This window comes from Sceloporus occidentalis, unplaced genomic scaffold, assembly GCF_023333645.1.
Source record: "Sceloporus occidentalis isolate IW3139 unplaced genomic scaffold, rSceOcc1.0.p SCAF_8, whole genome shotgun sequence".
NCBI lineage: Eukaryota > Metazoa > Chordata > Lepidosauria > Squamata > Phrynosomatidae > Sceloporus > Sceloporus occidentalis.
In genome coordinates this window covers 47406887-47551065 of record NW_028316988.1, presented here as the reverse complement: position 1 = coordinate 47551065, position 144179 = coordinate 47406887, and the positions used below count along the sequence as shown (strand labels likewise).

At 41.4% G+C, this 144179-nt stretch overlaps 2 protein-coding genes across 5 annotated transcripts in view; one reads left to right on the top strand and one right to left on the bottom strand.

Annotated features, from left to right (window-relative positions):
- Nucleotides 1-47841, bottom strand: part of DACH2 (dachshund family transcription factor 2) — a 306252-nt gene extending 258411 nt beyond the window's left edge. For 2 of the 3 annotated variants that reach the window (XM_089537189.1, XM_089537190.1), the window contains exon 1: nt 47156-47451. In XM_089537189.1, coding sequence (XP_089393315.1) covers nt 47156-47436 — 281 coding nt within the window. In that variant the 5' untranslated portion in view covers nt 47437-47451. Of the gene's footprint in view, nt 1-47155 lie in introns of all 3 variants that reach the window. The other variant, XM_089537188.1, reaches the window with a different exon arrangement.
- A 28711-nt stretch (nt 47842-76552) lies between these two features.
- Nucleotides 76553-143640, top strand: CHM (CHM Rab escort protein). Of its 2 annotated transcripts, XM_089536550.1 has the most exons (15): nt 76553-76651; nt 85537-85603; nt 91929-92001; nt 92712-92836; nt 97367-97769; nt 101130-101246; nt 103101-103221; nt 104176-104401; nt 117285-117362; nt 123177-123281; nt 125918-125981; nt 126439-126535; nt 135155-135247; nt 139486-139655; nt 142903-143640. In XM_089536550.1, the coding sequence occupies exons 1-15, from the start codon at nt 76603-76605 to the stop codon at nt 143092-143094; spliced, it is 1980 nt and encodes a 659-aa protein (XP_089392676.1). In that variant the 5' UTR covers nt 76553-76602; the 3' UTR covers nt 143095-143640. The 2 variants fall into 2 exon arrangements, with proteins under 2 accessions (XP_089392676.1, XP_089392677.1); XM_089536551.1 differs by lacking the exon at nt 101130-101246.
- Nucleotides 143641-144179: the final 539 nt, after the last annotated feature.

Here is a 144179-nt window from a genome sequence, read left to right as displayed (position 1 = left end):
CGTACCATTCAGATGAATGGGGTCCGCGCCGCCGCACGCATGAGCCCCATTCAAATGAATGGGGTTCCAACATAGGTGGAATTTGCCTTACACATGGGGGGTCTGGAACGGATCCCCCGCATATGCCGAGGGTCCACTGTACTTATCGCTTTACAATTGCAAAATTACAACTGTAAAATAACTTAGGTGTAAGGGTTTTTTTGTAATTATTTGTAAGTAGTTGCTTCTCCACTCCAAACCAGTGTATAGCATTGCTCTGCAATTTAGTGGGCAGCTAAACATCTAAATGTATAGAAGCAGACAGCTCACTGTATTATCTTGGAACCTAGAGAACGGCAGGAAAGCTTTTACAGCGTCAATGTTATGATCAATGCCCCAGTTTCAGGTGTTAATGCTTCATTTGCCTTTAAAAGTAAATGTAATAATCTTGGAGAATCAATACTGTACACTCTTTATACAGTGTGAAATTGCTACGAACCCACTGCACTAATATATATATGTGTGTGTGTGTGTGGTAGAATTTCAACTGTGACATTATATCCTAACAGTGTGTTCTAGCTTTTTTGCCTTCGTGGCCTTTTAAACTCTTTTTTAAAAAAGAAAAAAAGACTGGCGATGAACTGTGAGATTAATTTGCAACAAAATTAACCCAGCACCATCTGTTGAATTTTTCATGAGTAAAAATAAATATAAACAGTGAGCTAATCAGGGAGAAGGGATCACTTTAGAAAGGTATTAGGAACTGAATACGGAGCAGCCAACAATGGTTGCTTTAAATACACAATGGATCTATAAAAGGTGAAATAGCACAGACAAAATGATGCGATCTTAGGACGACAGATATGGAAGAGTTTATGATCCAGTAATAATAATAGTAATAAATCCGGGACTAGTGCATTTTCTTTGTACAAGTTTCATACAAGTCTACTTTGCTGCTTGAATAGGAATAACCTAAACATCAACTCCGCTCTCCCTCTGAAACATGTAGCGAGTGATAATGAAAATGTGACTTGGGGAAGGCTATGATATTGTTGGACTCCAGTTCCCATCAACCCCCAACCAGCCTGGCCAATGGCAGGGAATGTCAGGAGTTGCAGCTCATCAACATCCAAAGGGTTCTCCATCTGCTTTAGAAAGTCACTCCTGCCATAATGGGAGGCGGAAGGAACGGATGGTGTTTATGAAGTGTTAATAAAGGTGTTAATTGGGCCAGAAGGGATTAAATCTGGGGTGAATGCAAAGGAAGGGCAAGCCACATCATCTGTGTGGCAGAGTTCATGCTTTCTAGAAAGCCCAAAAGGAAATGGTCTTCTGCAATACACTGTTTTTAGAACAGGGTAGGCTATTACAGGAGCATGAAGAATCACAGTTCTTCAAGGTACTGAAATCAGACACACAATACACTTCTGTCTCGCTGCTAGGGTCCAATCCCCCATTCACAGTATCAATCGATTGATTGATTTGTTACAATGGTTATACCTTGTTCTATAGCAAAAAAAGATATCAAGACAGCTTACAAATCACATTGAAACAAATCCAATAACATCAAAAAATCCATCAAATTGTGACACCTTTATTGGCCAACCAAAACGCACAAAAAACATGTTGCAAGCTTTCGAATCTCCACTGGCTTCTCCATCGGACAAGGTGTTAAAAACCATACAGGAGAAATACGAGAATTTTGGGGCATCAATCTATACCAAAAACATGCTTTTGAGCCCCCAAATAGGAAACAAACCTATAATAAGGGGACACCTCCTAACCTTATAAGGTGGAAGCATTCTGGCCCTCAAATATTACAGTAAGAGACACTCAGTAACCTTAGATGCACTTCTTCTTGGACACAAGGAAAATTTTCTAGTGTCCTAACCTGGTTCCTGACACTCTCCAGACTTGATCTTGCAAAAAGCCACACACACAAAAAAGGAGCACCTCATGATACTGTATCTGAGCCATATGGAGCAAAATGATGCCCAGTTAGAGCAGAGAACAATGTTAAATGTGTGCAGAAGCTGACCTCTGATCAGAGGCACAGTGGTACATTTTGATGTGCAGGTGTTCGCCGTGCCAGTCCCTATGCTGCATTGTTGTGTACCTTCAAATAGCTTCCAACTTATAATAACCCTAAGGAGTTTTCGTGGCAAGATATGATCAGAGGGGGTTTGTCCTTGTCTTCCTCTGAGGCTGAGAGAGTGTCACTTGCCCAGGGTTGCCCAGATGGGTTTCCGTGGCTGAATGGGGATCCAAACCCTGGTTTCCAGAGTTGCAGTCCAGTGTTCAGATAACCATGCTGGCTCTCAAATTATGAAGTGTGGGGGCTCAACATGACAGCCCCTATATGCATTCCCCCTTCCCAAGGAGACTCCATAAATGCAAACAAGTTGAACTGATCCATAACAAGAAACAAGTTGTAGCAGTTTTCATCTCCACCTACATCTGGTCTTTTGTACATATAATGGGTCTTAAATTCGCACTGAAGATCTGGCCACCCCAAAATACTATGCACTACAACAGGGATATATCACAACAATAAACAACATCTTGTTGATGGAAAATACAGAGAGAGGGAAGGTAAGCAACTGTGAAGCTTGGAAGAGGAAATCTGAAGGGAGCGGAAGGTCTCCTCACCATCCCCGCAGATAACAAAAGTCCAACAAAACTCACAAGACCTGGCTCTATTACACTACTTTTTTCTTGTTTTTTAACAACAGAAATTTGCACATGAAATATTTTTGGTAAGACAGAACTCAGCCACCAGCCCCACTCTCACACACTTTGTTGCGTTCAATGAAAGCATGCTATTACTATTGCCTACATTTTGATTAATGCCATGTTTCAATGTTAGATAAGACAAGAGATGCTGCTTCATTGTGCTTCTCTACCAATTATTGCTCCCTTATCCAACCCAAGATAGGATCAGAAGGAAAACAGTGAGCTGTTTTATTAAAGTAAACACAACCCACAACACTCCCACCTCAGTTTTCAATCACTAGCAGTTTTTGAAGCTGAAACACGGTAAATATTTTCACAGTCACACCAATTAGAAAGTTCAGAAGAATTCAGATGTGAATGCTATGGCCTCCTTTAACCGGAAAACAAACAAACCTAAAACGTGTGAGATTTCAAAAGCTCAAACAGGTTTGCTGCACTCTGCCTGGATGTAATAACTAACTGTAGCTTTTGTTTTTACTCACAGGTATGGCTAGCTTTCTTATTTATTTAAAAAAACAGATTGTGATGCTTGTAGAATTGGAGCTAATCAAATTGTTCTGTCCTGCAAGAAAAAGGAGACAGCTGGAGAGATCTAGCATCTATTTGGGATCATATATTTGTAAGACATCAGTGGATTAGTAGCTTCAGCACATGTGCATTTGATTTAACTGACTGTTCAAGGGGGATTTAAACATTACTTTCTACACGCTGACATTTTGCAGGAGAAGGCAGAGAAGAATCACTCCTAACACTGTTATTCTTACACCAAGGATAACTGCCTACTCCAAGGATAACGCCACTTGCTTCCCTCTCCGATGTTCACTGAAAATGACCCTCTGCATCTATTATCTATTTTCAGGGACTGGAAGTCAGTGACTAAGTACCTTCTTTAGGTCCAGAAGGTTCCAGGTTCAATCCTCAGCTTCTGACCTGGAATCTTGGAGAATCATCTCCAGTCTGCATAGGTTACTCTCAGCTAGACAAACCAGTAGGTGACCAGGGCCCGTCCACATGACAGAATTACATTTCTATTGCTCCGTTTTAATTGCCCTGGTTCCATACTATGGAATCCTGGGTTTGTCATCTAGAGAGTCACTGGCCAAGAAATCTAAGTGTCTCCCTAAACTGCCAGACCCAAGATGTCATGGGAAAGAACCACGGCAGTTAATGTGGAGTAACAGTGCCATAATTCTGTAGTGTCAATGGGCCCCTGGTGTGAGATAGTCTCCTACTCTTCTCATTACACTAGGCTCCAGTGGCAACAAAGTTAATTGCACAGCATGGCAATATATCTTTAAAAGACACAAGGGCAAAACTGAGGGACAGTCACCCCAGATTACAGCCACAGATTTCCCACATTTTCCAAAGGCTTCCACAACACATTGCCCTATGCACAGAGAGGGCAACAGACATGTTGACAATAGAGGGGAGAGGTAAAGGCAATGCATTTGCTCCTAAACACTAAGCATTGCACAGTATAACTCTGGGGACCAGGGTTCGATTCCCAACTCAGCCATGAAACCCACTGGGTGATCCTGGGCAAGTCACACTCTCTCAGCCTCAGGGGAAGGCAATGACAAACCTCTTATGCACAAATCTTGCCAAGAAAACCCCAAGATAGGTTCAGCCTAGGGTCGCAATAAATTGGAAGCAGCCTGAAAACACACAACAACTCTATGTCTCTATTTCATCTGGTTGAAGGATTGTGCAAGTCCTAGATTCAAGGAAAGAAAGACAACTTCTATGCCTTTTGTTTCCAGTGTCCAGGCTGTGAGTCCTGTAAGTTATGTCATAAAAGCAAACACCACCAAATATATATATTTGGGAGGGAAACATTCAAAGAATAGGAAGGGAAAATCCACAGTATGTAAGTTGCTCAGTGGCTTTGGAAGAGGAATGGAAAACCTGCTGAGAAGAGCCCCAGGAACCCTTCTGCACTAGACAATTGTAATGCTAGGATTCCACTTTAACTGCCATGGCAATATCCTATGGAATGCTGGGATTTGTAGTCTGTTGATGCACAAAACTGCTGTCTCTAATTGTAAACCCCTGGATTACAAGGCAGTTCAAGTGGAAGCACTGTGCTTTATTTCTGTAGTGTAAAAAGGCCTCAGGACTCAGTATCATGGAAGGGCAGACTAGCTCACTAACTAGAACAGCAATGAAAAATACTGCTCACTGCAACATTTTATTTCAGCTCTCATGTCAAGAGATGTATCCTGGTTACTAAGGCACCTTCCAGAACAACTCAGATGGAAATAACTTAAGAAAGAAAGAAAGAAAGAAAGAAAGAAAGAAAGAAAGAAGAGTATATTTAAATATCCAAAGGAAGAGGCAAAAGTTGCTTGCATTTTTGTTCAAAACTTACTAAGCCGCACATGTCAGCTCAGAGCAGAGCAAAGCAAGAAAGAAAATACTCCAGTTGTTTCATGAAAATTTCTGGCCACTTTTTCCCCAGCAATTCTTTTTTCTTTCTTTCTTTTTTACAAACATTGCCTTCCATGAAAAATGCATAGCTGTATTGAAATTCCAGACCAAGGCTTTAATCTCCAGTCTGCTCTCTAAGAGGGACAGATCAGAAGAGTATAATTTGCCCTTATCATCCTGCTCATCTCCTGTGTTGACAAAAGAAATCCTTCTGTTAGTTTTTCTTAGACAAATGTGACCCCAACCTGATATGACACTTTATTTTTGCAGCTGTGTAAAACAAAACAAAAAAATGGAGCATTAACCCAGGTGCATTTTAAGCTGCCTTGCTCCCCGGCCCTATCCTGGGAAGGGCAACGTCTTTGGCTTTTAGCAAGGAGGGGTTGACTTTTTGAAATCTTCTACATGGTAAGACTTAAGAAGTAATACCCACAAAAAAGAGCGATACTCCTGTGAGACTTGGTGCAACATGTGGTTGTCTGCCACAATATTCTGCATCTTATGATCTCATTTAACTACCCTTTTGTTAAAGGCTAGCTTCTATTTTATTTGTCTTAAATATGTGAAAAGACCAACAGAAATCTCTGAAGCGAGAGTGATGGCTCAATTCAGGCATCGCACTAAACCATGGTTTGCACTAACCGCGGGTGCCAGAACACAAACCATGGTTTGAGTTTCCAAATGGAAAGGCAAAACCCAGAAAGCAAGGTGTTTTGAATATGGCAAGAATGGGCAATCTCAAGTGACCGAAAAGCAATTTTAACCCACTGTGATTCACCATGGGTTATAACGCAATTTGAAGTCGGCCATGAAAACCCATTGAATGACTTTGGGCAAGTCACATACTCTCAGCCATCCGAAAACCCTGTGATAGGGTCACCTTACGGTCACCACAAGTCTGAAAATAACTTGAATAACACAACAACAAAATATCCACTTAAGGTTTCAAACATCCTTTTGCATTTAAGAAGAGATTTGTGTATGGGTATGTGATGATTTAAAGATAAACTGCACTTTCTAGATGCTTTCAATAGCACAATTCTTCATTTTATGCTAACTCATTTTATACATTCTCTGGAGAAACGTAAGTGGGGGGCCTTTGAAATTCTGTCACCAGGTGGCTTGGCTTTTTTAAAAAGAAGATGATGAAGAGTTTCTCCATTTAGTATTACGCACTGCATTCATTTTCTACTCTTGTGACCTAGTGGGCCCCTTTACAGAAAGAAACTGGGATTTCGGAGGTACCTTCTTGGCCCCAAAAGAGCAAAGGAACCACAGGCGAGGAGCAGAAAGAGACCCAATCTTTAAAAAAACAATCCTCCTTTTGTAAGGTTTCATTCCAGGCTAATGGCTGGTGAAATTGTTCTGGGTAGTTAAAATGGAATGAAATGAATTAAAGAACATGAAGGGGAGCAAGCCGAGTGGTTTATTGCTTTCCTTTGAAGGCCCAACAGCAGTGTGCCCAGTGTGCAAATGTGTGTGACTGGTATCTCAGCAGCAAGTATTTCGTTCTTGAGGGGTGTGATGGCTGAATAAGGGCCATAAATCCCAAGCAATGGGGGCACAGCTCCAACAATAGCAATCACACACATACAATGTATTTAGATTCTGTGTCTCCGCGCCCCACAGTGAGCTCACAACTGAATCCATGGTGGACTTACTGCCTCGCCAGTCTCATCAATAGCCATCTTCTTCCTAAATCCTCCTTGGCCCAACTGGCATAATAGTCAAAAGGGGAAATATAAAAGAGGGTTGGGGAACCTCTGGACTTCCAGTTCTTTAGAATTTCAACTCCCAGATACCCCAACCAGCATGATCAGTGATAAGAGAAGGGTTGTCCAAATTATATGGAAGGCTCCCCAGCTCTGACTCTGATTCTGTAAGTCAACCTCATGTATAAGTCAAGGACAGGTTTTGGGGCCAAAATTATGGATTTTAATGTGATCCATAGATAAGTTGAGGGTAAAATTTAGGGATATGTAACAAAGGATGTAAAGGATGGTGCAAAGGAAAATGATGCCAAAGAACTTAGAAAATTCTGGCAGGCATAACCGTTTGTGCTCACCCTAAAGGCTGGATGGATAAGAGACCAGACAGGATCCATGCTCCTTTTTGATGCTCCCAGGATGGACTAAGCTCTCACCTTTTACCACTCTATTCAGAGAAAGGGGATGGCTTTTCTCTCTCTCTCTCTCTCTCTCTCTCTCTGTATCTATCTATCTATCTATCTGTATGTATGTATGTATGTATGTATATACAGACACACACACACACACACACACACACACTATTTACATTGACCCCATGGATAAGTCTAAATTTTCTAAACTAATACATGAGCATATACAGTAAGACATATGGATGATCTTGTTCCTTTACCTTCTCACTGTCCTGATTTGGCTGAGATAGTCCCAATTCATCCTCCGTCATACCACTTTTTCAATGTCCCTCTCTCCTCCTTCCACTTTTCCCTTTTGTCCTCAGGTTACTTCAATTGCTAAAACTGAGTTCAAGTGCAAAAGTAGTTTGCACTTAGCTAATTCAATGGAGGAAAGGAGAAGAAGGGGGGAAACGCTTGCCCTTCACAGTAGGCTCAGGCAAAAGCAAACCGCTGCAGCCTCTCTAGGCTTGTCTGTTCTTCCTCATTAATACCTTTTGCCATCTGACCACACTCAGAGCTGCAAAAACATTGCAGGGCAGGAGTGCCATCTCTTCATAATGGCTTTGTTTCCCTGGGCAAGTCAACAGGCAACAAGAAGCAGGTGGCGCTTACAAAGGAAAGGACTCAAAGTTCCTGACAATGTCAACCTATTGCCAGCTCTGCCTGCCTTCTTGCACATCTCAATTATGACTTCCTTGACTTCATCAAACCACATCTTGTCATTTAATCCAAACTGTCAACAATATTTTCTGCAATACTAAGTGATACAGTGGCCTAGAGAGGTTTACTTGGCAATGGTGAGGAAGAGAACCCTCTCAGCTGTGGCACCCACCATGAGGAATCAGATCCTCATTTACAACAGAGAAAATACCAGTGGTTGGAGTTTCCTGCCATCAGCTAGAGGCTTACTTATTTGCCCAAGCACTTTCTTGATAGTTAAAACTAGCATGGCGTAGTGGTTTGAGAGATCATGGCGTAGTGGTCTAGAGATCAGGGTTCAGTTCCCAGTTCAGCCATGAAACCTGCTGGGTGACCTTGGGCAAGTCACACGTTCTCAGCCTCAGGGAGAAGGCAATGGCAAACCCACTCTGAGCAAATATTGCCAAGAAAACCTCATTACAGGTTCACCTTAGGGTTGCCATAAGTCAGAAACTATTTGAAGGCAAATATCAACAACAACAAAGTGCTTTTTAAAATCAGCTGCTGGTTTTATTGTATCTGTTTTGGCTGTAAAGCATTTTGAGATTTTTTTTAAAAAATGAAAAGCAGTATGAAATTGTTTACAAACCGCCTTTAAATCAAAATTGCAAACTATAATTTGAGCCAGCAATAGAGAACATTTGACTTTCCAGACATTATCTGACAGCAAAATCCATCAGCCCTAGCCAGTATGTCAGTGGTAGAGGATGATAAAGAGTGGAGGTCTCACAATATCTGGAGGGAAGCATGTATCCTATTCTGGGTTGGATCCAAATACAAGCTAGTATGACAGAATAGGGGCCATTCTGTGAAAAAGGATCTATTGACAAGTATCTTCCTACAGTTTGCCATGGAGGTTTAGTAGTTTTCTTTGGATACTTGAATCATTTATAAATCAAGTTTAAAAGACAAATGAATTTCAACAGGGCGAAATATAATGAAATGCTCAGATATAGAATAGGGGACACCTGGCTTGACAACAGTTCATGTGAAAGGGATCTAGGAGTCCTAGTAGACCACAAGTTGAACATGAGTCAACAGTATGATTCAGCAGCTAAAAAAGCAATACAAATCTAGGCTGCATCAATAGAAATATACAGTACTGTCTAGATCAAGGGAAGTAATAATGCCATCTATTCTGCTCTGGTCAGGCCCCACCTGGAATACTGTGACTAGTTCTGGACAAAACAATTAAAACGGATGTTGAGAAGCTGGAGCATGTCCAGAGGAGGGTGACCAAAATGGCTAAGGATTTGGAAACCATGCCTTATGCGGAAAGACTTAAGGAGCTGGGTATGTTTAGCCTGGAGAAGAGACACTTAAGAGGTGATATGAGAGCCCTGTTTAAGTATTTGAAGGGGTGTCATAATGAGGATGGAGCAAGCTTGTTTTATGATGTGCCAGAGAACAGGACCCAGAGCAATGGATTCAAACTACAGGGGGAAAGATCCCCCTCAATATTAGGAAGAACTTCCTGACAGTAAGAGCTGTTTGAGAGTGGAACATACTCCCTCAAAGGGTGGTGGAATCTCCTTTGGAGGTTTTTAAACAGAGTCTGGATGGCCATCATCAGGGGTGCTTTGACTGTATCCTCCTGCATGGCAACTTGTTGGTCTTGATGGCCCTTGAGGTCTCTTCCAACTCTATGATTCTATGTAGTCTTATATGTTCAAAGTACAGTAGTCTCAAATTAGTTATGTTGGCTTCTAGGGAGGGTGATCTGCTCTCACACCAATTGATATGTCGTTTTTGAGGTCCATGGTATCTAGAACTCTCCTCCAGCACCATTTTTCACATGAAGTCTCTTCATGTCAACTGTCTTCACTGTCCATCTTTCACAACCATACATAGAATAGCCCAGTTTTGATGTCCTATTTAGAAATTAAATGAGCTTTACTCCCAGGTAAATATGTATAGTATTGCAGCCTGACAGCCGAATGGCAGACTTTAAATAGCATTTTTCAAGTGTGTTCCTTTAGATGTTGTCGGGCTGATGTTGTGGGCCTCTTTGACTGAACTGATTGACTGGATTGGATTGAATCAATCCATCTATAGTGCAGTCTCCCTCTTTTCCTATTGCCTTCCACTTTGTCTGGCACTGTTGTCTTTTGCAACCTATTAAATCAATTGCTGAACTGGAGGTCAACACTTAAGCCCCATTGTTTCAATGGGTCTAAATCAAATTGGGATTAGCAATTAGTTGGAGGCCTAAGTGAATAACAAAATATTGAAATCCAGTATGTATTCATCCATTCCATGTAAGATCACAACTGTTTGGGGTTTGTTTGTTTTACACAACGTTCCACCAGAGTTAGGATAAGTTTTGCCCTCAGAAGGAGTATTATCTAATAGTCTTTTTAATTACATTTGCTTCGAGGCAAGAGTTCAGTCACCAAATATAGTCTAAAACAGTCCAATAGATGTTTAATTATAACATGGTCCCTCGAGCCGAACACTTGGCATATTTTGTAATAAAGTGCACACTATTCACAGAAGGGTAGCATCTCTTCTTTGCATGGGAAAACCCACAGGAGCAGACATATCGCATAACACCACCAAATGAACTCCTTTGACTTAGCAATTAATTCTGATCACACCGGGGATGAGGATTTCTTCGCCCCAACAACTTTTTTAAAATGGTGGAAAGCTCACAGCTTTCAAGCCTCAAAGAGCTTAGTATCTGCTGGTTTTGAGACCTTGCTTCCTAAATCCTGATTTCATTCATTCTTTTCTGTTTCTCTCTTGCCCTTCCCCAAAGGCAGCAGCTGTGGGTATTTCTCCCATTTTATCTTTGCAATCAGTCACAAAGGTAGGCAAGACATAAGGTAGATACTTCAACATACTCTCCTGGTCAGTTGCATTGATAAGCAGATGGGGTACTAACAGCCGCCAGATCATGAGTGGGCCAGTTTACCCCAACAGTGCTCCCAAACACCTCTAGCTTCTCTGGAGTCCTTCCCAAAATGGCAGCGTGAAGTTGCATTACTTCCTGTCGCCATTTTGAGAAGTACAATGATGAAAATTGATATTTAGAAGTCCTGGAGGCTTATTGTATAGGACTGAGGATGTTTTGGGGGTGCTTTCTGCTCATTTTGGAGGCGAGAACTGAAAATCAAGCCAGTTTTGGTGGAGGGGCTTCAGGGCCTGCTAAAGTGGGTTTCAGGGGCTACATTTTTTCACTAGAAACATGCTTCCTTTCTCCCCAGTGAAAGCTGCAATGTTTCTAAATATGCTTTGCACAAGGCTATCCTAGTGCGAGTGGAGATACACCTGAATGAGCCAATGAAGTTTTGGAAGCCTGCAGTTGTATTAAAATAAAGACACCGAGGGAAGATGTTGCTTTCAAAACCAAAAGTATAAACCCCAAAGAGAATGGAACATTGCTGCCACTCCAAAGCATCCTGTTTTCTTCTAAACAGGTGAGACAAGAAAAATTAAGTCGATTCTCAAGTATCCAATTCCTTCACCCAGCTTGCTTCTCCCAAGAGAACCCAGGAATTGAAACACATTTCTTCACTAAAAGGAGCTCATGCAAAAGATTTCCTATTAAGAGACCTTTAAAAGATATTCTATGCAGTCAGCTTTAACTACAAATCCGGATGATATCTGTGTTGTCTCTAGCTACCTCTGGAACAGCGTTGTGAAAAATTACTGTGATTAATCCAGATCTTCTCTGAGTCAATAGTATATCCTGCTATACAGCACTATGGCATCAAAAGAGCCAGAGAAATAAAAAGATGATGCTGTGCTTTCAAATGGCCAGCCTCTCGTCTGTACTACAGATGGCTTTTTTTACTACGGAGCAGGAGGTGGAGTAGAGGGTACCATATTCCCAAACACTGAAAAATATAGTAGGGGAAAAAAATAAGAAACAAGGAGATGGAGAAAATAAGAAACAGAAGAAAATAGGAACATGTGAAAAGAGACACTGTAAAACAGATGACAAGTTAAAATGTCAATACTAAGCTCACCTGGTTAAGTGAGGCCAGGCTAGAGTCGAATGGTTCCCCTCTCCAATATATGGGGATAAATAGGGCCTGCACAATAGAATTTTATTTCAACTGAATATGTCACACCACATCTGTCTACCAGCACCATCCCCTGGCAGCTTACCAACCAATATTCATTTACTTGTTTAGAGTATTTATACCCTTCCTTTCAGCCAACAAGGCTTCCGAAGTGGCTTACAAATAGTTAATTTGACAGTTCCCTGATTCAGGTTTACAGTCTATTTAAAAAGGAAACACAAGGAAAAGGGAAGGATGGTAAAATAGGGGATCAGGTCCAGGAGACACTGGCTGTTCTTCTCTCCATCATGAAGCCAGAGAAATGGCAGCAAACATGGAGGGCAGGCCTATCACCAGCCACTGTGTCCAAGGCAGACTGGAGCTCTGCCTGGCTGCTCTTCCTTCTTTTGGAGGCCAGAACAATCACAAAAAGTTATCACGAAAATCCACAAGTAACCTTTGGAACAAGCAAAAAATAAAGCCAGCCGATACTGATCAGACGGAGAAAGCCCAGTTGCAGCAAAGAGTAGAGGGCCCTGGCCTTTTGCACTTTTAACCAGCAAGGACTCCATTTAGTATCACCCCTTTGGGAGCAATCCGGTAGGAATGACCTGCTATCCATGCAATGCTATTGAAATGCAGCCCTCCCCAGAAGCTTGTTGTTACAATTCTCCCTTCCTCTCCTTCCATCACAATTCTCACCCAGACACAGTTGCTGATTCTCCATTGGCAGTAGCAAAGAACTATAACAACTGCGAAGAAGAGCTGTGTAGAAATACCGCCACAACTCCTTCGGTCAGATTGATCCGTCACCTGCCCCTTGTGACACATAGAATTTATTTCCAAAGATGCATCTATTCCATTTTGTTTCACAGAAGAACAACTTCTGAGGAGCTACTGGGACAGGAATGATGTGGCCCTCCAAATACTGTTGGACTCCAACTTGCAGCAGCCCTGTAGTGCAAGGATGCTGGGTGCGCATCACCTTAACAGCATCCAAAAGGCCACTTGACCCTCACCCAATCCTGAACTACTCCAGAGGAATATATTTATATGGATAAAATGTCAAGGCAAGGCAACTACTTTGAAGGACTCCTTTTATATTTTCCATACAGATAAAATACAGCTTCCTTTAATGGGGGCGGGGAGAAGGCAAGGAGGGCTGCCACATTACTATTAGTATTATGATGATGATCCCTCTCATCATCATCAAAGTCTCAAGGTCACCTGTCAATAACAGAACAAGCCCTTCATAAATCACAGCACTTCACAAATACATTCCTCATCAGTAATTAAAACCAGGCCTTCCCAGTCCTGTGTTATCAGCTCATCAAATTCATTGCTCATCTAGAATAACAGATCCACATCTGCAGTCATTACAGCACGCCAGATAAATCAATCCCTTCAATGATGCTTTGAGCCATCTCTGCTCCCTTTTAACCATCCCGATATTTATTTCCCTCTGACACATCTGACATTCTATTTACTGTAGGCAAATGGAAGTCATACGGCACCTTGTAATGGCTTTACCAAATCCCATTGTGGGGAGCATCTTTGAAGACGGATGGTTGCAATAAAGAAGGTTTTTATGGTGCAAGTGTGAGCATCTAACTTCCCTCCCCCATGCCACTTTGACTTCTGAGGCAAAAAGGAGAGAGAGAGAAAAAAGTTTAGTTTATTTGTGCATGATTGCAGGTGGAGAATTTTTCTTAATGAGTCACCAGAATATTTTTCTAGACTATGTAATACTGGTGACATATTTTAAGACATACACAACTCTGAAAGTTTCACATGCAGGCAGAGCTAAAGACAAAAGCTCTGGTTAAGGTCTCTGTTGCCAGAAATACTCTGTAATCTCCAGCGTATCAGGAACAAAATCCTATTGGAGACTTACACATGTGTATGTTCCCTAGAGAAGTGGTTGGACATTTTTAGGTGATGTGGAACATCTGTATTCAGTTCAAGGTTGTGCAAGTAGAGTTACACATACAGCTCTACTGCACAATGTACACTGCAGATGTGCACTGAGTATTGTGCTCGCACATCTGGTTGCACATTCAGTTATTCAACATCACAATTTGCTAAATGTAAAGGGCTAGACAGCTTGGATCCAGACTATCTGAAAGACCATATCTCTCCCTCTATGAGCTTTTAAGATATTTGGAGCATGGGCTTTCTCTCTTAACTTATTGTGGCAGAAAGGACTTTTAATAGGCTGTGTTATACAGTCATCCTCTCTTACTATCTTTTAATTTATTTTTGAAATTGTTTTAAGTTAGTGTTTTTTATTTAATTTTTATATATATATAAAAAACTTTTGGATCAAACAAGTTTTAGTTGTACTTCGTTTTAATCTGTCATAAGCCCCTTTGGATATTGTACTGGGAGAAATATGGGTTATATATTAAATAAATTAAGATGGTGTCGTGCAATTGTCACATACATGAATGTATTATTATGCTCCATCTTCTTAATGGAGGATCTCAGCCATTAACCTAAAATTCATAGGAGAGTATTCTCTATTATTTAAGTAGTCCATCTTTTCTACTCATACCAAGGAGAAGGGGAAAATGAGCTTAAATGTTACTCTTTTTTTTATTATTTACAAAAATAGCATTCTGTCACTCTCAGGCATATGAAATGAGAAATCCTACAGGAAAGTAGATTTTAAAACGTTGTGGCAAGGTGCCTTGGGGTTCCTCAATGAACCGATTGGCAATAGTCAACAAGCATTTCTGAATGACAGCTCACTTAGTAGTGACAGTTCTCCCTCTGCCATGGCAAATGTGCAGGGCAAAGGAATGCCAGTCATGGCTGTACTCTCATTTCACATGGATAATGGCAAGGACCAAGAGGCCAGACCACAGCGTGGAGTAAACCAAGCACATGTGCTGCATGGAAATGGTTCTAAGTTCAACCTGAAGGATCTCTTGTGAAAACGATCAGGTAGCAGGTGACAGCAAAGGCCTCTGCTGGGGATCACAGAGAGCTGATGGAAAGGGCTGTAGCTTTTGTTTTGTTTTGGAGACAGACAGTCCCAGGTTCAATCCCTGCCATCTCCAATTAAATGGATTTAGGGTTTGAATCCCCACTTGGACATGAAAACCCACTGGGTTACCCTGGGGAAATCCCAGCCTCACAGAAAGGCAATGACAACCTCACTCTGAACAAATCTTGCCAAGAAAAGCCTGGACTCCAGAATTAATACATTGTCTCAGAATGCTGGTTAGGAGGACAAAAGCTGTTGCTTTCTCTGGATGGTGTCCAAAGCACAAAGAATCCATAATCTGCAAACGGTACCAGAGATACTGGTTGACTTGGACAACCCAGAAGGTGAGGAAAATATTTCATTCATGAAGCACAGCCACTATCAGCAAAGATATCAGCAACTGGATGTTGCAGTTGATCAACATCTGGAGCAGTGATTCCCACAAGTTTGGCCTTTAGAGTTTTGGACTTTGGCTCCCAGAATCCCTAACCATTGGCCAAGATAGCTGAGGCTTCGGGAAGCTGAAGTCCGAAACACTTGAAAGGCCAGAGTTTGGGAATCACTGACCTGGAGAGTCACAGGTTCTAGATCTCTGGATCACAGCTATATCCAGTTGCAGGGAAGAAATAACAGGAGAAGGCTATGATCCAATTGAGTTCTGTAGCCCTGATTGCATGTTTGGGAATTCAAAAAAAGAGAGCAAAACCTGGTCTTGAATGGGATAAGAACCACCACCTCACAACAGCAAACGCAGGTGTATAGGTCAAAGATATTCCTCACCAAGGGCTGATGGTAAATAGCTCCCGACACTAAAAATAAATATCTTCCAAACCACTAAGGAATCTCACTACTTCCTTTCTAAATATATTTTAATGTGAATTCTGTTTTAATTAGCTAAATACATTTCAAAATGCACAATTCATCTCAGCCTGCAACTTGGAGACCTTTGTATGGCTCCCTGCTGGAATTTCGCAATAAATCACAGCTAATAAATAGGAGCAAACAGTGTGCCAGCCAGCCAGCTTTTCTTGAGGAAGGAAATGTCATTATTTGGACGCTAAAATTTATTTTCTCCTTTTCATCTTCAAAGCATTTTACAACCATTAACCGAATGACACAGACCTTCATGTTCCTACTGGTGTTTGGGCCACAGGTCATTAGAGTACACAAGTGGGACCTGCAACAAGATGTTTTGCTTCTATTTGGGTTGCTTGCCAGCCAGACAGCCATACCCTTCACCAGCATACTCCATGCACAGAAGTCTACTGTCATAGTTGGTCAGCATTCCATGCCCACTGAGCATGTTCATTTCACATACATCTGCAAAGCTTGAAGTTCAATCTCTTACATACAGATAGTAAACCTTTAGCTACATAATGGATCTACACTCTGAAAATACTGCAAGTTTGATTGGACTATACAAGTGCTGAAGAATGTGTGACCCTCTAGATCAGTGGTTCTCAAACTTTAGTCCTCTACGTGCTTTGTTCAGGTTCCAGAATTCCTGAGCATTAGGCATGCTGGCTGGCATTTCTGGGAGTTCAAGTCCTAAACATCTGGAGGACCAAAGGTTGAGAGCCACTGCTCTAGATGGTGTTGGATTTCAACTACTCTCATCCCTTACCTATGCATCCAGACAGTTGCTGCCACAGGTGGCACTTAGTAATAGGTGGTTCACAATTATCTGCTCTAGAAGGCAGTGCTTCAGAGGACACTGGATGAAGCAGGTCTTAGCAACAGTCAGGGCCCACCCTACTGCTATTAGGCAGAGTGAGATAAACATCTCAATCAGCAGATTTTGAGTGTCAAGGAAGGTCAACAAGTTCTTGGCTGCTTTACTTTTATAGTCACAGAGGAAATTGGTGACGCTTACTTCTGAGCAAGTAGTGTATGCTTGGAAAACAGTTCAAAGACATAGTCGTGTTAGTCTGTGGAATCCGTATAGAGAGATCTTATAGTCGATTGTCGTGGACAGAGAGGCGGGATATAAATAAAGTTTATTATTATTAGTTGTTATTATAGCACCTTTGAGACTAACTGGAATAAAAAAAATGTTGGCTGCATGAGTTTTTGTAAATGCACTTTCCACTAAATGCATCTGAGGAAGTAGACTGAAGCCTACAAAAGCTCATGCTGCCAACTTCTTCATTTCTGTTAGGCTCCAAGGTGCTACAAGATCTCTCTGCATTGGAACACAGTTGTTAGTCTTCTTCCCACACCCTTCAGTCCGTTTCAGGTCTTCTCTCAACATGCCTTTCTGACCCCTTTTGCTGACAGAAGGCCATCAGTTGCACAGAAGATTCTAGATTGTTGAAAGCCATCAGCTTCCCACTTTCAACTGCCTCACAACTCACAATGGCCTCCTCTCCCCGTGTCATAATGCAACTTCATGTGTTTAAAAGCCTGCAGAGCAAGAGCCAAGCTCAGTCTTTGACTTCACAGCCCAAGCTCAGATGCCTTTGGCTTCTCAAAGGGCAAGGCTTTGGCTTCCCGAGGGAAGGGGCCACACCAAAGAGAAGCTTCGGGGGAAGGCGATCACCCTCCCCAGTGTCTCTTCGGCAGGGCTCCTTTCCAAAGGAAGGGGCCCCACCAAAGAGCGGCTTGGGGGGAAGGCGATCGCCCTCCCCAGTGTCCCTTCAGCAGGGCTCCTTCCCAAGGGAAGGGGCCTCGCCGAAGGCAGGCTTCGGGCGAAGGCGATTGCCCTCCCCAGCGTCCCTTCGGCGGGGCTCCTTCCCAAGGGAAGGGGCCTCACCGAAGGCAGGCTTCGGAGAAAGGCAATCACCCTCCCCAGCGTCCCCTCGGCGGGGCTCCGTCCCAAGGGAAGGGGCCTCGCCGAAGGCAGGCTTCAGGGAAAGGCGATCGCCCTCCCCAGCGTCCTTTCAGCGGGGCTCCTTCCCAAGGGAAGGGGCCTCGCCGAAGGCAGGCTTCGGGCGAAGGCGATCGCCCTCACCAGCGTCCCTTCAGTGGGGCTCCTTCCCAAGGGAAGGGGCCTCGCCAAAGGCAGGCTTCGGGCAAAGGCAATCGCCATTCCCAGCGTCCCTTCGGCGGGGCTCCTTCCCAAAGGAAGGGGCCTCACCGAAGAGAGGCTTCTGGGGAAGGCATTTGCCCTCACCACCGTCTCTTCGGCGGGGCTCCTTCCCAAGGGAAGGGGCCTCGCCGAAGAGAGGCTTCGGTGGAAAGCAATCGCCCTGACCACCGTCCCTTCGGCGGGGCTCCTTCCCAAGGGAAGGGGCCTCACCGAAGAGAGGCTTCGGGGGAAGGCGATTGCCCTCCTGAGCGTCCCTTCAGTGGGGCTCCTTCCCAAGGGAAGGGCCCTCGCCAAAGGCAGACTTCGGGCGAAGGCGATCGCCCTCCCCAGCGTCCCTTCGGCGGGGCTCCTTCCCAAGGAAAGGGGCCTCGCCGAAGGCAGGCTTCGGGGAAAAGCCATCGCCCTCCCCAGCATCCCTTCGGCGGGGCTCCTTCCCAAGGGAAAGGGCCTCGCCGAAGGCAGGCTTCGGGGAAAGGCGATCGCCCTCCCCAACGTCCTTTCGGCGGGGCTCCTTCCCAAGGGAAGGGGCCTCGCCGAAGGCAGGCTTCGGGCGAAGGCGATCGCCATTCCCAGCGTCCCTTCGGCGGGGCTCCTTCCCAAAGGAAGGGGCCTTGCCGAAGAGAGGCTTCTGGTGAAGGCAATCACCCTCACCACCGTCGCTTCGGCGGGGCTCCTTCCGAAGGGAAGGGGCCTCACCGAAGAGAGGCTTCTGGGGAAGGCGATCGTCATTCCCACCGTCCTTTCGGCGGGGCTCCTTCCCAAAGGAAGGGGCCTCGCCGAAGAGAGGCTTCTGGGGAAGGCATTTGCCCTCACCACCATCCCTTCGGCGGGGCTCCTTCCCAAGGGAAGGGGCCTCGCCGAAGAGAGGCTTCGGTGGAAAGCAATCACCCTCACCACCGTCCCTTCGGTGGGGCTCCTTCCCAAGGGAAGGGGCCTCGCCGAAGAGAGGCTTCTGGGGAAGGCGATTGCCCTCCTGAGCGTCCCTTCGGTGGGGCTCCTTCCCAAGGGAAGGGGCCTTGCCAAAAGAAGGCTTCGGGCGAAGGCGATCGCCCTCCCCAGCGTCCCTTCGGCGGGGCTCCTTCCCAAGGGAAGGGGCCTCAACGAAGGCAGGCTTCGGGCGAAGGCGATCGCCCTCCCCAGCGTCCCTTTGGCGGGGCTCCTTCCCAAGGGAAGGGGCCTCGCCGAAGGCAGGCTTCAGGGGAAAGCCATCGCCCTCCCCAGCGTCCCTTCGGCGGGGCTTCTTCCCAAGCGAAGGGGCCTCGCCGAAGAGAGGCTTCTGGGGAAGGCGATCGCCCTCCTGAGCGTCCCTTCGGCGGGGCTCCTTCCCAAAGGAAGGGGCCTCGCCGAAGAGAGGCTTCGGTGGAAAGCAATCGCCCTCACCAGCGTCCCTTCAGCGGGGTTCCTTCCCAAGGGAAGGGGCCTCGCCAAAGAGAGGCTTCTGGGGAAGGCGATTGCCCTCCTGAGCGTCCCTTCGGCGGGGCTCCTTCCCAAGGGAAGGGGTCTCGCCCAAGGCAGGCTTCGGTGGAAGGCAATCACCCTCACCAGCGTCCCTTCGGCGGGGCTCCTTTCCAAAGGAAGGGGCCTCGCCGAATAGAGGCTTCGGGGAAAGGCGATCGCCCTGCCCAGTGTCCCTTCGGCGGGGCTCCTTCCGAAGGGAAGGGGCCTCGTCGAAGAGAGGCTTCTGGGGAAGGCGATCGCCCTCACAAGTGTCACTTCGGCGGGGCTCCTTCCCAAGGGAAGGGGCCTCGCCAAAGAGAGGCTTCTGGGGAAGGCGATTGCCCTCCTGAGCGTCCCTTCGGTGGGGCTCCTTCCTAAGGGAAGGGGCCTCGCCAAAGGAAGGCTTCGGGCAAAGGCGATCGCCCTCCCCAGCGTCCCTTCGGCGGGGCTCCTTCCCAAGGGAAGGGGCCTCGCCGAAGGTAGGCTTCAGGGAAAAGCCATCGCCCTCCCGAGCGTCCCTTCGGCGCGGCCCCTTCTCAAGGGAAGGGGCCTCGCCGAAGGCAGGCTTCGGGCGAAGGCGATCGCGATTCCCAGCGTCCCTTCGGCGGGACTCCTTCCCAAAGGAAGGGGCCTTGCCGAAGAGAGGCTTCTGGGGAAGGCAATCAACCTCACCACTGTCGCTTCGGCGGGGCTCCTTCCCAAAGGAAGGGGCCTCGCTGAAGATAGGCTTCAGGGGAAGGCATTTGCCCTCACCACCGTCCCTTCGGCGGGGCTCCTTCCCAAAGGAAGGGGCCTCGCCGAAGAGAGGCTTCGGTGGAAAGCAATCGCCCTCACCACCATCCCTTTGGCGGGGCTCCTTCCCAAGGGAAGGGGCCTCGCCGAAGAGAGGCTTCTGGGGAAGGCGATCGCCCTGCCGAGCATACCTTCGGTGGGGCTACTTCCCAAGGGAAGGGGCCTCAACGAAGGCAGGCTTCGGGCGTAGGCGATCGCCCTCACCAGCCTCCCTTCGGCGGGGCTCCTTCCCAAGGGAAGGGGCCTCGCCAAAGGCAGGCTTCGGGCAAAGGCAATCGCCATTCCCAGCGTCCCTTCGGCGGGGCTCCTTCCCAAAGGAAGGGGCCTCACCGAAGAGAGGCTTCTGGGGAAGGCATTTGCCTTCACCACCGTCTCTTCGGCGGGGCTCCTTCCCAAGGGAAGGGGCCTCGCCGAAGAGAGGCTTCGGTGGAAAGCTATCGCCCTCACCACCGTCCCTTCGGCGGGGCTCCTTCCCAAGGGAAGGGGCCTTGCCAAAGAGAGGCTTCTGGGGAAGGCGATTGCCCTCCTGAGTGTCCCTTCGGTGGGGCTCCTTCCCAAGGGAAGGGGCCTCGCCAAAGGAAGGCTTCGGGCAAAGGCAATCGCCATTCCCAGCGTCCCTTCGGCGGGGCTCCTTCCCAAAGGAAGGGGCCTCACCGAAGAGAGGCTTCTGGGGAAGGCATTTGCCCTCACCACCGTCTCTTCGGCGGGGCTCCTTCCCAAGGGAAGGGGCCTCGCCGAAGAGAGGCTTCGGTGGAAAGCAATCGCCCTGACCACCGTCCCTTCGGCGGGGCTCCTTCCCAAGGGAAGGGGCCTCACCGAAGAGAGGCTTCGGGGGAAGGCGATTGCCCTCCTGAGCGTCCCTTCAGTGGGGCTCCTTCCCAAGGGAAGGGCCCTCGCCAAAGGCAGACTTCGGGCGAAGGCGATCGCCCTCCCCAGCGTCCCTTCGGCAGGGCTCCTTCCCAAGGGAATGGGCCTCACCAAAGAGAGGCTTAGGGGGAAGGTGATCGCCCTCCCCAGCATCTCCTCAGCCAGGCCCCTTCTCTGGAGAAAGCCTGGCGGAGGAGAGGCTGCAGAGCGCGCCATCGTCTCTCTCTCTGGGCTTTTCCCATCGGAGGGAGTCGAGGCTAGCGGGGGCTGCGGGGCAATTGGGCACCCTTGCCAGCGTCTCCCCAGATGGGCTATCCCACCCTTTGAGTTGGCAGTGCAGGCTGAGCTGGTTGCCTGAATTGGAGCCGAGAAGGAATTTTCCCCTGTTGATCCCAAATTGGGCCAGAGGAGAAACAGGTTTTTTGCCTTCTCTGCACTGCTTTCCCCTTGAGATGCTGCACCTTGCTTTGCAACTCAAGAGGAGCTCAAAGGGGGTTTCTGGGGGGCTCCTCCTTCGAAGGGTCCAGCCCAGGGAGACTCAGAAGTTAGAGCAGATCCTAGTTTATAACAGATAAATAAAGTCCTGTTGTTGAAATGTATATATTTTTGTCGTGTCTTCCTTGGTTGCCTTGTCATCTGTCTTCCTTGGTTCTGAAGTCCCTTTCCCAGTCTATTCTTAAGACTCCACTCTTAAAATAGTAGAGTCTCACGCTGCACTGAAATGAATGAATGCATCCATTTTGACATGATGGACGCGTAGCGTCCACACATCCCGTCGCGCTGGCGATGTCATGAGTGCGCCATTTGCGCACTCGGGCGTCACAAGCGCAACGCAAAAAGAACCCACTTTTTGCAAGTTCTTTTTCCACTGCTGGAAAGCCTTGCTGTTTGGCTGCTGAGGCTTCCCACTGGCGGAAATGGAGGCAGTGGCAGACCGCCCTTTTTGGGCAGTCTGTATCCCGCCTAAGTCAGCTTTGAGAAGGATGCACCAAGGAGGTGGGAGTATCTGTTGTTTTATCTCAAGCTGCAAAACGTCTTAGACTGTAGTTTTTTTGTGGTTTTTTCAGGCTATGCGGCCATGTTCTAGAAGAGTTTCTTTCTGACGTTTCGCCAGCATCTATGGCTGGCAACTTCTGAATGATGCTGGTGAAACATCAGGAAGAAACTCTTCTAGAACATGGCCACATAGCCTGAAAAATCCACGAAAAACTATGGATGCTGGCCATGAAAGCCTTCGACTTCACGTCTTAGGCTGGTTCAGGGGGAAATTAAAAAGGATGTTCAAACCAGCTGGTTGCTGGGTTCTGGGAGGAGTTTTGTCGGAAAAATGAATTTTTCCAAACTCTGAATTAAGATTTTGATTCAGGTTATCATGTCTGCAGAGTTACCAGGTAATTTCACTCAACTACTGAATAACTCAAGTTGTCTGAGCAACATAGTATGACTCTTTTGTGAAGTAAAGAATTACACAGTACAATTCTTTTCAAGGGATAAAGAATTTGTGTTTTCTCTTGCCCAGATTCTTTAAATAACTATCTAAATTTACTACTCTGAAGGATAACATATGTGTAAGCATTCACCGCTACCGTCATAGCTCAAAGGGAAAGATGAAGATACAGAGAGACACATACACAAAGCTTAAATTATGTAAGCTTGGGTATGGCCAGCTGGTGAGATCAGCAAATCTGCAATGCTCTTCAAGATTCTCAGTGGCTGATGTGGACAAAAAAGAAGCAAGCATTACCTATCACCATGTATGGATGCAAGAGCTGAACAGTTAATTCTTTTGAGATGTGGTGCTGGAGAAGAGTGCTAAGGATTCCATAGACAGCTAAAAAGAGAAACAAATGGGTCCTTGATCTCCCCGGAAGCAAAGATGACAAAACCTAGGCTGACATACTTCAAGCACATCATGAGAAGGGAAGACTCACTGGAAAAAAAACACAATAATGCTAGGAAAGATAGAGGAAAGTAAAAAGAGAGGAAGACCACATAATAGATGGATGGACTCTGCTAAAGAGGTCATGGGTATGAATTTACAGGAACTAAGCAGACCAGTGGAAGACAGGGAGTCTTGGAGATGTCTCATCCATGGGGTTGGCAAGGGTCAACATTGACTCAAGGGCAGTTAACAACAATTATACAATTTAGAAGCCAACCTATAAGATAGCAAAAATAATGGCATATCAGGTCAGGACTTGGGGGGGGGGGGCATCCAGGGGCTCATTCAACTCCGTTTGAAATTATTTTCTGAATGCAGCAAGTCCACCTTATTGGTTAGACTAGCCACCTGCAGAAATGGCAGTTCATGCTCACAGACACACTGATGCAGGCATGCACATGTTATCAACCACTGACTAATATGGGTTTGAGCCCCTGTGGTTTTTCCCATCCATGGTGGGGGGAGCAGAACCAAACCCCCGCAGATGGAAAGGGCCCACTGTACACTGTACTTTTAATATATCAGGCTTGATGGTTTTATGCCGTACTGACATAAATGGAATGTATGTTATGTTCCTAACGTAACGTGATCTTCATTGTGCTTGTTGTTGTGTGCCTGCAAGTCATTTCCTACTCATGGCAACCCTAAAGTGAACCTATCACAGGGTTTTCTGGGGCTGAGAGTGTGTGGGTTTCCGTGGCTGAGCAGAGAACTGAACCCTGATCTCCAGAGCGAGTCTCCAGAGTCAAACAAATCACTGCACCACACTGGCTCTCAGTGAGGAATTGATACAAATACTGTATTTTTTTCTCCTTGGTCATCACTATTTTGGGTGAATCTCCAAACAATGATATTGACACAAAACCATCAAACAAGCCCTTCAATATAAACCTTAGCTTGGAACAGTTACTTTTTGGGACTACATCTCTGAGAATCTTCTGGCCAGCCTGCATGACTACTGACCATGACAAAAAAGGAAATTTTCTGACCTCTAGTAAAGTCATACATGAATACAGAAAGCCATACTTGGCCAGGATCTGTCCATCTAGTCCAAGGCAGGCAGAGGGGTCTTTCCTTTCCTTTTTACTTACTGTATATATTCATGGTATAAGTCTAAAAATTTCAGTCAAAGAATTGACCCAAAAAACCTGAGTTGGCTTATCCATGTACTGTACTTTAATTCATATATATAAAAAAGAAATCATCCCTAGTGAAAGGGAAGAGTGTATTCTGTCCTAAAGACATTGATGCCTTCGACTCTCTCATCCATCCAACTGTTAGTATGAGCACAAACAGTTATCCCTGCTGGAATTCTGTAAGCTCTTTGGCATTGTTTCCCCTTTGCTTCATCATTTACATCCTTTGTTACATGCCCTCCACCTATCCATGGGCCATATCAAAATCCATAATTTTGTCCCCAAAATCTGCCCTCAACTTATACATGATGTTGACTAATAGTCGAGTATACGCGGTACTCCTTGTAATGAGAAACATTGCAAATTGACCACAGGACCATCTGCCAGCAAACACACAGGCATTAGCAGGGAGCTGCATCTCTCTTCCATACAGAGAGTCCTTAAGATAGTATGGAAGACCCAACTGAAACAAGAAAATACTACCTTATTGCACGGCTTTGGCTCATAGTAGAAAAACCTTAGATAAGACAGTCCTCTTTTGGATAACACCTTGAATGAGACCTTTAATCATAACGTTTTCACAGAACTGAGAGTTGGAACTGATGCTAGACTTTACTTAGGTCAGTGCAAGAGGCAGCAACAACAGTCGTGTCAGCTAAGTATATTCAGCATACATCCACCCCAACACAGTTTTTTCCAATGTCAATCAGCATATGACATCTGGAGTTTTCTGTCATGTTAAACCCAATTCTGTTTCCCTGCAATTGCCACTCACTGGTTCAGATCCAACTCTTCAGAGCAACAGAGGACAACTCTATTCTGTCTTCTGAGTGACAGCCTGTCGGACATCTGAAGACCACTCTCAACCAGCTTCCCTTCTATCTTTGCTTCTCTGTGCTAACCATAGCCAGTTCATTCAAACTTTATTTATTGCTCACCTTCCTCCCAGCACAGGACTCAAGGCAACCTACAAGGAGTTAAGACAAAGTACAGCTTAAAAGAAAGCTGTTAATACAAAAATGAAAAATGAAACAACAATTTAATTAATAAATGCAAAGTGAAGAAAGTTTAAAGCACAAGTTAAAGGAGATAAGCACAACACACTGCATTAAAATATTCTTCTGCCTCAGATGGTTTGAGTGTTGGACTATGACCAGGATTAAATTCCCAGCTCAGACCCACTGGTTTTTGGGCAAGTCATATGCTTTCAACCTCAGGAGAAGGCAATGGCAAATCTCCTCTGAACAAATCTTGCCAAGAAAACTCCATAATAGGCTCACCATAGGTCAGAAATGACTTGAAGGCACACAACAACAACAACAACAACCTAACAAGTTAAGAAACATTCTTCATAGGTCTGCATTTCCAAATCCCTCACCATCCTGGGATACTTTTACACTATGCAATGTTAGCCCTATGATTCCATTTTACAGCCATGGGAACATCCTACAGAGTCCTGGGGTTTGTAGTTTGAGCACTAGATCTCTCCAGCTGAATATTCTAAGTATCTCTCTCTAAATGACAAATACCAGGATTCCATATGATGTTGCCATGGCAGTTAAAGAGGAATCATAGTGCTATAGCTGTGTAGTGCGGAAGAGACCTTGGTCATACTTTTCAGGATGTGTTCCAGTTTTGTCTATGTCCTTCATTTTATGTCCCATCTCAGACTGTCCCTGTCCCATCCATTAAGGAACAAAGTGAAACCTTATTTTTAAATAAAACCACCTAAAACCCTAAGCACTTTTAATAGCCCCTTTCTCGCTTACACAACGTTCTGCCTTTTTGCTTCCTTCTCCCATTTCAAAACTCTCCCTTTAACACATCATTCCTAATTAGATGATTAGTGCTTGGTAGGGCAGGAGATAAGTCATTTGCATAATTTAATCATAAAGAGAAGTTAAAGATATAGATTTTGCTGTTCGTTTGTACAATTATCTTCCCCAGCCCAGAGGCAGAAGGGGTGGGATGGGGGGGAAAGGGAGGGCGAGATATTAATGTGATTAAACAGTATTTCTGAAAAACAGGCAACTGTGTGTCCTGTATTAAAAACAGAGCTAGAGGCAAATGAAAGATTAATTGCAGAAGACAATCAATTTTATTCTACATGACTGTAATAAATAACAGCTCATCCGCAGACAAGTCATTAGGCCCTGGGTGGGTACATGTGTCACGAAGTTTAAATGACACACCAGGCTGGGTATTCTACCCAAACAGACCCCAGATTAAATAAGTCTTCCCAGCTGCCATTTCAACCTAGAAATGAAAAGATTTCCTAGAAAACACCTCGAGAACTGGATTAAGAAGTACATATGGGAAGTACGGTGCCGAATGTATAATCCCCAAAGTGGAACCCATGGCTCTGGTGTCATTTTTTACCTTCCGCTTTTTCCCACGGATGGCATAGTGATATACATAGGGTTGGCCAGGCAGTCTCTCATCCAGGCATTATTTCATCACACCTAGACTTGAGGACATCAGGCTTCGGGGCGGCTATCATGGGTTACCGACTCAGTGGTTGAAACAATAATAGTATACACCATTCATTTTCAATTGTAAAGCTAGCAAGACTGATTGCTGGGGCCAAAGCTGTATTAACATGGATTTATTGGGGGGCGAGGGAGGAAAGCTAGCAAAAATATGTATAACATCAGTGTACATTCAATGAAAAGAATATCAACAAGTGTTCGGTATTACAATCTGATCCAGATACACAAACGTATTGCCTTATAAGACGTATAGGGTAACAACGTTATAGGTCCAAACCGAGCACAAGAGGCACAATTGCCAAAGTTGCCAAATGCAACATAGTCAAAAGGCAAACAAACAGAAGAAGAGCCTTGAAGACAGTTCTTGTTTTGGGAGAAATCTGAACTAACGCTGGCCTCAAAGAGAAAGGGAGGAATGGAGGAAGAGAGGTAGGAATAACAGCACACCAGGCCATACTCCCATGGAAGAGATGTAAATCATACGCAAACTAGTTTATTTAAGCCTGGTGTACTTTTATGTTCTAATGGTAAGGGGGCAGCATGGTGTAGTGGCTTGAGCACTATAGAATCATAGAATCATAGAGTTGGAAGAGACCGCAAGGGCCATCCAGTCCAACCCCCTGCCATGCAGGAATCCAAATCAAATCATCTCCGACAGATGGCCATCTAGCCTCTGTTTAAAGACCTCCAAGGAAGGAGAATCCATTACACTGGACTAGGACACTGGGAGACCAGGGTTCAAATCCTGGCTCGGCTATGGAAAACCACTGGGTGACTTTGGGCAAGTCACACACTCTCAGCCTCAGAGAATAGCAATGGCAAAACCCCTTTGAAGAAAACTGCCATGAAAACCATGTGACAGGTTCACCACCTTAGAGTTGCAATAAGTCAGAAACAACTTGAAGGCACACAAGTTTGGTCCAGAGAATCTGAGTTCATCAGGTTGAGCAAGCAATCCTCATCCTATCTTCATATCAGAACCTGACTTCCTCCCAAGGCACCTACTAGGATAAAGCAACTTCTTTTCAAGTATCACAACTTGTAATGCAAAAACTCATTTTTAGAGCTGTGTGATTTCTCCAATTCCCACCCTTCACAACGCATTGGTATTTTTGCAACTGTAGTGCAAACCACTTGATACCCAGTATTGTTTTAATATGTGTGAACATCTTTTTAATGGAGATCTATAGGCAAAGCCAACATATTTAAATTTTATGCTGTTGATTTACATATATACCTTGTGAGCGAGAATGACAACTCTGAGACCAGGGTTCGAATCTCTGCTCAGCGATGGAAACCCACCAGGTGACCTTGGATAAGTCCCACTCTCTCAGCCTCAAGGGAAGGCAATGGAAAGCCATCTCTGAACAAATCTGGCCAAGAAAGCCCTATGTTAGCATTGCACTAAGTCCCAAACAACTTGAAGGCATGCAACATCAACATAATTTTAAAAATCTGTTCCACATTATAAATACACGAGCTAAAATATCATACAAATGCCTACACAGAGAGAGAGGAACTTAGGCACTGGTTAGCAGAGAAAAGACACATTTTAAACAAACTTCACTTGCGGTCCTATTAGAAATCCATTAGCCACTATGATAACAACCCAGTTTCTTATATCCCCTCTTTAGGACGTAGTTCCTTACAGATTACTAGGTCCCTGAGGATTTTATCTGGATATTGAGGGTCTCTAGCAAGCCCACCGCAACTACTCCTGTGCAATTTCTAGGCATTCTGCGAATGACCCTCAGGGGTCTGTGAACAGTATCACGCTCCAGTGAGAACAGCTGTGCCGGCAAAGCATCCTTAATCCACCTGTGAGAAAGAGAAATCTGAGGCTGCTCCCTGTCCCTCCAAAACAACTCCACTTTCCATAAACGCACAGACAGTTTCACAGTACAAAAATGCCAACCTTGTACCAACTTTAGAGACAGGAATTGGAGAGAGTAATTTAGATAGGCTTTGGGGTGCTTACTTGGCAGCACTAGCATGCTACAAAGATGCTCCAGGTGACCATAGAGTGCCATTTTAATTTCCTAGAATGCCCCAAAATGATGCTATTTAGGGGGTGCTGTGGGAAACTGAAATGGCAGGTCCATCCAGCAGATGCTGCTTAGCATACCAGGCTAAAAAATATATCAAAGGGGAATCCAGCAAAGACATCAGGAGTGGGCCCTACCATGAAATGAAAACCCCCCAAATGCTCTCCTTTCATAGAATCATACAGTTGGAAGAGACACCAAGGGTCATCCAGTCCAACTTCGTTCTGCCATGCAAGAACTCAAAATCAAAGCATCTCTGTCAGATGGCCATCCAGCCTCTGTTTAAAAACCTCCAAAGGAGGAGATGCCACCACACCCCAAGGGAGTGTGTTCCACTGTCGAGCAGCTCTTGCTGTCAGGAAGTTTCTCCTAATGTTGAGGTGGAATCTTTTTTCCTGGAGCGTCCATTCATTCCTACTCTCTAGAGCAGCAGAAAATAAGCTTGCTCCATCCTCAGTATGACATCCCTTCAAATAGTTAAACAGTCCTTGACGCCAGCTGTGAACCAAAAGAGACTACTCTCACACACGACTTGACTTTTTGGTGACACATGAAACCCCCACTTTAAGATTTTCCCAATTTCTTTCCTTTTCTTATGCAAGCTCTGCTGATTTCATTCATCTCTATTGATCTTATTGTTTACTGTTATGTTATTGAGGTTGTAAGCTAATGTCGAAGGCTTCTGAACAAAGAGCAGGTTAATCAATTATTGTAAGAAAACTGTAAACATTGAAATGGGATCCAACACATTTGGGAAATTCACAGCTGTCAGCATGACCCTCTTGGGAAATGTTTTTACATTAAGGCTCTTTACATTACATTAAGTCTTGAGAGGTAGACAACCAAACAACTTCCAGGTGATCTGGATTAGAATTCCCACAATTCCTGGCCAATGATCAGGTTGTTTTGGGAAACATGGAAGATGTATGTCTTCCTTATCTTCTGTGGACAAATCCCAGTGTCGCCCCAAGTCTTGAGGCTCATGCGCATTCACTTATTACTTGCTTTATTTCTCACTCAGCCAGGACTATAGTTGGAACCATATTTCCTGATCAGGGATGGAACCCAACCCTAAGCATATTGACTCAAAATTATTGAGTTAAATGTATCTTGCCCAAGTGACGGATAGAAAAGAAACATCCATTTTTGTTTGATTCCCTAGAATTTTGTAACACTCAAGAAATGCTGTTGCAAATAACGCAGCGGCAAGAATTCCAGTCAGTTTGCCCCTGGTACTCATACTTTGCAAAGTCTTATCAGAAATGTAATGACAAGAACACGTTTTTGTGCAGAAAACACAGATTCCATGCAGGAAATTATGTACTTTGCAGGCGCACAAAAAACACTTTCTGCACAGAGAAGAACACGAAGTATGATTTTTGTAGAGATAAACCATGAATAATTCTGTGTAGAATCCCATGGATCACTTCACAAGAGCAATATAAGTTAAGATTTGCATCCCAAGTAAGTAAGCTTAGGAGGCGAGCTTGAAATTTATTTCCTTATATTGATGTGATGAGTGAACCAATTTACAAAACCACTTCATATTCACCAAAAATGCCAAAGGGGTATTTGCGTGTAAATGATATACTATACAGTTTGGGGATAGGCAGATTTCAGGCTTTCAACCTCTCCTTTGTTTTTAACAAGTATCACAACAAGTCTGGTGCAAATGGTACACACTTCAAATGTGGGTCCAAGAATTTGTTTTGAGTACCAAACAACCTTCCCAAATAAAACACCACTCCTGCTATACTCTGTGCTTTCTTCATTGAGACTGGAAGGATGCAATCTTACTGGTGCTGTTGTTAAATAATTCAGACTTACAAAACATCGTTGGATCTACTACACCTACCTTCTCCCCACATGTTCTCTATATATAACACACCATCTAGTGAATGGCTGCCCATCTATCATATAATCAGATCTCTTGTTTCAGATAGAAACAAGATATGGGCACATTAGGAAAGAATTAAGCCCGAAGTTTAGAACTGCATCCTTTTTTTAAGTTTTACGATAAGCAAATGCTTTCTAAACAATAACTAAATGGCCCCGGCTCTGAGAAAAGCATTGAGCCATAACAAGTGATAACTGTTAATCCAATGCACCTTTTATACAAACCAGTAAATACACAAGTGGAAAACCTGCACAGATGTTCATCTCTAATGCAATCTCCATTCAATTTCCTAAGTGCGGTCCCTCTGTGCAAACTAGCTTAGCGTTATGTTTAGCTTGCAAATTCTTTTAATAAATAATGAATGCAATAAAAACCAGTAGATCAATGGCAGGCTTGAGAAATCATATAGGGGCTGAGGCGGGGTGGGAGAAAAGGCCCTTTGTGTTCAAGCTATTGCCGATTTCAAAAAAACAAAACCCTACCACCCTCTAATCCACGGCCAGATCAATATTACTCTTTTCCTTTTTAACCCAGCGCATAAATAGCACGCCGTCTCTAAATGCAGTTTAAATGCTCTTACCAGAGATCAGACAGAAGGAACCCGATACGATCACTGTACGCTGCCGTAATTGAACATTTTGGGGAAACATAAAATGTTCGCAAAGCTATATTAAAATGACTGATAAGGAGCAGAAGAACCAAAGACAAAAAGATCGGTGCATAGCAATACGAGCCGCTGGTAAGGAGTTGATGCCAATCCTTTGCATGATTTCAGGGCTATTATTTGGAAGTCACAGAGCTAAAGCAAGGCTGCAGGTCTGGTGGAATACATTGCAACAAGGAAAACAGGCTTACAAGGTCAAAATAGCATACAGGAGGGAACCGTAATCGCCTTACACTCACTTAGGAGAGACAAGCGACAGAAAAGTTCAAGCCAGAAAGGACATATACAGGGAGGCAATACAACTATGTCATTAATTACATGGATATAAAAGGCATACAGTGGAACCCTTTTTGGAGGGAGCAGACATAATGCCTTTAACCGTAGCTATTAATATTTCTAATTTGCCAGTTACAGAATCGGCGAGGGGACGTTCTTGCCGGACTCGGTTGCCTTTCAGAAGCATGCGCTAACCGGTGGCCAGAGAGATCAAAACTGTGCTGCCCCTAGGGATGCCTCTAATATATCAAGCAGAATAAATCTGAATCATTGAGAGCCATTACATGCTAGACTGGTTGTTGTACTAAGTAATTCACGTCTAATCAAGGCGCATTTTAAAATAAGTCCTTACCCATATGTCAGAAATAATACCCAACTGCACACCCAAGTTGTCTTTCAAAGTGTTTCATTCCCAAGACTTAAGGTGCTGCGATCAGGTCTATGCTTTATTCACCATCTGTTTTGGTCTTCTTAGAGAACAAGCTTTGGATGAAACTGAGATTTAGGTCCTAATCCAACTGCAGTGTATGCAATGCATAAAACGAAATGACCTGTTGACTTAGCGTCCAACATTTGATTCAATCGGTCTACTCTAGGTGGGACTGGTAATGGGATTTAAGCCTCTGAGTTCTAAGCAGAGACGTCCGCACAGAACTAAACCAAAACGCTGAAGAGGAAATTGTGGTTTTATGTCTACCCCCAAAGGCATAATATGAGTCCTTTGTCTGAACTCAGATGAAAACTGAGACATGTGTGGCTAAACAATGTCAGATGATGGACAAGATGGCAACAGTTAACAATGTGGAAGAACGCACAAGGTAGCCGAGGATGCAGTAATTTGCTTTTGCCAGAGCCTACTGGGAAGGGCAAGATTCTGCCTCCTTTTGTCAACTACTTTTGCATTTGACAGTCAGTCTGCAGCAGCTGAAATAAGCTGAACACAAATATGAAAAGTGGGAAGAGAGAAACCGGGACATTTAAAGCAGCTGAAAAGAGGGGATTAATGACTATACCTTCCAAACAGGGACCATTGGAGGGTAGGAAACTGGGGCTGGCAGAAAGTGAAACAGGATCTAATGGTAATCCTCATATAATTTGCAACTAATCCAAACTGCCCCCATGACTTAGGTCCAAAACACACTGCAGAAATAAACCAGTTTGAGACTGCTTTAACTGCCCTGTCTCAGTGCTAAGGAATTCTGGGAATTGTAGTTTGTTGTGGCACCAGAGCTCTCTAGCAGAGAAGGTTAAATATCTCACTAAACTACATTTCCCAGAATTCCCAAGCATTGAGCTGGGGCAGTTAAAGCAGTCTCAAACTGGATTATTGCTGCAGTGTGGTTTGGACCTTTTTTCCCTCTCTAGGGCCCCATACAGACAGGCCAAAATAAAGCTGCTTCGGGTCACTTTGGAGGTATGCTGTTTAAATGATGCATGCATCCTAAGAGGCCAGAAGCTGTGCCAAAGCCATGACCCACTCCTAAGGACTGGAGTGCAGCTTTGGCGTGGCTTTCGGACTCTTAGTAGGCATGTATTATCTAAACAGCATACCTCCAAAGTGAACCAAAGCAGCTCTATTTTGGCCTGTCTGTATGGGGCCTAAATTAAGCTACAGAAATAAAGAATACGTGTGTGGTGTGTGAGAACGTGTGTGAAAGGTGGATGCTTCTGAATCTGCAATTCAACTCCTTGTCAGAGCACAGACTTCGAAGCACCTTTTTTCTCAATGTGTACAATATGCAGTTACAAAAATCCTCTCGGCAGATTACAAAACGGTAAAAGGATAAAACGTGAGACAGTAAAACTAAGAACACATGAAGATGCCCCAAAAGAGACGCAACATCTGAAAACTAAAAGTTTAGAATGCCTAGAAGAAGCCAAAGGGTCTCTCTTTTTTTGGTATCCTTCCTGCCAAAAGAAAAAAGATGCTAACAGTGTATTTGAGGAAGGCGTTCCCCAGCTTTGATCTGTAACTTTATGTCCGACTGCCAGCATCTCCATTTGGCACCTGGCTGTAGTTGGTGGACCTTGAGGTTCAACTGAAAAACAGCTTGCAAGCCTGATACTCCTACTCTTGCTATAAGCCACAGTTTGGATGCCAGAAGTACCAACTTGGGCTGCAACACTTTTCAAGGTGAGGGACGGAGTAACAGCAAACAAACAACCCTTTTTTAGCAAAAGACTGGTAACATTCACCATGAGGAATATTTCTTCTTAATAATGAATAATTATTAATTGTGAATCCAAGGCAGAGCCATACAGCAAAATGAATCCCAAGGCAAATAAAAACAGTCAGAGTGAATTTTGTATTCAAAATCTGTAAATACCTGTTCCTAATACAAACACAGCACTTTCCCCTCTTCTCCAAAAATCAATATTCGTTACACCAATTCCCTCTCCAAATTTCTCTAGCAAAGTGTCCTTTGCTAAAATGGCATACCAGTTCAAAGCTTTAGCCATGGGCAAGATCTGGACACTTTTATTTGGCAACAATACGCAAGCAATTTTTGCAAGATCTGTAAGAAACGAAGTGCTTTCAATTGCAACTTTGAATGGAGTAACAAAAAGTTTGGTTCCTTGAGAAATGGACACATGTAACACATTTTCAAAGAACAATCAATATGTTCATCAGATAAACATAAAGTCATTTCAGAAACAGTAATTCTATGTTTCTATGACACTTAAAAACAGTTGCCACAACATGATAGCCAATGGCTTCACTATTTGGAGGAAGTGTATATTATATGCACGCAGAGACAACACCATCACTGTTCATTGTGCACAGAAGTGTTGCTACCTATGCAGCCAAAACTGCATCACTGACACACAAAAGCAAAGTATCGGCAACCCTCCAAAACAGAATAATAAGAAATGAGCAAACTCCATGCATACAGAATCTTGACCGGCTATTTTTGAGGACCCTCAGGGGAAAGGAGTCTGAAAACTAGGCAGAAGAAGAAATGCAAGGAAATGTCTCGAGGCCATTCACACGAGGCAATTATAAAACTACGATTCTACTTGAACTGCCATGGTTCCAAGCAATAGGATCCAAAAATTTACAGTTTAGGGAGGGAAACTTAGATTTCTTACCCAGAGAGCTCCAGCACCTCCCCAAACTACAAACCCCAAGATTCTGAGTTATTCTGGATGATGCCTTGTAACCATGATACCTCTCTTGCATTGAAGTAAAATTTTGCAGTGGATAGTATTCTTGGAGAGCCAGCATGGTGTAGTGGCTTGAACACTGGATAATCATCATCAGCATCAGCATCAAGGACCCATACAGACAGGCCAAAATAAAGCTGCTTCAGGTCACTTTGGAGGTATGCTGTTTAAATGACACATGCATCTTAAGAGGCCAGAAGCTGCACCAAAACTGGGGTCCAGTCCTTAGGACTGAAGCATGGCTTTGGCATGGCTTCCGGTCTTTTAGGACGCATGCAGCATTTAAGCAGCATACCTCCAAAGTGACCCGAAGCAGCTTTATTTTGGCCTGTTTGGGCCCTTTACTTGTATTTCCCACCTCTCCGAATGGATCGAGGAGGGATTACAACCATAATACAATAATACATCTAAAATGTTTACAATAAAACAATAACATCATTTAAAAATACAATTCAGGCAATAAAAACGTCATCTAAAATACACATGACTCTGGAGACCAGAGTTTGAATCCCTGTTCAACTGTGGGAACCCAATGGGTTGACCTTGGACAAGTCACATTCTCTCAGCCTCAGAGGAAAGGAAGGGAAAATGCCTCTGGTCAAATCTTGCCAAGAAAACCCTGAGATTGTGTGGCCTTAGGATCGCCTAATGTCAGAAACGACTGGAAGGCACATGACAAGAACAGTATTCTCAACTGCAGTTCTCATCAGCGGGCCAGACTGTCTTCCATGATAATGTTGTAAGATATAGCCATGTTAGTCTGTAGAATCAGTATGTAGAGAGATCTTGTAGCACCTTTGAAAGTAACTGGAAAAAAGAAGTGGGCAGCATGAGCTTTCGTAGACTTCAGTCAACTTCCTCAAATGCGTTATCATTCCATGAAAATGAGTGCTGAAGTCCTTTCACACTGTACAAATGCCATGCTATGATACCACTTTAACTGCCATGGCAGCATCCTATGGAATCATCCTGAGGTTGCGGTCATGGAGGGACCTTTAGATTTCTCAACCAAAGGGCAATAGTGCCTCAACAGACTACAAATCCCACCATTCCATGAGATGTTACCATGATAGTTAAAGCAGGATCCTAGCATTAGATTTGTGTATTAATATAGCTGGATGATGGGTATCCCGAACAGAAGCGTTTCACATGGGAACATTTTATCCCAAGTCATGCTTGTGCCTCCGAATACCAGATACTGACAACCAGCAGCAAAAGAGGGATTTCAACTTCATACCTTCTCTTTTGGCTTCCAAGACCACACTGTTAACCACTATACACACAACTACACCTAAAGGGCTCTTCTTAGGTTTCCAGTGGAACCTGAGATACAGCACTAATACGAAGGGACCCCAAATCCTAGATGTCCAACAGCAATTGCTGTTTAACACCACCCTACTTTTTTCCCCATTTGTGACAAGGCAAACCTTGCATGGTTATTCTGACTTCGAATTAGTTGTGCTGAGTTTAGGCTGCACTCATCCACAGATATGCTTGGGAATAAGCAACTCTGGACCCAGTGGGAATGGCTTTCAAGTAAACACAGAGGATTTCACTGCATGTCACACAGCAGGGATTCAGCGGTCAAACGGAAGAGCCATCAAGACCAAGACGCAGCAAAACATAAACATCTGAATAGTTTAATTCTCCCATTAAAAACAAATGGTATTTAGAAGTACCTAATAACGGTTGGATCTTGTCCCAAATGAATTAATGTGGACGGAAACAGATCCCATATGGAGTACAGGCATAAGGGCTGGAGGGGGGGGGGATCCAGAAAGGCCATTAAATTATTATTATTATTATAACGCTGGTAATAAATTGCATTTAATGCGGTAGAGTGAAACGCTGCAGTGTAACAACGAGGAATATTTTCCGTTTCCACAAGCATGTCCAGAATTTAAAATAACACGCTCTGTTTAAAAAGGCTTTATGCAACTTTATGATCTGTGATCCCAAGTTCCACTTCAGTAGGAAAAAGTTATCAGGATATGCCAGTCAACAACTTTTTGTTCATTCTCGGCAACGTTTGTGGCATTGGGCTGGTTTTGAAAAATGAATCGGCAACTGATGGGTTCAAGGGAAGGAAGCTGCCAAAGCCCTAACACAAATCCAACTACATTAAACCCCCTCCAAAATGAGAAATGTCACTATGCACAATACACAATACGTCCGGCACTATTTGTAACAACATTTTCAATATAGTCTTATCTTACTTCTCCTGCCAATCTTTTTTTTTTCCTTTTTGTATAATGAAATATTAATGCAGAGAAAATGGTTATACTATTAAAAGACCTTGTGCTATTCTTAGTTTTATATATTGATTTCCATCCCTGTTAACCATTATCCAGAACAATATTATACAAATTTAACTCTCTTCTTACAGGCTTGTTGGGAGATTAATCCCCACCCAGGAATGTTTTTATGGTTAAGTTTATGGTTTCCCCCTCTTTCTAGAAAGCAATTTTAGTTTCGGAGTCAGCTTTTTCCCCCTTTACTAAACCTGGATACAGAGAGAAAGAGAGAAGGGTAGGGGAGAGGTTAGCAGCACTTTAAAGGCTTCAATCTCTTTGACACTGCTGGCAGTGTATGGGAACATTAATGCATCTGTCACGATAACAAGCTAAGAATAACATCTAGACATCAAACCGAGCAGAGAATCCATCTGAAGTGATTCATTCGGATCCGTCTCGTTGATTTATTAAACACAGGGCAACATCTGCAGCCTCACAGAGATGCTTGGCAAAATTAATGCAAGATCAATTCAAATGGAAAAAAGCAGGGGGAGAAAAAGGAGATAAATCAACACACAATTTGCATGCGGCTCCACAATCAGGCTTATTGGGTGCAAATGCTCAATTTCCCCTTGCCAGAGCCAATGAGTTTAAAAGTGCGTGCATTTTGATCCCTCGTCTTTTCAGAACTGTGGGTTTTGAAGTGATGCTGAAGAGTTCTTCTGCAGGTTGAGATGCTGAAAAGGAGGAGAGGGGGGGACACAGAGGGAAGAAAACGCTTCCAAAGACCTTTTGAATACGCAGCAACAATATCCTTAATGCCTAATTATTTTGATTCGGCTCCAGGAGCTCCAAATGGGGTTTAATGGGGGACTTGGACGGGGGAGGTGAGAGTGTGTTTGTGAACAAACTGCTTTTATGAGAACTCAAAATGTGTAACACAAACGTACAAATGTTTCCTCTCCTTTCAGGGGAAAAGCATTTATTCCGCAGCTGGAGAAATCTAGTGCTCTCAGAAATGACAAGATTTTTAAAACAATCACACTCCCTTCAGATTAGATTTTGCTGCACATAAACAGCAAGGCATTGAGAGAACTAAAGGCAAACAAGTGGGGAACTACTATTAAACACACACACACTAACAACAACTCTGAAACTGTATAAATTATTCATCACTGGTTTTAAGAGGGTGGGAAATGTTCTCACCAGCCTAGATGCTCTGTCAGGAATCCTAAGTCAACTTACTAGACAGTAAATCTCAGCAAGCTCAGTGAATCTTCTCGGAGTAAGCAAAGCAACACATATACTGCTAGCATCTTACGTTTCTTTTTTTAAAAATGAACATTAAGTATTTATATGCCACATGCTAAATGCTCAGGGTACTTTTTATATGTTAAGTCTTACCAAATAAACAGAAGGCTTTGCTTAAATTCTGGGGAGGACACAGGGCATCCCCGTGGACCATTTGCAGTGACTGTTATAGAAAATGGAGACAAACTAAGGGATGGATTTTTGGAAACCATGAAGGGTTCTTTTACCCTTTGCCCAATAATCTGGCCACTGCTGTAAGGTAGAGGTCTCTTTCTGCAAATAAGAGGAAAAGACCAAAGTAACAGTGGTTGCCAAAAGCTCAAAAAATAAATTTGTGATCCTGCACAATTTCAATCTGAGCCTTCTTAGCCGCTACACCAGAAGATGGGAATACAACCAACATCATATATACTTAGAAACTATAAAGTTAATAAATAATCTCCATGCTCAAGTCCCACAAATTCCTATCATGTCCTCAATGAACAGTTTTGGGTAAAGTGTCCAACACTGACTCCAAGTTAACAACTTAAACAGGAAAAAAGTAGCATGGTTTGTGTAAGTGGGCACTGAAGGTCAATATGTGCACTGAAAACTGTAGTGGTATATAAGCTGAGTGCCTTAATGATAACTTTAACATTGCTCTTCCAATATAAAACTGCAAGTACAGACTTTATTTTATTTTAAAGAGATACTGGAACCAGAAACCATTTAAAAGTTGTATACTGCCCACCTTCAGTTTTGATCGAATGTCTTTTCATCACTGAAGAACCAAGTTTAAATGAGAGACTAAGGAACTTTCAAAAACCTCACTCAGTCATTTACAATCTTCCCTGGGATGTATTTTTTTTTTCTTTCCTCATGTGAAAATAATGTACATCTGATAAACATTTCATAGCAACACCCCCAGCAGATGGTAAAATTCTTCGTATCCTGGAGATATATAACCAACAATGAACAAACAAAAAGTTATGATTTGGCTGGGATCATTGTTTGAAAATTGTTTTAATAATGATCAGCCAGAATTTCTTTCAGCTCAGTCTTGGACATGTTTACTTTAAAGTCCGAATTACTGGAAATAAGTATGCTTCAGATTGCAAGCTTTTGAACCGTAATGCTTTAAATATTTTTAACCGATTTCCAGTTGACTGAAGACGTAGTATGGAGGTGTGAAGACTTTTACCATGCAATAAATACACTTCTCTACTCAGATGTAACTTTAGTGAGGCATACTTTTTGCAGGTAAGCGGATTTAGGATTGCAACCTTAAAGTGCTCCTGACATTACCCATAAAGAGATCATAAAGCTAAATGGCATCTTGATCAGCATTGTAACAATGTTTTTATATACTAAAAATTAATATAATCGCCATCCTTCAAAGCCTACATGCACATGATATAGAAACATATCGGCGCATATGCGGGCTAACATTTCCTAACAGTTCAAGTTGGCATGATAACACCAGATCAGTTTTTAAATCTCCATATGACTTTCCTTTCCCCATCCCATGAAGAGAAATTCAGCAGCACAGGGTATAATTACCATGCCATATTTTTGGAACAAGGCATATGGAAAAATGTATCCCAGATACATGAAGACATCATCGTCTCTTGATCATTTCATGTTCCAGGTGCTGGAGCGTAACTATAGTTGGGCCACGATACAAGAGGGCACTGTTTAATTCAACTCACATGCGCCGGATTAATTAAGAAATGTTGACACAACGAACAGAGAATTCCAATGCACACAACCTATATATACCCTTCGCATTCAGCCATCACAGATTTGGAATCCAAATCCTGAATAGGTGTGTTTTGACAAACGGAACTGTTTCGTCTGCTAGTCATGACAAAATAGATGATAAATGTTACACAGCGGGAGGAATATTATAAAACCGTGGCGGTTTGGTTTAATTTTCCAAGAATGGCGGGGGGTGCAGTGGTTTGTTGCACAAACACTGATAATTATCACCACAAGATCGTTTTTACCAGATAAGGGATCAGTTAAATAAAAGAATTGAAAAGCACCGAGAATTAGCTGCTAGCTGTATCCTAAGTGGGAGAAATACAATTACGGAAGCACAGTCCAATACACGCACATTCAAAAATCCCACTGATTGGTGAGGCTTACTCCTAGTTAATCCTGTATAACTTTTAAACTTACGACGTAGGTTTTTTGCTTCTTCCTATTATTAAGAAAAGAAGAAGCTTCCTCCCACTTAGTATCTTTATTGCATCGCATTCCTCTAACAGCTCTTTCTGACAGTTTATTCTGCATTTAACTTTTCTCCGGACTTACCATCTAAAATTCCCATCCACCCTCCAAAAACCCTATGCATCTGATGATGTGAGGAGTAGTCCTCAAAATCATGTGCTATAGCTTAGTCTGAAAGGTGATACATATATATATATAGGTCCATCTAGTTCTCTCTCCAGTTTTTTGTGGGTTTTTGGGGCTATATGTCCATGTTCTAGAAGAGTTTATTCCTGACGTTTTCCAGCATCTTTCTTTCTTTCTTTCTTTCTTTCCTTCCTTCCTTGTGGGTATATCTTACTTTCGAGATGCCCAGTTGAATTCCTTTACTTTTACATTCTATTTTTAAAACTTACTCAGACACAGAAGAGAAATATGATTTGCAAGGCAACTTCTATGGGGCCAGCTATAGTAGTGGCGTAGTGGTTTGAGTACTGCATTTTATGACTCAGGAGACCAGGGTTCAAATCAACATTCAACCATGGAAATGCCCTGGGAGACCTTTTGCAAGTTATACTCTCATAGAGAGGCAAGGGCAAACCCCTCTGGACAAAACTTGCCAAGAAAATCCTATGATATGTTCACTTTTTAGGGTTGCCCTAAGTCAGAAACAACCTGAAGGCACCCAGCAACAGTAGCCATGAACTGGATCCAAAGTACTATTTAAGACTACCCATAAACTTGAGATTCACCCAGCAGATGGTAGATTTACTTTAAACAGAAATCCCCCCTTCATCACAAATTGCATTTAAAAGTCACCTCAGTTTCAAACGTGGTTTGAACTGGGACACGGCAGGTGCCCACGATTTCTGCATAATTTTAAAATCACTCTGTTTAAAAGCAGCTGTACATTAGACTCCGCTTGCTAAATAAAAGCTAGTGAATCAATATGCAGATCTGAGACGATGTACGCTCCTGAGCAATCTGTTCCCATCTTATTTGGATCTCACATTGTGTGTACAAACTGACAGCCTTGAGTTGGGAAACAGTTCTGTCACAGACAAACCTAAATTATTCCTAACAGCATTTTGCACAGGATGAATCGGTAAAAAAGGAAAAGGAGACAGCTAAAGACCGCACAATGGAAATGAACCAAAGGCTCTTAGCACCTCTAAAAATGTACCTGTTGCCAAATCAACAATTAACATGCAGCATTCAAGAAATAATGCCGCTGACTTTCGAAAGATAAGGCTTCCTCGGCAAATGATTAATGCAGGCTGTTTTGCATTGCATCTTCTATGTGCGTAAGATCAAGACATTCGCCCAACATGTTCTCAGGAAAAACATGAACCAACAGCAGAACTCTTGCAGAGGAAAAAGTTGCAAAGCATTTGTGCTGCAACCCAATCAATAAGCCACACTCTTTTCTAAATAATCGACTTTCATACTTGCAAAAGTATCATTGTTTTCCAAAGTGTTACGGATGTGTTTTTATATCTGCACAAGACCTAGAGGTCTCTGGTTAGTGGGCAATTTAAAAGTGTCATAAATAAATAAATGCAGATTCTGTTTTATACTGTATATATGAAGACAGGGAGGTGAGGGATACTGACCAACTACCCAACGGTCCAGTTTGTAGACTGTTGGAGACTTAGCTCTCCATATCTTACTTGTTCATCAGGACACATAGAATTGCTGATTTTGACATATAAAACCAAGGAATGCAGACAATCAAAAAATTATGCAATGCATATACTGGTAATACCTTTGATTAAACAAATCTTTACATAAACTTAGGTATCGTATCTTTGCCCACATTGCTATGCATTTAAGTTGGAGAATTCAACCAACATGGTGGAGTGCTTTGAGTGCTGCACATTGACTCTGGAGACCAGGGTTCGAATCCCGACTCGGCCGTGTAAACCCACTGGGTGATCTTGAGCAAGTCACACTCTCTCAGCCTCAGAGGATGGCAATAGCAAAAAAAAAACCCTATGAAAAAACATGCCCCCCCCCAAAAAAAACCCAACTATGATAAGGTCATCCTTAGGGTTGTCATAAGTCAGGAACAACTTGAAGGCACACAGCAACAACAAAATGTGGAGAAGTTGTTAATGCTCTCCAGGGCAACAGTTAACAGTCTCTATTTCCAAAGGCAATGACAGAGCAACATGTGCTAAATAACTGGGCTAGCTAAAATTGCTCCAGAGGTAAGACAAAACCATCAGTCTTATAAACTCTCTTCTATTCTTGGATCCTTATCTCACAGTGTTCCCCACATCCCACTAAAGCCTAGGTGAAACTTCTCATTCTACCATTTCTTAGTTTACTTAGTTTGTATCACTGTATCATTTCTGAGTTGGGAATAAAACTTGAGAGGAGGAAGCAGTAATATTGCTGCAAGAGACAATACAATATTTACTGCTTCCCCCTCACAAGTTTAATTCTCAGCTCAGAACTGATACAATGATAGGAACTAAGTAAAGTGATGCAATGAGAACTTTCACCTATAAGAAAAGTGTAACCAAAAAATCATTAAAGAAGGTGCAGATGCTTAGGGTTTAAACTCAGATTCATATAGCCTTTCATTGAGGTTCATGATTTCAAAAAAGGCTGCAAAAACTGCACTAACCAAAAAACTGCCAACCTCATTTATTTCTATAAATACTGTCCTCCTCTTTTCATCAGCGAACAGCACAGTTGTTCTTCCTTTTCAGAGAAGCAGGCCAAATTATCCCTAACATGAAGATCTGAAAAGTTTTAGCATCCAGAGAACTCCCCCATCTCAGTTCAGAAAAGTTGCAACACACACTTCTTGGCCTCTTTTGCATAATCTCATTCAGGCCCCAACCCCCTTCGGGCAAAGAGCATCCTAATGAGGAGAGAAGCCCATTCATCTTCTGAGGTTTAGGGTCAATGACTCCAGGCGACCATATGGGGGTCTAGGAAGGCAGAGCTGGTCTGGCAAACCCGGCAGAGATTTTTTGCTTATGGGGAGCCGCATCCTCAAATTTCAGTCAAGCAAACCTCAAATTACATGCTCTGGTTTTCCCAAACCAGCCAGCGCTGGGGCATATATGCAACCTCAAAGGCAAGGAGAGCATCTGGTGCTCTTTTGGCTCATCGACAACTATGAACAAAAACTAAAATACTCATGGCTTGCTCGACAGTTTCCCTAAAGAAGTAGATTAAACTAGGCTGAAGGATGATTCCAGGTCTTTGAGCACCTAAGAGGCCAACAACTTTGTCCAACGTAGGACACAATGCACAAAATACCATCGGACACGATGCACAAAATACAATGTAATACACATGATAACAGAGAGTGACAGGACAAACATTTGGGGGGGGGGGGTTGTGACAAAAATAAGGGTGGCCAAATCCATCTGTCTTGCTTTCTGCCCATTCCGACTTTCTGATACATCTGATCAAAACAAAACTGGAATAAAAGCCTTACTCATTTTACAAAGGAAGGATGTAATGCCACAACCAGTAGGAGGAATATTGGAAAAATAAAATGTATCCAGAGTTCTTTTTCCTGGACTAATATTCCCCCATCAAGATTCATTCTAGGCTGCAGCTTTAGACATACTTACCTGAAAATAAATCCAACTGAACTCAATGCAACTTACTTTAACTGTGCTGTTAAAAGGCAGTCAGCTGTCCCTGAATATTGAACCTGTTTCCCAAGGAGCGCTTTCCTTTGAACTTTCCGATCAAGCTCACTAAGATGCCCTACTCCTAAAACACACTTGCTTGGAAAAACAAGCTCCATTGGTTCCAAACAATGCAGCTTGGAAGGCATCTGCACTTAACTGCCACAGTCATGAACGCATACTGAAATCAACACTTGTATTTCTTTTTGCACATTTCACTTCCATATCAAAACATGACTTGTGTTTCATAACGAAACCCTCCCCAAAAATTCAAAATTGAGCATGCCCTAGGATTATTGCCTACAGGTATCTGAAGAGAGAGCAATTCTCTAATGCAATGTGAGAACTGGCCTTTACACAACAGAGCTTACATGGAGAGAACCTAAGAACATGCAGCATCACATCCTTCAAATTAAAATCAGTTTTAAAGTCCAGACGTAAAGGTTGCCCATTTCCACTGTGGCTGATCCAGTCAGCGTCAATCCAGACCCAACTCCAAATTGACTTTGCCTCCGGTTGCAGCTCTCTGAAAGTTTGTTTGGAAGTTGTTCCCAAGTTGCCCCATCTCACAACAAAAGGCAAAGAAGCCTCTGAACCTTTTCCTCACTCAGTATGCTTCACATTGCATCCTATTTCCCTCCATACCTGTATTTGCACGCACATCCCTCATGAGAAAATTTGGGAGATGGGACCCAAGTCTAAGCACAAAATTCACGTTACGTTTCATAGGCACATCGCCGGAAGGTACTGTACTTTCGATACAATACTTTTTAATACTTTGGTGCATCAAGCAAATTAACTCGGAGGCACATGATACACACGCATGAAACGTTTTGCAATACTTTTGCCCATAAAACCACATCTGTGAGCCTCGAATGGTGTCACCTATCTCTCAGCACCTATGGGAGGAAAAGTTTCCATTTTGGGGGAGTGTTTTCAAATTGCAGAGAAGGAAGACTCAACCCTGTATCGCCCCGTCTTTGATTTTTCCAGTACACACGCCATCTTAAACTTAAACAGTGGAGACAAAAAGTTGGACTAACACCCCTCCTGTAACTAAACACAGAGTGCCTGTAAATGGGGTCTTCAAGACACGTGGGAAAGACCCCCTTCAGACCTTCAATGGATGCTTGGAGACACCTAGAGAGGGACCCACAGATTTTCTAAACAAAACAAAAGCATGTCCCACCCAAGAGGGAAGGGTTGTGGGCCAAACCCCAACAGATCAAGTACTTAGAGCCCAACTTGGCCCTCTTTTTTTGCCCTGGAAAGTGGTGCCAGTGGGGGAAGGACTCCCCTCCTTTCCTTATTGGACCCTTGAAGGCTCCAGGGCCAGGAAACTGGGGTCAGGTTGGCAGTAGGTGTCCTTCAGGGTTACATCCTGAGGGGAGAAAGAAACTGTGGGGCTCACCCACCCAAAAAGACTCACCTCCTTTCTCAACTGACACCCTTTGAAGGTTCCAGGGTAAAGAGAAGGGGTCAGGTTGCCAGGCCCAGGTCCCTCGGGGTTGATTTCCAACCCACTCCTATCCTGAGGGGAGACAAACTGTGGGGCTCACCCTCAAAAAACTTTCACTAGTGGCACCCTTTAAGGTTCCTTCTTTCTTGGCCCTGGAGCCTTAAAGGGTGCCAGTGGGGAAAAGGGGTGAGTTTGGGGGTGAACCCCCCAATTTCTCTCCCCCCTCAGGATGGGAGTGGGGGCAAAGCAAGCCTGAGGGGCAACCTGACCCCTCTTTCTTAGCCATGGAGCCTTGAAAGCAGTGCCACTGGGGAAAGTCTTTTGGGGAGTTAACCCCAAAGTTCATCTCCCTTCAGGATGTGAGGGGGGCAGAAGCAACCCTTAGGGGCACTGCTGCCAAGCTGACCCCTCTTTGCCAAGTGGGCAAAGGGGGTGAATGTGGGGTTTCTCTCTTCCCTCAGGATGGGAGTGGGGGTAGAGGCAACCCTGAGAAGTGCCTGCTGCCAACTTGATCTCTCTTTCTTTACCCTAGAGCCTTCAAAGGGTGCCACTGTGGGAAGTTTGGGAGGTGGGTGAGCCCCATAGTTCCTCTTCACCCTCGGGATGGGAGTAAGGGAGGGAGCACAACCTTGAGGGGCACCTGCTGGCAACCTGGAAGTTTCCTCCTCCCCTCAGGAAGGGGGTTAGAGGGGCAGAAACCACTCTGGATGGCCCAGAGGTTAAGAGGCTTGCCCTCTGATCCCATGGCTCTGGGTTCGAGTCCCACCTCTTCCTGTTCCCGCATAGCAGGAGGTTGGACTGGATGACCTTTGTGGTCTCTTCCAACTCTATGATTCTATGAAGGGCACCTGCTGCCAAACTGAACCCTGGAGCCTTGAAAGGTTGTCCCTGGGGAAAGGAGTTGAGTTGGAGGGTGAGCCCCACACTTTCTTTCTCCTCTCAGGAAAGGAGGGGGGCAGAAGCAACCTGAAAGGCACCTGCTGCCAACCCTATCCCCTCTTTCTTGACCTTCAAAGGGTGCCAATGGGGAAAGGAAGGAGCTGGGGCATGAGCCCCACACTTTCTTTCTCCTCTCAGGGAGGGAGTTGGGGGGGAGCAGAAGCAACTTTGAGAGGCACCTGCTGCCAACCTGGAGCCTTGAAAGGGTGCCAATGGGGAAAGGAGGGAAGGAGGTAGGTGCGCCCCACAATTTCCTTCTCCCCTCAGGAAGGGAGTTAGGGAGACAGAAGCAACTCTGAGGGGCACCCGCTGCCAAGCTGAACCCTGGAGCCTTGAAAGGGTGCCACTGGGGAAAGGGTTGTTCCCCTTCCTTTCTCTTCTCAGGAAGGGAGTTGGGGAGGGCACCTGAACCTTGGAGCCTTCAGAGGGGGCCAATGGGGAAAGGGGGGGGGGGGTGAGCCCAGAGTTTCTTTCTCCTCTCAGGCAGCCCTGAGGCAGGGGCACCTGCTGCCCCCTCTTTCTTGCCCCTGGAGCCATGCCAGGCTGCCAAGGGGGGTGGAGGGCAGTTGGGGCTGAGCCCCCGGGTGGCCTTCTCCCCTGGGGAGCCCAGGGGTCCAATGGGGCGCTGCTGACCTGGCGTTGGTGCAGTCGTTGTAGAGGGTCTCGAAGTCCTTCCTGGTGATGAGTTTGCAGCGGTTGACGCCGGGCTGGATGGCGCCGAGGCCGCGGAGGACGCGCACCTGCTCGACGGTGCAGACGACGGGCGCGATCTCCAGGCGCTTGAGCTTGGTGTAGACGGTGTGGAGGCCCCCGACCAGGTGCTTCAGGAAGAGCTCGAAGACCTGCGGCAGGCAGATCAGCTCCTGGCCCTCCACCAGGAAGGAGGCCACCTGCACCCCGTGCAGCTCCACCATCTTGCACTCCCCGGGGCCCCCAGAGGCCCCAGAGGCCCCGGGGACTCCTCCGCCGCCTCCGCCGCCGCCCCCGCCGAAGCCCTGCATGCCGGGGCTGCCCAGGAGGGGAGAGTCCGGGGGGAAGAGGGGCTCCGTCCGGAAGAGAGGATTGCTGGGGTTGCTGCTGCTGCTGTTGGTGGGGGGGGCGGCGTTGGGGGCGGCGGTGCTGGTGGTGCTGGTGGTGCTGCTGGCGTTGGCAGAAGTGGAGGGCAGCAGGAGGGGCGAGGAGACAGCCATGCTGCCGGGGGCGCCCTCGGGGAGCAGCCGGAGGGGAAGGGGAAGGAGAGCAGCCCCAGCAGCCGCCTCCGCCGGAGCCGGCTCCACTTTGGAGCCCCGAAGTGGAGTCCCAGCCCCAGGGAAAGCAGAGACCAGGGAGAGAGGGAGAGAGAGAGAGAGAGAGAGAGCCAGCAGCCCCGCCGCGCAGCCGGAGGGAAAGGGGGAAAGAGACAGAGAGCCCAGCGGAGGAAGGAAGGAAGGAAGGAGGGATGGATGGAGAGAGAAGCCTCGGACACCCTCCTCGACCCCCGCCCAGGCCACGCCCCCTGCTTAAGGCGAAGGGGAGGGGCCTCACGGACAAGGAGCCAATCAAAGGCAAGGGGGCACGGACCAGAGGGAGGGGTGGGGCCTTTGGGGAGGGAGGCCACGCCCCCTTCGCCGCCCCCTTCGCCGCCAGGGCTGGGGGCTTCTCTTTCTTTCTTTCTTTCTTTCTTTCTCTCCCTTTCTTTCCTTCTTTCTTTCCTTCCCTCTCTCTCTCTCTTTCTTTCTCTCTCTCTTCCTCGCTCTCTCTTTCTTTCTTTCTTTCTTTCTTTCTCTTTCTCCTTCTTTCTTTCTTTCCTTCTCTCTCTTTCTTTCCTTCTTTCTTTCCTTCTCTCTCTCTCTCTCTATATATATATATACAGTATATACAGTATATATATATATCCTTCTCTCTCTCTCTCTCTTTCTCTCCCTCTCTCTCCCTCTCTCTCTTTTGGGGGGCGCTGGGGATTGGAATTGGGGGCTGATCTTGGGCTCAGAGTCTGCAGAGGAGGGTTTGGATCCCGGCTGGGCAGTGACCGAGTCACACTCTCTCAGCCTCAAGGGATGGCAAGGCAACTCCTTCCCGGAAGAAACTGGCCAAGAAAACCCTGTGTCTGCCTTCAAGTCCTTTCCGACTTGTGGCCACCCGAAGGTGTCCCTCTCCTGGGGTTTTCTTGGCAAGATTTGTTCAGGGGAGGTTTGCCATTGCCTTCCCTTGAGGCTGAGAGAGTGTGACTTGCCCAAGGCCACCCAGTGGGTTTCCATGGCTGAGCAGGGAATTGAACCCTGGTCAAAGGCTGCATTCACACTACCGAAATAATCCGGTTTGATGCGACTTTGACTCTGGCTGCATCCATACTGGAGAAATAATCTGGTTTGGCACTGCTTTAACTGCCCTGGTTCAAGGCTATGGAATTCTGGGAGTTTGTTGTAGGCAAAACAAACTCCAACTCCCAGAATTCCATAGCCTTGAGCCAGAAAGAGTTAAAGCAATGCCAAATCAGGTTATTTCTCTGGTGTGGATGCAGCCCAAGGAAACTCATCAGGGGCTAGCAGACAATGCTTCTAGATCTGGAACCAGTCTAGGAACCGCCACTGTTCAGTAGCGCTACTATTTAGCACATCAGGAAAATGGTTTCAGGAAGATGGAAAGGGAAGGCGCTCTCTCATAACACCAGAACCTGAGGTCAGCCCCTGAAGCTGAATGGTATTCTGGGCTGATAAGAGAAAGATTGCTTGTGCAGAATGTGTGTCATCAAGCTATGGAAGATGCTACCATATGATGCGGTGATGGCCAACATAGTTTTTGTGAACTGCTGTCAAGTTGACTCTGACTTATGAGAGATCTCCATGTCTGTATCAGCAACCGCTCTGCTCAGGTCTTGCAGCCATAGAGCCATGGCTTCCTTGCACTCAGTGTAGTCTTCCTCTTTTTCTACTGCTTTCTATCCTACCAAGCATTATTGTCATAGTGAGTCATGTCTTCTCATGATGTGTCCAAAGTATGACAGCCTCAGTTTAGTCATCTTGGTTTCTAGGGAGAGTTCAGGGCCTCCTTTCCATTTACAGATAAATCGGTGTGCAATCCAAATTCATGGATCGATTCAACAGCGGAGTATGGTTTCCACTATGTTTGCCCCAATCGCATTTTTCCCTACAAAATAACCCGCTTTTGGTTCCCATTCATGAATGAATCGATTCAAAATGATTCGGTTCCAGACGGCCGAAGGGAAAATCTGAATCGATTCCAATCTGCTTGTGGTTCAAAAAGATGCGGGTTAAATGGGTCTAGAGCATGGTCGGTTCGAACCGATTCACAATCCGATTTAAAAGGTAGTGGGAATGAGGCCCAGGTTTGATTTGCTCTAATAATAGTAATAATAATATTTATTTGTATCCAGCCTCTCCAAGCAGATCAAGGGGGCTAACAATAATAAAACACCCTTAACACACAATAAAACCGTTATCATTATATCCCAACCCTGCCAAACCCACCCCCCACAATAAAATACCATTAAATATTAAACCATTGTTAAAACAAGGCAGAGGCCACTCCAGAAAGCAGTGGATGCTTGAAGGAATGTGATGGGAAAATTACTCTAAGACTCATTGATTTGTCTCTTTAGCAGTCAACTGTATCCATAGCACTCTCCTCCATTTCAGATGAGTTGATTTCTTCCTATCAGCTTTCTTCACTGCCCAGCTTTCACAACCAGACGTAGAAAATGGGGAATACCATAGCCCCCAGGTTAAACTGCTTTCAAAGGGGGTTACATACATGTATGGATCATAGTATTATGTGTGATGGCTATTGCTGAGCTTGGAAGGGTTTTTTGACTTACACCCCTCCAAATCCCCCAACCAGCATGGGCACTGCCATGTCAGGGGCACCATGTCTGTGGTTGTCAGTGGATGTGGGTACCACAATTGGAAGGGTGTTACTCAATGGTGGCTGATGAGTGCCAAGTCGACAGGTTGACGCATCTATTCCATGCTCTAAGGGAGTTCTCCAAGGTCCTGAACATGTTCCCTAAAGAGGTCTGACACATTAGATAGCACCTTTGAGGCTAACTGAAAAAACAAAATTGGCAGCATGAGCCTTCCTAGACTTCAGTCTACTTCCTCAGATGCTGCCAATTTCTTTCTTTCAGTCGGTCTCAAAGGTGCTACAAGATCTCTCTACCTACTGATTCTACAGACTAACACAGCTATACCTTTAAATTCTTCCCCATTAGATAGCTGTTTTAAAGCCACTCGTGGCCTGGATTCGCCACCTAATGATGTGGGAGCCACAGCGAACGCTGTTGCATTCATGTTCCACCATCAGCATCTGGTTGGCCTTTCTGACAAATAGGATACTGGAGCAGATAGACCTTTGGTCTCATCCAGCAAGTCTCTGATTCTCTTTTGAACACTCTCCCCATGCCACCCCAAATTTAGTAGTAGTAGTAGTAGTAGTAGTATCCCGCTTTTTCCCCAGAACTGGGACTCAGAGAGGCTTCGCAACATTAAAAAAAAGTACAATCAAAAACATAGGGGGGAAAGTACATTAAAAAGGAATTAGATGATTACAATATTCAAACAGATAGTTATTAAAAGAATAAAACACATTTTAAAAAGATACACACACACACACACACACACACACACACACACACACACACATATATATATACATGGTATCAATTTTGTTTGAAATGGTACAACAAGTCAGTGTGTCTTATTGGTTTGAGTGTTGGACCGCAACTCTGGAGACCAAGAATCGATTCCCAGCTTAGCCATGAAACCCACTGGGTAACTCTAGGCAAGTCACACTCTCTCAGCTTCAGGGGAAGGCAATGGCAAACCTCCTCTGAACAAATCCTTCTGATTTAGGGTTGCCATAAGTCATAAACAATTTGAAGGCACACAACACACACACACACACACACATTTTGTGTGATTCCTTTCAGTTAGTGGGAAAATAGGATATAAATGCTTGTAATACATGTACTTCCCAGCCATTCTTCTTTACAACAACCCACCAAGGTAGGCCACAGATGCCCTAATACTCCAGTACTCCAGGACTGGAGCTGAGGGACAGCGTATTCTCAGACCACCCAGAGAAACTGTTATCTGAAGCAGTTTAATCCCAGTTCTTTCATTCTGTCCACTTTTAAGGTTTGTCCCCTCCACTACAAACAAGAAGAAACATGCAAAGGTCTTCAAGCAGGAAATATAAATCTGATTTATAGGTTTTGCATTGTTGTTGTTTTCCTTCCTTCCCTCCCTTTCAAGGAATTTTTTGCTTCCAGATTAATGAGACTATAAAATTCCACGCTCTGGGATTTTTTTTTCTCCCCGTTTGACTTTAATGCCTTCCATAAGCTAAATATATTTCTAAATAAGGCTGAGTTTTTGCAAGGCCAGATGAAGCCTTGCGCATCAACCGACCCCCTCCGCGCTCCTGTGCATGTTAGAGTGGCATGAAGCAATATAAAATCATAAAGGCTGTAGTAAAAACGGTACCCTTGAGAGGCGCCTATCCATGGAGAAGAGAAGCGCACTTAGGCTAAGGAAAGGCTCAAGGTTTGTGAATTAATACCAAGAGATGGCCCGGCTCACCTGAGCGTAGACAAGCTAACTACTTCACTCCATGGGATTATTCCCTGTAATTTTGCAAGATGAAACAAAGGACTCTCAAGGCACATTATCTAATATTCTGATGTCTTTAAAATACTGTGTTATCTTTTCACATTGTTCTGTTCCGAAATGGGGGAATGGGGACAGGAAGGAAGATGGTGGCGTAGATGTGTTCGACTCCAATACCATCATCCCCTCCTGGCATAGCCACTGGTCAGCCATAAGGGAATTGCAGTCCAATAACCTCTGGACCAATGCTTCCCAGAGTATCTGATGTGGGAGTCCAACGTGGTCCAAAACACACTGCAGAAATAATCCTGTTTTAGACCACTTTTTAACCGCCCAGGCTCAATGCTAGAGAGTTTGGGGAACTGTAGCTTTGTGACATTTAACCTTCTCTATCAGAGCGCTTTGGTGCCAAAATAAACTACAATTCCCACTATTCCTTAGCACTGATCCAGGGCAGCTAAAGCAGTCTCATACTGGATTATTTCTGTAGTGTGTTTTGGACCATATCTATGCCCATTGGCTACAATTTTTTATTTCTCTTCTGGAAACTTGCCAGGGACAGGTAGTCAATGGCTCAGGAACCAGAATTACTTCAGGTCCCATCACTTTGCATAGCACTGATCCAGAAGACCACAGGTTCCCTCTCCCTGTCCTCCATCTTGAGAAGGGGTTTAGATTGTGATATCAGCTTGCCAATGGAGACTGCAGTCAAGAAATTATAAGAAGACCAGTACTTGGATGGGCAGCTATGAAGGAACTGGACAAGATCCTCAAGTGTAAAGAGATATCATTGAATGTCAAAGTCAGGATTGTCAAAGCCACTGTCTTTCTGATTTCAGTATATGGCTGTGAATGCTGGATAGTGACACTGATAGGAAGAAAATCGACTCATTTGAAATGTGGCACTGGACAAGAGTTCGATGGATACCATGGATTGCTAAAAAGACAAATAAATGGGTCCTAGAGCAAGTCAGGTCTGAACTCTCCCTAGCAGCCAAGATTACTAAACTGAGGCTGACATACTTTGGCCACATCATTAGAAGACATCACTCACCAGAAAAGACAGTAAGGTGGAAGGCTGTAGGAAAAGAGGAATACCACATTCCAGATGGATAGACTCAATCAAGGAAGCTCATGATATTACTGCAAAAAAGATCATTGTAACTTGTAACTGGTTAAACAACTGAACCCAAAAAGGGCTCACCAGTGGTTCCTCTTCCTCTTGGAGAAGTTATTCTTGGCGTGCTTCAGGGTTTCTTCCTAGGCTTGTTGGTTGCTCACCATCTATATAAGCATCTTGGATGATGCAATGTTTATCTCATTTGCAAGTGACACCAAGTTAGAAGGAGTAGCTAACACCTCAGAAGACAGGATTGAGATTCAAAATGCCCTTATCAGGTTGGAAAGTTCCACCAAAGCTAGGAAAACAAAGCTCAACAGGGAGAAATGTAAGATACTACAAGAAAAACGAAATGCAGAAATATGGTTTGTATGGCACCTGGTTCACAGCTGTGCATGCATAAAGGATCTAGGGGTCTTAGTGGGTCACAAGTTAAACATAAGGCAACAGTGTGATGTGGTTGGCAATGCCATTCTAGGTTTCATTTGACTTTCGTAGATTCAATTATTTGTGGATTTGATTCATACGTTCTCTCTAGAAATTTCTAAGTCTTCCAGCATGACTCTGCCAGAAGCTGACCATAGAGTCACACTGGAAGACCTAAAGATTCCTAGTGAAAACACTTCTCTGGGCATTTGTAGGTCCTCCAGTGCAATTCTGTGGTCAATCTCTGCTAGATGTTGGCACTGGAGGATGCAGAGATTGCTAGAGAGGCATTTTCTTGGCTTAAAAGGGTAGTTGTTATTTGCTTTCCCCCCCACTTTCATTGGGGTCCTGCAACCCTAATCCCAGCAAATGTGGAGGGCCCACTTTACATTAAAACTTCCAACCAAAACATGATCCACATATATATATACTTATTCATGTTTGTGAGAGCACACATACTCTCTCTCTCAAACATACCCAGAGAGACACAAAGGGAGAGAGAGCCAGACAAACAGGTATCAACGACTAGGCTGTCAATAGAAAAATAATAACCTTTTTAAAAAATTTATAATTCAATACCTTGTATTAATACGTCCACAATACAAAATCAATAAATAATGAATTGCCCTGATTGTAATTGAATGTTTTCTTAATTTTATTGTCAGCCGTGATAAAGAATCAGTACTTTTGTACTGCATTAAATTAATTAGTGTGTCAGTTCTATTACATACATCAGCAGTGAAGTAATGCAGTGACATCTGTTTCTAATGGCTCAAAGATGTGGTATTCCTTATTAAGTATTAGATAGGGGTGTTTTTTGTGATCAGCAGCTATAACAGAGTCAAGCAAGAGGAGTTGGGGAGATGGCAGGAAGAAAAAGAACTTGCATTCCCAACAAGGATAATGTTGCAGAGGATCTCAGTGTGCGCTTCTGAAATCAGTCATCAATAGGAGAGCAGAGACACAGAGCTAGTTACCTGGAACCAATCTCATGTTATAATAACTAAGGTGTAACTACTATAAATCCACCTACATATACTCTAAACCCTCCACATATAGCATTTACTAATCCTTTACCATCCACTATCGCTCCCTACTATTGCCCTCTCTTGACTGACATCACATCTTCCTACTTGCTATTCTCTCTTATATACACATCTAATACACATCTGACTTCCTTCCTCTCTAAGGCATTGTTTGCTTTAATGTATCCCTTTTATCAATATCATTATATAGTACTTTATATGTTTTATATTTATATTCACATACCTTATGTTTACAACCAATACATTTTTAAACCTGTTTATAGTTTTTGACCCCAATGTGAATGCATCACTTTATAGCAAATAACCTTGTATTGTTTTTAAGTGTAAATGGTTCAAACTGAACTTAATATTAATCTTATTCATATTAATCTTAATGTTCATACCGTTCATATTGGTCTTAATAATCACTTAGAATCACGCAGAACTTTAGTTTAATTATATAATCTAATAATCTATATAATAATCTAAAGGGGAATAAGGTCACTCTTTGTGCAGTATCATTGTAATTTAGGTCCAAAACACGCTGAAGAAATAATCCAGTTTGAGACCACTTTAACTGCCCTGGCTCAGTGCTAGGGAATCCTGGGAGCTGTAGTTTATTATGGCCCAGAGCTCTCCGAGAGAGGAGTCTAAATACCCCTCCCCCCAAAAAAAGCTACGAATCCCAGAATACCATAGGATGACACCAGGGCAGTTAAAGTGGGTCTGGAGCTGAATCTGCACTGCAGATTTAATGCAGCTTGACACTGCTTTAACTGCCATGGCTCCATACTTTGTTTTGGCACTACGGCTCTTTCACAGCGAAGGCTACATATCGCACAAAACTACAGATCTAAGAATTCCATATGATGAAGTCATGGCAATTAAAGCATTATCAAACTGCATTATTTCTGCAGTGCAGATTTAGCCAAAGTGCTATACAATCAGCCCTTCTTATACACGGATTTTTTTATACACGGATTCAAGCATCCACAGTTTGAAAATGTTCCAAAAAAGTGTAATTTTCAAATATAAAACCTTGATTTTCCATTTTTTATAAGGGACACCATTTTGCTATGTCATTATATTTAATGGGACTTGAGAATCCACGGATTTTGTTATCCATGGGGGGATCTTGGAACCAAACCCCAGCGTATAACAAGGGTCCACTGTAATTGTAGAGTGTGAAAGGGCCTCTGTTTCTCTGCCCCCGCCCCCAGTAATTTTGGCACAAGCTGGAATATTTTTGCATTTTCCTTTCTTAACTGTGTGGGCGGGAGTAGTGACCCCGTTCCATTTCCAGATTATTGTAGTTCAGGGATTTGTCTTCTGATGAACATCCTTTTCCCTCTCCACCCACACTTGATTTTTATTTAATTTTATTTTTTGCCAAATATAGGCCAAGAATAAAATAAAAGTCATATTCAGTCTGATGGCTTTAAATACCCTACAGATACCAGATTTCCTGTCTGAGCTTGGAAGCTAAGCAGGGTCAGCCATGGTTAGTAGTTGGATGGGAGACCTCCAATGCATCCCAGGTGCTGTAGGGGTCTGTTTCAGAGGAAGAAAGTGGCAAAACCACCTCTGAGTAATTCCTTGCCTTAAAAACCCTATGAAACTCATGGGAGTGACTTGAAGCTGCACACGCGCACACATGTATTTAATGTGATAAATCGTTTTGATCAATTCAAACGCCTTGCTCTCTTCTTTGTAGCTTCTAAAACAGTGAGGATGAAGCTATTCCTTTCCTGTTTCATAATTATAGATCATGGAGGACACTTGGGAAGATGTCCACTTTGTTGTAAAAACTGTAACAAAAACAAGAAAAAGAAGCGGCAGAAGCAGTTGTTCAAAATATTTCATATCTTCTATGCTTGAATTCGCCTGGGAGTAACATGGTGTTAGTTATTTCTCAGTGATATAGGAGAACCTAGGACTCACTAGTCTGAAGTATTAGTCTGAGCACTCTAACTAACCTGATGAATTGGGTATTATACTTTGTGTTGCTGGTATGTGCATTGATGGATCAACATATTGGGATCTCCCTTTAGGACTTTACTATGGATATTATAAGGATTAACACTTACACTTCAAAGTTCCTTACCACTGTTGTGTGCCTTCAAGTCGTTTCTGGCTTATGGCAATCCTAAGGAGAACATATCATGGGGTTTTCTTGGTAGGAGTTGTTCAGAAGTCCTTGGCCTTAGCCTTCCTCAGAGGCTGAGAGAGTGTGACTTGCCCAAGGTCACCTGGTGGGTTTCCATGGCTGAGCAGGGACTCAGACCTTGAGTCTCTGGAGTTGTGATCCAGTGCTCAAACCATCACACCACCCTTTTAAAAATGAATATTAAACTTTGGACAATGGTTATGCTTTTTAAAAACTTGTCCCACAGTTCCAAAGGCAATTCTCTCTGACTGGTACATGACCGAATTATCTTTAAGGCCCCATACAGACAGGCCAAAATAAAGCTGCTTCGGGTCACTTTGGAGGTTTGCTGTTTAAATGATGCATGTGTCCTAAGTGTCCAGAAGCCTCTCCAAAGCCACGATTCAGTCTTAAGGACTGGAGTGCAGCTTTAGCACAGCTTCTGGACTCTTAGGATGCATGCATCATTTAAAAAGCAAACCTCCAAAGTGACCCGAAGCAGCTTTATTTTGGCCTGTCTGTATGGGGCCTATGATTCATCGTCCCTCACAAGAGATCCAGTTCCAATACAATCCTTTCACTTCATAGAGATGTGTGGCTGGATTTGAGAAAGCCCTGGCCTGAAAGCACTACCATCTAGTGGTACGAGAATGCACTGCTTGCTTTCTTCTTCCGACCATGGAAACAATCCATGAATTCCCCCGAATTCTCCTGCAAAAATATGTCCTGTTGCTACCACTGTGGCAGCATCCTACTTTAAATACAGAAGAAATTTGTGGACTTAAGTCACTCCTGTTGTAGTATCTAGGCCCAGTGCTGGAAAGCTTCTCTTCCCACACACTGTTAAGGCAAGATTCTGCCCTCTCTTCTTCCCTCTGCTGAGTTTAATTGAATATTAACTACTTTTGCACTTTGAATCCAGTTTGCGGCAAATGTAGTAAACTGAAGACAAAGGGGGGAATGTGGGAAGAGGAGAGAGAAACTGAGGCATTTTGAAAGCAACTGAAAAAGTGATGCAACAGAGGATTAATCGGGACTGTCCCTGACATATCAGGACAATTAGATGAAATGGTTTTAGGCATATTCAGGTAAGTGCCTTCGGTGGCAGTTGTGTGGGGATGGGAGGGTAAAATAAAAATGGAAGCCCCCATCCCATCTTTTGAATAGAGATGTGCATGCCGCACTGGATTAAAGTGGTTAGGGCGATGGGGCAGTTCCTAAAACAGCCCACCACCACCACCTGCAATCTGAATCTCCCTTATCTGAAATGCTTGGGACCAGAAGTGTTTTCGATTCCCGGTTCGATTCCCAGTTCAATCATGAAACCCTCTTGGTGACTTTGAGCAAGTTACAAATCTTGGCCAGAAAACCCCATGCTAGCTTTACCTTAGGGTTGTCATATGTCAGAAGTGACTTGAAGACACACAACACAGAGACAGAGAGAATGCTTGAGAGAACCTTGAAGGTTTGAAGACACACTCCTCTTACCTATACTGAAACACAAACATCCATGGAAGCCAACTCCTCTAAAATGGTCCAGCAAGGACTGAGAGTGACTAGTTGCTGTAGAAGACTAATTGTCAACTGGCGGAGTAAAAAAGTCAAACGCTAGGGCAAGGAAAGAAGACAGGAGCTATGCTCTCCGCATTCAGGAAGGTGTGAAGAGACTTCACTTAAAATCCACCTTTTAAGCTGCTTTATTGATTATTGTGGCAATGCAATTGCTTGATTAATGTAATGACGGTAACGGTTTGATTGTTTTATCTATTTTTAATTTGTTCTTAATCTGTGTTTTTAATTATGTCATAACTTGCCTTGGGTCCACATTCCTTTTTGGGGATAGATTTGTAATAAATGAAAGCAGGGATAATTAGCTTGAAAAATGAAGAACGTACTTGTTTGGAAGCACGAATAAAGGGCAAGAATTTGTTGCCAGTCTCCAACAATCCAGTCAAATCGTGGTTTGCAAATGTTGCAGAGTTGAAGCAGCAGAACTTTGGAGTTTGCAAGGAAGATGTCATCTGCCACTTTCCTTCTCAGCTTAGCTGCATGGGGAAGGGAAAGAGTGAAATAAAATGTACTTCCTAGCAACGATATATGGATGTAGGCTATCCCTGTTGCAATGCAAAATGAGGGGACCACCTTGTTGTGGAAAGGTTTGTTAGGACCCACCAGTTTTACAAAACATCTGCCTCTTAAGGAGATGAAAATTGTTATAACTGTTTATGTTACAGTCGGCCTGCCATAGCCGCAGAGTCTTTATCCATGGATTCAACCAACCACAGCATGAAATTACAATAAATATAAATTCCAAAAAGCAAAGCTTGATTTTGCTATTTTATATAAGGTGCACCATCTTACTGTAAAGGCAAAGGTTTGACAAGGTCATCAAGTCGTGTTACATATAATGGGACTTGAGCATCCATGGATTTTGGTATCCACAAGGGGTCCTGGAACCAAACCCCAGCAGATACCAAGGGCCTACTATACTACTGATAGCATTACCAGCCTGTTGCATGTAGACAGCAAATATGGAACCTGTGATAAGGGACAAGGTCTACAGACAGGGAAATATGCCATGCTCTCGTTACACAGGTTGAATGGGTGGAGTCCATAGAAAGCAACATGAAGCTGAAATACTGAAAGTGAGCTGGACATGGGGAAAGTGCTTAAAGTGAGCGTCAGTGAACCAAAAGCAAGGACAAGTAATAGGGTTTGCTGCATCTGATATTCCTGAATATTCACTTGAGACTTATTAATTTATCACTGTTTTTTAAACTTTACATTTCTTAATGATTTTGTATTGTTTTTTATTTGTATTGTATAAAAATTGTTGTTAGCTGCCTTGAGTCCCTATATCTGGAGAAAGGTGGGATATAAAAAAATATAACAACATCTTCCAAGATCAGACAGGATCTGGGGGCCTTTATAGTATTTAAACCCAGGGTGGTGGTGGCAGTGTGCCTTCAAATCTTTTCCAACTTATGGCAACCCTAAGGCATAAAGTTTTCTTGGCAGGATTTGTGCAGAGGAGGTTTGCCATTGCCATCCCCTGAGGCTGAGAGCATGTGACTTACCTAAGGTCACCCAGTGGGTTTACATGGCCAAGCTGGTGGGAATTGATTCCTGGTCCCCAGAGTTGTCGTCCAACTCTCAAAGCACTATGCCTTGGCCCTTACATCCTCACAAATCACAAAGTAACACCCAATATTTGCTAGATGAACTGGAGCAATTGAGCAACTGTGCATTCCTGTGCCATGTTGACTCAGACGAAAACCCCACCATGCACCATGGAATCTAGGCTACAAACCAAATACTCATTTAACTGTGGAGCAAGCTCCCTTTGAAACCAACAGGACTTACTACTGAAAAGATATAAGCATTTCCCTAGCAAATAAAATATAGCAAAAATCTACAAACAAAGAGAGAGCGTCTGCTAGACCCACTTTCTTCATCATTGCTCTCCTTGCAGCAGTCTGAAGCCCCTCTAAGTATGAGAACATCCAAGTGGTCCAGACGCCTGGAAAGGTCCCATTGTGGTTCATGGGGAAAGCTTTAACACATACAAAGGGTTCTTCCCACATTGGTTTTAACTATATTCTGAACTCCTGAATAGGGCTAGAGATGGAATGGTCAACCTTATAGTCCATAGATTGTTGTTGTTGTTGTTGTTGTTGTGTGCCTTCAAGTCATGTGCAACTTATGGTGACCCTAAGGCAAAGCTACCATGGGGTTTTCTTGGCAAGTTTCTTCTATCCTCTGAGGCTGAGAGAATGTGCCTTGCCCACTGTCACCTAGTTGGTATATCCTTAATATTGGAATCAAGGACACCATCCCATCAATATCTCCTGAAATTGCTAAGTAAAAAGTAGGGTTCCTGTATTTTTAATGTGTGGAAGAGGGCATTTGGGCAGGTGGAGCTTGCAGCATCTGCTGAAATGTCCTCTTTTAGCAACGTATTAAAGATAAAGGAGCACTGCCCTGTTTTTCCACCTCACAACCTTATTGTCTGCCTACTGGGATCTGCATTCCACACAGTGCCATTTTAAACCCGTGTACAGAAATGAAGCTACGAAGTGCATTTTTAAAATAATAATAATAATAGAATCCATTGTTAGGTGGTTTTTTAAAAAAGCTTGTTAAGAGATGACAGCTGCATTGTGCAAAGTTCAGAGGCTGAAGAAGGCATGTACCAGCCCCTAGCACCTTGCTATACAAAAACATCACAATGGCATGCAATTTGTTTTATTTTTTAAAAACCCAACAAATTCATCTTGAATCAGCCACTTAGATTTACAAAACTAATGATGATGATTACGTTGATGACAATGGCAATTATAATCATCTTCAGATAATTCGCCACGTTTGCTTTCATACAAATACAAATGGAGAATTCATTTTTCTAGTAGGCCTGTATCCATTGTAAGCCATTTTCCCTGTTCTCTTACTCTCTATTGAAAGCCTTCCTACAAAGGCATTAAGAAAGTCACCAAAGGTTTGCCAAAATACAATCCCAATCCCATGTACTTTACTTAGAAGTAACTTCTCACTGAGCTCAATGGGACTGTGCTCTAAAAAAAGCACACACAGGATTATAACCATGTCATTTTAACAAAAAGGGTTTGTATATACAGTGCCTAACTTCTTTTCTTGCATCCATTTGTCACAAGCAGAAAGGTTCTAAAACAACAAAGATTTTTTTAAAAAACAGGGGGAAAATGCACAGATCCAAAATAAATAAATATATTTATTTCCCATTGAGAAAGCTGGCCCAAGACATCTTGACCTCCATCCATCCCTATATTTATATCACACCGTTCTCCCAGACTTGGGCTGAATCTGCACTACAGAAATCATGCAGTTTGTCACTGCTTTAACTGTCATGGCTCCATCCTAAAGAATCCTGGGATCTGTAGTTTTGTGATGTACCACAGGTCTCTGACAGAGAAGGCTAAATAGCTCACATAGCTACAAATCCCAGAATTCCATAGCATTGAGCCATGGCAGTGGTATCAAACTGCATTATTTTTGCAGTGCCGATTCAGTCTAAGACTCGAAATGGAGAAAATTACAATCAAAGTGCATGTACAGTTGGCCCTCCACACTTGTGGCTTTGACTTTTGTGGCTTTATTTCTGGCTTTGCTTAATATGTTCTCTCTAGGAATGTTCTCTCCATGCAACTCTTCCAGAAGCTGACCATAGAGTTGTGCTGGAGGACCTACAAGTTCCTAGATAAAACACTATTCTAGGCATGAAGTCGAAGGCTTTCACGATTGGCTTCCATAGTTTTATGTGGGTTTTCCAGGCTATGTGGCTGTGTTCTGCAAGAGTTTATTCCTGATGTTTCACCTGCATCTGTGGCTGGCATCTTCAGAGGGTGGTGGCATGAAGTATGTGGGGTATATATCAAGGGACACACAAATGTGTGCCAAGAAAACCCCATGATTGGGTCACCATAAGTTGAAAATTACTTGCAGACACACAACACGCACACCTTAGTTATTGGGAATATAGCTACTTCCAAGCTGTACCACATTTTGCAAGGTACCCAACCTGCAAGACTGCATGCATTTTCTACCCAGAGTACAAAAACTATTGTTGTGGCTGTAAGATAAGCTTCTTTGCAAGAGTCTGAGCTTAGAGGAACCCATTTTTTCCCTGATGCCTTTATAGCTTTTTGTTTATGGTTTCTCTCTTGAAGCCCAAGTTAAAATACTGCATATGAGAGACATCAATTCACTCGGCTTTATGGATCACCTTAAACCTTTTTAATTGTATGATGATATTTATGGTGCATTTTCTGAAGGAGCTTTTTAGCAGTTTCAGAACTTTTGGAAGATTAACAAATTCAGGGCTCTCTCTTTTCCTCATGTTTGGATTTTTGAGATGAAATAGATTCTCCCCAAGCCGGCTTTTATTTCCATGAACTGAAATTTTATGACCACCATTCTGTTGACAGATTTTTTTAAGACCCATAGCATGTTCTTCCATGGACATGAACAATGCCATCTCTTCAGCGATAACAGTGTTTTCCTTTCTTTTAAAGGTTATGATCCTTCAAGATTTAAAATATGTAATTTTAACATTTCTTTATACCACACAGATTTGTTGTTGTATGAGTTCAAGTCATTTCCAACTTATGTTAAGGTGACATTATCACAAATTTTCCTGACAAGACTCATTCAGATGAGGTTTTCCATTGCCTTCCTCTGAGGCTGAGAGAGTGTCACTTGCTCAAGGTTACCATAGCCAGATCTGGGTTCTCAAGGAAAGGCAAGGCTGCTGAATGGTTTAGTTTCCTTTACAGATTACTTGTCTCCTTTGGAAGCTGACCACCAGATTAATTTATCTTCTTATTGTTGTGTGCCTTCAAGTTCTTCCCTGCTTACAGTGACCCTAAGGCAAAGCTATCACAGGGTTTTCTTGGCAAGTTTATTCAAAGCGGGGTTGCCATTGGCATCCTCTGAGGCTGAGAGACTGTGACTTGCCCAAAGTCACCCAGTGCGTTCACATAACCAAACTGGGATTCAAATCCTGCTCTAGTTGTAACTATGCAAATGTAGACTGGCTGCCACTGAAACCAGGGCATCCAGGCTCAGGGATGAGTCCAGGAATACTCCCAAGCTGCAAGCCTGAGATTTCAGGGGATGTGTAGCCTGATCTGTCAGGGATTCCCTGATCTGTCTTTCAACTGGAGCACATTTGTTTTATCTGGACTGAGTTTCAATTTGTTTGTCTTCATCCAGTCCATTGCAGACACAGACATTGCTTCAGTACCAAGACAGCTTCCTTGGAATCAGATAGAAATAATAATAATAATAATAATAATAATAATAAGAAGAAGAAGAAGAAGAAGAAGAAGAAGATAGAAAGAACAAATAGAGTTGGATGTCATGAGCATATTGGTGGCCCTGAATCCTGGATGACTTTTGAATGACTCTGCATGAGATTTCATGTATCTTTTAAATAACACGGGGGACATAACTGAGTCCTGAGTTACCCCATAGGCCAACGACCAGGACATCAAATAGGAGCACCCCGACACCAACTTCTGAGTGAATTTACCTATCCAGGAATGACTAGAACCATTGCAGTTTCTAAATCCCATCCCATTGAAGCAGCCCACAAGGAAACCATGGTGGATGGTATTGAGAGATTCAAAGACCCCAAAGGGGTACACACACCCTTATCCACTTTCCTGAATAGATGATCCACCAAGCTGTCTCCATCTCAGAACCAAGCCTGAAGCCAGAATGAAATGGATCTAAGGAATCTGTTCTATCCATGAATCCCTGGAGCTGGGAAGCCGCCATACGCTGTAGGATCTTCCTCAATAAAGGAATATTTGAGATTGGCCTGTATGTCTTCATCATGGTGGGATTCAAGGACTTTAAAAAAAAAGTAATGATTCATCACAACCTCTTTTAGGCAAGATGGAAACTTCTCTTGCTGCGGACAGTGATAACAGGAGTAAAATAACTAATAGTACAGGTTGCGTCGCCCTTATCTGGAGTTCTAAACCCGAAATACTCCAAAAGCTGAAACCGTTTTCATGGGTGGTTCAGATAGTGACACTTTTGCCTTCGAATAGTTTGATGGACACAAACCTTGTACATCATATACAGATCGACGGGCCTCACATAGTCCTGACTGGCAGCCCTGGTTGGGGCAGAAAGATTTTTAAAAACCAAACACAGCAAATAAAAGAGTTCTAGGTTTGAACCATTTTCAGCATCTCCCTCTCTGCAAAACTAGAAAATTGTCTCTCTTTATTTGGGGAGGGAATGATATAGGAGGGGCAAAATTAGGGTATTATTATTATTTTATTTCATGTTATTACTTTATTTATTTATATCCCGCCTTCCTCCTTGTACAGGGACTCAAGGCGGCTTTCCCTCCCCAAATAAAGAGAGTCTGAATTAACTTTTCCTTCAGTCCCCAAATTATATGTTGTGTGGCTGTCACAGGCATTTCAACTTCACTTTCACGCTTTGACTGCTGGCTTTGAACACCTTAATGTCTTAACCTTTTAACAGTAGAATCAGCCAGCTTCCTTTGTCTGTTCCTATACGTTACTGTTACTATAAACCCACGATCCCTCCCTCCAACACAACAACTTAATATTCCCAATAAACAATACCAGGATTAAATGATATCCAATAATAAAACGAACCTCTGCGTCCCCTTGTTCTGCAGTCATTGTATTATTGGATATCATTTTATCACTGTATTGTTTATTGGGAATTTTAAGTTATTGTGTTGGAGGGAGGGATCATGGGTTTTATTCTGTACTTTTATCTTATTCTTTACTATGTATTTTATTCATATTGGAAGCTGTCTTGATCCATCCGGAACGGCGGGATATAAATGCATTATTATTATTATTATTATTATATAGACTACTCTGTGTATATATGTGTGTGTGTGTGTGTGTGTGTGTGTGTGTGTGTATACACACTTTGGGGGAGTATATCTATTTAATTAATAAGTAGAAATGCTACATGTTTCACCATTCTAATAATGTTATATATCCTCATAGGACTTTAGTTGTTGAAGTGACAGGAGAGGAGGTCTCCATTAACAGTGCTTCCTTTCTTTTTGCTGTGTTTCCAAAGTAATTTTCTCTTTCTTGGACGCTTCAAGAGTGGACTGGCTTCCCCTTAACCCACTGCCTGTATTATTACAGGCGATTTGGACAATCCTGAAATATTTCAATCTGTCATTGAAAATGGAATAAAATAGTAGAGTAATACTTATTAATAGTACGGCAATACTTATACTAATAAATCAAGATGTGTGAATTATCCCCGTTCGCTAGCCTTGATTTATGGTCCAACTTTTACATACCCTCTGAAGAACGTCGTACTTCTCAGACAATTTCATTTTCTATCTGTGGCTTCCCTCCTTGCCATTTCTGAAGGGGATGTCATTGAAAAAACATGCTGTCTTCCTGCAGAAAAGATGGTCTGGAATAGTAATATGTGGGTAAGGTGACTGGTAGGACACGAAAGGGCCAGGCTGAGCTGTCAATTATTCCAAGAGAAACAGAGATATATACTGCACTATTTCCTTTGGACGCTGGGTTTGCTGAGATCAGGACTTGATCCACAGGTAAGACGTTTTACAGGTTGAGTCTCCCTTATCCAAAATGCATGGGACCAGATGTGTTTTAAATTTTGGATTATTATTATTATTATTATTATTATTACTTTGAGTGTTGAAATGCCTGTGTTTGCATATATGTACATAATGGGACCCACTTTAAGATGGGACCCAAGTCTAAACACAAAATTCATTTAGGTTTCATATATACCTTATACACATAGCCTGAAAGCAATTCTATAGAATAGTTTAAATAATTTGGTGCATGAAAGCAAAGGTGTCGCTATCTCAGCCACACATGAAAAACATTTTGGTTTTTGGTGTATTTCGGATTTCGGAATTCCAGAATAGGTGAGACTTTATGTTGAACTTTTAAAAATAAGCCAATGGTGTACAGTATCAGGGAGGGTTGTTTTAAACCATGAGATTATTTAAACTTGGAGATTATCAGAGAGGGGACAAAATGTCCTTGTCTTTTCCTTTTTCCATTCTCATAGTGTGATCATGAGAAGATTTTCATATGATGTCACTCTTATCCTGACATTATCCCATCTGGAAAGTGTGATTGACTGCGACTGGGCAAAAGGCTTTCAAATGACGTCATGCAGATCCTGTCATTGTCCCATCATAGAATCATAGAATCTGTGATCCTGTGAAAGTCTTTCAGATTGCAGTGCTATTGTCCCATCATTGAAGCAGCATTGCCTGACATTTTTGCATTAACGGGAGTTCGCTTTAATGCAATGCTGCTTCAATGACAGGACAATAGCACTGCAATCTGAAAGACTTTTGCAGGATCACAGTCAAAGATAGGTTAAGGATGGGTGAGCAATCCTGTCCTTATCCTATCCCTGTGTGATAATCTCCAATGTCTTTAGTACCTTATCTCTGAGACCTATAAAGTCCTAACTTTCTGCTCAGTATAAACAATGAATTAGAGGCTTAGCTTCCTTTCCAGATTACTTGTCTCCTTTGGAAACTGATCACCAGGTTCATTTATCTTGTTGTTGTTGTTGTTGTTGTTGTTGTGTGCCTTCTAGTCATTTCTGACTTATGGCAACTCTAAGGCAAACTTACCAAGGAGTCTTCTTAACAAATTTCTATAAATGGAAACGAGAAAATAATTAGAACAGCTTAAATAGAATCACAATATACAGTAAGGCCTCTATATCAATGGATTCTTTATCCAGGGATTCAACCATCCATAGCTTGAATATATATTCTTTTTAAATATCAATTCCAAAAAGCAAACCTTGTTTTTGCCATTTTATGTATGCTATTTGATATACCATTGCATTTAATGAGGCTTGAGCATCCACAGACTTTGGTATCCACATGGGGTCCTGGAACCAAACCCCAGTGGATACTAAGGGCCCCATTGTATTTCACTATATGAGAAAGAGTGTAACTGGTGACCAGTGTGTTTTCTCATTCTGGCGTCTGCAAGACCTGAGCAGGACAGATGAAGATAGAGTGACTTGAAGGGCTCTCATTCATAAGGTTGCCATAAGTCAAAGTTTGCTTGACAGCAGTTTAACAAAAACAATTGTTAAAAATAAAATATGACAAATATTATTATTTTTTTACCAAAAATGTTATGCAAATATATAACCAAAAATTCCATCAATGCATTCTGTTATACAACTGTATAACAGACATTCAAAATAAACTATGAATTTGGCTTAATATGAACAGCTCCACTTTAAGGGTTCTCGACCCATTGGACGAAACCAATGATCCATAAGTGTTACATAAATGCTGTGTGCATTTATGTTTGTGAATACATTCAGGCACACACAAGTGTGCAAGAAAGAGAGAGATGCATCCTGCGGCCCTTGCTCAGAGACAAAGGAATTATACGTAAGACTATCCTGTTTTATCTTTAAAAAGTCAGGGAGATGCCACTAAGCAAACAAGCAAATAATTTCAGTGTACCTCAAATTACCAATACTTGAATATATTGCTGTATATTATATAGATATAAAAACATAATGATGCACATCTTATGCTGAGTAGTAGTGGTGTCTTATGAAGAGGAGTAATCTGTGAATGAGTGAAGCATCCCTATTTTGGCTGCACCAAAATTAACTAGCTGTTGTGCTTTTATATCATGGCTGAAAATTTTTCAGCAGACTGCAAGAAAGGAGCCATGGTCACCACTTGTTGCCTCATAAATCATCAGCAAACTGAAGAAGGTCATGGCACTTGCCTGTTTCACATGTCTCCTGGAAGCCATAAAAGAAAACTTGCCTTTCATTGGGCAATGAGTGGGTTCGCTGGGGTGTGTGTTTTTATTTTTTAAAACGCAGCATGTTTGCGCATGACACGGAACTAAGACTTTCTATTAGGGCATTTCTGAAAAGGGCCTTTAAATGAAAATTTGCACGTTTTAAATTTAACTGGTTAATTGATCGGTGAAAAGGAAGAACATTAACCAGTGAACTCAGCCTGCCCTGAGTGAAGCAAAACAATGGGAGGTACCCTTTATATGCATTGGATTGCAGCTTTATTACCAGCAAACAATAGCTGCTTTGATGCCCTGATAGCTATAAACTTGTATGGCCTGTTTATATTTTAAAACATGTTTATTCATAATGAAGGCTCCATTTCTAAGATCCATACATCATAGTTGGTCTTCCTTCTGAGTAAACATACAGAGGACTGTGCTGTCACATCTTATGTTTGTAGAAAACTGGGCACAACAATGAAATTGATTGATTATTATCCAGAAGCACAATTGCAAAATCGTCTGCAGAGTGACTGTGTAATTTTATTCCCCCAGACTTAAATGGAGGCAAATATATTTACCCAATTCAGAGAGACATGAAGCATGGCAGTGCTAAACATTATTCCATGTACAATAATGGTGATGATAAACAGAGACTTATTAGTGTCTGAACTGAAAGGCATGCGCAAACCTCAAAATCGTGTCCTGCGATTGTTTTCCTGATTTCTTTATTTCACTCAAAGCAATCACAATAATGAGAAATCACTTCTATAGACAGAGTGTAAAGTAAGGGGGGAAATTAAAAACGGAGTACTAAATCCCGATTTGAATGTTTTATTTTCTCTCTCTCTCTCTCCTTTCACATATATTAATTAATTGCACTAAATGGCTCATTTGTTCAAATGCCATCCCCGGATTACAAATGAGTCCCAATTTTTGCTGATTAAAAAAAAGTACAAAAGAAAACAAATTAATTTATTGAATGCAAATGACTAGACTTTTTGCATTTAATCTTGCTCGTTCTTGAACGCATTTAGCCAATTGTAATTGACTGGGGCGCTGGTTCAATAAAAAGTAAGAAAAATTCTTCAGTCGCACCATTGAATGCACTGTTTAATTATGTTGGTGGGCACTTCTATTTGTTTCTAATGCCGAGGATCTATTGGTAAAATGAATGCCCATTTTGTGGTCTGTTATGCAGAAAATGTTTAATCCAGTGTTTGATTTACTCTGTTAAATCTTCTTTATTGAATGCGCTTATTCAGCTGTGCAGAATTGGGTATGCTCCTTTCTGTTACTATGACACTGCAATTAAATAGCTAAAGAGGGGGAGAAACTCTGTAAGACATTTTTCTAAAGGGCCATGCCATTCCCATAAAAAATTATTAATGCACGGAGCTCCCCCCCTCCCTTTCTCTATTAGATTTTCACCATTCGGTGCCGTTTCTACCAGCAAATAGTTCACCACAATAGAAAATCAACAAATCCTGCTGTTAAGAAACCTAGATAAACATTTGGCCGACTCAGTTGGTGCTATGAAAGGTTTCTGGTTCAATGACTAATGACTATCATCATGAAACAAGATTGCATTGATTGCCACCTTATGAATGAACTTAACAGGAGCTTGGAGAGTCAGTCCTCCAATCGCATGCTCTGCTAGGATAAATATTCTGGGACTTTGGAAACAGGGACATGCTGACGGTGAAATAATTTCCTCTTTGTATACTTTGTATCACACAGTAACTTTGGAAAAGCACACAGAACAAATCCCAGCCTTTTCAAACTTGGCATTTTCTGCAAAGATAACCACGTTTGCCTTTAGGAGACTACACCACTCTTAGTTTGCATCAAGTAACAAGTGGGCCTGCTATGCAATGGTGCAGTGTAGCCTAACCACGCTTTTGAACAAGAGAGCCTTATGCAGAACTCTTCTTCTCTCACTACTTTGTCACCAAATATGGGGATGTCTTCATGATTCTTGTGTGAGACCCTGGCCTTCTCTGCATGGGTCAAAAGCCCTGTCCACCTGGCATGGTCTCATTCGGACAACATGTGGCTCAAATGCTGGCTTAGTGTGCACAGTCCGGATGATGTCTGGCAAATTCTGCACCAGAAGGTTAATACAAATTTAATAACCTTACCGCATGCTCCAGATCTTCCAGGAAGATCCGTGGTGGTTGTTTGCATGGGCATCCCACTGGGCCACCTGACACATCTGCTGCTGCCATGGATCGCTTATTCTGAGATTAGATTGAGGCACCCAGCACATGACTGTTACTTGGCACCTCAGAAGTAAGTGACTTGCAGTGGCACCAGCGATGCCAGGTGCAGACAACCAAGGCAGCTCAGAAATGGAGGCCAAGGTAATGGGGGCAGAACAGGACATGTGAAGAGCCAGGATACTACAGAGGCATGGAGTATCCTGACTAGTAAAGATAGTAAAGGAAGCAGACAGAAAGAGATGTGGTGCTGGAGAAGAGTACTTAGGACAAGACGACAAAGAAATGGGTTCTTGAACAGATCAGACCAGGGCTCTCCTTGGAAGCAAACGTGATCAAGTTGAGACTATCATACTATGGCCACATAATGAGAAGGCACTAGAACAAACAATAATGCTAGGAAAGGTAGAAAGTGGGAGAAAGAGAGGAAGACCACAAGCCAGATGGATAGACTCAATAAAGGTGTGTGGGGGCAAGGGCTTGCAGGATCTGGGCAAGAATGCAGTGGAGGATAGGAACTCTTGGAGATGTCTTATCCACAGGGTCGCCATGAGTCAGAACCGACTCGAGGGCAGCTAACAACAACAACAACAAGCAAGACACTTATTCCTAGAGGTCCACTACTGGACACCACCACCTTTGAACAACCACTGCCACCAAAAACACCATGTATTTGAACTCAACCACTTCATTAGCACTTTGTCATCTTTAAATTTTAACATATCTACGGACTGCGTGTGTATGTACCTTCAAGTCACCTGTTGATTTACAGCGATCCCATTAATGTCATAGGGTTTTTCTTAGGCAAGGAATACTCAGAGGTGGTTTTGCCATTGCTTTCCTCTGAGATTTAGTCTACAGCAGCTGGTTGGAGGTCTCCTATCCAAGTACTAACCAGGGCTGACCCTGTGTAGCTTCCAAAATCAAACAGGATCTGGTGCCTTCAGGGTATTTAGACAGACACATGCACTCTATAAGAAGGTATAAATTTGAACACATTTTGTGCTTCTTATTTTTTAATAGTGTTTTATATTGTAAAAACTATTCCAGCATTCTTTTCACACGGGGCAAATAAAACGCCTATGGAAAACCCACAGACATCCCTCTGATATTACTACTATTTTATTCATTTATATCCCACCTTTCCCCCAATAATGGGGCTCAAGTCAGCTAACAACATATTTATAATAATACAAATTTAAAACTATACAAAAACATGAATACAAGTATAAATATAAGATTTAAAAAGCAAATAAGCAAGTTATAAAATTAAAACAGACATTAACAATATTAAAATTCATTAAAAACAAACCTTAAAAACATGTTGATATTAAAGGAGATATTTATATATACAGTAGTCATCATGACTAACAGCTACTGATGTCCTTATCCTCCATGAATTTGTCTCGTTCCTTTTCAAAGCCAACCGACTTGTTGTTATTTTGGTAGCAAAATTCCTATTATATCTTGTGGGAGTGAATGCCTTGCAGTTTAACAATCCGCTGTGAAGTAACTATAAGGCATTTTCCCTTTAACTGTCCCTGATTTCACACCATGAAACTTTATTGGATTATCCCAGGTTCCAGTTTTACAACAAGGGGAGGAAATGTTATGTCTCCTTTCTCCAGATCATGCACAATTTTACACACCTCTTATCATGCCATTCCCTTAGAGTGTATTTCTGTTCTCTGTTAACTTCAATGAGATTTGCTTCCAGTATCGACACGCAAGGCTTCAGGTCTGGTTGCCACTTTCTGAGCAAAAAAGGCACACGGGTTCTAATTTTTCCTTGTAGGCGAGTTTCTCTAGCCCCGATCATTTGGGCTGCCCCTTACACAATATCCAATTTTGAAATTAAATTCAACTCAGATTTTCTGTCTCGGAGGCTTAGTTTCGGCATTCCACTGAGACGATACATTTAACTTCACAGCATCTAGCGTGTCCCTGAAGGTCGAAATGGTCTCTGGTTTCCATTAGTGGTTTTCAGTCCCCGCAAATCCCTCCCTCTTCTGAATAAGCAAGGGGCTTATAACAAGGCGTTAATGGGCTGCCAGTCAGGTTATTACCCCCTCTTGATGTCAGGTGTTAATACTTGGATATATCCTCGCACACATTTTGGAGGCCCAGGTTTGCAAAGTCGCACTTACCGCAACATCCTATTCCTGGCAAGGCCTGCCTTTTCTCCAGGGAGACCTTCCCTTGTGTAAGATGCTTACTAAAACATAAGGACAGAGTCAAATGATTAAACAGGGCTTCTTCTGGAATTTATTTTAGAATGCCAGGCCTTGGCCTTGAAGAGCTTTATTTAGAGCTTTATCGCATGAGAAAACAAAGTGGAAATGGAATCGGAGAATAGCGGCTTTTACTACCATCTCCCATGGAAAGAAAACTGAAGCACTACCATGTCATGCGGTGAGGTATGGAAAAAGCCACTCCTCTCCGGCTCCAGCTCCACTTTGTTTTCTCATGCAATAAGACTCTTATTTCTTTGTTGTTGTTAACTGCCTTCACATCAGTCTCGACCCATGGAGACCCTATGGATGAGGCATGTCCAGGCCCCGCTGTCCTCTACTGCTCTGCCAAGCTCCTCCAAACTCATATTCGTGGTCTCTTTAATAAAGTTTATTCATGGAGACTGCCATGGTCACCTTGGTCAATGATCTCCGTCTGTGCATCGACAGGGGAAATGTGGCCCTGTTGGTGCTCTTGGACCTCTCAGCGGCCTTCGATACCATAGACCATGGTATCCTTCTGGAACGCTTGAAAGGGTTAAGAATCGGGGGCACTGCTTTGCAGTGGTTCTGGTCCTATCTATTGGGCAGATTCCAGATGGTGTCACTTGGCGACAGTTGTTCGGCCAAGAGGGAGCTCAAATTGGGTGTCCCTCAGGGCGCGATACTGTTGCCAATGCTCTTCAACATTTACATGAAGCCGCTGGGTGAGATCATCCGGAGACATGGAGCCGGGTGTTATCAGTATGCTGATGACGCCCAAATTTGTTTCTCCATGTCTCGGACTGCTTCAGTGACCAAGGATGGCATCTCTCCTTTGAATGACTGTCTGAATTCGGTAATGGATCGGATGAGGGAAAATAGACTTAAATTGAATCCAAATAAAACGGAGGTACTCGCTATAGGCAATCCTAATCCGGGAATGGTGATAAGCTCTCCAGTTCTGGATGGGGTCACACTTCCCCTAAAGGACTGTGCTCGTAGCTTGGGGGACTCCTGGACTCGTCACTTCATCTGTCGTCGCAGGTTGACGCAACAGCCAGGAGTGCCTGTTATCAGCTTTGGCTGATACGCCAGTTATGCCCCTCCCTGGAACGGGAAAACCTTGAAACGGTTGTACATTCGCTGGTAACCTCGTCTCAATTTCTGCAATGCGCTCTACATGGGACAACCCTTATGCCACATTCGGAAGCTGCAACTGGTCCAAAACATGGCAGCCAGATTGGTGACTGGGAGTTCCAAGTTTGATTCTATCACACCTATCTTAAAATCCCAACACTGGCTGCCTATTAGCTCCTGGGCACAGTATAAGGTTTTGGTTATTACCTATAAAGTCCTACATGGCCTGGGTCCAGCTTACCTGAGAGAACACTTCCTCCCATACAATCCTTCCAGCACTCTCAGGTCCTCTGGGAAGAACCTACTACAGTCACAGAGAACTAGACTAGTAACTACCTCCCAGAGGACATTTGCTGCCGCTGCTCCAAAAATCTGGAATGATCTGCCGGACGAGATCCGCCAACTAACATCTTTCGAGGCCTTTAAGAAGGCAATAAAAACAGATCTCTTCCGGCGGGTCTTCCCAAATTGATCCCCTAAATTCACTCTCCGCGTGCCTAATTTTTTCCTCTTCAGATCAAGTCTAATACTTTTGATACTATTGTTTTCTCTTTTTATATGCTGTTACCCGCCTTGATCCAACACAGGGAAAGGCAGGTTATAAATAAATACTATTGTTGTTGTTGTTGTTGTTGTTGTTGTTATCTAGCACAGTGGTGGTGAACCTATGGCACAGGGCACTCAGAGCCCTTTCTGTGGGCATGCACGCTGTTGCCCCATCACAGAGTTGGTCCCTAGAAAGCCAGAGGAATGTGGCACTTTGCAATAAGTAAATGGGTTTGGGGTTGCAGTTTGGGCACTCGATCTCTAAAAGGTTCGCCATCACTGATCTAACATGTGGACCTTCTTTCTTTCTGCTTTTACTTTAGTGGAAGTGTAGGTCCACCACTCTGTGGAATGATTCTCGGTCTCTGGGTCATACATGTATGCCCTACCCAGGTCTCATCATCAGTGCAAATATTCCCCAAAAAGGTGTCCTTGTGGGCTACAAATGCTGCCAACAGTTGCGAACAGATGGGACTCTCATTATTAAGGAGGTCATGGGTATGAATTTGCAGGACCTGAGCAGCGCAGCGGAGCATAGGAAGTCTTGGAGATGTCTCATCTACAGGGTTGCCATGGGTCAGGAGCGACTCGAGGGTGCATAACAACAAACCATGGGTTAATCACCATTTATACTTCTAATTGCCCCCTGTGTGATAAACTCCTATGATTCTATGATCTGCTTCCCCGCTGCCATTCCCTTCTCCTTTTGTGCCATGTCTTTTTTAGACTGTAAGTCTGAGGGCAGGGAACTGTCTAATTAATGATCTGTAAGCCGCTCTGGCAGAAGAGCAGAGTATAAATTCTCTGAATGAATGAATGAATGAATGAATGAACGAATGAATAATGAATGCAAGTGCATGCAGCAAGCATGGAGGCACAAAGTTAGGCAAGAGCAGCCTTGGGTCCATTTCTGGGAGAAAGGCTGCATAGAAATTAATTAATTCATTAATTAAATAAAGACAAAGGGAAGACAGGTCAAGAGGTCCAGTAGGGTGCAAGGAGCAAGAGCTGCCTTTCCTGATATGTGTTTACACCACTTTCACAGCCTAAGAAGTGAGTCCTAAAAAGGCTTGGAATAAATCTTTCTGTAAAACAGCAATTAGGTAGAGCCTCCCTCTTCAGAGGCAATCTACCACTGAATCTGGAGGAGAAACACTGGACCAAATGGAGCTTTGGTCTGACACAGAGTGATGCTTCACTTTTTTATAACATATATATAAAACCAGAATTCAAAGATATAGCCATGTTAGTCTGTGGAATCAATATGTAGAGAGATCTTGTAGCCCCTTGGAGAGGATAGCAATGGCAACCCCCCTCCTCCGAAATCCCATTACAGGGCCACCATAAGTCAGAAATGACTTGAAGGCACACACAACACACACATACAATATTATTATTATTATTACTATTATTAATTGATTAATTAATTAATGTAGAAACCCACTGGGTGACATTTGGGCAAGTCACACTCTCTCAGCCTCAGAGGATGGCAATGGGAAACCCTTTCTGAAATCCACAATAGGGTTGCCATAGGTCAGAAATGACCTGAAGCCACACAATACACACACACACATTATTATTATTATTGAATGTTAACATGTACTAACACACACACACACACACACACACACACATAATTATTTACAATACAGGATCGTGTAGTGTTGTTTATTTATTACATATTTTTATTGATGTATTTGTGTTGCTGTAACCCGCCTCGATCCGTAGGGAGAGGTGGGATATAAATTTATTATTATTATTATTATTATTATTTTCATAGAATGTACAAAATAGGCAGGTTTTATCTATTTTTTTTTATTTTATGTACAGCACTGTGTAAATTTACACTGCTATATTATTAATGATAATGATAATCATAATGATAATGATAATAATAATAATAACTATTATTATTATTATTATTATTATTATTATTATTATTATTATTATTATTATGGAAACCCAAGGTGACCTTGGGCAAGTCACACTCTCTCAGTCTCAGAGGATAGCATTAAGCAATAGCTGAAATCCCAGCACAAGTCGACTTGAAAGCACACAACAACAGCAACAACACAAACAACAACAACAAGCTGTGTTTGTCCCAAAGATGCTACTACAAAAGGGCCTCAGGGGCCAGGTCTCTGTCCAACCGCAAAAAACTACAGCATCCACAATGCACTGCGGGTGACGTCACGTCCTCCCTTCCTCCCTTTTTGCCTTCGTTCCTTGAAGAGCGCTCACTGACAGACTCACTTCCGCCAGGAGTTGACGTAGCGTCGTCACGTGACCGACAGCGACGGGTTCCCCTTTTCAAAATGGCGGACAATCTCCCTTCGGAGTTTGATGTGGTGGTCATAGGAACGGGTGAGTTGGGAGGGAAGACACGCGTCTGCGTAACGTGTGAATGGGCCAAAGGGGGGATAGAGCCACTTTAGAAGGGCAAGAAGGTTGGGAATGGAAGCGTTGAGGTATTATGAGCCACAAATAGTGGGGGAAAGGGCATGGAGCTTGATTTTATCTGCCTTTTCCCCCCTCAGTTTAATAGTTTAACCAGAATATGGTTTCTTGTTATAATTTAACACGGCCAAGATATCTGTGTCACCTTTAATCGATTTAAGGGGTCTGTGAATGGTCACTTTTAACATGTAATAATAATATCAATATTGTAATAACAGTAATTATAACTACAATATAATAATAATAATAATTGTGTAATCATTAATTGATTTAATGGGTCTGTGAATGGCTACTTTTAATGCATAACCTCATTCCCATTGTCTAATAATAATAATAATAATAATATCAGTATTGTAAGAACAATAATGATAATTATGTCATAAAAACAATATTTGTCATAAAAACCATTAATCGATTTAATGGGTCGGTGAATGACCGCTTTTAACGTGTAACATCATTCCCGTCGAATAATAATAATAATATCAATATTATAGTAACAATTATAAGACTAATGATAACTACAATATAATAATAATAATAGTGTAACTGTTAATTGGATTAATGGGTCTGTGAATGGGTCCCACTTCTAACATGTAGCATCATTCCCATCGTCTAATAATTAGAATAGTGATATCAATATCGTATTAACAATAATAGCAATAATGATAACCAAAAATATAATATTAATTATTATTATAATAATGTTTGTGTAACTGTTAAGTGATTTATAATAATAATAATAATAATAATAATATTTGTGTAACTGTTAATTGATTTAATGGGTCTATGAATGGCCACTTTTAACCTGTAATATAATAATAACATCAATATTGCAAAAACAATAATATGATAACTACAATATAATAATAATAATAATAATAATAATAATAATTGTGTAACCGTCCACTGATTTAATGGGTCTGTGAATGGTCACAAGCAGTTAAAGGGAAGTCATTTAAGAAATAAATCTGGCACTCCTAATTTGAATCCAAGTTAAAGTCCAGCTTGTTGTTGGCTATCCATGGTCAAGGGCTATTCCATAAGGGAGGAAACATTGTCACTCCAGCTGTAACAACCATAATCCTTTACCATTGGCTATGATGGTTGGGGCTTCTGGGAGGTGAAGTCTAAACATCAATGATTCTCAAACTTTGGTCCTCCAGATGTTTTGGACTTCATCTCCCGGAGGCCATATCCAGCTTGGACAGCAGTCACAGACTCTGGAAGCTAAAGTCCAAAGTATCTCTGGGACCAATTTGGGAACCACTGATAGTTGGCCAAAGATTCCCAGTCTTTGGTTTGCTTCCCTTTGCTCTTTGGACGTTATCAGACAAGTGAAATTGGAAGTCTAATCCAATGGCAATCCAGACACAATCACGTTATTGCATGATAGACTAACACACACAATTTCGGGCAATGGGAAGTCAGTCCAAGCGCAATCATGAGGTTTCGTGTTACTGCATGAGAGGGGATCACATGCAATTTTGAGCAATGGTAAGCTATTTTCAGGCAATGGGAAGTCAGTTTGAACGCAATTTGAATTCACGTAAATTCGCTGAACTAGCAAATTCACATGAATGCATTCTGGCCCCACTTTCTTTTCATTCAAAATTAAGAGAAATTCCTCCTGTGTGATAAACTCCTTTACCACCTGGTTATTTATTTCTATATTGCTGGTGCTTATATTGTTCCTCTCATCACCCGGCTTCTTTCTAAGGTTATATATCTGTTGGATCTTTGGTCCACTGATCCGTATGCCTTCCTAAATTTGTAGTCTCTGAGTTGCCAAAGGCCATTTTATGTTGTGAATATGCTTCTGTTGTTGGTGCTTGGTGTATAAGTCTCTATGGAGTTTATCATATGAAGGAGATCAGGAGTTTATCCTGTGGATATCTTGGGAAAATCGCATAATTATGCAAAATGGTTTCACACAACGTCACACAAAACCTGCCATTAAAATGGTCACAAAAAAGCATTAATGCACATCTTTTTACCTTCAGGATTTCAGAGACAGTGCATTTCCGATGTCACTTTCTCTACATAATTGCTTGTGATGATCTTTCGCACAATGACTCACCATTTTCGCTTTATTTCTGGGATGCTTTAAATGCGCTTTAATCTCTCTTTAATGCTGAAATTAGTGTGATAAACTCCTATGGCAAGTATTGTCAGAATTGACTATATTTTCATCCATTCCTTTGCTGGGCAGTGTGAATGAGAACAAGGATGCTCATCTTCAAGCAGCCTCACTTGGCTGCTTTACTATAAGTTGACACAGGAAACCCCAGGAATCATGTTAGCTTGAGATGCTGAAAGATTTGTATTGACAATGTTTGATGGATGGTGGATTGCATCCATAAAGTCATAGAACTGTAGCGTTGGAGGAGATCCCAGAGTTCATTTAGTTTAATCTCCTGCCAGTGCAGGAAATCCACAGCTAAAGTTGTCTGACAGATGACCATCTACCCAGTCCAAGTTAGAAGTTGAAGGCTTTCACAGCCAGCATCCATCGGTTTTTTTGTGGGTTTTGGGGGTTATGTTCTAGAAGAGTTTATTCCTGATGTTTCGCCAGCATCTGTGGCTGGCATCTTCAGAGAATGCTGGCATGGAAGAGAAGGTATGAGGTATGTATATACAGTATACTATGTGACCCTAGGTTGGGAAGAATGATTTACATGTTAAGCTGTGTATTGTTCCGTTGTTGAATGGCAAGGCCTCCGGGTGGGAGGATATGAAAGGAGGATTTGTGTCTGTTTAATTAGTGATCCATTGTCTCCTGGGGAAAAACCCTGATCCTGGGTGCTTTTCATTTGCATTTTGCTGGGTCTTAATTTTGTTGTTTTTCAGGACTGGCATCCAACTTTGTTCCCTTTAAGGGTTTCTTCTTTCTTGTTGAAGTTGTCTGTTTGTGGATTTCAGTGGCTTCTCTGTGCATTCTGACCTGATAGTAGTTGGCATGCTCCAGAATTTCAGTGTTAACAGGTAAATCTCTCTTCCCAACCTAGGGTCACACAGTATATATACCCCACTCTCTTCCATGCCAGCATTCTCTGAAGATGCCAGCCACAGGTGCTGGCGAAACATCAGGAATAAACTCTTCTAGAACATGGCCGCATAGCCTGAAAAACTCACAAAAAACAATGGAGAGTCTATCATGTTCTGAGGTAGTCTTTTTGACTGTTGAAGAACTTTTTGGGGGACCAGAATCTCCTTTTTTTGTAATTTGAACCCTGGGCTTGTTCCAGCTTTTGATATCTTTCATAAATGGTGGTGCTCAAAAGTGAAAACAGTACTCCAGGTGATGTTTGACAAAAGCAGAATAGAATAGTATTGTTACTGGACACTGTTGTCCAGTAATGTTGATGGAGCATAGAAGAGCATTAGCTTGCTTGCTGGCTTGTTTTCTCCTTCTTTGCTTCCTACATCCAATCCTTCCTTCCTTCCTTCCTTCCTTCCTTCCTTCCTTTCTGGTGTTGCATCGCCCTGTTGACTCATGTTTATTCTTGGTATACTGAAATCCTTTGCTATTTTCACATATACTGCTATAAAGCTAGCTGTCATCCATCATTTATTTGTACATTTGATTTTTCGTGCCCAAATGTTGAACTTCATTTTTTTTCCTGCCGAAATTCAGGTTCTTTATTTTGGTCCAGCTTTCTAATCTAAATAAATAAAGAAATACATTATTTTGAGTGCTAATTCTATCATCATGGGTGTTAGCTACTCTCCTAGTTTGATGGCATGTGCAAATTTGACAGGTTTTCCCTCTTTTCCTTTCATCCACATCATTTATAAACATGTTAATGTTAGGCCCAGAACAGAATCTTGTGACATCCTACTTGTCACCTGTCTCCAGGATGTTAGGAAATATATTGGTGAGCACCTTTGGGGCTGTGCCTATGAGGCAGCTACAAATCCATCTTGCAGTAGCATTGTTTAGTCCACATTTTACCACGTGCCTCCCACAATAGTTTGGAATATGTTACCAAAACACTTGGTAAAATCAAGACATATTCTATTCACAGCATTCCCTTGATCCATCAAGCTTTATCAAAATACAGAGGGGAAGCAAGAGTTATTAGACCAGTCTGGCATGACTTGTTTTTGGGAAACCCATGCTGGCTGTCTTCTAAATGCAGAGCTAGTGATTTTAATTTGGAATCAAGCACCTACACAGAGGTCTAATATATTTGGTGCTTCCTTCTTCAAGTTTACACTGGTTTTTTAAAATGTATTTTATTCACTAGTCCATTCATCAAAAGCAAATTTCATTGGCCAGATTCCCCCTGCCATATTTTATTGACGCTTGCCAATCAAAACTTGGGCACTCTGAGGTTGTCTGATTTTAACTGTGCATAAATCAAAAGGACAGGGAAGGAGTGAGATGTTTTTGCAACAACATATTTCTCTTAGCTGCAGTTTCACCATGTAAAGGAGTACCCAAACCAATCAGAAGATATTTCTTAATACCAAATTAAATGATTGTAAAGCAAAACATACCACCAAGCCCAAATTGTGAATTGACTTATTAGTTTCTGTGCTTGTTGTTGGCTACCCTAACTAAGCTTGAGCTGCAGGAAGGGAGAGTTTTGACTTTGGAGTGTTTGCCTTGCTTTGAGTTTGGTTTTCAGTTTGTGCGTCTGCCTTGAAACCTGTCTGCAAGGCTCTGTTTCTTACCTGCTTTTAAGTTATGGAATAATACCTATTCTCTTCTGGAAGATGTTCATGTTCTCGCTGGCATTAGTTCTAGTAATTTTTCTCTCTCCCTGTTCTTTTCCATAAAGAAAAAGAAATTATTCTTCATATTTTTTTTTAAATACCAAAAAACCCAAAACCGAGTCACTGTAAATTTTCTGGTTCTATGCAATTTTCCCCCTCCTTTCTCTTTCTGGTCTTCGCTAGTTATAAATAACACATGAAATGACTTTCAAGGTAGAAAGCAGGAATCCATTTTGAAATATTCTATAAAATAAAGAGTGATTTATGGCTCCATATGATTTTGGCTGAAAGCATTTGGGCTTTGCCCAGTCATCAAAGTCCTGTCAGGGGGATCTATTATTTATTGTTTGATATGCCGGGAGTGGTGGTAGTACTTTATTTTATGTTTATCTTATGTAAGTATGTTGTTAAGAAAAATCAATTCCAGATACTAATATGTGTGGGTTTTTTTAAAATGTATTGTGGAAAACTGAACAAAGATTAGAGAGAAGAGTTGCAAAATGAAATGTTGGGAAACTTGATTTTAACTCCCTCCTCCAAAGAGGAAGAAGAAGAACAACAACAACAAAGAGGACCCTTCCAATGTTTTAATGGCTGGGGAATATTTTAGACTAGATGTGGGTTAAATTGTGGCCTGAGGACCACAGCAGTCAGCAATTTTTTTCCAGTTTTGTGTTTAAATACCTGTTTTTGCCAAATGTCCCTAATGCACTCCAGCAGTGTTTCAGGCAGTGATGTCCAAACCCTGGCCCTCCAGGTGTTTTGGACTTCATCTCCCAGAATCCCAGACTATTGGTCAAGGTGGCTGGGGCTTCTGAGAGATGAAGTCCAAAGCACTTGGAGGGCCAGAGTTTGGACATCACTGGTTTAGGGCAATTCTACCATGATTGGAACCCCTATGGGCCCCATAGCAATACAGTGGTCCCTCCACATTCGCTGGGGTTAGGAGTGAAGGACCCCCCTGAATGTGGGGAAACAAGACTTTCTTTTTACTTTAGAGAATGCATCTTTAGGAGTCTCCAGGTCCCCCAGTGCAACTCTGTGGTCAACATCTGCCAGAAGGTGATCACAGAATCATGCTGGAAGACCTGCAAATGCCTAGATAAGTGTTTTCTCTAGGAACTTCTAGGACCTCCAGCACAACTCTTATGGTCAATGTCTGGCAGTGTTGCACTGGAGGACACAGAGATCCCTACAGAGAACATATTAATCAAAAACGCAAATAATCAAATTTGCAAAGGCCAAAGCCACAAATGTGGAAGGCCAACTATTTGTGAAATTTCCCCAAAGTTTTTTGTCCCCAAATAGCCCAAAATGTCTTCTTGGGCTATTTGGGGCCAAATAGCTCTGCATTCACCATCCAAAAGAGCATGACGTTGTTAGTGTAAAGATGGTTGGTCCCTTGGGGAACTCCAATTCAGTAAGCATCAGAGGATGAGGCTTTAATGGTTGCGTTTTTGGCAGGCAGCATGCTCTCCCATAGTTTGTTCTTTAAACTACGCTAGCAATGTCTTGGTCGATTCTACTCTTTTTGAGACGTCTGGGAGTGTGGAACCTCACGTTTTGGCACCAAATGTCCAGAACTTATTTTATTAATGTCATAAATCAGGTGTGGGGAATATGCGACTTCCAGATGAATCGAACTGCAACTTTCATCACTAAGCAAGCATTGCCAATAGTGAGGGATGCTGAGAGTTGCAGTCCAACAACATTTGAGGGCCACACATTCCCTAGTCTTCTTTTAAGCCAATTTTTTTCGTTGTTCAGATTGCCGCTTGGGACATGCTTTATCTTTTATAAGGTCGTTGGAACCGTGGCTTTGCCCGGTTTTTATCCCCATTACATTCAATATTCATTTCCAGGATAATACCTGTTAAAAATTTATTAATATTGCTTTCAATCCTGAGAGCAAAAAGCCTGTGTGTTAAGCCTGAAAAATAGTTCCTAGGGATTTGTGGATGAAAGGTAGTGAAAGTAATGTGATTATTTGATTACAGATGGTGATTTTGAATTTTTTTGTATGCATTACTTACAGATTTAAAGGCATTAGAAAGGCTTGCTTAGCCAAACAAGCATAAAATACATTCATTGTTTGTTGTAATGCGCCATTCGGGGAGACCAGCAATGTGTCAACCAAAGTGGCTAGAAACTTTGGCCAAGTACCATCTCCTGAAAGAAATCAGTATGATAATTGGCTCATAGAAGTGGGGATACTTCGTGTAAGTTTGAAATATGGTTAAAAGAAAATCTGAGCCAATGATATGAAACTCCCAATGCCTCCAGAATTGTCTGCTAAGCAAAAGGGGAGAGGGAGCACTTCCATCTACTCTTAGTATAGTTTTCTTTTACTCCCCCTTCTCTGCAACGTAAAACCAAGTCTTACATGGTGTTCTATCACAATGAAGCAGTCAGAGATGCTGGCGATCAGCATTGAAGCTTCATAAGTTTTCGCTCCTGTTTTGCCAGTTGAGATTAAATCTACCACTATCTGTCAAACAGGTAGGCCTTAAAAATGACGAAAAAGTTGCTGAAAGTCTGAATTTCTACCTTAAGGGCACCTGAAGATATGAAATATATTAAAATGCTTCCTGAGTTCATACCAATTCCTGATCTTGTTACAGTGTCATTTTGCTGATCTTGCAGAAAACCCATCTGCAAGGCTATCGGCTAGGTCTTCTTTATGACCTGATGTGATAGACAGCTTTGGTTTCACCTTCTGTGTTGCGTAGAAGCAAAACCAACCAGCCCCACATGGCATAATTTTGCTGCAGATCAGTATAAAAGTTTCTTCTGGAAGTGTTAGCTAGAAGACCAAGCTCCTGTGTATAGAGCTTTTTCTCCTTAATGTAAGGGGTTCATGTGAATTATTTGTCAAACGTATAGCCTGTATTTTCTCTAGTTGAGTTTAAAATGGTGGACATAGGTCTCCTCCTCCCTATTACATTTTCTCAGCAACCCTTTGAAGTATGAGAGAATGGAACTGATCTAAGATGCTCCAGATGTAAGGGTCCACCAGTGTAAGTTGTCACAAGATGGGAACTCTGGAGTCCTGCCGCCAAAGTCTTTGTAGGACCTGACCTGAGCTGCCAGAATCCTGAAAGGATCAGGACTAAACCAACAAGCCCAGCTTGCTCTGTTCATGTAGGGCAGCCAGAGCAGCTAAAGGTAGAGTCATTTAAGGGCTGCATTGGCCTCTCAGCCCTTGCCACAGCAACACCATCTTCTATATTGCCTTTGTGGACAAGCTTCCATGTTCTCATCCAACTCCTTTTCTACACTTGCGAGAGAGATGAAGGATCACTCTTTCCTCCCAACCCTGAGGTTGCAGAGAGGTTGCAGCAGTTGCATAGCAATCCTTTCTTTGCCAGATGCAATCTTAGAAAGCGAGCTGGATGTCATTTTGCAGTGCTGTCGCCAGTGTACCGGGTGTCTCAAGTGTAAAAGACTAAAGAGGCAATCCCTTACCTTTCAGGTAGCTTCCCTGGCAGCTATTTGCATCTGTCCCATATTGGCCAAACTGGTGGAGAGGAGGAGGAACCAGAAAGCCAGAACATCTGGTTTGTTTTTCTAAGACTAGCCAAAAATGGTGATTCCCTGTCATCTGATCAGCCACTGTTAGAAATGGGAAGCTGAATGCAACAGTTGTGGACCTGTGGTTTTCTCTGCCAATGCAGTTCTTCTTATTGCTCACCAATAAGTATATTTGGTTGAATAGAAAGAATTATAGAGTGCTTGAATTAACTTTTGAAGTATCAGAGAAATATAAAACCAGAATGGTTCTATTGGTTTTTTAAGGATGCAGGTGAAACTTCAGGAATAAACTCTTCCAGAACACAGCGACATAGCCTGAAAAACTCACAAAAAACTATAGTCCTTTTGTTATTTTTATTTGTTATTTATTTGTTTTTTTTTAATGCTTGGAACTACAAATTGTTTCAACTATCTTTTATTTCGACTTATACTATAAACCTCCTTGTGTCCCTAATCGAGAGAAAAGTGGAGACATAAATTAACCAAATAAAATAAATAAATATAAATAAGCTCTTTAATAACAATTTTAAAATCTCTTGCAGGCTTGCCTGAATCTATCATTGCGGCAGCATGCTCAAGAAGTGGCCAGAGAGTTCTCCATGTGGATTCGTAAGTTTAGTCTTTCATGTATTTTGGTTGTGATGCATATGTTGATACAAGTTATATATTTTTGATGCAAGTTAAATACATTTTATACAGTCCTAAACACATTTGTTTGCAAATCCCATTGAGCTAAATTGTCTTTGGTAAACATGACTAGAATTGCACTCTTTCAAGTTTGAAAGTTTCTAGTACAGTTTTAAACATCCACAGATTTAAGCATCTGTGGCCTGATCTAGCCATGTTCACACACACACACCCCTTGATCTTTCCATTTTATATGAGGGACCAAACTGCAGCAGATATCAAGGGCCCACTGTAATGGCTGCCATTTCTTGTTTGTTTGGGAAAATATTATCTTTGGGAAATGTTGCTTCTGTTGTTGAGAAAATGAGGCAGCATAATAATACCTATAGTCTGCACAACAAATGTTCACATGTTGTCCAATGCATTTAAATCAGTTTGCCACATGCAGTCCGATGCATTTAAAATGGTTAAGATGTCAATGTTTATTGTTATTGTGTGCCTTCAAGTTGTTTCTGACTTATGGCAAACCTATCATGGGGTTTTCTTGTTCAGGGGAACATGCCTTTGCCTTCCACTGAGGCTGAGAGAACATGACTTGTCTGAAGTCGCCCAGTGGGTTTCATTAGCTGAACAGGAGTTCAAATCCTGGTCTCCAGAGTCATAGTCAGAGACCCAAACCACTACATCATGCTGGCTCTTAAAGTCAACAAAGGTGATAGGTTTGCCTTAGAGTAACTATAAGTGGGAAATCACTTGAAGGCACCCAACAACAAATTGTCTAATGTATTGGTCATTTGGGTTTTATAAAAAAAATCACATCTGCTGGAGTACAGTACAACTTTGGATGTGTGCTTCCCTCCATTTTAGCTGCCATGTGCCTGAGTTCTCAAGGATGAAATGTGTAAAACAGCATCCCCCTCTTTCATTTAACATGGCCGTTGTTGCTTCTAGGAGCATTTACAAACAAGGAATTGGTCTACTGCGGCAATAAATAAAACTGAAATTTAAGTAAATAAAAGGTGAAAACTACCTCTTGGATTTGTTCCTCAAAATTTAAATCCATAAATCCTGTGCAGAACACTTAGGTGAATAGTGTGTATGAGATGGAGAAACCGAATATTGGACACACTTGTAAATCTGCTCCTTTACAGTGCTGTGTAAACTTTAAATCTTTCCCTTTCTGATAGGAGTTAGATAGAAAACATACGGAGCGGGGGGCGGAAGAAACTGAGAGTCAAATGAAACTTTTGAAGTACTTTGTGTGTGCCAGTGCTGCCTGGATTCATTACCCTGGGTGGATCTTATTACTTTTAATCTCCCACTACTGTTTTGCGTTTATCATAATATACCGCTTATGTGATGATGGTAGATGGCCTGAAGTGGACCATTATAAACCACTGAGTAGCACCTCTGTTGATTTATAAACACTGTCCAAGCATCCCCCATCAAGAGCAGCTAATCTTATTCAAAATAGTCACTTCCATTGCAGCCTGGTCATAAATTCCTGTAGTCATGTTTTAAAACCAAAGTTAGCTTCTGCCAAATTGTAATTGAAGGGGGGCTCTATTTCTGGGTGCTAGCTATCTGTCTCAATAAAATGTTAAAAGAAAAATCTGTGGTTCTTTTTCAGAGAGCTACATTTACTGTAGATATTAATGAGCTGTTGACGTGTGAAATTTCAAGGATGGATGCTAAGTGATTTAGAAAAGTCATTTGCAATTCAGAATGCTGGCTTGGCATTGACTTTAAACTTGAAGTTGCAAAAGTTGAGAATTGAGTATAGTTGTGAAATCAATTTGTTTATGCAAGAAGATCTTTCTTCCCAGTGACTGGCCTCCGTCCTCACCCTCGCTTCCTATTTTGGTGGAATGTACTTTTGGTTTTCCATTAATTCTAATTGCATTAGCCAAAGAGATGAGAAAAATATTATATTTTATTTCTTCAAGTTGCCCATTTTGCATTTGAGGCTAAAATTCAGTTTTGTCACAGTAAAAAAGAATAAGCTTCTTTACAAGAGGCTTTTAACAGGTAGGTGCTATACTTTTAAAAAATTGATATGCATTTAAATTGCTTTTAATCCAATTATGTTTTGCTATTATGTATAATTTAATTGTGTTTCGTAAGTTTGGTGTTTTTTATCTCTATCCTTTTCATTAAATCTTGTTGTGAGCTGCCTTCTGTCCCAGGTTTGGATGAAAGGTGGTGTATAAATCAAAACAAAGAAAGAAGCTCAGTCAGTTTCAAGAACTGTTAATTGCCTTTTTAATTGATTTAAATTAATTGATTTAAATTTGGGCTTTATGAAAACTTCATTAAAGGTGCCTTTATGAAATACTAAAGGATAGTTGAGAGGACTGAACAATTAACAAAAATGACAAAAATACATCATTTACTCTTGGAAGGAATGTCTTTTTGTATTTCTATTTGCTCTTTATTTGAGTAGCACAATGGGACCAAAATAAATAATGACTAGAATCCAGGCTTACCTATAAGCATGTTTCACTCCAACGTTGGAGCTTTTAAATTTCCCTTCTCAAATGACCATCTCTATGTCCCTTGTAGGGGCATTCACTCATTCCACAATATAGCAGCACATATTGTGCCATATTGTGGAATAAATGAATGTCCTACAAGGACATTTCCACCACTACCAGCAAACATGGGGACCTCCACTTGTCCCACTGCTATGGCACCAAATGTTGGGGGATTTTCTGGTGTCTTCATGATTTCATTCTAGTGTGTATGGGGGAATTTAACCAGATGTGCCTCCACCAAATGTGCCTGTGAAAGTGGTAGGACTCAGAACAGGGCCATTTAACCAGCGTGGCAGTTTTTTTGCCCAAATAGCTGCTACCTCATCTGCTACTAGTACAGACGTATCCTTCATGAATTTATCAACATCTGTTGACTAGTAAAGCTCAATGGAACCTCCATTTAGCTACTGATTATCACTTGCTTGAAGAGTGAGAGGAAGAGATGGAAGGGGGGACCTTGAAACGGTGGTACATGCTCTGGTAACCTCTCGGTTGGGTTTCTGTAATGCGCTCTACATGGGGCAACCCTTGTACCAAACCCGGAAGCTTCAGTTGGTGCAAAACATGGCAGCCAGATTGGTCACTGATTGTTCCAAGGCTGACCATATAACACCAATTTTGTACAATCTTCATTGGCTGCCTGTTCGCTTCCGGGCACAATACAAGGAGTTGGTTATAACCTATAAAGCCCTAAATGGCATGGGCCCAGGGTACTTGAAGGACCGCCTCTCCCCATATAATCCGCCCCACACACTCAGATCAGCGGGGAAGAAATTGTTGAAAGTTCCAAAGGCAAGATATGCATCTACCTCGCAAAGAGCTTTCTCTATCTCTGCTCCTAGGAACTGGAACATCCTCCCCGAGAAGCTCCGCTCCACCCCCTCTCTAGACCTCTTTAAAAAGAGACTTAAGACCTTTTTGTTTGAGCAAGCTTTCCCTAATGTCTCTAATAACATCTGACTACCCCCCCCCCCATATGAATGTATTACTGTCCACATTTGCTAGTTGGATTTGGATTTATTATACTGTGTATACTGTGAAGGTTTTATTGGTAATTTGTAATGTTTTACTGAAGTTTTATTGTATTGCAATTTTTATTCTCATGTCTTCCTGTTGTTGCAATTCGTGTTGTACACCGCTTTGATCATTGGAAAAGCGGTTAACAAATAAATTTTATTATTATTATTATTATTATTATTATTATATCTGAAGGACTGTATTCTCCAATGAGTGTGACCTAGCTTTGGAGGGGAGGCCATCCATTCTACCATCCTTCTGGAGGGGATTTGATAGAGGACCTTCTCAGTGATTGTTCTCAGACTCCCTTCCAAAGCAGAATAGGCTGCCTTGCTCTCAGTTGTTCTTCTGCCAATAAGTGAAGATGTTTGCATTCAAGTCTGCTTCTTTGCGTTCTGCTGTTTGATTTGCTGTAGAAGACAGTACCTCTACCATTGGGATGCTGTACCTTTCTTAGTGATGTGTTTTAATTGCTTTATATGGTGCATCTAATTTAATTCTGTTTTGATAGATGATCTAGTTTTGTGTTTTAATTGTGTGCCTTTATCTGATATTATTGTGAGTAGCCTTGGATTCATTTTTTGGGAGAAAGATGAAATAGAAATCAAATAATGAAATGCTTACCAGACCCATCTTTCTAGCAGACTACTTTTGAAAATAGGATGCTGGATTAGACCAGATTTTTAGCTAAGATTTAGTGGTGTATTTTTGTATCCACTGCTAGCAGAATTGAGATTTTTTTCCTTCCTTTCTTATTGCAGCCCTCCAATTGGTTTTAGGGTGCAAAGAAGAGAGCATGCAAGAGTAAGAGGCCAACAATTCTGGGGAAAGCCACAGGATTCAGTAGAAGTGTTGCTGAATTTAATGGAAATAGCAGTAGTTCAGACCCTCAGTACTAATTTTAAATAATTTTAAAAATCCTGAAATGTACAAATGCTTTGGTTCATATACATTCTGGATTAAATTGGGGGAAAATAATAGTCTAATAAGTGCTTCAGTTTCATGTTTAGTACAAGTTTTTAAGATTGGAGGAAGAAGTCCTCTTACATTCTTGTTCTTAAAATTGATATGGCAGATGTGAGAGGCAACTTGTTCTGATGGCAGGAGATTGTTCCCCACTGCTCCAAGAGATCAAATAGAGAAAAGACACTTGCAGCCTGCTCTCTGGAGAAATCATGAAGCATCAGCAACTTCTTCCCTGACATCAGCAGCGTTGATTAATTTTTTCAGGGTTGTTGCAGCTTCGAAAGAGGCAGCTTTTCTAATTGATTTTCACACAAGAAATAGAATTTCCCCCTGCAAGCCTGCTGTGATGCTTGTATCAATAACCCATTTTTTGGTCTAGAAAGATACAAAGGTCTTTGCTTCTTGGAAGACAGAGCCTAAGTTTAGGTCTAATGCTAAGCCATAGTTAATATAGAAGGGGATCAGCCTGCATGTGATTTTGGTAGGTGTGTGCCCTCACCTCTTTCATTTGCATGAAGAGATCAACAGCTTTACCTTTTGCTTTAGAACTAATCACAGTTCTCCATCATGTTCAGGCTTAAGGAATTGTGGTTTGTTGTAACAGTAGTTTATTTAAAAACAAACAGAATCAAACTGGTTTGGAGATCAGGTTGCCAAATTCATTTCTAGCGAAGTTCTTGCAGACACTACGTTCTGCTGATAGACAAGACCAAAGATTGAAACATATGACCAAAAAGCTCTTAGGGCAAGTGGTGAAGCATTAGGATAAGCATTTCGACCTTTTAGAATGAGAAAATACAGTAATTTCAGAAACCTTTTGGAAACCACCAAGTGAGGGTATCTTGGAGAAGGGACTGCCTTAACCTTTAACACGGTTTACTAACTTCTGAGATTTGGAAATATGGAATCTCCCCTTTGCCTTCTCTTCTCTTGTGGGATTCTTCCTGCCCTTTCCCTGGCCTGGAGAGATGTTGCACAGAGAATCAGTATCTTTGGCTAAATTGAGGTTTCTTTGGCTCTTTGAGAGTGTGATCTGCTCAAACAACTCCAGTATGCACCTGTGTGAAGGTTGAAAGACCTTCTATAACATAGTTCCTTGGACCTCTTTATGGAAAGCTGAATATAATTTCTATAATGGAAACTCAACTCAACAGGTCAAGGGTATGAATTTGCAGGACTTGAACAGGAGGATAGGGAGTCTTGGAGATGTCTCATCTACAAGGTCGCCATTGGTCGAGAGCGACTCGAGGGTTGATAACAATGACAAAAACTACCATATGACAGTCAGGGAAAGTTACCCATTGTTTCCAAATTGGAAACTTTTTGGTAGAGCAAGCCTCCCATTACAGCTTTCCATGAGCCACCAAATCTACAGAGGTTGTTGGTTAAAGCTATCCTGAAAATCTTGAATTGCACAAGGTATTGGATTACCTGTATGTATCTCAAGAAGACAGTCGCTTTTAGAAGCCCAGTGAGTGGCAGGACCTAGCGTGTATGTGTGTGTGTATATATTAAAAATCTCCTGCTGCTTCTGCGGTTGGATTTAGTTCTATAGGATGCTATATGAGGATTGCAGTCAGAGGACTGCATACATATTTCAGGAATCTACTAGTTCTACTAGTGCTATGTATGTTTAAAATGGGAAGCTCCAGATTTTACTTGTTTGGAACTGGTTTATTCTTCCACAAGCTGTGTACATCATTAAAATAACTGTAACTGAATTCTTGCAATAAAGAATGTTAGTTGAGTTGATTCTTCTCCCTCCCTCCCTCATGTTTCCCCCCTAACAGAAGGAATTACTATGGAGGAAACTGGGCAAGTTTTAGTTTCTCTGGATTATTGTCCTGGATAAAAGAGAACAAAGTAAGTTTTATCTCAGCGTTTTGTCATTACTTTATATTGTTTTGTTATGTTTTTGTCTTTCACTTTGCTAGTGTCATTCAGTGAATATTAGCTTATAATTGTTCATAATTTGAACACTTTGAAAACCCATGACTTCATTGGTCTTAGCAGTCTCCACACTGATCTAGATCACCATTGTTGTGTTCACAGCTGTTGTGGTCATCATCTGGTAAAGAATCTCTCTGGATATAGCCCAGGTTGGTCCTCAGATGACAGATATGGATTCTACCATGGCAGCTATACTAGTAGACTTCAACAGCTTGGTAGCACCTATCATGATCTGATGTCCAGTAGATCTCTCCATGCCAGAAGAAAATCTGTAATAATAATGGGTGTACATAAGCATCAAAAACATTAGCAGCAGATCCTTGTATGGCCAAAACAGTGCTATCCATATACAAAGGGAGGATATCAGCAGACCAGAAATACCCTCCAATCTGCAAAAGTTTTTTTAAAAGGGAAAAAAAAACATAAAGAAGGTATAAAAATCCCCCAGCGAGGACTAAGCATATGGATGAGCACAGGACACGGACTATTCCACCATATTCCATCACCGTTGCCTATGTTGGCTGGGGCAACTGTAGAATACTAAAATGTAGAGTACTGTTTGTATATTTTTAGAAGACTTTTAAATACATAAATCTAGTTTCCTTTTTGGTTGTTCATTCAAGGAAAGAGCTGAACCATGTGGGGAAAACACTGCCTGGAAAGAGCTGATCCTTGAAAATGAAGAAGGCATTCCTCTTAACAAAGTAGACCAAACTATTCGAAATGTTGAAGACTTCTGCTATGCCAGGTAACTGCATAGTTGTTTGCACCTAATTTTGTGTGGAGGAAGAGAAGGGACATATTTGCAATGAGAGATGGTTGAAATAACAGTGACATGAGTTTCTTCTGTTATCACCATGATAGTGGTGAGGCTTCTCTTCTCCTCCATTGGATATTGGAGAGAAGAGCCTAGAACACATAACTTCAGCCAAAGTCAGCTTCAGAAATGCTCTGATATAAAACCTGAAAAATGCCCTTTAAAAGTAACTTCAGAATGTAACTGGAAAATGCTACTCATTTGTTTGCCTTTTGCAAATTGTTTGCTTTTTGCAAACAATGTTGTCTTATCTCATTCTAGGTTAAGTTTTAAACATTTTTACAGTGGGAGAGGAGAAATTGTAGAATAGTCACTACACCAACAATGTGATTTTGTTCCTGCTTGTTATGTTAGTTTTCAAATGTGCTTTACCAGAAATGTAGCTTGTTACAGACAGCTGTGTTACTTACAATTCATTACTTCTAAGCTCTGTAAATTTATCTAAGTTGTTAGCCCATCGCTACATATTGTGGTAACATATTCCTTACTTGAACTGTGTTGTATGGACATCTATATTTTCATTTGTCATTTATGAAGCTCCTATCCCTCATCCTCATCGGATGATGATAATTATAATAAGAGGAAGAAAACCTGTCTGTATCCACTTTCTCCCTATCACACGTAGGCTAGCATCCTCTGAGTGACCTTTACATGCATAAGTCCCTTTTTAGGACTGGGCACACCAGGCTATGCACTGGCTTTTACACCCTCTCCAGAAACCTTCCACCAGCCAGCAGCTGTTAAATCCGGTTTCCATGAAGATCTGGCTGGTCTGGGCTCCTGGGGGAAGGAAAAGGAGATGTATCCTCATTTCTTCCCCTTTCTGCTGATGGTGTTGATACCAGCTGCTTCTCTGTGGTCTGAATCACCTCTTTCCTCCTCCTTCTCACCAGCAAGCATCAGCACCGGGGTCCCTTCATCCTCTTGACAGCTATCAGGAGGTGGGAGGATGTAGAGCTTCAAATGGGGAACTATACACAATGTAGGATCTGCTCTTTTATACTCTTCTGTCATGTTTCTTTCTTACCCCTCTTTAAAACAAACAGTTTTGAACATTCTAATCTTTTCTTCTTAGGGATTTTTTCCCAGTCCCTTGATAATTTTGGTTGCCCGTTTTTTGCACCTTCCTCAGCTCTACAGCAGCACCCTTCAAACCTTGACTTGGCTGTTTCATCTGAACCAGCACTTTGCCTTGAAAGAATATTATTTGAATTACGTTTTTAGTATATCTTGACTTCAGAGAATCTAGAATTGGAATTGACCGCAAGGGCCACCCAGTCCAACCCCTTACATTGCAGGAATACACAGCCCCCTTCCTCACTGCCATTCCCTTCACCTTGTATGTCTTTTTACATTTTATACTGAGGGCAGGGAACTGTCAAATTAACAATCTGTAAGCCACTCTGAGAGCCTTTGTGGTGGAAGTGTGGGTACAAATACTCTAAATAAATAAATAAATTTAAGAGTAGTTCTTTTAAGCAACTAAATGTTCAAGCAAGAGCTCATCCCAGGTCTTTCTATGGTCTATACTTTCAGTTCATTTTTTTGCCATTGTTGTTTGACTTCCCTGAACTTCTATGAAGTTGCCATGAAACATTTATTTTGAGAGTATAAAAACAGCTGGGTAGCAGTGGTAATATAGTGTGCAAAGCTGAAATGAATGGCCACAGAACAAAGTGCATCCATCAAAGGGGAAGAATACCATCTCCGCAACAAGCGGTATTGAAAAAAAGGCAAATGGCTGAAAAATAAATAGTGAACACCTGTGCTGCATAAATTAACCAGCTGCTTGGCAATTTTTCTTTTGACCTATCGGAAGGGGTGGTTGTTACGAGGCATTAATAAGACGCATTGGCTTTGAGAGATTCTTTTGTTAGTACCATTAATTAATGAATGACGCTAGATAATGTTCAGAATTTACACCACAATTTGTGCTGCAGATGTATTCTTTTTGCGAATTAGTATTACCAAAAGAGACGCAGGGAAAAAATATCCCTGCCTGCACAAAGATTTAAACTTGAGTGATTCTCCCCCCCCCCCTTCTTACTCTAGTTTTTATAGTCACAGTTGTTCTATTTAAAATTGATGTTTTGTGCAAGATATATTCTGGAGGTTGTTAAAAGTGGCTTGGAATATCTCAGTTTAATAGTCTAAATTCAGAAGGATTAGCTGGATTTTTCCCCCTTTGGTCCATTGAAATTGGTATTTTAAAATATTAGCTGTAAAGATACACAGTTAATTTTTCATATTACTGTGATCCTGTAGAGAAAGGTCTTGATACAAGAGAAATAAGTCCTATTGATTTCAGTAGAAGTTATTAATGGAAGCACGCTTAGCATTCCATCTTAATGATGTTTCAGTGCTTCCCATGAACTAATTTAGTGGTATCTAGCTTCATATTCTTTTCAGAGGATGTTGAAATACTAATGCAAACATCCCTCACCAATGGCAAGCCTGTTTAGGACTGTAGGGCAACATCTGGAGGTCCTCTAGCTCTGGATGGGAATGGTAGATTTAGGTCTTGGGGCCTGGGTTCAATCCTCTGTTTACCATAAAGCCCACTGCTTGACCTTGGGGCTATCCCTTTACCCAACCTGCCTCACAACATTTTTGTTCATGGTTCATGTCAAGGAGGTGTGCACAAAGTGACACTTATATATCATGGGTAGGAATCTTATAGTCTTCCAGAGGTTGTTGTACCACAACTCCCAACAGCCTTAGCACTAGCATAGCCAGTGATGAGGAAACCTGTGGAGGGCAGCATGAGTCCCACTTCTGCCATACCATAGCAGTGATATTAGAGCAATATTGACTCTCTTTAAGGAGAATAGCATTCTAATTTTTTTCATGCACACATGCGTTTTGGAAAGGATGGGAGAAATTCCTTCTTTTTTTATATTGGGAGGCTTCAAACGAGTCCAGCAATGGCTTCTCCTACTGCTTCACCTGTGCGTAATATGCATGTGTGGTGGTTCTTAAACTCACAGCGGTGTGATCCAGTTCTCCACACCTTCACTCTTACACTGCATTTAAAAATGTCCACCTGATCATAGTGTTGACTTGATAATACAAAGCTGCTAGCTCCAATATTTTGTTATCACAGTGTTATCTCCATATTGGCGAAGGTTCAGTTCCAGCTCCCCTCCATGGATGCCAAAAAAACACGGACGTTTGTACTCCACCTTTTTCAGTGATAGTAATGTGAATGTGCCGCCAGTGAAGCATGCACATTCATATCACCACTATAGAATAATACAGGACACAGTTGTCCATAGGTGGCGGTTGACTTCTGGGATGGGAAGCTCGTGAATTGTTAAGGCCCACAGTAGTACCTTTGGTTGATAAAATATGGATTTGACCAGAGGCAAGCAATGATACAACCTTTATTTTGCCCTAGCCCATGCAGAGGTCTCTCTGGTAAATACAGTCGGGCTACTAATTACATCAGAGATGGACATAAGAGGACCTGAAAATGAAGTCACTTTTATTGCTAGCAGTGAAGGGAATTCTGCCTTTTATAATGATAGCTACTGAACTTTTACTGCTGTTTCATTTCAGATCACCTTTGAAATCACAGTTCATTAGTTGTCAGCTAAGCTTAAAACATTTGCTTGGAGGATTAATGGCTATCTGGTTAAGAGATAAAAAGATAATGCAAAATTGTTGCCCGAACTCCTCTTCCCCGCCCCCATTAATAATGACACTGATTTGATTCATCTCTGTTGGTAGCATAAACTGAAAACCCTAGTTCAAAGTATTAGTTGTAGAGGTAGGTTTCATTGAAGTTGAAGATGAAAAAGAAAGATGAGCTTAAAGGTGGAGTGCAGCCTTAGAGAGAGAATGTTAAGGATTTTGCCATTAAGGAAAAAGGAAGATGCCCAAGACTTGTTACATGTGCTGACCTCGCTCTTTCAACCTGCTTTACCTTTATCATGACAGGTAGTCAGAGGATTAATGGGCACAACAGCAAGATTTAAAGCATGCCTTCATTAAGTTTCATTTGAAGGCCATGGATGGGGCCAATGAAGATGAAAATATATTGTGCTTTTCTCTCTGATTACTTAAAAAAACCTTTCTAATTATATTTTAATATCTTGCCTTTTTGCTCATTTCACAACCCCTCCTGTCCATAGTTCGTACAAGGCAGTATTCTTCCGTTGTATGAACAAGTAGTTCTTTCACTAAAGCCCTGTTGTGTCTTAACATTTTGTTGTTGACAAACCCTTCTTACCTGAGTTGTTTGTGAATATTCCAATTGCAATGGTTCATCTGATTAGTGACTTGGAGTGGGCTTTACATGTGGATAGCCAGTTTTCATTGTTACATACATATACACTGTGTTTATATTGATAAGGCAAGGTCAGCATATCATTTACAGTATTTTGAAAATTGGCTGAAGTGTCTAATAAGCTGGAAGTTTTTGGGCACTAATTTTCTCTGTCCTTCTCTTCTAAAAATCAGTCAGGATTCATCTGAAGATGTGGAAGAAGCTGGTGCATTGCCAAAAATGTCTGCCTTGGTTATTTCTGCTTCTAGTGAGGTTGTGGAGGAAGTCTCTGCTACATTGGATGATGACAAGGAGACTCTTCCTTCTGAGGATCATTCATTGGAGGCTAAAGGTGAAGAAACATACTCCAAAAGCGTTGCACAGTATGATCCACACTGTACAGCTGACAAAGATAGTGTAGAAGAAACCTCACCAGGAGAGAAATGCTGTGACAGTGCAACACCTGGTCAGTTGGTGTCGGAAACAGAAAACAGTGAATCTGCATCTATGACTGAAACATCAGTTGAACCAAGGAAAATTACTTATTCCCAAATTGTTAAAGAAGGGAGACGATTTAATATTGATTTAATTTCCAAGGTAGGAAGTTCCTTTACTTTTTTGAAAGCATCTATTTGTTCCATTTAAAAATCACTTTGGAAACTTTGAAGGCTAAACAAGATAATTATGATAATAGTAGGACTCTATATATTGCTCTGTAAAGGGCATTGGTCAGTTTACAAAAGAATATTTTGCAGTTCTTTAAGGATATGCCCATTTTTAAAAACAATGAGACAAGGCAAAAATATCAGAACATTTTGTTCTTTGGCCCTATCACCAGTCTTAAGTCTTTAACAAGATGGTTCTTGAGCCTTCCCTTTGAAAACAATGCTTTTCATAATCATGGTTTAAGGATTGGGGGGGGGGGGGTTAGATGCTTGTCTTACTTTGTTTTTTTAAATATATTTAAGAATACCATTCTACAGTTGTTCGTTTTAGAGTGATGTTTTTCTAAAGAACTGGAAAAGTGACGGCCAAAGGGGTTATAATTGGGAAAACCAGTACAACATGGTACATAGGATGAGAAATATTATGGTGGCATGTTTTCTGTATGAAGCTGGATAGAGTTACAAATACATTGGACCCTTGTTATACATTGGGGTTTGGTTCCAAGATCCCCCGTGGATAACAAAATCTGTGGATGCTCAAGTCCCATTAAATATAATGACATAGCAAAATGATGTTCCTTATTTTAAAAAAATGGAAAATCAAAGTCTGATATTTGAAATTTATACTTTTTTGGGAACATTTTCAAACTGTGGATGCTTGAATCCGTGTATAATAAATCAGGGCCGACTGTATATAGCTAGTATAGTATATACGGTAGCAGTAGTAAGCGGTAGCTAAGATCCAGAGTTCTGTCTGAGCAGAGAGGCTTTGAGTTTGAATTTCCCACAGAGGGAACTTGGTGGCTCAGCAGTTAAGATGCCAACTCTGACGATTGCAAGGTTGGCAGGTCAGCAGTTCGAGACTCAAGCACCATGTGATGGAGTGATCTCCCATCACTAGCCCCAGCTTCTGCCAACCCAGCCGTTCGAAAGCACAAGAAGGCTTTGTCTCAGTCCTGCCACCATCACAGACTCCACAGGAAATTGGCAGATTTTGGAGAGGAGGTAGGGGGGTGACATGCTTCTAGCATGAGAAAAGTCCTAACTTTGTCAAAGTAAATGGAGCTCTTTGTGGTTCTGCATCTCTAGCTAGTTTTGATCTATCATACCCTGTGAGTTCCCCACTCTAGAACAGGACAGGACACAGCTGTGCTCTGATGGACAAACACACCTGTCTCCTCCTAATCCTTGCAAAGTTATATTCTCTTGGCTGCAAAGACTTTGAGAATGATGGCATCGCATAAGTAACTTTCTCCAGTGGAGCATTGCTTTTTAAAGTTAGGTCATCCATCTTGTGCTGTGGGTTTTACATTCATGTCCTTCTAAGAATGTGTAATAAATTTGTAGCTTATACAAAGTGAGGAAAGGTGTTAGAAGATTAAATTTTATGGTTTCAACTTGTAACCATTGTGAGCACTCTGCTTTCTGGGATATTGGGGAAAAAAATAAGGGCAGTAGTTAAGTCTGGGGACTGAAAAATAGAGCACTTGTTGGACACGTATAAAGGATATTTTGGAAATAGTACATCCAAGTCTGAAATCTCTGGAAAGCATTGCATATATGTACTGCTGCAAGGAGCAGTACATTCCTCTTTCATTGGATAGTTTTATAGAGCTCCCACAAGAATCTTCATAAACCTCCTTATCAAATTTGGTTCCAAGATATATTTTAGCTCTCGCCAGAGTGTCTTCTTTGCCTCTGTGTAATTCATTTTGAAAATGTATTAAGCCTAGAGTGCTCTTTCTCTGTGATGAAGGACCTTGAGACTTCATCTCCTAGAAGTCCTAGAACACCAACCAGCATAGTCAGTGATAAGGGGCTGTAGGAGTTATAGTAAACTCTTCTCATCCATGTGGGTTTAGTTCTGGGCCCATAGATGGGTGGGAAAAATGCAGATGGTGGTGACCTAGATTATTAGTTGGGTGGTGACATTCCTTTATTAAGCCATCTGTGTGCATATGCTGCTATTGAATAATATGGGGCATAATGTGCTGCAGGTCATCAAATATGTGAATTGCTTGCATAATCCAAAATAGCTAGAGGGCCAGAGATTTCTTACCTATATTTTCAGGTTTCCATGATCCTTACTTGCAGCTGGACTGAACTGGCATGTTTTACTGTCTTTCTTGATTTCTCTTTGGTACATGGCCCAGCTACATATGCTCCTTCCAGTTTCATGCTGTATCCCTTCCCGATAATGAAGTGGTTTTCTAGACCAGCACTTCCTAAAGTTGCCTGAAGGAAATGCTCTGCTGCTAGAAGTGCTTGATGCTTATGCATCTGTGAAAGGAGGATTTGGAGCATCCTTTTTTTTTTTTGTATGGAGGGACTGGATATGAAGTCAATGGCTGCATATCTTCACTGACTGCATGCCTACTATCTGTTATCACAATAAATGTAAGGCTGTCAAAATGTGTGCCTATCTGGCAATTTGTCTTAGTTTTTTTGGTTTTTAAAATTTTCCTGGCTGAGTTTTGACTGGAACCTAGTATGCATGACCTTCCATGTTCTTCTTTCTAGCATCTCCATCATTCTCTTAGCTTCTGTTTGCTTTGCTCATTGGCCAGAAATAATGAGAAAAGGTGTCTAAAAATAAAGGTCTTCTAATCTTGTTTAATATTTACTTATATCACAGCCTTTTACGTTGGGGCATAAGGTGATTTACAACACTTTAAAACATCTTAATAAAACAAAGCAAGTTATAAATACCAAGTTACCTGTTAATTTAAAATGTCATAAACACATTTTTAAAAGCAGCTAAAAATCCAGCACCTCCATTTAAACCCAGTTAGTTACTGAAGGCCTACCTGAATTGAAAGGTGTTTGCCTGATGGTGGAAAGACAACAAGAAGGGGACTAGTCTAACTTCCCCAGGAAGGGTACTAAGTACCTTCCAACCACTAGTATTCCATTTTTCTTTTCTAACGGTACCCCTACATTCTACAGATATTGACATTGTTCAGTCTTCCATGGGCTGTTTACCAGGGTATTAACTTACTAAAGATTTTTCAGTTAAGATTTTAGTAAACCTCAGACTTCTTCCAAATATGTGAACAGTCTTCTCTTGGTTTTGATGGTCCTGTTTTGGCTAATCTGCATGCACTCCCCACCATATTTCATTATTAGAAGGAGCAAGATGTAGGAATAGCATTGCTGTTATCAGTTAAATGACACATATGCAAAGTACTTTGCAGTCTTGAAGGTGTGTTGCTTGCCAAAAAAGCTATCAAGGAAGAAAAAATGTTAATTATAAGTAAGATAAAATATAGATATGTGTTTTTCTTTTGTACAGTTACTGTATTCTCGAGGATTGTTGATCGACCTCCTGATTAAGTCAAATGTTAGTCGATATGCTGAGTTCAAAAATGTCACCCGGATACTTGCTTTTCGAGAAGGGAGAGTGGAACAGGTACTCCAGTGGACTGAACTGCACAAGTTGAGCTTGTGACCCATCTGAAAGAGCAAACATTTTGTGCAAATGTTGGTTTGCTTTCTTCCCATTTGTATATTTGCAGAGTCTTCTTTCATTCCTGAGTGCAGTGATAGCATTAGGTAGCTTTTCAACATTTATAAATTGTGGCACTATTTATACTACCTTGTAGGTAATGGGCTCGATTGAACATAATGAGCAGACTGTGGTTTTTCTTCTTTGTCAAATTCAATACAAAATGAGATTCTGTGGTGCTTTTGAGCAAGATGCTATTAGTAGGATGTCTTTTTCAAACGAACCCCTTTCTTTTCTACTCACTTTCCCCTTTGGGCTTAATTAGAACAACTGCCCTGAGGGAGAGCGAACTTTAAACAGAGGATACTGTCCCATATCCTTATTTTTGCTATTGCTTGCTTACATGGGAATGGCAAGTGAACAGATAGCGACATGAACTGTAGCAAGTGCCCATCATTGTTGACCCCCTGATGAAAGGCAAAGGCCCAAAGCAGTCTCAGTCTCTCTCTTGGGCATCCAGTTCTTCCCTTGCTCAGGCAAGTATTTTGCTTGCCTCTGCTTCCAGATTTGTTTTTGCCCTTTAAACCACAGTTTGAAACGGGTTCAAATTCTGGTTGTAAGGGCAAGAGTATACTATAATTTATTCTTTCAGATCCAATGTGGTTGGATCTTGAAATAAGTAAAGCAGTGCAGAACAGCCTGCTCTGAGGTGGCAGATTTTGACTGCATACCTTAGCCAGCATGGCATGAAATGAGGAAAAGGTGCATCTGATGATGTAATGTCATGTGGCAACAGGGTTCCAGCCGAAGTATATAGTCAGCAGAGGTTTTACATGTATTGATGTGAGAACAGGGAGATAAGAAAAGGTAAAGTAAAATAGAAGACAAGAGTTGATGTCCTGAAGGACAGTTGTCTATCCTTGAGCAAGGCCAATTAAAACTGAAGCTCCACTATAGCATCCAAGATCAAGCAATTGTCAATAAGAATAGTATATGAATAGCTTATTATGTGGGAGGGGGAAAGGCCAAAAGGAGACAAATGTGACTATTTTAATGATGCCTCAGGGCAGAGAAATGGGAAATTTTGTATTGATTTTAAACTTGGGAAGTTCACAGGGGCAGCGAAAGGTCTGAAAGATGTTCTTTGGTAGTGAAAGCCTTGAAGAGTGGAGGCTCCATCCAATTACTCAAAATCTGTGTAGTTTAATTAGCCCTTGAAGATGCTGAATTCACTCTCACTTAGTCCATCCAGTAAGGGAGTGCTTGTGTTACCCACGTGTGCAGAGTATACTATGGATTTTTAAAAGTCTGATATCTTGAGAAGACTCTGAATTAGCTAACATGAATATAATATACTGTTGACTGGTAATGTCTGAGAATCTAGATTTACCATTCTCTCCCCAAGCGCCTTTCCTTTCTGGTGCAAATTTCCAACCATCTTTTGTAGCTGCAGTTAAAAGTTCATTGTAGATTGGATCTAGTCATTTCCTTATGTACAGTCTTTGAATCCAAATCCCTTGGCCATGATTTAATGCTAACTGGTGTTTCTTAGGATTAAAAGTTGAGGAGCAAAACCTTGTGAGAGAGAATTGATGACACTGGTACCAGTAAAATGGGAAGCTTGAATATAGTTGAATAATCCCATGGTCTGTTCTTTGATATTCTCTCAAACAGTTTGAAAAATCCCATTTTAAATTACCTGAAATGAAGTATCTTTTAAAAAGTAACAGACACACACCTACATTCTGTGAAACAGACAAATGACCATCCCCCTACCTATTTGGATTGATTGATGAGGACATCCAAACTTTGTTGCAGGTGCCATGTTCCAGAGCTGATGTCTTCAATAGCAAACAATTGACAATGGTGGAAAAGAGAATGCTGATGAGATTTCTGACATTTTGCCTAGATTTTGAACAGCATCCTGATGAATATCAAGGTTTGTATCTCTTATTAAATAGCAGAATCCCATATTTTGCGTGTCCTTTCCTTTGATGATAATAATAATAATAATAATAATAATAATTTGTTTTATTTATATACCACTATTCCAGAGATCATAGCGGTGAACAGCAAGTAAGCTAATTAGCAAGTAAGCTAATTTGCCCCCAACAGTCTGGGTACTCATTTTAGCTCCCTCCTCGGAAGGATGCAAGCCTGAGTCGAGCTTGGGCCCTTTTGCTGGTCTTGAACTTGCAACCTTGTGGTTTTGAGTGTGGCTGCAGTACAGGCATTTAACCACTGCGCCACCAGGGCTCCTTTTATGATAACACTGATTTCATTGTTAAATTTTGATGTCTTTGTCTGGAGAATTTCTTTAGATGTTCTTTAGAACTTCGTGGCTGAAAACCCTTAGAGAATGGTTTGGCTTTAGTACAGATATCTTTGCGTGGAGAAGCCACTTCCTAAGAAAGACTTCCCATTCACTTTAAACAGTATCACATGTGGAGCTGTTCTGGCCATTCAGACTGATAGGTGAAGCCTTTGGACATTTATGAGTTCTGTAGGTGTGTGCATAGATTCTAAGCCTTAGAGCAAGGATGGACCACAGATAATTTTGGAGAGCAGCTCCTATTATCTCCCATGTTGGTTCTGGTGGTTTAGGCTACTGGGAGTTGTAGGTCAAAAAACATCTGAATGGGAATAATTGTACATCCTTACCTTGCAGTGGGCAAGATGAGGATCTACGTCACCCTGCTGTCTGATAGAGTAGAGAGAGAGATGCCTGAAGCCTAAAATCTGATTAACACTATCCTTGACATGTTCTCGCATGACTGTGTCTTTCCGGTTTTCACATTTTGGGTTTCTAAATTAATTGGTTGGCAGGTGTTGTTTTTTAAATGGATATTTATCTGTAATTACTAAGTCATGATTTTTCTTCCCTGAAAAACAGCTCAGAGGGAGTGTAAATTTTCAGACTATTTAAAAACCCAGAAACTGACTCCCAACTTGCAACACTTCATCTTGCATTCCATCGCAATGGTCTCAGAGGACACTTGCAACACCATAGATGGACTGAAGGCAACCCAGAAGTTCCTGCAGTGCCTTGGCCGTTATGGCAATACACCCTTCTTATTTCCTTTGTATGGCCAAGGGGAGATTCCACAGTGCTTTTGCCGGTAAGCAGAGACTATTGCTATCATTGTGGTGGTAGTAAGCAGAGACTATCACTATTGTTGTTGTTGTTATTTATGCAGCTGCTGATATTGATAGCACTCAGCTGGGAATACTGAGTAATCTGATGGGATTTTTTAAAACATGCAGTCATTTTCATGTTATTTTTGGCAGTGGAAAATTGAAAGAGGTGAATAGTGATGGTGGCAATAGCAGAGTTCCTTCAATGGGTACCAGGTTGCTACTAGTTATATTATTATTTTATTTTTAGCATTTATACCTTACTGTTTAGCCAAAAAGCTTCCAACAGCAGCTTACAAATTATTAATTTGACAGTTCCATGCCCTTGATCTTACAATCGGAAAAGGCAGGACACATAAGAAAAGGGGGTATGGTACTGGGGGATGATGGGATTGAGAGCAGCAGAAGCTAGCTACTCTTCTTTCCTTCAGAGGCCACAATGGTGGCAACTGGAATGGAGAGGGGTTCTCTCAACAGCCAATGGTGTCAAGGCATGATGAATCTGTGCCTGACTTGCTCTGTTTTCCCTGAGAGGCCACAGCAATGGCAATTGGAATAGGCAGACCATGTCTCAGCAGCCACTGGGGCCAAGGCATGTTGGGGCTGTGCCTGGCTGCTCAGAGGCATTAGCAGTGTCAGTTGGAATGAAAGGAGGATGTTACCAAGATAGGATGGAGCTACTATTCTAGCTGCTCCACATTAGAGAGATACACCATGGAGCAGGGGTAGGCAACCTTTTTGAGCTGGGGGCCGGGTTGCTGTCCCTCAGACAACTGGGGGGTCAAAGCCAATAAATAAATAATTAAATATTTTTTTTAAAAAAAATTAAATATATAAATAAACCAGGACAAATGTAGGACAAAATTTTCAAAGGGAAGACCCTTTTTTTAAAAAAAAATGGAGGACACACGAAAAAAATTGCTGATTTTTTAAAAAATGTTAATATAAATGCATGTTTCTGAGGCTTCTAAAGACAATTGCCCCCCAAAGGCCCCGGCGGCAATCGGCGGCAGGACCGGGCTGGGGCCGGTCCCAAGGCCTTGCCGGGCCGCATCCGGCCCGCGGGCCGCAGGTTGCCTACCCCTGCCATGGAGGAACATGTTGGGCAGTTACAGCAGTGGCTGCCATGTGCTCATTGGAGTGCCAGAAATGGGGCTTAGGGATAGCTAAAGTAGACCCTTATCAAGCAGCTCAAGAATGCCAGCAACTGAGAACAGATGTAGCAAGAAGAAAATAATTACAAATTAAATCTAGTTAAGATTAACGGCTTTATGCTAAAACTAACACTGCTGCAAACACTCTCTCACTATGTGCCCCACAAAGTTAGGAGATAGCTGCTTCCTTCTTTTAAAGATTCTAACTTTTACTCATCTTATATTCTGAATGTAGGACTTTGTTTGCCCCTTTGTGTATTGTTTTTGCTGAGAAGTGTTTTAAGACTTCTGGGAATATTGTTCAGTCAGTCTACAAAGTGGTAACATCCCTATCTATATATCATACCCTACAATTTTTATCGCCAGGTTATCAGAATAAGGTGTCACTTGTCCTGTGATTTCTAACCACCTCTTCATATTCTGTTTTAATGTAACCCTCTTAAGCGTTCCTTGCAGTCAGTTACCCTGTGTGTTCTCATCAAGGCTACTGTTATAAATGGCATGCATGCATATTTATGTGAATGATTCAAAGACATTTGTAAGTCATATCTTGCATTCTGAATGAATTCTGCATAAACTCTGCACTGTTCTCTAGAACTATGGCAGTCCCTTGAGTGAATAAGACCAGCCTTTATTTCTAACTAGCCATGAGCAAATTGGCTTTTGTTTTTCTTCTTGCTATATAACTTCCAACACATGAACATTCACATTTTTTTGTATGTGGATGTAACCAGAAAGAGATTTGTGCAACAAAAAAGCAGTGGGCTAAACCCAAGATTAATTATGACCAGGACAAACCCACTAAAACAAATGGGACTTGTAAATCACACCTAAAGTCCCATGGATATCAGTGGATGTATTCTAAGTAGAATTACTATTGGATTTAGCTCGAGCTTGGAAGTAACGTTGTATTTGGGAAATAATGTCTTCTCTCCCTACTCCTTCCATTTTAACATTGCTACTAATGCAGTACTTGGGGGATATAATGAGTAGCATGTATGTATTACTTTAAACGGTCTCCTTTCGGGAGGATGTTACCCATTTGAGGCAGTTTTTCACATATTGACAATAATTTAAAATAATTTGTCAGTTATGTATTGCTAACAAGTTACTAATAAACAATAAATAATACAAAGATAATGTATATATTTTGAAAATAACAGCTAATACTAAGAGCTTTTGGAATAACATTCCAAGCTCTGGATTTACTCCAAAGTAGTTTATTTGGGTGTCTTTTGGTATTTTGCCTTTTAACCTTAGTTGAACCTTTAAAATAGATACAGATATAGATGTATGTAATTGTGTATGTATTTTAACTATAGCCATTTCTATATGGAATGTCTGTTTTGCAAGATCCAGTGAATAGAATTAACTCATTAAAAGTAATTTTATTATTCATTACTTTTTGAATATGTATAAAAGAGATATTACTTAAAACCACTGTCAACATCAGTGACACAAATACTTTTTAAAACACTTTTTACATATTTTTAAAACAATATCTATTTGCTATTGCCAAATAACAGATTAAGAAATAACAAAAGTTATTGTCAAATAAGGTCATTTGGGGGATTTTTTTTTGCCATTTTAAAACGTTATACATTTAAGTAGAAACCCTTTAACAGATGTGTGAATGTTTTTCATGCTTCCATCTATTAAGAACAAGAGTCCTCTATTTTCATACATTTTTGAATTTACAACATGCAGATGTTAATCAACAACTTAATACTAGATGGCCCCATTTAAGCATCATGAAAATCCTGCGATTAAAAGCCATTTTTGCATACCATACACATGAAATGTTGAGGTTAAGCAGGATGCAGAAGACTAGAAGTTCGTAGTGGATTTAGAAAGGTTCATATTACATGTTGAGATCATAGATCTACTTTCCCAAATTTGTACACTTTGAGATAGCAGCCACAGTATGTTGCTTCTTCTTGAGTAGGTTGGGGTAAGGTGTTAGTAACCCATGTTTGTTTATGAGTAGGAGATGAGAGTAATGTAGGCTTGGACCAAGGAGTCAAGGCTTCCAATCCTCATTCAGCTGAGATTTGTAGATCTCCTCCTTAACCTAACCTTCCTTATATGTGAGTTTAAATAAACTAGTTTACTCCCTCCTCTTTTATTTTAATGGAAAGAAACCCTGATCAATATAAATATCAATTTCAGGGTTCTGCCTTTATTGTTTATTGGAAGGCTAATCACTGTGGCAAGCTGTGTTTGATTTTTCCCATAAAAGGGGATGCTTGTGTGAAATTATCAATGAATTCTAAACAAAGCCATTTGAACATGATTGAAAAAACTAATCATTACATCCAAAATAATTGGAATTGGGGGATGACCTAGGTGGCTACATGATCACTCCCAAGTGCCCTTTTCCCACTTAGGCGAGCTCCTTTGGCTCTGTGGCTTACCAGAGAGCTTAGCACAATGACTTGAATGAGACAGTGGTTAAAGTGGCAGTGGAAAACTCATTGGAAATCCAACCAAACTTGAATTGAAAACACTTCGTGACAGAGAATTAATCTTTGCTGCATGTAAACTGCATCTACTCAGTGCTAGCTAGTGCAGCTTTTCCACATGGTCCAGGACTTTTATACCCTCCTCTCCCCAGGGAACGTTATCTCAGAAGCCCCCTGAGACTTGTTTACAGAGCCCCTTGTGAACCACATCACTCACAACCAAATCACTCACATCCAGCTGTTGGGAATACAGCTGTTTAGACTATGCCCTAGAGATAACTAAATAGATTTCTTGGGGAAGTAATATTGACCATGTGCATACTCACACATCCTGGCCAGTTAAGGCAGTCAGGATACCAAGGGAACTGCCATGGGTAGGGCTTTTTTGTAGTGGCACCACAGACTTCCAGAAAGTTTTTTCCGTTTTTTCCGTTCTGCCATCCTTGAGATCTTTTGAGTACTTTTCACTAGCTTTTCCAATAACATACACATACCCTCCAACTTTTGAGTTGTTATGAGAGCTGGAACACATGTGGCCAAACACCATTAGAGTGTGGTCAAGATGGCAAAAATTATTAATGAGGACGAACACAAGCTAGGAGGGGCTGTGGGAGTTTGCATTGGCTAATCTAACTGGGAAAAGGGATATCTTCCTCTTCTCTTCTTCTCTCCTCTGCCAAGTTGTGTACAAACTACTTTTGTACTTTGTACTCAGCTTGCAGCAATGGAAGTAAGATGAGGATGAAGGGGAGAAGTGGAAGAAGGAGAGAGAGACAGGGACTTTTTAAAAGCAGCTGAAAAAGTGAGATGACAGAGAATTAATTGGGACTGTCTCTTCCAAATTAGGACAGTTGGTTGCTATTCATATGTAGGCCAGGCCTTGCAGATTTAAAATCTACTTGAAGCTGCTGAGTTAGATGTTGTCCAATATTGTTCAGTATTTGATATTGTCCAAAAATCTGGATCAAGATGGCTTCTGTATGGTGATCATACCCGGTTTTGTCTTTCATTTTCGCTTGATCCCAGGGAAGGAGATAAATATTCATCAATATGAATTATGTTTGTTTAATTTATGTTCTCCAGAAGCCACCTTGGGTACCATTCTGAGAGAAATGTAGCATATAAATGAAATAAATAAACTTAAAATTAATCTCCATTTTATTCTGTAAATGCGGATAAGAACTTCACTCTTGTGTGACTTCACTAGAAATGCCAGGGATGGTTACCCATAGTTCATAAAGGGGGTCGTGAAACCATGCAAAGCACATTGTTTGCATGGAAAAGTTGCAGTCCATGGCATCTCCAGTTAAAATGTGTGGAGAGAAACTTCTACATGTGCCTGGAGAGTCACTGCCTTTCAGAGTATAATCTGGACTGGCATCAAGTAGCTTCTTATGTTTGCAGCTTTCTAACTTTTGGGTAGCCTTTCATTTTTATACCAGCAAGTCTTTCAGTACAACACTGAAAGAAATTGTTTAATTTAAACATTTCCGGATTGTGTGTGTGTGTTTTATATTGGCATTGGAAGGGAAGGGAAGGGAAGGAGTGGATGGTGTCACTGGGTTTGTCGTTGGTTGCTTTTGTCCTCTCCGCCCTCTCCACCCCCCCCCCCCAGCTTTCTTTCTCTTGAGGAGAGAACCTTTACTTTGGGACAAACATCAGTGAGGTGAGATAATCCATCACTTCTGAGGCCTGTTCTCCAGTGATGGATGGATAGATTGGTAAAGTAACTCAATAATCTTCATTTTTTTTCTCAGGTTATTCACAGATCAGTGAGCGCTGTCGTTAATAAAGCTATGGAATGCTTTTGTGTCCTTGCCCATATTATTTCTCAAGTTTTGACAGGACAAGACTTTTAATTTGAAAATAACCTTTGTGTAGAAGCATTCCTCCTAAGCATACAAAGTCCTTTCGGAGCGTGGCATTTCCCAATCTCTTGTTTAGCAGCTGAATAATTTCTTGCAAAACATCCATTTTGGGATGCTTCGGGGGTTTGTTTTAAAGTAGCCACTGAGTTGGGGAGGAATGCACATACTGCATGCTTGTTTTAAATAAATTGAATGAATGCCCTGGACCTGATCCAGAAGATGATTGCATTGGTTATAGGCCTATTCATGAAATGAGTGCAGGGCTGCAGAAAGAGTTGCAGGGCTGTTTTATTTTTGTTTGGTCCTAAAATGTGAATCAAGAAGGCTGCAGTTCAAACCTGGTCCCTACCGTGAATTTCCTAGATATTACTAGGAAAACCACTTGCTTTCAGCCTCTGTTCCCTTGGCTGTCATTCTTCTTGAAAATCCATAATTTCATTGACGTGGTAGTCCTGCTACTGCAGCAGAATTCAACTACCCCATACACAATTGCCATGGTATGTTTGTAATCTGGTGGATAGTCCTCTGGTAGCAAACATCTCTGCTTAGATAGCCTCATACTTGGACAAAAAGGTAAAGGTAAAGGTAGTCCCTTGACATGAATGTCTAGTAGGGAACAGTGCTCATCTCTGTTACTAAGCCAAAGAGCCAACGCTGTCCAAGGACTGCTTTGGTAGTCATGTGGCCAGCATGACTGCACCGAATGCTGTTACCTTTCCACCAAAGTGGCACCTATTTATTTCCTTGCATTTGCATGCATTTAAACTGCTAGGTTGGCAGAAGCTGGGACTAGTGACAGGAGCTAACCCCATCATTCAGCACTCGGGCTTTAAAGTACCAACTTTTCAATCTTCTGATCGTCAGAATTGGCATCTTAACCACTAAGCCACTGCATTCCTATACTTGGACAACAGACGTGTAATCTGTCACAAGGACTATGCTCAAAGTCTTGCCAGCTTGGTAAAAACTGCCAAATCCTGTGCTCTTCTGGAAGAGCTTTCATGAACCCAGAGTAACTTCCATACATGATGAGGTGGCTGAGTAGGACTTTGTGGAATATCTATAATACAGGGTATCGACAGTGCGGTGAATGATAATACCTTACAATAGATGTCAGTGGCCATGCTGGCTTGAGATGTTAGAAGTCATAATTTTACATATCTAAAGGTCACCATAATGGAGAAGACAGCCTTACGTGGCTGTTGCAAGGATTGTGGCTAGATAATACATGGCCAGTGCTGTACAACGTGCCATACAAATGTTAATGAAGAAGACTACTGTACCTGGTTGTTGCAAGGATTATGGCTAGATTAGTGCATGTCCAGTGCTGTGCAAAATGCCATACAAATGCTAATAAAGATTTCACCTGTCTCACTCAGAGCTAGTTCAGAGGCTTGGATATTTAACATGTTTAATGCTCCTATATTTTAATGCTCATATTACAGTGAGATAGTGTTTTCTAATTGTTGGGACATTAAATGTCTGATAAAGAGACAGCTGCATTCTCCACACACACAAAGTGCTTGGATCCAAGACTATCACATCACAGTTCGGTAGTCCTCCTGTAGCAACAGATGCCGCAACCCCGACGCCTCTTTCCTTCCATGTAACATTACTGTTTTAATTAAAGAAAACAACCAGTTGGAGGAAGTTACTTTTCTGTGAAATGTAATGAAGATTTATTTTAGGGAGTGACCTTCACTGTATTAGCTCCAGCAGTAATCAGTAGAATTAATAGAATAATCAAATTATATACAAACTCATAAATCATTGTGAATGTGCTGTCAAAAGTTCAGCTATTAATGGGCTCCATTGTTTTGCAGCTGTATTTGAAATTGCAGCTGCCGATTCTTTGCTTTGATAGGAATTGAAATGGCATTTAAAGGCTAGAGATGATGGGGGGAAGGGTGGGACTAATAGGCCGAAAATTTTCACAACTGTTAATTTAGCTGTAATGCAGTTTGATGTCAGCAGGGCAAAGTTGAAACGGAGTGCAGAGCAGGCGCGATCTTTCAGCGAAACCTGAATTATTGGCAGAGACAGTAGCTAGTTAATTAGAGGAGTATCAGTTTAAACGTCTGTCGTTTAGGGTTAATAGTATCAGAGTTACCTTGTACCTTGGTTTCCAGCCAAATCATCTCAGATGAACACAAATAATGTAACAGATCAAGGAAAAAATAATCATCTTATTGGCATGATGGCTTTTCATATAGATTTCAGTTTCTTTCCCATCCCATAAAGAACATTTGAAAATGAATTCCAAATGGCATCTTCTATCTGTTTTACAGACTTGTTGTACTTACCTACTGACAAGACACTCAGGGTGGTCTACTGTTTAGTGTAATAGCATGTCTTCAAACAGACACAGAGCTTTGAGAAATTGCATATTTGGGGGCAAGGACTCTCAGAATCCCCTAGCGGCACGGCTGTGCAGGTGAGGGGATTCTGGGAGGGGTTGTCCACAAAAACCCCTTTTCCAAGCGTCAAATAGAAATGATAGAAATAGCAAAATGTATAGGGCTGGAAGCAGAAAATAAGCAAAATCAAGTACTTGTTCTTAGATAATGTTCTATCACAGCTATAATGACCAAGCAGAATGGCCACAAAGAATAGACAGTTCTGGAAGGAGAGGAGTCTTTTGACAGTTGTTCCCATACAGACCAATTTTTTCCTGTCTTGCTCTCTTACTTCATTTAATGTAGACAGGTAAAAAGGACATTCATGGAGGTAGTTCTGGCAGAAGTGGTGGTGGTTGGTCCCAGTGGAGGATACCTTGCTGTCAAACTGACCACTGTGCAGCCAAATCTGTGCGCCATACAACCAACCAACATGACGCTCTATTAGATGTCTTTATTACAGGTGGAGAGCCAAGTAATGGCTACAGGAGTGAAGGGGGATTTTTTTCTTGGACTGCAAGTCCCATCATACCTCAACAGCAGCTATGGCAACCAGACCTGATTGGAGTTGCAATCTAACAGTGTCTGGAGGGCCACAGGTTGCCCGACCCTTAGATTAGAATGGCTTGATAGAAGTAGTAGGAGTTTGGTTAGAGCTTGGGAAAGTTACCTTTTTGGACTGTAGCTCCCAGAGTCCTCATGGTAGGTGGCCTGAGCTGAGGTTGGTCTGGTTACAGAAGCAGTAGCAACTGCTTGCTTAATTTCGATTCTCAGCTTCAGCAACTTGATCTGCTTTCTTTAAAGCCCTGTTGTTAAAAAATTCAAATTAAAAAATACAAGTTCAATTTATTGATTCAGCTGGATGCAGCAGGAAAAAAAATCCTTTCAGACTAATTTAATTGAAAAAGTGGCCATGTGTTGTTTCTCCTGTTGTTGTTAGATCATCATTTGATGTTTTATCCTTCCTGACAAACATTTATCTAATAAATATGTCTGTTTAGCTTGATATGTTGAATTGCAAAGCGCCCTGTCTGCAGTTATGTGAACAAACAAGTCTAATTGATCTGCCTTTGAAAATATTTACTCTTTTTATTTTATTTTCGTTAAGAAAAACATTTGGACTTCCTCTTGGTTTCAATGCTTTTCGATTTCTCTGGTGTTCTCCCTTGCGTATTTCTTCATAGCTCTTAACTCACTGCATTTTTGCATTTGATGACCTTTCTTTAAATTGAGAGAGAACCTTTTATTAAAAACACACACACAAAGGCAACACTCAGGCATCTGCCATTGTCTTTTATCGCTTGTGAATGGATCTGATTTTTGTTGTCAAGCTATAGGCACATGGATGGGGAAGGAGTTGCGTAAGCATACTTTTATCAAGTTGGGAAAGCGTAAAGGCGGCTGGATTTTGGTGCTAAAGAATAGAGCAAAAATATTTATTCTTGCATGGTACCTAGGCTCTTGCAGTACCATGTTTTATATACAAATACTGTGTATATGACTCCACCTGATACATCAAAAGAGGCAGCATTAAAAGGTGCAGAGTGAATAGCAGTTAAATATGAGCAAGGAGAAGATGCTGAGGCCTAATGCTCTGCCTTAAGGTTAGTAGACTCATGCCTGGAGATTTTGTTTCATTTATTCAGTGTATGGAGTTGAAATGACTGCTCAGCTTCATTAAAAAAATAGTACTCCACAAAAATCATAGGGAGCAGAATTTGTCTCTTCTGTTCATGGTAGAGTGTTATACTAGGACTTTGGAAATCCAAGTTTGGGTTCTCCTTTACTGCTGAAGCTCAGTGGCTGACCCTGGGCCTACTGCTATTTCTCAGCCCAATCTACCTCACTGGGTTGTTGTGAGGACAAAAATAGGGGAGGAGAAAACTGCGTACACTGTTTTGAGTTCCTTAGAGGACAAATGGGACAAATAAATAAATAAATGCTGACAGATATTATTTTTGTTGGATCTGACAGGTGCTGTGCTTGGATATATAGTCCCATTCCAGTCCTCTTAACAGGCTGTACTTGAAGTTTAAATACTTGAAGGGATGTCATATTGAGGAGGGAGCCAGCTTGTTTTCTGCTGCTCCAGAGACTAGGACCCGGAGCAATGGATGCAAGCTACAGGAAAAGAGATTCCAGCTCAACATTAGGAGGAACTTCCTGACAGTAAGGGCTGTTTGACAGTGGAACACACTCCTTCCTCGGAGTGTAGTGGGATCTCCTTCCTTAGAGGTGTTTAAGCAGAGGCTGGATGGCCATCTGTCAGGGATGCTTTGATTTAGATTTCCTGCATGGCAGGGGCTTGGACTGGATGGCACTTGCAGTCTCTTCCAACTCTATGATTCTGTGATTCTAAGTCTTCTTTCCGCACCAAAAAGATATGATAACAGCTTCCTTATTCATCTCTGGTGCTGCAGGAGGAATTGGACTGTAGCATTTTTCAAGACAACCAGCTAGAGACCCTATGTGCAAACTAGGCTTTATGATCTATATGACAACTTAATGATTGACTAATATCTGGGACTGTTTATTGTATATATATATATTTAAGTATTGACATCAGACCAGTATTTAAATATACACTAGTGGTCCAAAGTCTGTTACATTATGGCCCCTAAAAGGAAAATGTAGACCTGCCATTAAAACTTTGCACAGATAATATTGCTCAAGTCTTTTCTGATTTGGATACCAAAGTAGATACAGTCCTAGAGGATTTAACCTTGGCCCCTGGTTGTCCAATAATAATGGATTCTTTTCCATTTGTATAGTCCGAGGATGTGGATAGGATCCTGGGAGAAGTGAGAGTCACCACATGTCTATTAGATCCCTGCCCTTCTTGATTTATTAAAAAGGAATGAAGGGAGTTGTCAATACCTCCTTACAACAAGGCAGGTTTCCAACCTGCCTTAAAAAAGAAGTTGTGAGGCCTTTGTTGAAAACAACTTTTCATGGATCCCTGTGTAATGGATAACTATCAGCCAGTGATAGATTTTGGGCAAGGTAATAGCATGTGTGGTTGCCTCCTAACTCCAAGGATTTCTGGATGGAACAAGATTGGTTTGATGCATTTCAGTCTGGTTTGGGGTTTGATTATGCGATGGAGACAGTGTTGGTTTCCTTGGTGGATGACTTACACCATGAACTAGATGGGGAGTATGTTGCTATTGGTTCTGATGGACCTGGTTCTGCGATTTTCAGTACCACTCATCGTATTCATTTGAGCTTCCTTTCTGGGATGAGACTTGAAGGCTCCATTCCTCCCTAAAGAAGAGAACACAGAAGGTAGTGCCTGGGGCCTCTTGTTTGACTCCCTGTTCATTGGTTTGTGGGATCCCTTGGGACTCAGAACTTTTCCTCTTGGTATTTAATATCTTTGTGAAACCACTAGAAGAGGATTTCCAGAAGTTTACGTTTAGGTGTCACCAGTATGCCGATGATACCCAACTGTTTCTCTTTTCCACCTTACTCCAAGAATGCTGATTATGTGTTAAACTGATCTTTGACATCAGTAATAGTTTGGGTAAGGGCAAACAAACTGAAGCTGGATCTAGACAAAACAGATGTAGTCCTGGTCTGTTGATAGGCAGCTCAGGGAATAGAGATACAGCATCCATTGGAAGAGGTACACTCATGGACTCAACAGAAGCCCAGGTTTCTGCAGGTGGTCAGGAGTGTCTTTGCACATTTAAAACTTGTGTGTCAACTGCGCCCATTCCTAGAGACATCCTACCTGGCCACAGTGACACATGCCTTCTTTTCATGCCATTTGGAAAACTGTAATATGCTCTATGTGGGGCTGCCTTTGAAGAGTGTTTGAAAACTTCATTTGGTACAAAGAGTGTTAAATGGGACTGGTTATAGAGATCATACAATGCCCTGTTAAAATAGCTCCACTGCCTGCCAGTTTATTACAGGGTACAATTCAAAGTAGTGGTTATGGCCTATTAAGCTCTATAGGCTCAGGTCCAGGCTATCTGGTAGTCCATATCTCCAAATATACATCTGCCTGGACTCTGAGGTCCACAGGGAAAGCCTTATCTTAGACCTTCCAACTTCACAGGTAAGGTTGATGGAAACATGAGAGAAGGCCTTTTCAGTGGCTGCCCCTACCCTTTTGTGTATGTTTTTAATTTGAATCTTAGTTTAATTCAGTTTTAATATGGTTTTTGAAGGTATTTAATTGTAAACTTTGTTAATGTATAAGCCTCCTTGAGTCCCAGTCTTGGGACTTAAATTTCATACCATGATAATACATAATATTAGTATTTACTTTTATTGCCTTCTGATATGCCATTTGAAGTATGTTTCTGATTGTGGGTGAAACATTGTGCCCTGGATAGCCTTGACAAATGTGACAACAAACGTTTAACCACAGTTAAGGTAGACAGACGAAAGCTCCTAAAGAAGGGGAGAGGTGCAGAAGAATGAACATATTGGGCAGGATTGGTACCCACTTTTGTTAAACATGGTTAGCAGGGAGCCAGCATCACTTTAGGACTCTCCCAGTGAAAGTTCTCTTTTTGTTTAATAAAATAGCTTTTTCAGTGAGATGATGTGACAAAAAATGTTTTTGATCTAATAGGTTTTTATGGTTAATTGACCTGTATTGTCACACTGAGTTACTTTTTTAAAAAAGAAGTCAGATGAGATGTAAATTGACTCTTGCGATGCAGTTTTTATGCATATTTACTTAGCAGCATATGCCAGTGGCTCTGTTTATTCACATCATGATTTATTAAACCAGGATTCCTGGTTTAAAATGACACCCAAAAATACTGATGGTGTTCATTGTGGAGTTCATCTGGGGAGAGCCTTAATTGATTGCTTTTTTAGATACCTTTCCTCCTTTATTGTTTTATAGTTTTAAATTAAAGATTTTTATCTGCCTTGTTTAACAGAAAAATGGAAAATGGAATTGAAATCCATTAAATATAATTCCTCAATTGTTTTTGTTTTTAACTTTGGGATGTGTTTCTAACTTTAGGATGTGTGCTGTCTTTGGTGGTATCTATTGCCTCCGCCACTCTGTCCAGTGCCTTGTTGTGGACAAAGAAACGAGAAGGTAAGGACTGCAAGAAGTAACCTTTTCTCCTCTTTAAATACATGAAACCACAAGATGAAAAATGCCGGAGTCAATTTTTTAAAAATGGTTCTTCAAAGATCTTCCTTGGTATTAATAACACATCAACCTTGATTAAAAGTAATTTGTGTATAGGTCCTCCAGAACAAGGAAAGTGGGTTTAGAATATAGAAACTAAATTAATTTCCCTGCGATATTACTGCAGCCTCCTGATCATCCAAGCTTGGAAGACAAATCATTTCAGTTGCCGGGGGTCTGGTGATGAGTGATGTTAGTTTTCCTTGTGGCCTTACCTACTCTAATTGATTTTCATCAGATGACAACAAAGCCCTCTGTTATTGCATTTTTAAAAATGAAGCTCACCTAAAGACTCATCAGATTAATCTTTGCTGATAATGCATGTCACTCTAAGAGAAAGGACTTTAATGAGTTTTTAGGTAGATTGTTGTCATAAACTATGCTGCCCTCTTACCCTAGGATGAATTCTTTTTACAACATTATCAGGCCTCTGGGCAACTTCATAAAGTTGGAACAAAATCGGCTATAGTTTTGTTGCTCCTGAATCCACACATCTGAGCATTGCAACAATTGTCTGCATAAATTTCCAGGAAGGTAGTAGCTATTGTAAAAACAGCGAAGCGTCTTATGGCATTTTAAATGCTAACTTATTTTATTTAGTGAATTATTATTATTATTAATATTATTATTACACTTTATTTATATAGCTCTGTAGATTTACACAGCACTGTACATACAAACAATAAAATCGATAAAAATGAAACCTGTCAATGGCGTACATCCTACAAAATACATATAAAACAATAGATAATAATACAAGATAGAATTAGATAAAAATAAGCAGGCAACAAACTAAAAACATCAAATATCAAGTTAGTGAAATCTAACTTTGGGCTGTAGTATATGAACACTTGATGCCAAATAACATTGGTTAGTATTACAGGTGCCACAAAAAAAGTTTTGGTAAGTTTTCTGCATAGACTGAACATAGGGTGAAATGCTCTTTAAAGACTTTTTGATATGCTACAAGACACTCTTACTGTATTGTTCTCTTATTAAGCAAGACCAACCCATGAATTATGTTTAACTTCACAGTCCCTCAGCAATAATCATTTATTGCATATTGCAAATCTAAAATTCAATTTTAGACACGTTCCCAGGGCTAAATCCCAGGCAAAAGGATAGACCAAAAATACTAGCATATAGCTATATGAACTGAAAGCATCCCTTGCTAGTAACTAAATCATAGAAGTGGCATTTCTAAAAAAAAAATGTTTAAAAACATCTTAGACCTTGGAATAGCAAGTATCAAATCGATTCAATATTGTTAAATGTTGGAAATTGTAAAATTAATTCACTATTACAAACACTATTATTTAAATAATTTAATTGAATACGTTATTTTTAGTTAACTCATCAATGTCTCAGTAACTGTTGGGCCAAAATATGAGACTTATAGAAGATGGCAGAGAGGTTGTCAGTGCTGACCTTAGGGAAGCCATTTTGTTGTTGTCGTCATCAATATGTCTTTTTTTAAATCCTTTTAAAATTGTCTTACTCCAACACAGACTTTTTTTCCCAGATGAAAAAGCCTATTATAGGATTATTGCCAGGGAAAAGTGAGAGTCCAACACATCATAGAACTGTCAGGTTGGGAAAGACTTTCCCAAATCACAAGGTCTCATTATCTCTTTTTCTGTCTCCATTCCTTGCAATACTAAAATCATTCTTCCAATGTCTCATTTTTTAAAGCTTAATAAGGAGTGTTTATTTATTTGTTTATTTAATTTCAGCTTCATAGCACAGATCCATCAGAAATAAAAGAATAAGCGGATAGCTACAAAGATTAGTCAGCAAATCAATAGTGGAAAATTCTTAATTGAAATTTTTGAGTCTCTGAGACAAATTTTCTGCACAACTGAATCATTCCTTGCATCCTTTCTGCTTTCTCACTGCCAATCAACAACTGTGATCTACAAATATCAGGGGCAGAGCACATGACTTGCACGAAAGACCCAGTGTTCCCATATTCAATCTGTGGCATCTTCAGTCAAATATTTAACAAGCCAATTCTTTTGTGCACCTATCTTACCTTAAGTGGATAATTAAAAGGGTGTGGGGAAAAAGGATGGCTGGGGGAAATAGGATGCAGAAAGAGAAGGAAATGGGGGGTTGAACAAAACGTTTCACTTAATTATCCAAGTGAATAGCACTGAACAGGATATAAAAAGATTCAATGCAGCTTGCCACAAATAATATTATACAGGGTTTTATGCCATCAAATAGAAACCAGTCCCTCATTTAATAAAAAAAGAAGAAATTTTGAGGCTAATTGAGAGAAAGAAGTTTTAGCATAAGCGTTTTTAGATTCAGTCTATGTCCTCAGATGCAGAGGAAAGATGCAGACGCATGTAAGACATGTACAAGTACAAGAGATGGAGAGTTCTATCAGTTTCACTTTCTCCTACATTCACATGTTTTAAAACCTCAATTTTTTTTCCTTTACAGAGAGCAGTGTAAAACTAATGAGTGAAGAACTATATACATGATTCTCTTTTGCCTTCTATGGGAACCTACATCCAAATTACAACTTTGACCACATTGGCATATTAATCTACAGTAATAAACAATAAACCTGAAGACAGGAATACAATGTACACACGCAAATGCAAACAGTTGACTTGAGGGTGAAAGCCTTTGCTGGGTGCACTGGGAAGCATTAGAGAGCATCTGATATGCGCGCAAAATATTCCAGGTGCAATCTCAAACATATCCAGGTAGGGATAAGAGAAGCTCCTTCTCCAAAACTCTGGAGATCCTCTGCCAGTCAGTGTAGTCCAACTACACTTATGGTTATCGAATTGCAGATGACACCAAATTAGCAGGAATGGCTAATACCCCAGAACAAATAGGATCAGAATTCAAAATGACCGTAACAGATTAGAGAATCAGGCCCAAACTAATAAGTTGAATTTCAAGAGGGGAAATGTAACATACTACACTTAGACAATAAAAAGGCAAGACTCAGGTATAGGATGGGTGACGCTTGGCTTGACAACAGTACATGTGGAAGGGATCTAGAAGTCTTAGTGGACTACAGGCTGAACACAAGTCAGCAATATGATGGCAACAGCTAAAAAAGCCAATATGTTCCTAAACTGCATCAATAGGAATGTAGTATCTAGGTTGAGGGAAGTAACAGTGATGCTCTGTTCTCCCATGATCCCCAAGATTCACTGGACTACAACTCCCATGATCCCCAGCCAGCTAGTTGGGATTCCAGGAAGCTCTAGTTTAACATATGTGGAGAGCATCAGGTTGGGGGATGCTGGTGCAGACAGTGCTGAACTAGCTGGGCCAATGATTTGACCCAGGCAGGGTAAGTTAGCTTTCTGTGTTGGAGTTTCCATGGTCATAAGAAAGTGTTGAGTCAGGCATATAGTTTCTGGAGGACGGTTTATAGACTTAAGTGTCTCCATCTCATATTTATCTCTCCAAGTCACAGAGCTCTGAATTGTTATAGATGATGTTTATGTCCTCCACCAAGTGTGTTTTCGGCTTTTATATCTTGAAAAAAAGAATGCTGAGGGGGGAAACTGAAGAAAAGCAAAATTTACAGATACATACCTCTGTTAGTTAAAATAAGAAGTTTTTTTCCTAATGCTTTTGGATACCCATCAAATTTGTTGTCAGCTTTCTTCACAAATGAGAATCTCTTCATGACTTTTGCCTTTAGGGGAATGAAAATTGAATTTCCCTCCCTATTAGCTTCCTTTCCTTTTTTAATTTTGCCTCACTGTTCCTTTATGCCATGTAGATCTTGCTTATGCAGCTTCACTTGATAAGATTTAAGGTATTTTAATTTACATCTGTATATTTTGAGCGGGAGTTACATTAAAAATAATTGCTCGTGTTTTACTTGGAGGACAGTTTTAAGTGCGTTTTCAGTGAAACAGTCCCGGCCCCCAACTGAAAAGATGTGACAAATGTAAATTTATATTTCCATAATAATAAAAAGATATAGCAAACACTGTAATTTACATATCTTTCCTGAAATATTGCATACTGGCTTTGTCAGTGCTGGTAAGTCCATTTCAAGGATGTCGCCCTTAGTCCATTAGTTTGGATAATGAGCCCTATAAAGTACATTTATAACTGGTGGCACTTGGCAAGGAGATGGATTCTAATTTTCATCCTTTTATCTAGACACATTGAAGAAGGTCAATGGAGGGTTCTGTGTGATTCATTGTCCTAAGACATATCAGATGACAGAGACCTGATAATGTCATTGCATAAGTGTTTTCCTTATTTGAACGTGGCACTTGAAAGAAGTCTTCTGCTGATCATCCTTTTTTTGACGGAAAAGTAGAAACTGGTATTAAAAGGCATGTGTGCATTCCCTCGCTTTCTCTCTATGCCTCTGGTTTTGAGGCAAGAGCTTAACAAACGGCTGAGTGCTAGCCATAACAAGTCAGGAAAATAATAATAAAAAGCGAGTTGTCTGCTTAGTGTGGTGTGAGAGAGAGAGCTTCCTTTCGAATGCTCAATGTGACATTTAATCAACCTTTTCCCCCCTCCCACCAGAATGTTCAGAGAGAGGGGAGAAATTGTTTCACAAACAATAGAAAAGGTTATAATTAGATACGCTCCGTGCCAGCTGGATCAGCTTGTTTTGTTAGCAGCGTTTGAATGGGAGCAACTTTAGAATGAATCCAGATTGGCGTGGGTAAATAAGAAGAATACTTTTGCATTGCAAGCCACATAGATGCCCTGCGTGTCTCCAGTTTTCCATTCAGCTCCATTTACATTACCTTTAACTAATATAATTTGTTTTAATGATTACATTTGCTTATGTAGCGAAAAGAGCACAAGCCAGACACAAGAGGGAGATCTCAGCACCATTTGAAGTGTGCAGCGATACAAGAAATCACGAGAAAGAAAGGTTAGGGAAGGAACGGAAAACACTGTGCCGAGGACAGAAATTGTTCACTGACCACGACTGCTGATAGACTAGGGAAGAAAAATAGAAAACTTGAGTGGGATGCAAATTGGAATAGAAGAGGAGGGCCCTGCCTGCCTATGTTCCCCATTGCAACATTTTGTTATGTGTCTCTTTTGTATTTCTGAGTTCATGTTCCACTCTTCTTTCAGACAGTGAAGGTTACAAGAAGAAGGGTACAGAATTACACAAAACATAATTAAAAGTATAAACTTCAAATGGCATATGTATAATAGAATGTTTTAAAAACTTCCAAGACCTAGATGATCAAAATTATTGTCGCTTGGCAGAGCCACCACAGATGTTGGGTCACTAGAAGGGAGGCTCACCATTTGCTCTTCACCTTATCTCAAATGATGGAAGAATCCAGAAAGGAGCCTTCACTGATGACGGCATGCATGTAGACTTGCAATAGAGTAACAATTGGCATGCAGGTTTTTAGAGTTGGTCCTATTCCAAATACTTTGCTTTAAGGGATCCTTGGAGGAAGGCCTTGTGCGTTGGGTGCCCTGGGCAGGTGTCTGTGTTTGTTGTGACAAGTTAGCCTCCCTGTACACCTCAACACCAGAGCCAGGTATTTGGACTTTCCTGGTTCTGTGAAGAGTAACACCAGATGCTTTGTGCAATCTGTGCTGCTATCCATAGAGCCTGTTTGTCTCTCTCTCAAAGCTTCTCCTCTTGCTTTAGGCAGTGGGAAGATGGGCTCTTCATAAATATGACTAATAGTAAAATGACATTTTGCTAATTATGCCATGTCTTTTTGTCTTCTTTTTTAAAAGGTGTAAAGCTGTTATAGATCATTTTGGTCAGAGAATAAGTGCCAACTACTTTGTTGTGGAAGACAGTTACCTTTCAGAGGAAATATGTGCACATGTGTCTTACAGGTAGGTATCAAGGAAGGAGGGGGGAATAACTAACAGCATCTCTTGTTGGTGTCCACACGGAAGCATCGTCATCATCATCATTTACCAGAAGTCAGTGTAGTTTGTTGATGTCGACAGGGTTGAATCTAGGATTGCAGCTTAATAAATAAAATTGTGTTTATGCCTTTCTGTCACCCATAAAGATTTCAGCTGCCCATCCTGTCTCAGCAGTTCTCACATTCAGCCATTTGGATTGTGGTAAAATTAGTGCAGTGTAAGCACTGGCAATTCCGTTCCTTCCACTGGTACTCAGCGTGAGATGTGGCACTTCCCTCTGTGTTATGTGCTGTCTTCACCTTTGAAAGTCAGACACAATTGTATTGAAAGAACCAGGTGGTGTCTGCTGGCTGGACAATGTTCCTTTTTTAATACTATGATCCTCACAATTCCCATTTCTGGTACTTTTGCTATGCTAGCTGGGGGATCCTGGGCATTGTGATCCAAACAGTAACTTTGCTGAGCTCTTGTAAAGTCAATTACAATATTAAATTCTCTTTCATCCTCTAAGGCAGTTCTTCTCATGCTATCTTATGTGGGGGAATGGCAGTTATTTTTTTCCAGTGTACCAGTGACTGGTACTAAATTTGTGTCCATTGGGTGCAGTTCTTTCTTTCTTTCCTGGAAATTTGCCATGGACCAGCAGCCAATGGCTTAGAGGCCAGCACTGGTCCACAGATCCCTGCTTGCAATAGCACTGCTGTAAGGGAACTGCATGTGGATAAGGCCACATCACATGAGACTCAGCTTGTATTTGAGTGTTCACACAAAGGTTGGAGCTGAGCCAAGACATAACATAGGTGATTAGCATCCTGATGTCTTTCTCAAATCATAAGCAAAGTGCAGAGCAACACTGGGGAAATGGAAGGCAGTTGAACCCCGTCTTTCCCTGTCTTTTCCACATGCCATTTTCCCAGATAGACGTACATACACATAGCTTTCTCTGGGCTGCTCTTCGCTCTGCTTTGAGTGGGGATGTGATTTAAGGTGATGAGGTAAATATTCATAGCATAGCTGTCTTTCCCCCTCTCAGTGAGGATATTGGTGTGTGTACATGCCTGCAATTTCAGCCAGTGAAACTGAGTGGTAGAAAGGTTAAATACTCTCTCCTCCACCCTTTTTGGCAGCTGGTTTTCAACTTTGAAAAAGACATCAGGAAATCCAATCTCCCACATATCATCTGGTTTGGTTCTCTAAGTTCAAAACCCAATTTTCTCTTACCTGGAGAGGAAACAAATACCAGTATTTTGTGAGGAATGTAACCAGGGAATAGTCATCTGTTGTTTTTCCAATCAAGATCCTATATCTGTCACCTCCCTCCCTTGTGTATCATTGTCTTTTTATATCACATCAGTGTTCTTTGTGGCTTCTGTGTCCTTGTTCCGATGCAGGACAAGTAGCCCAGGAGAATATCTCGGATGTGTCTTGATGCATGGATCATCCTGTATTTTACACCCACACTCCCACCTCAGCCCTGCTCCCTGACTTTGCTTCATTTAGACCATTAACCTTTGCTGAGGCAATTATTAGCCTGTTAATAGTGGTTTAAGAACATTAAAAGGCTGCCATAGTGCTGCTGAGGGTCAAGCCAATGGTCTATTTGGCCCAGTCTCCTCTCTCCCTTTCTCTCAATGGCCAATACTAGATGCTTCACAAGGCAGTATAACCAAAACAAGGTAATTAGAAGTGTGATCCATCCCCCTACCTTTTACTTTCACTTCAGTGTCTCAGTTCACAGAAAGTTAAGTTTTCACTTGAACTTGGGGCAGCTTCACACATTATTTTGATGAGATGAAACAGGAATTGGTACTCTTTAGCTGCTTCTTTCCGCGCATGGTAGGTTAACAAATCTGATTTTAAAATGTCCCAGTTTTTCTATTCTCCTACTTACCCCTTTGTCCTCAGTTTATTTCAGTTGCTGCAAACTGACTCCAAACTGCAAAAATAGTTTGCACTCAATTAATTCAGCAGGAGGAGGAGGAGGAAGAGAGAAGCACTACAGCCTCTTCTTGTTCATATATTATTTCTTGGTAATACCTTTTGGCATCTTGCTCACACTCTGGTGTTGCCTGGGTACACATATCCTGGTTTGTATCTGTCAGATGTTGAAGACTATGTACTCCAACTCTCTCATTTCACATGCCTTAATGTCCCTTTGTGTTGCCAAGAATGGATGGTGGTCACAAGTTCATTAAATCATAGAATCATAAAGTTGGAAGAGACCTCCATGACCATCCAGACCAACTCACTTCTATGCAGGAATACACAGTCAAAGCACCCTCGATAGATGGCCATCCAGACTCTGTTTAAAAACCTCCAAGGAACGAGATTCCACCATACTTGGAGGGAGCGTGTTCCACCTTCGAACAACTCTTACTGTCAGGAGGTTCATCCTAGTATTGAGGTGGAATCTCTTCTCAAGGAGTCCCATCAGCTCAGGCAAAAGCATGAGGGGGACCAGAGATCCCTCGCAAGGCTAGTAAGAATGAAATATTAGCTTCTCATAATAAATAGTATTGCTTGTTGAAAAAGTCTGAGTCCATATGGCTTCCCTCTTTTTTTGTTTCATTGGGGCTCATATGTACTTTATTTACTTACAGGCAAATCTCCCGAGCAATTCTCATTACTGATGGATCAATACTGAAATCAGGCTCAGATCAACAGGTGAGACCCTCTATTCAATACTGATTAGTAATTCCCCTTGAACAGCTGCTATTTGCAACAGGAAGACTTTAATATTCAAATACTCAGGATTCAAACAAATGACCACCAAAGATAATTGCTTGACAAATGAATCTAACACTTGAGAACAAGTACAATTTGTGGATTGGACCCAGATTAAGTTGGTCATGCTTTTGTCTCCTTTAAAACTGATTAAAATGAAAAAGAAATGAAGAGTTTTACCAGTATGCATAATAGCAATGCCATTGTGTCCCATTATGCATCGGGGGCAAATCCTGCTGGGTTAAATAAAAAAAGCTGCATGTTCTCAGTGGTGTTTTGGCAAACACTAGTTTGAAATTTGAAAAACATGCTAGAGAGACCCAAAAGTCCTTGTATCATTGCGTGTCCAAATGTACTAGATGGGCTCCCCAGGTAATCCATTCTTTCTTCTTTCTAGATTTCCATTTTGACCATCCCACCTATAAAATTAGGTCAGCCACCCATTTGCCTCATAGAACTCTGTTCTTCAGCCATGACATGCATGAAAAACACATGTGAGTACTTGTTGCCTTGACTTTGTTCTTCTGTTCTGTGTAAAGCAAGAAAGGTAGTGGCTGAAGTATCTTTTGACTCTCCTTTCTCATTTGAATTGATCTAATATTGCTTGAACCATTCATCATAAATACTTTTCTACTCTCAGTAAGAAAGAAGAGTACCCTACATCACTAACCCATAGAAACATAAAACTGCAGCCAGGCATATTTGGTAGCTTACACTGGTGTGAAAAGGAGATGCTAATATCTAGGCACACATTACACACACATGCAAGGATGAGTGGCCACTATAACCTGCTGCTGTCAATTCCTCTGTGTGTGCAGGTGTTCCGTTGTTTCTCTCTAAGTGCTTTTGTTTACAGCTCTAGGAAGTGTCTCCAGTGGTAAGAGACTATGGAAGTTGTAGTCCAACAACACCTGGAAGGGCACAGTTGCCCACTGGTGTAGAGTCTCTTCTTTGCACCACTCTCCATAGCCTCCCATCTATTACTGTTGAGCCCAAACTGATGATCTGGCTGAAAGTAGAATACATGATCAATACATGAAATTAATATAGATGTTTACATCAGATTGATTAAAGGAAATGGAATCTTGTCATTACAGCAGTAAAACTTTGATTTTTGTACAGAGTTTTAAAAACCATGTAGTACATACTTTTCAGATTAACAAAGTTCTTTCTGGAGAAAGGCGGCTTGAGACATTGTGATGGAGAAATCACGTTTTTACAAGTTTCTGTGATTGTTTGTTGTTGCTGTTTTTAAAAGATTAGCATTTAAATACAGATTTTAAAACGTTGAACAAATACTTTCCAAAATAATGTAATAACTGTGCATTTGCCTCCCGTTGTTAACTGAACATTTACAAGCAAACATTCTATGTGTGATAGACTTAAAAAGTTGACGGTGGTGCAGCTAATATCTCAGCCTTACAAATTCCTGATTTGGCAACTAATAGTGAGGAATAAAGTGAACACACTACTCTGTGAGAGGCTGTCATCGCAACAGTATGCATTGTGCTGGGATGTCATGCAGTCCCAGGCCATTGTGCTTATGCTGTGCTTGCAACAATAGTAATAGAAATGTTAAGTGGGAGGCTGGGATTTGAATACCGCAGTGGAATAATTTGATTGATTTTTAAAATCTTGAAACTACGCAGCAGTGCAGACAATTAGACCACAGATCCTAGAAGGATAGGGTAAAATACCAAATAATAACCTGTGAGTAGAATCTACAATAGAAGTGGTCTTATCTTATGTACATTCAACTTGATTTTACATTGGGATAGTAATGTACTGTAAATAGTGTACTGCATTATAGTCTACATCTGTTCAATACGCTGTATTATTTAAAAGTTGCTTAAAAGTATAGCCGCATAATCCTTCTGCATATGCTACCCATCATTCCCAGTTCAGTTTTCTGATATTTCTTTTTTGTACTGGGATTACTGGGCAGCTTCAGTCCTCAGTGAGCTTTCTTCAGGGAAGGATCTCCATCAAAGGAAAAAATATTGGATTTTTTTAAACAAGAGAGATTAGTTCTATTTTGGTGAATTTTATAGTTTTCACAAGTATGCTGAAACCTCATGCTTGTGTCTTGATGGCCCTGTTTTGGCCTAATCCTGTGTGTCTTTAGCTATCTGAGTTTGCTGCTAGAAAGGTTAATGTAAATAAAGTAATGATCAAACTGAGATAGGTTCAACTTGGTTTGGTTGAGCCTCCATTGCATATATGGGGTTTGAAATAAAACCTAGAAGCCAAGGTTGTCACTTAGTGTTGGCCACTAAGTTGTTACTGTGATCCATAAGCCAAACTGTAGTCTTATTCATTGTGCTGAGCCTCATTGGTCAGTCACCTAGTTACTTATATTTAATCAGTAGACAAGGAAAATGGATATATGTGGAGCAAAAGTGGGAATACTTAGCCAAAATAATCAGTGATGAGGAATGCTGGGAGTTGCAACCAAAGAATAATCATTTAAAGAAATGAAATACATATTAATGTAGTTTATAAAATGCTGATTATTTAGAAAATGAAAAAATCTTTCCCAGGGAGAATAAATGTAAATGGATAAGTTGAAGTCTGGGAAAACTGAGAGGCATGTATAAAATGAACAGTTCCCATTTTCTGGGGAAATTTTAAAGTACCAATTTGATTAATAGTGGTCTAAGAATGGAACAAATATCCATTATTACATGTTCCCAGGTCAAAAAACAGGTTTCCAAATGGTCATGAAACCTCATCAGGATGAATTTTCTTATTAGTATGGCTTGAGTGTTGTACTGTGACTCTGGAGACCCGGGTTCGAATTCTTGCTCAGCCATGGGGAAGTCATACTGTCTCCGCCTCAAAGAAGGGCAAGGGCAAAGGCAAACTCTCTCTGAACAAATGTTGCCAAGAAATTCCTATTATATGGTCGCAATAAATTAGAAACAATAACATCCTGACATTCTGGAATGTTGGGAAGGAATCACTCTGTTTAGAAAAACACATGTGATTTTATTTTATTTTTATTTTATTTTTGCATGCATATTAAAATTCTGTGCAGAAAACAGTTTCCTGTACAGAAGAAGCCTATGCAGGAGAAAAACCCACTATTCTGTGCAGAAGACTTTTTCCTGTGCAGGATTTTTTCCCCCCATGTTGAAACCTCACATGTTTTACTAGGCAGAACAATCCCTCCACCACAGTTTGGGATATTGAAATATGGGGAGAATATGTCAGAAGAATATTCATTCTCTTCTGACATACAACTGGAAAAACTGCTGCAATTGTCCATCCTAGCATGTGAGGGCAAAGTAGTGAAAATTTACAACCCTCATTTGGTTGTATGTGGGGTTGATTTATTTTACAGTGTACTTCTTCTGGATGCTACTGCTTACTCTAGAAATATCTGCCCAGTTTCTTTCTGAATTCTCCTGTGTACATTAAGACCCTGTTTCACGAGACCCAAGCAAAGGTCTGGACCACGTTTTTGGCTGCAACTGGACCGGACTGAGGCAAAGAAAGTCCCTATTCCAGTGTGCTTGTTCATTGTGGCAAACATTGATATGGAAGATGAGCTTCAAGTTTCATATCTTTCAGCAGATGTGCTGTCCTGTATATGTTTGCAGAGACTGACAGTCCTCCCCTCAGGCTTGACTCCAGGCCTTTGTTAAGCCGTCTCTGGTTGCGGACTTGTGTCAGTGGTCCTTGGTGGCAGGCAGCAGCGGGACTCTGACTTGGTATCAGGAGCTTAGAGACACAATGTGAATTTCCCACGCTGTCCTGACTCAGAAAACCCATGAATGGAACCATTTATTTTAAAATGAGGCCCAGCACAAACATTGCAATCTGGAAAGTTTTCCTTCAGTTTGAGAAGCTGCTGTCATTGCTGCTTGCACAGTTGTAGGGTTGTTGTTGTTGTTTTCTGTGCATCATTATTAAAAATAACTTTAATAAGCTTTTGTAGAAAGGTTATAATTATGTATTTACACTTCAGGTCAATTGGACGGCAAATGCTCATTCATTAAAATGACAGATGGTTATCTGAATCTTTAAAAACTCTATTATAAGGCACCACAGGAAGCCCCAATCTGTGAGATTTTAATGCTCTGCTTTTATTCTAGTGAATAAGTAAGCAGCTGCATTGCCAAATGGAGGGTAAACCCCATCACATTCCTTTGTGCCCTGTTTGCCCCATCTGGTTACGACTACTTTCAAAATATTCCCCCCCACAAGTTAATATAGCCTTCCATTTTACGGGCAAGTTGCTTGCACTTAACACATGTGGCTATAGTTTTGCTGTCATGAGCATTGCATTCAGTTTGGATAGGAGAGATTTGGAGTTTGGGAAAGTTCTTTCTTTGGATTGCAAGTACCAGAGTCTCTCAACCGCGTTGCTGGAGGGTTCTGTAAGTTGTGGTCACTAAATGTAACTTCCCCAAACTCTGAGAGATTACTGTAGTCAAATACCCACCAGGCCTTGGAGTTCATACACTTGAGTTGTTCTTTACGATATATTTTAGTGGCAGGGTATTGAGAGAAGTCAAACAGGAATAGTTGTCGTGACTGCTACCACTTTATTTTCTGTGACCAGATGACCAGCATGGTGCCCCCATTTTTCTCACTCACCTTTGTAGTTCTTGCTTTGGAAGTACCAGTTCCAATACCACCAATGCCAGTTCCTTGGAAGACAGGAGAGGTCCATTTAAGCCATTATCTTGTGCTCTGTCCCCCATGTATTGCAGTAGATGCTAACGTAGCCTTGAAATTTAAAGATAATCTTGTCATAAGGAACTCTGTGCAGGTGAATGAGCAGACTATCAGAGAAAGGATGGGAGTCCTTCCTCTGCATCCAGGATAAAAATGCAGGCAGCTGCTGCAAAGGGCACAGATTTCTCCATCTCTCCCCTCCATTGGCAGACTACCAAACATTTTTGCCAGCTAGTAATTACATTGAGATTATTTGCAAAGCTGTACTAACAACATCACTATCCTGGTGGCATCTCTTGCCATTTGAGATCATGAAGGCGGAACTGGGATGCTCATGATCCCAGCCAGTGTCACTTGTTCATGGAGGAACATGAGACAGGTAACTCAGCCCTGCAGCCTTGTGATGCTGGTTGTGTCCCTTCCGGTTTAGAAAAAAGGGTGAATAAGTGTAAAGGGGGTACTGCTGGATGTACTGTAGATACGTTCTAATGTGCAAATTAAACTTTCCTTCTTTATTCCCCCTTTGCGAGGTGAGATGGGAATGGTTTTACTTTGAATGGCTGCATCCAACATAATAGAAATAGAAGGATTTCATTGTCCAGTAGGGTAATTGAAGGGATCCAAATTTATTTTGGAAGAAAGCAGAAGCCTCCTTGTCCATCTCTGACCAGAGACATTTTCTTCCCCATCCAGACATTTACGTGCTTATTTTGAGATGCTTCATTTCAGCCTGGTCACTTGCTAAGCTGGTTGGGGATTCTGGTAACCATATATTTTCCCCACCAACCTCTCTACATAGAACCAGCCATCCTAGATTTGAAAAATATGTGGCTTTTTTTTTTTAAATGCTCTTACGGTGGAATCATTGGTGCTGTTGTTGTTTTTCCTTGAAAATGTTAGGAGTAGAATGAACATTAGGTGAAACTAAACTCTAAATAAAGGCTATAGCTGTCAGGAAAAGTTAAATCCTACTAATGTTATTTGTCATAGTTATTTTAATTTTCAAATTACAGGAGGCTTGGAGTAGGCCTGGATCCTTACATTTAATGGTGGCTTGCTTTGCTAATGTGTTTTGTTTCATTCTGGGGGTTTTAAAAGATGTCTTGAGGTGCTTATGTATGTGATAAGTCAGTCATGGGATTGGTAGATTTCATTAAGGACTTTTAAAAATCTTCCTACCCCCATAATTCTAAGCATTCTCTCAGGTCTCTGTTTATTTTAAATATGTTGTCTTTGTGCATTTTTCACATCAGCATGGAAAAACTAAAACAGTATCAAAGAGCAGTATTAAACAGATGAAAGCATCAGTCAAACAATGGAGGAGGAAAAATAGAAAAGTACAAAGCACCAGATCAATAGTCCAAGGTTTTATGAAACTGCAATTTGTTTCTAAAAAGAGAACAGGGAAGAAGATGGGTTTATGTTGCTTGGAACATCCATATTAGCATACGACTTTTCTTAAATAAACCAGAAGGGACATTTTAGATTGGCCTAATGCAAGCAATACGTTAATATGATTTCTCCCCCTTATAACCAAGACAGATACTTTAATCTTCTCTTTCCATTGGAATAGTATTCCAGAGCGTTGGGGTTGCCACCAAGAAGGTCCGGTTTTATGGAAGCTAGTCATGTCTTCCTTTGAAACAGAATCTTAAATAGGACTTCTTGGGAAGGTCTTGTGTTGATGGACCTATATGGGCTTGAGATTCCATAAGATAATTGGGCCCCAGGCTGTCAAGGGTTATAACTTCAAAACCAGCATATTAACAGAATTAAATTAGCACTATAATTGTACTGTATCTGGATTGTGGTCAAAGTGTATTCAGTTTTGTGTGTGTGTGTGTGTTGGTTTTTCCGCCTGTCATGTAAAAGGCTGTTGACTGATCTTACATTTTCTGTAATTCTGAGTAGGCAAATATATCTGTTCTTGGGTCCCATTCGAATCTGACCTTGGTTACATCTTATCTTGGATCACGCAACATAGATAACAGCCACATAATCAGCCGTGGGTAACCAAACCCCTTCTCTTTACTCTGTACAATGAAGCCATAATGATGGAATTGTTAAAGCATATTTGTTGTTTTTGCCATGCTGGAAGAATGACTCAGAGACACAACTTGGCAACCGCTGATAACTGATGCAGCTAGGGCCAAGTCAATTAAATACAATTTTTAAAATGTGCACCAGTCAGACTTTGACCCATAACAGTCAATTCAGAGTTAATCAGGTAACTGGAAAGTGGAATTTAATGATGGCGGTTTGAACAGAAAATACATTGCATGACAACAAAATCTGTCACTTTCTTCTCTATCTCCTTCTCCTCTCCCACTGATTTATTTGCTTATTTATATGTTTGAAACTTTTCGTTCCCATCTTTTTATAACTAAAAATTCTCAGGACACATTGGAGGAATAGTTTATAGAAAACGATAAGAGTTAAACTTTAAAATACATTCTCTAAAAACACAAACCGAAAACCAACCAATGGAATTGTTAAAATAGTTTTAAAAAGAAAAAGAAATGATGCCTAATGTCAAGGGTTTGGGTTGATTTTGGATTGCGGTCAAAGTCTACTCAGCTTTTTTTTGTCTTGTTTTTTCCCCCCGCCTGTCATGTAAAATGGTTAGTGAAGACAATGAAAAATATTTATTATATAATAATAATAATAATAATAATAATAATAATATCTTGCTTTGCCCCCCTTCCCCTCAAAATTGGGACTTTGAACGGCCCACAATTTAAAAGATCAATATAAGTAAAGACAATATAATTTAAAAAAATATTATGGACTGTCACCTAAACCTATTAAAATGGATTCTAGACAAATTGCCTTAGAGGAAAGCATTCCCATCTTTGGGGTATAATCACAGAGAAATCCTTTTTCCAGTTGCTGTCTGCCTGGAGGTTTTTTTAATACCTAGATTGAGAGGCATCTAAAGCTTAAAGGGTGATAGCTCATACTTAGCACTTTACCCAGACAGGGACAGGATGCCAATGAAGTCATGTTAAAAGTGGTGACATATGTCCTGACTAATACATCTCCATCAAACTTTTCCACAATAGCATCCATACTAAGCTAATTCTAGCTTCTGAATAGACTTCAAAGTCTGTCCCATGTGCAACACATAGTAGTAGTTTAGCCTGGACATTGATAGAGCATGGGATGGCAGTGGCCAGACCTAGGGCTGCCAGACTGAAACATGAAGATAGTTTCTATGCCTTTGATACAGTTGGCCCTTGTTATCTGCTAGGGTTTGGTTCCAGGGTCCTTCATGGGTACCAAAATCCATGGATGCTCAAGTCTCACTATATATAGTGTTAAAGTAAAATGGTGACCCTAAATCATTTTGGAATTTCTGTCTTTTTATAATATTTTTAAGCTGTGGGTGGTTGAATCTGTAGATAAAGAATCCATGGATATGGCAGACCAGCTGCAATTTTGCAGAAGAGAGAATTTTGGCAGGTGTTAGTTGTCATGCAAGCAGATAACAAGCAACTCCTCCTGAAATTCCCTTTCCTACACACATATTAAAGGTATAGAAGCTGTCTCTAGTTTTCATTGTGGCAACTTTAGCTAGGCTTAATTTTCAAAACATTTCCCCCTGGCTTAGACTTTCTTGTTGGAAATAAGAGAAATACCTCATTTTTCACTTTATTCATGGAAGGTCTTTTTTTTTTAAAGGAAAGATTAATTTTGCATATTAATGGATGAAATAGTGGTTAAGAAATTTTACTCTTGAGTTGATTTCAGTTGTTGCTGGGGCTTGTTTTAATTGTTGTCACCTGGGATGGAAGTGCTTTTAAATTACAACACTCTGTGCAATTTTAAATGTAGTTCAGGGTGGATTCACATGACCATGGGTTTTTCCCCCCCATGTAATGAGTAGGTTTATCACACACTGTTATTGTTCTTGAGAGCTGTTATCCCAAGAAACTGGCTCATTTCCACCCCAAAAGAAGACTGGCAGGATAATGTCACAGGATTGCCATGTGACGGAGAATAAATCTTAATGGCAAGTGTTGTGGAGTTCTGAGAGTTAGCATTTTGAACCACTTGGAATGAAGCAGATTTTGTCTTGCTGTAGCCTGATAAACAAGAAAGGGGAGATACTGACTTACCATAGATGTATTTTCCCTTTAGACAGTTCTTCCTGTTACCCCAAGATACTTCATTCACTAAATGTCAGGTTGGCCCTACTGAGGGACCAAGGGACCACTGTATATTGCTATGATTGTTTCCAAATTTTGTACCTAATTAGGTTTTATTTTATAATTCTAGATATTTTAAGGATTAGATGCATATTAACTGGGATTTCTCCCTCTGCCTTTTCCCATCCAAAGTGCATTATAGTCCACTTTAACAATATTTAATATATAGGACCTTAGGTCGTCAGTGATCCTAACTGCTTTTCTGTTCTGTTATTTTGACAGATTTAGTTCATTTAACTTGTTCTTCTGTTAAAACTGCTAAAGAAGATTTAGAGCCTGCTGTGGAGCAGTTATTCAGTGAAGCCACAGAAACAGGTAAAGGATTTAAAATAAAATTAAAAAGCAAACACATCAAACCATTTCACAGTCTTCCCTTTCAACTCCTCTTTTCCTCTTTCCAAGGTGATTGATACCCAGTCGGTGTCAGAAGCTGGGTTAAAAGCCCCTGCCTGCTTATCTGTTTGTCACTCTCTATTTACTGTGGCATGATTGCAGTTAGATGTGACTGTTCGCTCTCATTTTAACAACAAGTTAGCAGAACCATAATGGACCTCATAGCAGTCATTAGTCTATTTCATCCTGTTTTCCGTAGTCCTACCCTACAGTAACTCATCTTCCACTCTTCATATGATGTACATGGAACATTTTTTTAAAAAGCACTGGTCATAATCCTCTTCCCGAGCCTCACTGCCTCTCGCCTGAGTGCCACAGGTAGCCATGTCCCGAGTTTCATGGGTAACCAAACTTCTAAAATCTTACTTCTCTATTATCTGAAGAGAGTCCCTTAATGCAAATAGGAAAAACAGTAGCAAACATTAGTATGCTTAATTTTCTTTTCTGAAGGTGCATTTTTAAAAAGGTACATTTTCGCCTTTCAAAAACAGTGGGGAAAATTGCCTTGCAAATCTCCAGTGGGAAAGAGTATCAAAGAATAGGAAACACCCTGTTCCTTATGGCAACCTATCTGTAATGGAGGATTCCCGGATGGGGCTCATTGGTAGCTCTCAACTCCTTTGGGAGGAAGACATTTCCTAAGATATCTAGAATAATAAGCAGGTAGTGATTCAGACAAAATCCCACAACATTCCCACTGAGGAGCCTTTAGTGTCCAGCAGAGTTCAGAAAGTTAGTTTGAAGATAAAGGAATATTCACCTTCCTAGGTAGGATGGAAGCAAAGGCTCTCAGAGTGTTTTACCGATTGTTAATTTGACAGTTCCCTGCCCTCCAGCTTACAATCTAAAAAGAGATGACACCAAAAGAGAAGGGGATTGCAATTGGGGAAAGGGATCAAGTCCAGCAGATACTTCTGGTTCTTCTTTCCCTCCAAGGCCAGGTTGGTAGCAATGAAGATGGAGGGAGGGCCTTTCATCTTCCTCTGGGGCTAGGCCTGGTTAACGATAATAATATTAACAATAATTAGCATTTCTCCAGTGCTTTCATAACATATTAGTAATAATAAGAATTGCTTGACTATTTGATTTATATCCCATCTTTCGCACAAAAGGGGAACCAAAGGTGGCTTACTTGATTAACCACCAAAAATCATAGTATTAAGTCACAATTGGATTAAAAGCAGTTAAAAGGAACAGTAACAAAAATAAAACAGCCAGTCATTAAAATTAATAATAAACCCACTGTTGTTAATATTAGGAATTAAAATTATCCATATTCACCAGCTGTAATGGTTGGTCCCCAAGGACAGGAAATCCAAAGTTGGAAATGCATGTGATACATCTGATTGCATCAGATAAGAACTTGGATTCTGTGTATTTTGGATGTTCTCCAGGCCTCTAGTGAGAATTGTACCGGTTCAGTTTCATATGAAGAGGCATTGTTTGGGAGTTTCATGGACTCTCCATCATACAGAATAACAATAGGTCAAGCTATAATCTCCGGTTTTTATTTAGGCAGGCTTTATTCTTCCATTAGCAGACCAGAGAGACCTTTCGTATAAATGCTGAAAATCCATTTGCTGTTGCTCCAAATATATCTCCTGTAATTTACCTTTTTAAAAAAGTGATGTTGTAAAGATCTGAAAAATAGGAAAAAGTGGTTAGAGTGCCGCTTAGTGTTCCCTTGTCCTCTCTCGCTTTTTTTTTTCTTTCTTAACATTAATCTTAATGCTTAAAGTGATCTGGTTTTGAAGTGATGTATTGTTTGGAAGCTGCCTGAAATTCTTTTGGAGGAACTCTGTGATCAGAAGGGTCCTCAGGTGCATTGAGGCACTGAGAAGCTAGTTTTCACTGACACATAGGCCTTTTTATCATCAAGATGAGGTAGTGGTCGTATTTTAATTAAAATGTCAGAACAAATACTGTTGGAGTTATTGAAAATGAATCACCAGATAAAGTGAGCACTGGGCCATGGCAGGTCAGAGAAGCAAAGTCACCTGAAGGAAGAGGACTCTATTCATTTTCCTGACTAAATGAAGAAGAGGTAACTTTTTTTAAAATATAAGCAGTAGGAACTTTTAATAACGTTTTAAAAAGAACTCCTTCCCTAAAGTCAAGCACCACATCTTTCTGCCACCAGCATGAAACAAAACAATATGGAGGGAAAGATTAACAAAGAAAAAGTTGACAGCACACACACTGAGGGCTGAAACCCAGTTTGATCATATTTTTTATTTACTTACATAGTAGATTTACATACCACACAAATGGCAGATACCCTTAGGATGTTTCAGAATAATTTAAAATAGCAACACCCAAAACACTGTATTAAAACAACCAGAACAATAAGACAACCAATTAAACCATTTTTAAAAGCCAGCAATGAGACCAATAATAAAAGCAACAAATTAAAATTAAACACCTGCTGGAAGATGAAGGTCCGAGCCTAACATCTAAACAAATGTAATGAGGATGCTGGGTGGACCTCCCTACAGAAGGCAGTCATATGGGTAGATAGTTCTTGGTAGCTACCTCTAGTATCCTTGTGTTTGGGGAACAGTCAATCAATCATTTCATTGCAGTCAATGACCATCTGAAATGACCATATGTGGGTGGTTGTTGGTACCCAGAGAAGAGCCTTTGAAGGATAACCTTCACAGTTTCATAAAAGCATTTCAAAGAAGGGACTGCCTCAGATAGACTAATCCTAAACTGTCTAGGCAGGGCCTTCATGGTCAATTCCAGCACCTTGAACTTATTTAATTATGCGCCATCCTCCATATCCACAGATTTTTTTATCCACAGATTCAGCTATTCATGGTTCCAAAAAACAAACCTTGATTTTGCTGTTTTACATAAGTGACACCATTTCACGATGCCATTGTATTGAATGGGACTTGAGCATCCACAGATTTTGATATCCGTGGGAATTCTGGAATCAAACCCTGGTAGAACCAAACCCCACATACCAACGGCCCACTGCATACGAACATAGGAGTCACGTTGGATCAGACCACAAGCATATTTAGTCCACATTCCCTCGGAGTATGGTGGAGTCTCTTCTTTGCAGGTTTTAAAACAGAGGCTGGATGGCCAGGGTGCTTTTGATTGTGAGTTCCTGCATGGCAGAATGGGGTTGGACAGGATGACCCTTGTGGTCTCTTCCAACTCTATGATCCTATGATTGTTTGCATTGTGGTCAATCATTTGCCCAATGGAAACTTCTTTGTTTTTAGATTGAAAGTCTGAGGGCAGGGAACTGTCAAATAAACAATCTGTAAGCTGCTCTGAGAGCCTTGTGGCTGAAGAGCAGGGTATAAATACTCTAAATAAATAAATAAGCTCACCAGCAGGACCTGAGGGCAACTGCATCCTCCGTCTTGCAGTCCCTGGCAGCTAATACCCAGAGATATGCTGCCTCAGATACTGGAAGTGATATGTAGCCACCCAGTTTAGTAAGATGGCCTCATTCCCCATGAATTCGTCCGGTCCTTTTTAAAATCCATCCACGTTGGCAGCCACCTTCTAACAATGAATTCTGCCATTTAACTGTGTGCTGTGTGAAGAAGTGCTTCCTTTTATCTGTCCTGAATCTCCTATTTAGTTTCAGCGGATGACCCCAGATTCTAATATTGTAAGAAAGGGAGAAAAGCTTTCCCTTATCTACTTTCGCTGCACTATGTATAATTCTATACACCTCTGTCATGCCTCTCCTTACTCACCTTTTTTCCAGGCTAAACAGCTCCCAAAATTGAAGCTCTTTCTTATAGATACATTTCTCCACTCCCTCGGGCATGATGGGTGCCCTCTTCTGCCCTTTTCCACCTCTTCAATATCCTTTTTAGCTTCAGGTAAACTGAACTATACCCAGTCATTCGAGATGTGGTTACACCAAGGATTTATAAAAAAAGGTATAAGTATGACATTGGCAGTTTTAGAATTCAAATTGTGGTAGTTTTAATTTGACTCTGAAACGAGCAGAAATAGATACCAAGCAAATATCTCCAGAGAGGCAATTCTATATTCTGGGCATCAGCACTTCAAAGATCCTAAGGCCCAGCATTATATGGTTTGTTTGTTTTTTAACTCTTTCACTGGATTGTACAAGACTAATTTGCAACTGAGCACTAATAAGTCAAATGGTTTTTTCATCATTTCAGGAGATAAAGGAGCAGGAGAAGGACAAAAGCCTCAGATTCTCTGGTCAGTCTATTTCAACATGAAAGACTCATCGGACATAAACAGGGCTTCATATGACAGCTTACCCTCCAATATCTATGTTTGTTCTGGGCCAGACAGTGCTTTGGGAAATGACTGTGCAGTCAAACAGGTAAGGAAATCTCAGATTTTTCAGCTCTTGACTGAACATTGGTAACAGGGGGAATGATGCTAGCAAAGTGCTTCTGATCCACTTTGACAATGTTGTTAAATTCTTCTTCTAAGTAGCAGTCAGTTTTCCAAGTCCTAGAATCTATAAAAACAATTTATCTCTTTTAAAAATCCAGCCAGGGACATAAGGAAAATGTGCTCCATCAAGTGTCATGATCCTGAGCCAAGCAGGAAAGTATATAGTCAACACAAACATCTTGAATTTGTCTCCATATACAATTGACTGCAGGTCTGAATACCACTAGCTCACTAAACAAAGTTGAGAAAAGAAATTTTGGACACACAGATACCTTCTGCACAGACAGGGTTAAGGTCTGGATCTTTTAAAAGTTCTGAAGCTGCAAGTCTAACCCTTAAAAGAGAGCAGCAAAAACTCCATCCAGAACAAATAGACAAAAACTATTTCAATGAGACACCACCTGTCTTCTCTGGATTTGGCTTCAGCATAATTCTTAACAGTGCAGCCCATTAGTAACTCCACTGTCTATTTAATGGAGATGCCCCACAGCTGTTAATGTTATTGGTATAATGCACTTGGATGTCACAAGGCCTCGCAAGAAGAGACAGGACAACCTCTCTTGGTGTCATTTGCTCAGTTGCCATCTTCAAGGGGAAGTTGCAACACCCACTCTAACCTCTTGGGAGATATGGCAGCTTTGGGTAAGATCAGAGAGCTTGAGGGTGTGAAAAAGGGGGTTGGGGTCACATACAGCCCACACTTTTCCCACCCTGATCTAAACCAGTGCTCTATAATAATCTGGTTTCTGGACTGGTGCAGACTGGTGCTGTTGGCAGGTTTCCAGGAAATAAATAATAGGCACAAATATGGTGCCAATTCCTGGCACTACCACATCAGATCGTCTGAGAAGTATTGATCTAGACCACACAACGATTCTTTCAGAGGGTGTACAATTTGAGCAAAACAAGTAATTTTTCTAATTCCCAGACAACGGTTTACCTTTCTATGGTCCCCTTGGACAGAGTGGGGAAAGTCCATTCCCCATGGACTATCCATGGGAAGAGATGCACTCCCATCATCTGCACTGTGTTGCTGCCTCAATACTTTATTCTGGCCCCATTTATTGTAACTAAAGCCATTGTACTGACTGAAACCCAAATGAAGAAAGGGCACAGTTAAAAATCCAAGAGGAAAGGACAGAAGGCCAGCCCTCAAGAGTCCTAGAAGAGGTGAGCTCCTGTACCCCAGTCTCAGTTAAAGTTTATGGGCAGAATGCTGCAAGGAGATAGGCATGGAAAGGTAATTTTTCCAAGCTCCCAGAGAAATTACCTTCCCCGCACCCAAGAAAAATGCTTTTCCTGGGAGGAAAAAAAGCCCCACACCCCAGGAAATGCTCCAAGCTAATCCAAGGAAGGTTTCTTAATACCAGCCCCTCTTTAGAAATAAATGCATCTCTATTCCACTTCAGCTGCCTCAAGCTATTGTACTTTTTTGTAAAGCATTTATTAATATCATAGAAGCCTTATGCTTCCTAGAAGTCTTTGATCTTCTTTTATCCTCTTAACTGGCAAATTATTGCCTTGTAAAACAAAATTAAGACTACTATTAGCCTTTGAAAATACAGATCAGATGTGAGAGTTTGGGCTGTCTCAGCTGTTCTTCTTAAAAAGACCATTGATAATGTCTGTTTTAAAAAAATTGCAGCTGCTTTAAATTCTTGCATATACACTCGTCCCCCGGGTTACGAAATTAATTCGTTCCGGCGCCATTTTCGTAACCCGGAAGTCTTTCGTTAGCCGAATCCCCATAGGCGCTAATGGGGAAAGCCGCGTTTTGGTGCGAAATAGCGCCGAAAAGCACCAAAACTTTTTTCGCAAGCCGGGGAAACGTTCGTAACCCGGAAATAATTAATTAATGTTTTTTTCTTCGTAACCCGAAAAATTCGCAACGCGGCGCGTTCGTATCCCGGGGGACGAGTGTATTCTCTGTAGCCTGAGTCATTTAAAAATTAATGGTTACTGTTCCCTTCTGAGCTTCAGCAGTTGAGAAAGTTATCCTTGCATGCCCAGACTGAGGGACATAGCTTAAAATGCTTTTATACACTTGTAGCCAGCTGTCAATGTGAAACTGTACATGTTACATTGCTTGTGAATGCTGCACAGCCTTTGTCTATCTCTTCCTTTCAGATCCCGGGGTCTTAAAAATGCTCAGCATTGGTGACATTGTGTCTATGGTGCTTTTCTATAGTCTCTAAACCTTTAGATTGACAAAAATATGCAAAACTACTCTGTTTTCCTTGGTGTTTAAAGAATTATAACAAGCAGGTATGAAGTGCAAAGGCTAGTAATATTATTGTGCAGTTGCTTGGAAAGGAATGAAAATTCCTGGTTCCCAGGATGTGATCTAAAGGCATGTGATACATCAGATTAGTACCTGGAAAGGAGACCTTTTGGGAACCCCATATATGTCACCTTGAATTCCATGTAAGAAGATAGGATGCATAGGATGAATGCATAACACCTAACTTTTATTTATTATTCATTTATTTACAGTATTTATACCCCATCCTGTGTGTTGTAAATTGTTTTTGGTGTTATTAGTTGTTTAATATTATTTTTAAGATGATTTTTTTTCAGATTTTTTTTCACTGGGTTGTACTTGTTTTTATATATAAACTGTCTTGAGTTTGGGGGGGAAAGGCAGAGTGAAAAGAAAGATCATCATCATGGCTGAAATCCTATGGGTTAGTCTCAAACAGAGTAGCTCTACTGAATCAATTGTTCAATGCTGACTCACAGCACACATCAGTGCAATCTGATTCAATGGCTGTCCTCTAGTCAGAACTAATAATAGGAGTAAGGCTGTGACAGTATGACTACGGCAAGAAATAATTCCCCTTGATTCCTAGATTCTTGGATCTGAATCATTGGAGCTTCAAAACTCCTGCCTATAACCCTGGTAGACTGAGACATCAGTAACAGGAATAAGACATGAAATACCACATTTATTAGAATGCAAAGAATAAAATTTATGTCCATATGTACCCTGCAAGAGGATATATTTACTCCTGACAAGCCCTCTGGCTGCTAGATGCATATAAGTAACCATGGCCTGTACTTCTGTTCCTTGTGGAGGTTCCTTTGTAGATGTGGATTGGTTTGTGGCTTCAACCACTAAGCAAATGCATCTTTCTTTCTTTCTTTCCCACCCTTCTCCACCTTCCAAATAGGCTGAAGCTATTTTTCAAGAGATGTTCCCCAAGGAAGAATTCTGCCCACCACCTCCAAATCCAGAAGATATCATCTATGATGGAGATGGTTCTCAACCAGAGGATCCTGGATTTGGTAATCCACCAGAAGACAAGCCAGAGAATATACCTGAGAAGAACATCGAAGAGAAGGAAGGGCCCCCTGAGGAATGAATTGATGATAAGGCCATAACTATATCCAAGTCATGATAGACTCTGACTAAGGTTCAGTCATTTCAGAAGAATAACCAACGGTTTGTCATATGGTTCCATTGGAACATTACAAAGATGAGTTGAAATGGGACAGGATTTTGTCTACCATCACATGCTGAGATGTAATACATGCTTGGCTTATTTCTCATGGAAATATATGTTACTGTTTTGTAAATAGGTTCCCCCATTCCATGCGGTTTACTGAATTCAACAGCAGCACAATGGTTTGTTCAGTTTTTTGGGATTGATTTTCTTTTAAAAGTCATAGGAAACCCCCAATTGCATTCTCAGAAAACAACTTGGGTGGATTAGAGGGCAGGCAGTGGCCAACAGCATTCTGGTTTTAGTTGATCTCACAGAAGATCTTCATCAGAAGGAAAGAATTCAGGTACTATTCCATTTTCTTTGGCTTGCTGTGCAGAATGTCACAGAAGTGGCTTTGAAGCTCCGCTGTCATATGCTTGCTAGAAATATACAATAAAATAGATATTCTTGCCTTCTTGGAAATGTTTGTTTGGTAGCTCTTTAGAATGTAAAGACTCGCTCCTTTAATCTTATTGAAGAATTTGACTATATTTATCACTCATATTTATGGTTTAAGAAACACTGTACCTGGTTATTCCTTGAAGTTCTGAGTGACCAATAGCCTGTGCTACTGCAATCTTTGTGGCAGGATCTCCCCATAACTGAAGAACCCAGTTCTTTACCTTCTCTTTGTCGTCTGCTGCATTCACTCTTAACAATTTTAGTGTGCGGCCATATTGCCAGTCACCCTTCTGACTGGTCAAATTGCATAATAGCTAGGAATGCCAAATAAAAAAATAGGATGTGGTCCTGATGTGGATGTGATCCTGACATGAATGTAGTCTTCCCATTTCTCAGATGATCCTGATGTACTTCCTGCACATGTGCCAAGCGCATAAAGAAGAAAGACGTTCTATCAAGTCTTATGGTTATCCCTCCAGGCACTGTTCCTGCACCCCTATGGGGAAGGATCATAGAATCATAAAGTTGGAAAGGGCCTCGGGGATAAAGTGAATTTTCAA

Coding starts and splice junctions, on each gene's coding strand:
- CHM (XM_089536550.1), top strand. CDS start 76,603: ATGGCGGACAATCTCCCTTCGGAGTTTGATGTGGTGGTCATAGGAACG. Junction 85,604..91,928: donor AGAGTTCTCCATGTGGATTC/GTAAGTTTAGTC, acceptor CCCCCCTAACAG/AAGGAATTACTATGGAGGAA. Junction 125,982..126,438: donor AATCAGGCTCAGATCAACAG/GTGAGACCCTCT, acceptor TCTTCTTTCTAG/ATTTCCATTTTGACCATCCC.